At 35.0% G+C, this 135,534-nt stretch overlaps 2 protein-coding genes across 2 annotated transcripts; both read right to left on the reverse strand.

Moving 5' to 3' along the window:
- Positions 1 to 29,056: 29,056 nt before the first annotated feature.
- On the reverse strand, positions 29,057 to 40,235 carry LOC108681393 (xylose isomerase). Its single transcript, XM_047881406.1, has 10 exons — positions 40,177 to 40,235; positions 35,892 to 35,964; positions 35,110 to 35,259; positions 34,300 to 34,413; positions 33,379 to 33,544; positions 32,637 to 32,842; positions 31,746 to 31,956; positions 31,067 to 31,187; positions 30,383 to 30,550; positions 29,057 to 29,363 (listed from the first exon to the last, which is right to left on the reverse strand). Exons 2-10 carry the CDS (start codon positions 35,941 to 35,943, stop codon positions 29,205 to 29,207), a joined length of 1,347 nt encoding a protein of 448 aa, XP_047737362.1. The 5' UTR covers positions 35,944 to 35,964; positions 40,177 to 40,235; the 3' UTR covers positions 29,057 to 29,204.
- A 7,161-nt stretch (positions 40,236 to 47,396) lies between these two features.
- LOC108681383 (WSCD family member AAEL009094) lies at positions 47,397 to 113,861 on the reverse strand. Its single transcript, XM_018170402.2, has 7 exons — positions 113,615 to 113,861; positions 56,438 to 56,680; positions 55,090 to 55,237; positions 51,623 to 51,752; positions 50,792 to 50,946; positions 49,257 to 49,392; positions 47,397 to 48,021 (listed from the first exon to the last, which is right to left on the reverse strand). The coding sequence occupies exons 3-7, from the start codon at positions 55,228 to 55,230 to the stop codon at positions 47,600 to 47,602; spliced, it is 984 nt and encodes a 327-aa protein (XP_018025891.1). The 5' UTR covers positions 55,231 to 55,237; positions 56,438 to 56,680; positions 113,615 to 113,861; the 3' UTR covers positions 47,397 to 47,599.
- Positions 113,862 to 135,534: the final 21,673 nt, after the last annotated feature.

Raw genomic sequence — 135,534 nt, forward strand, 5'->3', positions numbered from 1 at the left:
ATTATCCTATTAGACACTTTCCTGGTTACTAAGTTACACTTAGCACGCATAGATACAAAATCAAAGCTATATAAATAATTTGTTGAAAGTGTAATCATATGCTTTGATTTAATATAGGTATAAATCCTAACGTCTTTTGGATAATGGATTTTACGCCCCAATGAAGTTACTTCCAGTGTAAAGTTTTTTCGCTCTATAATAATGATCAATGGAGCAAATTTCACAAATTACATTTTCTGTGGTGAGAATTAGACCATTATAGCTCTCAAGGCAATAATTATATTTAGTTGGCATTTTGAAAACGATTTATTCTTTAAAAACTTCCGTTAAAAATTTTTTCCGAGCATAATGTGAAGACCTAGTTTTACCCAGAACCTGCATACAATACCTTAGAAAACATGCTGCAATTTTGATCTGAAGTCCAAACAGAAATAAGGCCACTCAACAAAGCCCACGTGTGAGTAGTTCTCTCGTTGAATTATAGGGCCAACGTGCCCAGGTCACAATTGGCCCTATCACATCGCATTGAATGATTTTTTGCAGCGGCTTGATTGCATTGAAGACGACTAGGCGTTAACAGGAACGACACGGGATGTCTCTTTTCATTTGGAGCAGCGGCGTCTTTTTTGTGGAGCCCCGCGCCAGCTGTGATCTAAGGAGCCTAGGATGGCATCGCACGATTGCGACTCGGCAATTCTGGTCGGAATATGGACGCTCGAATAGCCTTGGTTGCGGCAGGGTATTTCCCACAGGAGCCTCAGACTCTTGATGCTTCTCAGGCTTGTGAACAACATGAGGGGACACAAGCCCATACACTCATTCAATGGCACATAAAAAGAGCATGTAAATAACTTGACATTTTGCCAGAGCCTGTTTACCTGCCAAAACCTCGCCTCATATTGATTATTCAGCGGGCGCGAGTGGCCCACAAGAGACGTGTAATGCCCGTCATTTCGCGCAATTGGGTTTTGTTGACGTGCGGATCTGAGTGCCGGCATTCTCACAGGATTTCTTCTATTAGATTTTATAAATTACTTGGAGATACTCAGTGTCTCATTTCGTTGTGATATTTAAGAAAAGTGTACATCATATTTATTTTAGGAAACTTCGATTCCTTAATGAGCTTGGACAAAAATACATGCATAGTTCATCTGACATACGGCATTCAGCACAGCGATTAAAGCGAAGAACTTTTTGTATATTTGAGAAGAAAATTACTCTCATCACTAGAGAAAAGTTCCCTTTCTTGATTACACGGCTGCTTAATTGCCTCTTTATTTCAATTTTTACCGAAAATTAGATGTACAATGATCAAGAATGGTGCAAAAGATCCTTTGTTTAATTTTTGGGAAAAGAATTTCAGGTTTTAGGAAGGAAACTCCTCATCGTTGTTGTTAAAATCATCGATTTTGCCTCCAGCGGCTGTTTTAAGAGAATTCAGAAATGTGTATATGCATGTTTAATGGTGTTACGTACACAAGCAGCTTCTGAACGAACTTTTCAAGAAGTGTAAAAAGACACATCGCACGTAATGCTTCTGCTTCTTGAGACGATAACGTGGACGTTTCAACTACGAAGTGAAGAGGATATTTGATATTCAAGCCTCCTAAATTTGGATTGATTATTTTGTAACTTTGGTTTAACTTATCTGTGTTTGTCTTGAATTACGTCTACGTTCACCTAATTTGTTTCACTATCTGAGTCGTACTGTCGAATGATGAGCTAATAGGTAGATTATTTACCAAACATAATAATTTTCTCAATTTGCCAATTGAAAGTACAATGACATAAAACTAAATAAAGTTTTATCCGTTTGAATATGTGATGATCGTACTCTTTCAACAAATTGTTATAGAAATTCAAATAACTTGTTCGTAAGTATTGATACATACCGATATTCAACTAAAACACTGATTTTTATCCATCGACCGTTTCTTTTTAAATAAGATTTCGTAATTGAACTCTATCACCACATTCTTACTAATTCTAGTAACATATTCTCAATCTAATATTAATTTTTGAAGTTACCGACTTTCAAAAGATTTTTACTGAATGATTTAAGCTCATCTCACTGCAGAATAATATGTGAGTCAAGTTTCTTTTATATTTTAATTAATTGAGCTGGGGTAAAATGTGTGGGTTAAGTTCCTTTTATATCACATGGCATCTTATTGGCAAGGGAGCGCCATAATTTCAAGGCTCATTTAACCTCATTAGAGCTCTCCCCCAAACATCCCGCCTCGTCTGCATATTTTAGCGGGTTTTTAGCGGAAAAACATCTATGTATACTAAAACTTATTTAGTAAGCTGACTCGTCATGATTAGGAGGTAAAAGGTTTAAGACATGCTGAAAAATTAGTTTATTGTATTTTTTTTCTCACTATGGATGTTAGTTACACTTGCGCAGAGTGCAACTACAGAAATATAGAGTAACTTAAAAGGCTTTAAAGAGACAATTATTTGGCATAGTTTAGAGTTGGCATTCCGTTAGTTTATCAGACGTTTATGTGGTTAAATCAGCTTGAACATATTCGTATAATACAAAAATTATCACTTCCCGCGTTACCCACTCACTTGCCTTGGGACGAGATAAGTAGGCTTCTAATGAAGTTGATTTATGATATTTTTTATGGTCGATATTAACTGAAATCAACGAGAACTTCCGGAATGAAATGTAAAAATAGTTTAACGAGTTAGTTAAAAATTAATTTTGTTCAAGAATTTAATAATTATGTGTGATCAGGGGACACTCATATTAAACTGTCTTCAGTAGCAAAATTAAAAAATGTACAAACTTGCATGATGATATTGGATAAAATGTGTGCACTCATCGGCAGCAGAAATTTGTACGGCATTTTTTCAGAAAGTGATTTTTGACCCTCAGAGATAAAAGAAAAATGGCTGAAAGAAGACTGCTTTAGGGAATAGTTAGTCATCAAACTCCATTGAAACTAAACTGGCATGAATTTGAAACTTCGACAAGTTCTACATTACGAACGTCAAACTGTAGTCAACACCCACATGAATCTGAAAACTCTACGGTATATGGTTCCAGTATTTAAGAATCTAATGGATGGTGATGTTAGAAATCTAAAGAGTTTCTGAAAGCGCAAACATTAGAAAATGCTTCTGAATCCATACTAGACGAAGGTATTGTTTATACAGCAAAAATGTTTTTTTGGCGATGTTGATATATATACCAATAAATAGTCCAATTATGACAACAGTATGCAAACATGCCTGTCATCATAGGGCAGGGAGTCACAATGTCTCAAAAAATGGGCTCAAGATTGTTCATTGCCATTTGTTATAAATTTTTCTAATAATTTGAATTATTTTAATCAGGGAGCTGTGATATAATTCCTTATCGGACGATCTGAGGGATGTAGGACGATGAGTAGAGAATGATAGGATATACCTTTGAGTAACGAAACAAGGGCCATAGCATTGAGTTGCATTTTATTAGAGAATGTGAAGATTCATGTGAATTAAACTTACGTATTTGTGGAAATATTTTGTTGAAAACCTTTTTCAACTTCATAATAATTTTGTTCCATCTGATCTGTCAAGATACATTTACATTTAGGACAATGTTTTAGACCCTTTATTCCTCAATGTTCAATTGAGAAAAGAAAAAAAAAACGAAAATGCTTATACCTCTGACAATTGGCGGAAATTATTTCTAGGCAATAACAATTTTCACTAATGAGAAATAGCATAATATTTTACAGTATTTTCTCAAACGATTTGTGACAGGCAAGCTCGTCGTGCAGTGTGCGAAATTACATGTTCTTTTGAGTGCAGAATAAAGTTCAATAAATTCACTAAACGTCAAACACTAATTTTGTGCTCGTGATGTTCGATCTTATATGAAGCTAAGTTTTTATTAAATTCTTTATTTTTTTAAAACAATCGGCTAAAGCCAAGGAAATAAATTAGTTTAGGCAATAGGTTTCGAGGAAAATTTGTGCATTTGAAAATTCTTCCATAAGAGCTCGGTCACGCATGACAATCATTAATGGAAGATAATTTTTTAATTATGCTCAACTTTGGACTGACTTCAATTATCATTATTATTGAAATTATCCACACGTCGGCAGCTTCCTGTTTAAAGTAACACAATTATAAATTTTGTGGTATGAAGGTTGTTTTGCATTGTTTTTAAAAGCCCTTAGAGAAAAACGCCACTTTTTTGCTCGCTAAATAAACCGTTAGCCATAATGTAAAGTCGAAGGTTTACGAAGGAAACGGAAATCTTAAATCTAAGCACGTTGAAGTGAGCCAGTGTAAGCTCCTTAGTTTTCCTGAGGCTTCTTCAAACCTTTGTGGAAATTGCCGTGTTGAAACGAACGACAAAAGTGAAACATTATACGACTTCTCACTACGGAATAATTTGGACATTTATTTGACCGCTATTGGGGGAAAGAGCGAAATATTTACTATGCGGAGCATTGTGACATTCTTCATAGATATCTCCATTCAAAATTGTGTCTAGGTTTATTTTTCAAAAGATAAACTAGTGAACTGCAAAAGCATTTTGAAGTTTGAGTGTTACAAAAAATTCGATTCTTGCCATAAAAATTACTTAGGATTTTCATGTTTGTTATATTTTACGCATATAAGAGAAATTAAAGCCTGCGGCAATAAAGAATCACAATCCTAATCTCGTTCTCTAATTAATGATCTGATCTTCTCCAAAGAAGTTGAACTTTGAAATGTACAATTTTTATTATTCGTTCAAGTATGTTAACCGTAACAAGTGTGCGAGCAGGATTTCTCTGAGAATATAGTTATTACTCGAAAGTGAAGTGATGTACGTTGATTCCAAGATGACACACAAAATTCACTGCGAATTTTGTGATAGAAGTTCTAAAGAAAATTTCTTGACAAATTCCGCGTTTGGACATAATTTTTCATTCGATTACTAGTATACAAATTAGTGTGAGATTGAAATTGAGTTATCGTAACAGGAGAACTTCGTGTTTTATTCGATCCCACAACGTCTTTCAAAATTGCTTGCCTCGCATCTGAAATGAGACGCCGATTGAATGTGAACAAGTATTTCTGCTCCTAAATATTGTGAAATTATTTGACAATGTCTCGCGAATTTTTACCCCAGATTTTCTACTTTCATTTTAATATATGACAAAATCTATTTAACGTTGTTTAATCATATAATAATCTTAATATGAACTAGTGAAAAGTAAACCATAATTCTTCCATAAAATCTCGGTCAGGCATGACCATCATTAGTGGTTGATAATTTTTTAAGTATGCTCAACTTTGGCCTGACTTCAATTATCATTGTTATTGAAATTATCCACATGTTATACTGGCTATATGTACATCTTGGCCACAGGCAATACATCCTACAGGCTATACATCATGCGCATGATGAATAGCCTGTAGTAATCATTAAGTGAACATCAGTCAATAAATTTAGAAATAAAATTATATTGTTTGAAGTTTGCCAAGCAATAAAAACGTACACGAAATTTCACGATGCAAAATAAACAAACGCCTAAATCAAATTACCTTATGATAGATTGTTGAAGTTTTGATATTTCTAAAGCTGGTACAATAAATCCACGTATTGAGACATCCATCATGGTATTTTCAACTTCCTCCCTCTGATATTGCCCAATTTGTCCATAGCACTAAGTATATAAAATCGACTTTGGTAACAAATATTACAGGAAAAATTCGGCTTCCCGCTGGTGACGTGCGAAAAGCTGAAAACTTAGACGCTCGTGTGGAGTAAATCATAGTAGAGCCTGTAGAGTTCTATGGCACCGGCATATTGCAGAATATGACTTCCATTAGCGCCATTATTTACATTGGCTTGGTACCGATATTTTTCTATCAAGTTGACAAGATAAACGAAGTTATAGTGGCTGAGACGTGATGTAAAATGATTTATATTTTTTAATGCTTATAATAGTGAAAGGATGCCATTTTGTAGAATGATGTACATTCAAATCCACAGTACCCAACGTGTCGGTACCTGAAATTTTACTTCCGTATACAGAATCATTAGGCATTACCAGTTGGTGAAAAAATCTAATTGGTTGTTCAAATGTTTATTAAGATTTCCTTCAAATTTTGAAACGATTTATATGGACTATTTCCCAATTAATATTTATCTTAGGTGTAGTTTTAAAATGACCTTATTCTAAAAGACATTACTTCAATTTCAAAGTTAGCAACGTGAGTTGGACTGAGGCATTATAGTCTCAGGCAAAGCCTTATTATGTTGCTTTTTGCCACTAACCTAACAAGTGCCACTGATATACCGACTAAAATGTTAACATATACAGGGTGCGGCGTGGGAACTTACTCTTTTAAAAAAATCACAAAGTAAAAAGTATTAAAGATAGCGTTTTAATTCTTTCTTTTTTACAAAGAGCTACATTTAAAGTTTCGTTGGGTTTACTTACAAGTTTAATTCTTGAATATTACATCTTGTAGGTGACCTCCATGCTGTTCAATACATTTTGTCAGACGAGATCGGAAGTTTCGCTCCACCTTCTCAAGCATGTCTGGACCAATGTCAGCAATAGCAACGCGAATGTTGTTCTTCAGTTCAGCTAGGGTCCTCGGACGATTGGTGTACACTAAGGATTTCAAGTATCCCCACAAAAAATAATCGCAGGGGGCTAAGTCCGGCGAGCGCGCTGGCCACTGGAGATCGCCCCTTAAGGAGATCACGCGTTGTGGAAAGTGTTCGCGCAAGAGAGCCATTGAAGCGCGTGCTGTGTGAGCCGTGGCCCCATCTTGTTGAAACCACACATTTCTTACACCAAGTTCATCAAGTTTTGGAAGGAAAAACTCTTGAATCATCTGAATGTACCGTTCAGAAGTGACTGTAACTGCCCTATCGTTCTCTTCAAAAAACCATGGGCCTATGATGCCAGTCCTGGATAAGGCACACCAAACAGTCACTCGTTCTGCATGAAGGGGCTTCTCATGAAGTTCTCGGGGGTTCACACCACTCCAATATCGCATGTTTTGCTTATTCACACACCCTGACAGATGAAAATGTGCTTCATCACTAAAAAACACAAGTGCGTTGTTAGGCAAGTTTTCAACGATGGCTTCACATGCCCTTTGTCGTGAAACAAAATCACGTGGATTTAGTTTTTGCACCACTGCCAGTTTGTAAGGGTGGAATTTTAAGTCTTGGTGCAGAATTCGCCTAACTGTGCGATCGGAAATTCTAAGCGCAGATGCATGTTTTCGTGCGGATCGCTTAGGTGATTGCAAAACCGCCTGCCTTACTCTCTCGACATTTTCTGGCGTCCTAGTGGTTTTGGAAGGACCTGGTTTTTGTTTCCACACACTGCCTGTATTCATAAAAGTATTCACCCACTGAACGATTGATGTACGACCAGGAACACGACCAGTGGGCGCGACATTAAACTGCCTCCTAAACGCACGCTGGGTTGCAACGATAGACCGGCCACTAGAAAAGTACACAGAGACTGCGAACGCGCGCTCCTCTCTCGACCACTGCATGGTCGCAACTGAACTGAGTGGACGAAAAACTTCATAGCCCGCGCACCATATTGCGCATGGCGCCACCTTCCTAGGACTAATGGCCGCCACGTGGCGCGCAATTCAAATAAGTAAGTTCCCGCGCCGCACCCTGTACTATCTCATCATACTGAATAAAAACTGGTGATTAAAAGAGTAAAGTAATCTAGCCCTCAATTAAGGTATGTGTTTTTTAATCTTAGAATGCATTTGGAGAGTTTCCTTATGAACTAGAGAAGACTTGAAAAAATAGTTAGTTTTGCACCTGCACCGAAGCCGTGATTAGAATTTATGATGATTTAGATGTGATTAGAGTTAGTCAATTGAAATTAATTAGTCAAATATTAAGTTATTTATATTTTTGGTGTCAACATAATTTGCGTACTTTAGATTGTCAAAATGGAATATAAAAAATCACATGACTATTAAAAAATGAATTTATGATGATATTCACATTAACTATGCGTTTTGATACTATAACAACTTTTTGTTGTAATTTATTGCCTAAGCTGACAGTAAAGGCCAAAAAAGAGTTTAAAAATATTGGTCATAATTAAAATCATAGTCTAGTCAAACTCTATATTAAGAGGGCCATGGAGCATTGAAATGAAGGGAGCAGAATCAGAAGACTTTTGTCTTGTAATCTGTCGATATTTTAGCTGCTGAAATAAACTAAGATCACATTCACATGCATCATGTTCCACCTTTTGCCCTAGTATTAGAAAATAAAATTCATTTTGAAGTCTACTAATTATCGTCGCACAAACAATGTCATCATTCCGTCAAGTATTTATCGTACAAATGCATTATGATGATGAAGACCGGTGTTTCGTTAGAATGGTTGTCCCAGGGATGTCACTTCTCATGTTGACAAGCACGTCGCTGCTCATTGTTTGTGCAAGAAGATCGGTATATTATTGCCGATTCAGACGATGACAAAATTATGATGCTGATTAATGAACAGATTCATTGATGTTGAAGCTTTCATTTCAATTAAATGTAAGATTAATATCTGTTTTATTCCACTGTATTGTTTCTTTTTTTTGTGAGCTTGGATTCTTTGATTGAAGTAAAACTTAAAACACAAGATGATTATGCTGCCGTCAACATTTAACAGTAATTGTTAAAACGGTACTACAAAGTACAAAAACCCAATACAATTATGCTGAAAAACACAATTATATGTATCGCAATGAAATTATATTTTCTATGCGCTAAATAATTATCGATTTAATTAATCTTAATCATCGCAAACGATGATACGCTGTTCGTCGTCATCGCCATCAATGATACGCTCGTTACCGTCAACAACGATACGCTCGTTACCGTCAACAACGATACGCTCGTCTCCGTCAACAATGATACGCTCGTCTCCGTCAACAATGATACGCTCGTATCCGTCAACAGCGATACGCTCGTCTCCGTCAACAATGATACGCTCGAGATACGCTCGTCTCCGTCACCAATGATACGCTCGCCTCCGTCAACAATGATACGCTCGTCTCCGTCAATAATGATACGCTCGTCTCCGTCAACAACGATACGCTCGTCTCCGTCAACAACGATACGTTCATGGCGACACGCGGCAGGCGGCATGCGCCCGTCGCCAGCTGGATGCGCCGCCTGTCAAAAGGTTGTGATCCTGACAGATGGAGTTTCCAGAGGAAGGGCGATGTGAGTGCCAAGATTGTGGCAGGCTTCGCCAGAATACAAATAGTAAATTATCCGGTAGCTCAGAGACCGCCGCCTCGACGCCCTTCATTCGCATGGGTGAAGCTCACTCGTCCGCCGAGGCCTTAGGAACTATTTGGACATGACGGTAAAAAGAAGGAATTTTTTATAAGATCTGTATAGAACTTAAGAATTGAGATAATTTTTAGCAAAGTAAACTTTGATTATAATCTTCTTTTGGAAGGAATCGCGACGATGAATTTTTGATGGATTTAAATGTTATAGCTGCTTTGAAGGTAAATATTCAAATTTGAGAGTATTTAAGTACTTTCTGCTTAAGGAATTTAAAATAATTGAATTAAAGTATTTCTTCTTAAGGAATAATTGGGGATTTTATCTTCCCTTCTGTTGCAATACTCGACTAAGACATTTTAACAATGAATAGTTGTTGATGAATAGACAATAGCCAGTGAATAGATCATTTCAATGAATAGACGACATCCTAGTTTATTTCGGAAATTGAATTTACCTTCTACTTAGGAAAGACGAGCGATAGATTTACCAATGAAATTTCTGACAACCGATAATTTGAATTATTGTTTTAATAATTTTTGTTAAGAATACGGCGAGTATTATTGGTAGTTTGAAATACATAGTAAGCTTCTAATACATGTTGTTATGCATATAAAAATTAAATTTACCTGCGAAAAATTTCATTCTGTCAGTTCAGTAAATGACCGAATTTTTATAAAATTTGCATATACCTGATAAGCAAACTTTTTCTTAAAGGCAAGGAAATAAATAATACATTCTTAGTTGCGAACATGCAAATAAAGATAAAGCGGGTTAACACATTGCACAGCTCTAGACGACACGAAGAAGTAAACTAGGCAGCAGGACCAAGCCTTACAGGTTATCTCGTTGTTATTTTCCAGCTGAGTGGTATAAATAATAACCGTTCCAAGTCGTAGGTTCTGATAAAAAAAGGAGCAGATAAAAAACGAGTGTTAACGCGAGTTCAATACGCCCAAAGAATCCTACAAAACATATAATAAGACATTTTGGATTATCTAATTATTGCCTTTTTATAACATACTTCTTTCAATTTTATAGCTTAAAAACTTGGGAAAATGTTCCTTCAAATAGCTAATCCTTCGCAATGAGTTTCCTGTTCATTTGGCGCAATATAGTTGGGGACGATGACTCAGCAAAATAAAGTCCATTGAGGGACTTGGTCGGGATACTGGGACCTGGAACTTGAGGAGCTGTAAAGTTCCGGGCGCTTCGTTGTCAGGAGAACGTAGATTCTATAAACTAAATTTGGTCAACCCTTTTTCTAACATTCTGAAGATTATAACGAACCACAAACAAATTTTGAAATTATTGTTCTGTCGGATACCATGTACGATGAATTCACTCAAACAGATTTTCATTAGACAAAAATTTAAACGATGAAATTGGCTTTAAAACTTGGAAGAAGGATTGGTGCTGGGAAAATTGCAATGATGTGGTGGCAAGTGTGTTATTTAGATTAACTAAAAAAACGTGGAATAAAACTGAAGTTTTACAAGCAAACGCGGGTCAACAATTCTCTACTGTTCGTCGGAAAACATCACAGTAATACGGTTAAAAAAAGTTTTTTAATATCTGTGATCATTTTAAATGTGAACCAAGGTGATCACAGATTTCTGCTAAAAATGGCGAATATGTTCCATCAAATTCCTCTTAAAATATTTAGAATACATAAATGTGCTATTTAAAAATCATTCTTACACGATTGACCGCTGAAAATATTTAGAATACATAAATATATAATTTATGAATCATGTTTGCATGATTGACCAATACTGAAGGCGCATAAGTAAGAAGAGCTGTAAAAGCCAGACGAATAATGAATTAAGTATTTTTTATGATGCGAATTCCATCAAAAGAGTGATGATCTTTGCATTCATAGATTTTATCTATTCATTAATGGTCAGATATGAATTAAAATTACTGACAGGCGTCATTTCGCATTAATGTGAATATTCATTATGCAAGTTGAATTTAATGAATTTATGGCCAGGAATGTTGGATAAGTATCTAGTATTTTTTTGAATATACTTGAAGTAACTTCATTTATCTAGTAATAATAATTTACTTCAGGCGGAAAAAGGGCACATCTATAGTGGCTATCAAAACCGGTAATTTTTTGCTCTCTCCACTAAAAAAGCACATTAAGCTCCAGCTTGTGAATGCATGGAAGTATCGCTCTATTTTCGAATAATAGATGACGGCGCTAAGCATCGTGACCCAATGACACTCGGAGACGGCACTTGAATTTCGAAGCTTTTTCGGCACCTCCTTCGCTAGCCTTAAAATCTTTGGCCCGGAAAATTTATTCATGGACTCATGCCATGAAAAACAAGGCGCATAAACTAAATGTGAATGAAATAGAGAGCGAGTCGATCTCTGATTTTTGGGAGAAGTGCAATCTCAAGCCCGGCCTTATTTTAATGTAGCTTGAGCTCTACTGTTTTTGGAAAGGAAATTTATTGTGTAATGACCCACGTTTATGAAACTTTTTTTTGGTCGCATTTTGTATTCAACTAATTTAATTAGTTAATAAAATTGCAATAAATCCTGCATTTATTTTAGGACAAAGAAATCTCATTTCAGCATCAAATCTAATAACATTTACTGATATTTTTATTGTACATCAAAACTTGATATGAACGCAACTCCAATGATTGTGCTTGTGCAGAAAATTATTATGTACGAGTATTAAAGAATTTTTCTTACATATGATTCGAGGTTAAAAGAAAGAAGTGAGGTTGTGTTGAATTGCATATTCATGAAATAAATGGTCCATCAAATTTACATCTGAGCAACTCCAGTTTCTACATAAATGCAAGGCAATAATTCGTCTGTAATTCAAGGCTCAGGCAACGTACAAAAATCAGCGTTTCGGAGCCGCCCAATGGTTAAAAGTCCCACAAAGTGCGATGCTTAACTTGGCGCTTCTTCATTTAGAAACTTTGTGGCGGAAAATGTCGAGAAAAAATGGGTTATGAAGTGGAAGGGACAGTCCGTAATCCTCGGTATCGCCGCAAATGGAACTTGCGGAACAAAAGAAGTCCTGATAAGGAAATGTGTGTCACTGGCCTTACTAAAAGATCCTGTGTGGTATAGCTACTCTTGAAATTCTCCTGTCATATTTTGAGTGAAACTATAAAGGAACAATCAGAAGCTGGATTCTGAAACAGTTTATAATCAATTTACGATAAGTTTATTCGTGAAATATCTTGGTTATTGAACATGACAACCTGATATTGAACCTGTTTGTTTTCTCTTGCATGAACTTAAATGAATGAACTTGAGCCTACGTAGTTTGCTTACGTTATAGTCTCCACATTTTCAGACCGAGGTTAAGGTTAAATTCAATAAATTTTGATTAATGCAGAGTTTTCAAACCTTAACATGCAACTAAAATTTTGACGACCCCAATCACTCGTAAGCAAACGAATATAAATTTAAAAAGTTATGAATGCTAATTATATTTTAGAAACGGCTGAACTGATACTCCTGAAATTATAACAGACTGTTAGCCGCTTTAAAGTGATTAAATTTTTAGGTTTGGGAGAACTTTCGAATTGATATTGAGAAGTTATGAATACTAAGTTTGTTTAAGAAAAGGCTGAACTGATATTCGTGATATTATAACAGATTTTTTACCGCTTTAAAGTGAATTTTCGAGTACAATTTAAAAAAACGAATACTAATTCTGTTGTAGAAATGGCTGAACTGATACTCGTGATATTATAACAGATTTTTTGCCGCTTTAAAGTGAACTTTCGAGTACAATTAAAAAAAAAGAATACTAATTCTGTAGTAGAAAAGGCTGAACTGATACTCGTGAAACTATAACCGACTTTTTGCTGCTTTAAAGTAGATAAATTTATAGGTTTGGGAGAAATTTCAAGTTAGATTTTAAAAGGTTGGGAGTTGAATTTTAAAAGTTTTCCCAAACCGGGGAATTTATTCATATTAAAGCGGCAAAAAGTCTGTTATTATTTCAGGATTATCAATTCAGCGGCTTCTAAAATGAAGCGGCTGAGCTGATACACCTTAAATCATAACAGACTTTTTGCGGCTTTTATGTGAATAAATTCCCAGGTTTGGGAGAACTTTCGAGTTGAATGTAAAAAGTAAGGGATACTAATTCTATTTTTGAAACGGCTGAACTGATATTCGAGAAATTGTAACGAACATTTTGCCGCTTTAAAGTGTATAAATTTCTAGGTTTGGGAGAACTTTCGACTTGAATTTAAAATCTTGTGAATACTAATTCAATTTTTGAAACAGCTGAACTGATACTGTTGTTCTTGTTGTTGTTGAAGTTGTTGTTGTTGTAGTTGTTGTTGCTGTTGTTGTTTCTGGTGTTGTTGTTGCTGTTTTTGTTGTTGTTGTCGTTGCTACTGTTTTTGTCGGTGTTGTTGTTGTTGTTGTTCTAATCTATTTCGGAAACGGCTGAACTGACTCGTGAATTATAACAGACTTTTACCGCTTTAAATTGAATAAATTTCTATGTTCGGAAGAACTTTCAACTGTCTCGTTAAATTCAGCTGGAGCTATAATGCAATGGCAAATCGTTTGAATTTGTCGTGCCTCCCGAAATACAGCAATAAGCTGAGGTTTTGTCTTCTAATGCTGCCATTATCTATGGAAATCTGAAGGTTTCGATAGCCCTATGCCGTTGCACGTAGACAAATAAAAGCAACGAGGCGAAATAACATTGCATGTTTCAGACTAACAGTCGTGGAATTAAAGCTATATCAGAAAACGAAAATTCGTATCGATGGATTCTGTTCTCTGGGTATAGCAACACCTCTCGGCTTAATGCTGATTTCATTGCAGCATTGGGCAATAGTTTCATTTGAAAATGCAAGTGCGTTATTACAGTTGTCGCGTGCGTAAAAAATTTGAAAATGTAATGATTTCGTATGGCGAAATTTTTCTACTGTTGCAAACATTTGACGCCATCGATATCTCTAAATTAAGCATGCGATCGATTAAATTAAAATTCGTACTCTACTAAGTTGTTAAAATGTTTTAAGAGTTATTTGAAACGGGTCCATGAATGGTAACCCCAGAAACATTAACCGTAAAATAAGTGAGAAGGAAAATGTTACTATTTCTTATTTATTTTACTTTCCTGATTTTTAAGTTTTGTTTAGCTGAAGTTGGCACTAATTTTTTACAACGCATTTTGACTTAATTTTTTGGCATTGATTCATTTATTTACTAGATTATGTTGTTTAATCGAGATCATTGTAAAATTTTGTAATTTCAGATGAATTTGATATCAGATGATACGATGTAAAATTTGTACACAAGTTTCATAAAACGAATACCAAAGTCTTCGCATTAGGAGAATTCAAAAACTCATCTATCTGTTCAAAAATCAATTTGGTCTGGCTATTTGCACTAGTAAAAAATGGTAATTTCTTTTATAACATTTGCGTGTTTTATTCGATGCGACACATCACAAAATATTATTCCTGAAACCTGAATATTATTTCTACTAATAAAAATTATGATGGACAAGACTCAATTTGGAAGATATTTCATCCCATTGAGTCATTGAATAATAATAATTTAAATAAATGCTTATGGAATGGGATCATTTGGTAAAATTTGCAATTTCTTTGGACTTAAAGTAATATAATTTTTCGACACTTGGAAATTTGGCTGTTGTGACCGGAAAAGTATTTAGTATAAATTTACTGACGAAATGAAATTATTTCGAAATTAAATTTTTCAATTATTCAAAATTAATATAAATAGAAACTTTGAATAATCGATGGTCAATGCAACCACCCACAGGCCATTTATATTATTTGCTACCACTCTGGACAGACAAAATAATCCGTACATCAATGTAGAATACTAAGAGATGTCAAATTTCCTCAATTTGTATAGATAAAATCTGATCTGATATTTACTGTATTCTTATCTGAATTTCTATTCTTTCCAGATTATCATCTTATTCACTCTGATGATGGCTAAAGTGTAGATAGCCGAAATGTTAGAATATATGGATTTTTATTTCAGAACAGCGATCGTGTCTTTTTTATCCAGAATCATTATTCGACGCCTAAGTGTAATTGAAAAGAAAGTTTTTAGAAAACTTGAAAAACTTTTGAAACTCTATATAAAAATAAAGTCCGATTCATTATTTCTGCACTCTGGATGTGAAATACCTATTCAGAAATTTTCATTAAAATGTGCACACTCATTCTCCTTTCTTTGAGGATGCTAGTTCTATTTACATGAAATTCAATTTTTGTTTTCTTGAATGAAATTTAAATTATTATACATATAATAATAATACATATAATAATTAATTACATATAATAATAATATAACGAAGATTGCTCATTTCTGAAAAGAAACGAAATGGGTGTGAAAATAAGAAAATGCGCCATGTCAATTGATGAATCTGCATCGATGAAATATGAATGCATTTAAATAATTTTTGTGTATTAATACAATTATTTTGCTTCTATTTTTTCTTTGAAACAAACAACTGAAGTCAGAATTAAATTAGTTTCCAATAACGAGAGTCCAGAAAGTGACAGAGTTGCTAGATTTCCTATAAGTATCAAATAATGTTTTGGTAAAATGACCTTAGGGATTGTCCAAATGCATTTTAAATGAAAGAAAACCCGCTTCCAGGACGCTTGCATAATAAAAACGTATGAAAATTATTATAAAAACTCCGCCCCATATATGTCATAATTTTTTAACCAGAAATGGAAAAGTTATTCTCAAAATAGAGCAATAATATAATAGCTGGTTTCTTGGAATAATTCTGTCCCAAGGACTATATTTTCCAGGAACTGGGACGCATTCTGTCAATATTACATTGCCATACAATAATACTATCTGCGAGTATCATAATACTAATTCAAAAATAGCTTATATTATTTAAAATAGCTTATATAAAATAGCTTATATTCAACGATTTCAAGAAATGCTTTATGATGATCCCTGAAAAAGCGAAGACGCCAATAATGGATTACGCGACCGTTCAAAGTTTTCAACGCCTGTGATGAAATAGCAGATTAAATAAATGCTTACATATTCATTTACTTCCTTGGAGCATTTTTTTCAGTATTAAAAAGCTTGGAATAAAACAAGTAATTTACACTAAAGTTAATTTACCTATCGCATGGTTTCCCATTAAATTTGATGTGAGTTACGAGAGTATTATTGTTTACTCTCAAACATTGTCATATAATATTGTCATATAATTGTCATATAATATTGTCATATAAATAAAAAAACGTAGTTTCGGAATTCAACATTTTGGAAATTCTATCCTGTAGCATTGCAAAAATCAGTAAAGGGAAAATTTAAATCACGATCACCGTTGAGTATGGTCCTTCCGTGAGGGAACAACGAACCTTATTTCATTTTAATTTTTATAAAGGCGAAAAACAGAAAAAAATACATTGAAAAAATTATCAGCAGGGTCGCCTTTCCGTTTAATCACTATTTAGTAAAATATTTACATTTGGTGGAATATAGTGTAAGCCATCATTTAAGTTTGCTAATTTGTTGGTCTGTTTCTTTTTGCTGTCCGACGCTAAATATGTTTCTGTTTTTCAGTCTGTAAGCTTTCTTATTAATTTAGAATGGTCGTGCAAATAAGCTTCATAAATTTTGGCTTCATAATGAGTTTTCTAATTCATGCGTCACTGGCGTAAATTTCTACTTAAGAAACATATGCTTCCCCAAAATTAAAAAAAGGTTCAGCACACTCAAATAAAAAACATCAGCGTTTTCTAATTCAATTCTAACTTGATGCGATTCTGAGCGCGGAAAGACAAATTTTTAGCTGCTCACAAGTCTAAACGAAAATTCTCGCTAGGCCCTTTGATAAGACTAGATGTCACTAAAAGCAGTAGACTCGTAAATTCTGTTCAGTGGTGAGGGAATATTAAAATTTTTGCTTGCGTATCATCGAAGGAAAGTATCTTGAGTATCACTTTTTCGTCCCTTAAGAGTCCTTTAAAGAACCAATCCATAATGAGAATAGTTCCTGCATCACACATACGATGTCGTTCAAACTGAGGAATGTGCTTGAGGCGATCGCTTAACTGCTTGCTGAGCGTAATGAGAGGAAGCTTTAGAGAAGCCATTTACATTACCTTTAAATGCTTTATTTTAGGTAACATGATTGGCACTGCCCATCAAATTTTAAGTGAATATAAGTCATTGAGAAATTACCCGCTCGTTTGAACCAATATTTGTATATATGTCTATGTAATATGTTAGAGGATTTTAACGTTGAGTTGTTTTTCAATGTCAGCAGAAGGAGAATTTTATTTAAGCAAGTGTGCCATTGCATTTGTACTGCATTTTATGCTTGAAAAAGCGCTAAAAAATAACTGCTTTCAAAAAAAATTATGTCAAGTTTATATAATACATTATACGCATTTGTTTTAATAACAAACATCGAAAACATAAATGAATTTCAAAATTCAACAAGCATCCATCTATTGAGAAATATCTATATCCAAAGTATTCAAGATTGAAATTGTAATTAAGACACAATTGCCAAGAAGGTGTGAGAAGACAAGGCTCGTGTCATGAACCAGGTCCTTTTCAAATAGTTCAGCTAGTGAATATGTTATAATTTATGATGAATAATAGTCAGCAACTGTAAAATTTTAAAATATGAAGAGTTGAAAGTTAATGTAAATGCTTGTCTGGTAAGTTGTCCCACTTTATCTATTAAATGTTAGTGCTCAGTAATTTCCACTTGAATACGTTGGTCGAATCATTTAGTGATAAAACCTTTTTATCGTCTGTTGCTCATGTCTAGAAATTCAATAATTCCCATAAGGCGGTACGAAGAAAGGGAATTTTCTAGAAACACTCTCAGGAAATGTTATCTGGATGACAAAAAAAAAATGGGTTTGTGAAACAATGAACAAACACCGAACACTTGATCAATGCAAGGGCGCGTGGTATGGATGGATGTTGAGGGACCTTCATCAAACGTAATAATTCGATATGATAAATTCAATATTTTAATTTTATTTTACCGTGGTCTTAGACTACTGTTGATCGTAATCTCTAATCGTAATTTGATTAACACCTCCATAATTTAGCCACAACTAGCTTTCAAATTAATATATAAAAAATTCCGCACTTTGTATGATGGTTTAATTTCAATATGTACTTATCTAATTAATATTATTTGTCAAATTTCGTAACAAAATAACTGTTGAATAATAAATTTTTTTTGTTCACTTCTCATCCATAAAGTATGGATAGTCAAGATGAGTTAATTAGGATTTATTGCTCATTTTTAAACTCATTAAAAATTTTAACCAAATAACGGCAGGGATTTTAAGTAAAGACAGTCAATACATTCATAAACATTTTAGAAGCAGGACTACCTTACAAGTAAATATTTACAAAATAAAAGTCATTTTTTAAATCAGATACAATTTCAGTACATTATTTTGTGTCTCGCAGTGATAACCGATATCTTTCCTAATGCATGGTTTCGTGGATGCTGTGATGTCAGCGAGAAATACATCTCGCACTGGAACTGTTCTTCCAGGAAACGTATCTTAGTTCCGAGACTTTGAACATATTTTTTCGACGGGAATTCACAGAGTACTTGGTGTTACTTTCTACGGAGCTTGCTTCTGGATATTTTCATATATTGCATCAGCGTAATTATTGTGGATGGAAAGTTAAAGAGATGGATAATTTCGTGCAATGCAATCTTACTTTTCACTCATTTTCTTATTATCGGTATGTATTTTCTCAAGAAATCTTATTTATTTTAGACCGACAAATACTGCAAATAGCATTTTATTTTTGTTTTTCTTCTTTGTGTCCCATTTGTATCTCTATATCAATATTTTTGCAAAAAATTTTAATATAAAGTGTACAAAATTTTTCATCCTCATATTCATGACATTCTGTGAGAATTATTTGTTTATGCGTAAAAAATTAACGCAAAAAAGCACAATTTGTTATATTGTAGAAAAAGTTATTGATAAAATTCATGTAGATTCTTATAAAAGTCTAGAATTTTTGCACCTTATTTGCATTCTGTTGATTCTTGATGATTCATTTCTAAAGCATGAGACAGGAGGTGCATAGTTGAATTTCTGCTTGTCCTCCAGAAAAAAGCGTAAGTATTTACTAAACTGAAAAAAATCTATTTCAAAATTAAAGTTTTTTTCAGAAGCAAAACGTCCCAGGGAAGACATTTATTTTATAAGCAGAGGGGAGCATTTTGCCGACCAGCCTCCTAAAGTGTACATTACTGCTCCATTAAAATTTTAATTATTGATCAATGTGTCAAGAAATCTCAATGTAATCCCCTGCGCTGCGAGGTCATTTAATAATAGCCAGACGCCTGCTCTATTTCGGCTTACAGGACGAATCTTCAGTGATTCAATTTAGGGTTAATTAAAATTGATAAATGTATAAGCTGCCTAAACTTCGAGAGTTTAGTATGAGTAACCTGACTAAATTAGTGTTTCATTGTGAATTGAATGCAGAACTTTGATTATTAAAGAATATCAATAGGCTAATGATTATTACAAATTACAGTCATATATTATAAATCATAAACCATAATACGTAATACAGTCATAAAATGACCACTATAAAAATAGCATTAATAAAAATATTGCAGTCATAAATTAAATGACTGATAAATGTCGAATTGATTTGATTTTGTAGAAAAATTTCGAAAATAAAAGAATGCAAAAACTGCTCGACCAAATTGAATTGCGCATTTTTTTATTTAAAACAGAAGTAAACAACAACATTAGCATGCACGTGTGTGCGACTGCCTGCATTGTAAAGTCTGTTTATTGTAAAATCGGTTTATTGTTCCAACGCATACATTCCTACGTTGATATTCAGACCCTAATTTTCTTATGTTTGAGGTTCCTGTTTAATGTTCGAAGCAAAATTTCTTTCAATTGGAATGAAAAACTCAATGTAGCGAGGTCGTGCATTAATTTAGTTCGATAATGAATGTTATGAGGTATATCAGGCTTAGGATTTTCATGCCAACATAGACAAGCATTTTCCATAATCATAGAACATCCAGTTGAAAAAGAGCAGATTTAATATCGTACATACTAATTAAAGTAGCGTTTATTCAGCAACTAGGTTCGCCTATTATATTATAAAAAAAATTTAATTAATATTAATAGGACACATCTTGGTCCATATGACTGGGATACAGTCAAAATATCGCCAGGGGTTTCTCGGGTGATTTAACCTAATTCTGGTGTTCTGATTCCAAATATGGCATCGATTTTGCTTTAACCTGTCGACAAGTATGATTACTATCATACCATCAGCGAGTGAAGGGCTCTTTCCCAGTTTAGGTACCCACATATGGCCAGGCCTAATAGCGGAACAAAACATATTTAATTATATTGCACAACCATTCAAACTTGTGACATTTATTCCTTCTCTTTTATATTTAAATAAATACAAATATTATTAAATTTTCCCCTTCAGCGAGTAACTTTTGAGCTTGGACGCGTCCAGAAAATCCAATTTTTTTATTTATAAATGTTGGACGTGCATGGGCAGTCAAGCCCAGTTTACTTATATTATTCAGTCATGTAGATTTAAGGGTAATAATGCAATATGAAAACAGCACAAGAACAGTTTATTTGAGAATTTATAAGGGCAAGGCCGCGGCTTTTTACACGCAACCTATTACAAGCACACAGTATGTCATAATGTGTGCTTGTCGTTTGTTTGTGCTAGAAGCGCAGCTATGTAAACAGACAAATAAATAAGGGGGATATTTGAGAGCGTTCCCATAACGTTAATTGACACCAGCTGAACCATAATGTGTTTTTGGTGGTGAACAAATAAGAAAATTTTTGGTGATTTTTTGGTTTTTATTAGGCAGCAATTTATAAAATTTTATTTAGGATTGAGAACAATTTTTAACTGAATTAAGATAAAAACATAAATATCACTACAATCAAAATAACAGCCAAAATGGACCTTTGTGATGTGAACATATGTACTCGGATTTCCTAACATAAAAGAATTCTAGTTCGAGATTAGTTACGGCGATTACAAAAGTATAATCAACGATTCTCAAATTAGATAATTCTCGACTAACGGTCAAAGTTGAAAGTAAGTTTCAAGTTTCCGTGCTGCAATATTCACGTGATTCATCTCGAATTTTTTATCACCCATACCGGCATGAGAAATAACCTCCGTAAATAAATCTCGATATAAAACCATTTGCTTTCTTTCAACAAAATTGAAATGGGATATCTTCAAACCATATATTATTTGCTTAAAAATACCTTTGATCGAATTTTCTCATCCACCGAAGCTCTGTAAAAAGGTAAGGGAATCTGATCGATTTGTTTATTTCGAAGACGCATCAAAGGATCTGCTGGAATTTCAGTTGCACCAGACACAATTTTAATTTTGTCCCTATTTTGTAAGAAGCTTCTTTGATTCAGCTTCAATAATCGCCCATAACTTTACCAATTTGTAGAAAATTTAATTTGCCTCGGTGTCGTTTAGACTTTACTTTCTTGTCATTTTGCTTAATCAATTAAAAAAAAACTAGCATGAATTATAATTATTATTCAATTTAATCGTTCTTGCATTTTGATTTATTGCTTCCAAACTAAACTGGTTGACTCTCATTGGAATTATTATTAATCAAACATACATTTTATGAGTAAACATTTGCACGGCTGGAGTTTTTATTTCGTGCCGGATATAAGTTCTGAGACCGTTTTTCCTCGTTTGTTAAGATTTTCTTGACAGATATTGATTTCTAAACTAAGTATTAACCACTAATGCGCGTAATATATTTACTGCTTTCAAAGAAAAATATCTGCAAGGGACTCCATCAAAACTACGCCTCATTTTCTCTTTACGAGAGAAACACCTGATATATTTTTCTCTTTACGAGAAAAAAATTCGAAAAACTCTTGTATTTTCTTCGCATGTAATCGCGAGTCTGCGTGGGGAGAATATAACATTTTCCTTGGGGGCTGCACGGAAATATTCAATAAATTCACCGCAGCGATAAATTAGTGCGCTCACTTTTCAGAGTTTAAGCACACATTGCAAGGTTAAGAAATGAAATTTGTTGGTGCATTCAAAACATTAATCACCCGATTTTCAAAGATTAATCAATAAAGCACCTTAAATATTGGAAAATTCTATCACAATATTGCAATAACTAAAACTAAACTATAATTAAAAATTCGGTTACTAAAAGGTTAAAAAGAAATAATTTACCAAAAAAACTGATGTACAAAATTCTGCACGTATTTATTCGACTGAGAATAACACACTACGCCATTATGCTACGCCTATGCACTACGAGTATAAACGTAGCGCATAGGCTAGTAAGCGGTAAATTTTAACTTGACCGAAAATTTTTTGTTAATTTATTGTAGGTCAATAATAAAATCCTAAATGTCATGATTAAATAAAAATATCTTAATGTGTGTGTTACTGTGACGAAGATATTAAAAAACTTCAAGCCATTATCAATCAATCTACATGTAGCTTATTCAATTCAGGTATTGGGTATTCAGGGGAAATGAAATGCAAGATGCAAACAAATGCAAAAAATGCAAGATGCAAACAAATTTGAAATTAACTTACTGAACAACAATATCTCAGAATCGTTCTCAATGACTTGTTACGAATTTCTAACATTCAACAGAAAATACCTGAATAACATATGAGATGCATCAGAATTTTAATTGTAGCAGTCGGGATTATCCGCAGTATAAATTGTATTTAATTTCCTTTGTTTGAATATTCACACGGCTAAACCGTGTGAAGACGAGAAATTTCTTGATCAGAGTAAGGCAGGAGTAGAACAGAAAATTAAAACTTGCACTCGGTGTCGCTATTTCTCTCAAAGAGGAAGTGTTGTCTACATTTTCTATTGAATAACATTTAAAAATGGCCTCAGAGATCGATGAGAAGTGCCAGAGGTAAAGGCACTTCTATTACTTCCTGCATTTTTTATTACAATAGCCATCGACTTAAGAGAAAAAAAACCTGAAAGGCGGCATCGACCGTCCGTAGAGTTGTATATGGGCTGCATGTGTTTGCCTCCTGCTCATGAAGGTTATTTATTATTCAAATTCAGTTCCTGGTAACTACTCTTGATGAATACTTGATACAATCATTTGAAGTTACTTCAGTTGCTGTATTATTATTGCGCAGTAGACATGCACAGTACATTATAGTGTCGGATGCATTGCATGCTCTGATTTATTTCTTCTTGCGCTTCGTAATGGTTCATCAAAAGGGTGAATAAATATGCTTTAAGAATGAGATCTAAATAAGTCGTAACATTGATATGTATTATCTAGAATTTAGGTGGCTTATTTTATTGTAAAAATCTGTATTCTTATTTAGTGCTTGCAGTCATATGTAATACGATCATCAACTCTCCATTACATTCATACATTCATTCATTCAATACATTCATCATGCTTTTCGATCCGATGCTTTTCTACCTTGGCGCGCTATGGCAATCTACTGTTACCTGCATTTTTTATTACGTAGAAGAGCAAATCAACTCTTTTATTCATTACTATTAAAAACCTCACTATAGATTTTGTTCCGCATGTGTTATATTATTTGATATTTCTTTATGAATAAGGGAGATGCTTTCCGTTTAGGCGTGGAAAAAAACGTGTAACATTTTTCATTTTAAATTTTATCTGTTCAAAATTTCATTTGCAATGAACTATAATTTGAATAAAGTTGGAAAAAGACTGAACTAAGAGCAGTTCAATTTGCCTGATTAAATCTTCCAATCAGTTTGTAAAACAGAACTGCAATCGATAATGAGTGCTAATTGTTATTATTAGTATTATTTCGGCTACAAGGAATTAGATGCTAAAGTAGCCGATACTTCATTGATAATTTTTAAACTGTGATTCGGAAATACGATATTGGTGATCATTCTGTCATGTTTTGCATATTTTAAGTTTATTGCGATATCTCATTTCACTCGATTTAATTATCACCTTTGTTATAGGCGATGATTGGTAGATTAATATTTTCCCTTACATAAATGACTGGTGAAAGCAAAATTAGTTACGTATTAACTTTATTTGCAATACAAAGATTGATAAAAAAAGAATCATCTTCTGATCTACAAATTATGTTGAATAAATTGATTGAGAAGAAAAGTAACGCCTAATATTATTGTGGACGCAAATCTTACTCTCAATTTGGTAGCATAAAAACTCGAACAAACTATAAGTGAACAAATAAAAATCCTAATATTAAACCTTGGCGTTAAAGCTGCAGCAACTCGTTGTACAGCGCGTAAAAATTATTTACAGTAAACGGCATTTCGGTGCTGTTGAAAAGAAATTACATGACTTTGCTCACAGGACAGCGATTGAATATAGGATCTAGATTATACAAATTAATTATATAGCATAAATAATAATTATAAAGATAAATACAACATGGAATTGGTGCAACTCCATTCGCCTCCGCTTAAACTACAGGCTACGATGCTTGTTTATAGATTGCCCTGCTCCAATTTCCTTCAAGTAAATTTCCAGATTGCAATAACGTGTCTGGAATTTAAAAGTCAAAACATCAACAACGCCCTCGATTGCTGTACAAATATTTGTTTTGGAGCACAACCGCCCCGATCGGAGGATCTTTGAGATCTGTTGACGGCGGTGCAAGTGTCTTGATCTGCGACAAACAGGATTGCAGACGTAAAAAGGATTTTTTTTTACGTAAAGTCAATCACTCCACGCAACGGAGGAGGACATATCGGTGGCCAGCGTCTGTCATGCACACAACTCTACGTTGAGATAAAATTATTTTATAGATTTTTTGGGGGATCGGGAAACTAGATTAGTCTATTTTCAAATTGCAACAAAATCGACACATTTAGGAATAAACTTATGTTATGTTTACAACTTACGAGTGAGAAGTAATCAATAGGTTTTCTAAATTAATATATATATAATAATCCTACTTTCAATTCAATCGATTATTTTCTGTTTACGTTCTTATATGTTTTCAAAACACAATTTAGCCCGTTCATTTCACCATGCCAAAGGGATTGAAGTATCTCAATATAAATATTAAATTGTAGAAACAGTTTGCCCGCGATTCAGTACAACGCTACTTATTCAAATATTTTCTCTTCATTTGGTAGTGAGAAAGAGGTTACATTTACCTGCATACAAGAAAACTGGATAAACCTGACCTGGATCGTGTCTGGCCAGATTATAATACTGATCTTCCCTTAAATGAAATCGTAAATCTAGACCTGGGACTGGTATGCTCAAATTCTAGCGCATGTTTTGGCGGAACTCTAGGCGAACTGTCATCTATCGGGTTTACAGACAATTGAATTGCCGTGGCTGTTCCATCAAAAAACTTTCAAGCCACTCGAGCGGTGCAGTTCACTTACGAACACAAAGCTTCGCTCAAATTCAATTAAAACGCCAATGCAGAACAGAGCTCAGACCTGAGCAGAGTGCGCTAGACCTAGCGAGCGTCATCTTCTTGCGTGTGGTACGAGTAAATAGCGTATCGTTCATAGAGCCTCGAATGTAGGTTATCTGGTGGTGGAATTGTGATACCAGATTCGCTTCTCGTTTAGGTGAAATACAGCAAACTTGAAACTTGGTTTCTAAAACCAGCATGCACAGTCAACGTGCACCATGATATTGCTTATCGGCTTGTTTACTTGATTGCAGAGGCGATGACTATTTGGCAGTGAAATTGTAAAACCAGAGATGTGATTCACTCCTTGATTTCTAGAACTCTATGTAGCTTTAATTTTCGTGTCTGAAACCAGCATACGTCGACACTTTTTAGGAACTTTACTTCATTTAATATCTTGATGTGTGAATGTTTAAAAAACATGTTTAAATCTTTTATTCCCCTTTAATTTTTAAAGTATTGCCGTTAAATGTCTCACCGTAACGTGAATAAAATATGGATAAATGGAAATAATAATTTTTACTGTGGAAACGAAGGCAGGTCAAAAAGCTCGGAACACTATGGCGCAGAAATTGAATTAGGAAACATTTTCATAATATTTGCAGTTTCTTCGTCGATGAACAAAAAATATGTTGAAATAAAATAAGAAAGATTATTTATTTAAAATCTAATTTTTCATGCAAGAATATAATTAATTATAATTATAATCAATTTATTTAATTAGATCATTAGATGCATTGAATTTAAAATTCATTGTATCTTCATAAGCTAATCTTAAGTGTGCATATACTCGTATTTGGGGTCATAAATGTTCTTCATGACTGCGTATGAAAACAGTATGGTCATTTTATTCGCGACTAATGTGATCCATGTGCATATGGGAACACCGAGAAAATTAGGAATATTACTTGATTGCAAAAGGGCTCACTCATAATATGTAAAATGTCAGGATACTAAAAGAAATTAGGTATTTTCGACTCGTTTCTTACTCAATTTTAGGTATATGTGAGGGTATTTTTCTCTCTCTAAGAAAAAACTCAACACGAATTTTTCGAGTCATGTAGAATATTGAATCTTGAATAAAGCAGGGTTAGCGTTAATAACAAAATTTTTTAGGTAATTTTAATGAATAAAAAAATATTTTTACCAAAAAACATCTGATGGGATTGTCTCAGAGATTGTCTTCAGAGGATTTCAAAATGATTATTTTACGAGAATACGGTTTTTGGTTGGTCGTCACTTAGTACCGACAAAATTTCCGCATTGACCTATACAATTGAATTCGTTGGTCTCATTTTCAATATGGATACAAAGAAAGCGAAAAAGCGACTCATCGTGCATAAATACTGAATTTAAAAAAATATAACACAGTACTCACTGCAGTGAGTGACAGAGAGCGCATTTTCTCGTCGACGAAAACTTGAGGTCACGGACGGACGGATGGACAGACGGATAAACAGACAGACGGACGGACGGACATGGCGAGCACAATATTGCATTTTTTCCATAAATGAGAAAATGCGCTAAAAATAGTCTGTTTTAGAGAAAAAGCCAAATGACATACCAATAGCCTGGCGCTGGCCACCGATGATCTACCTCACAATTCTAGCAGAGCCGCGCATGCCGAGCGTCAGCACTTCTAAGGGTTGAACAGCAATTTGATTGAGCCGGAGCGCGTGTTGAGGCTCAATCCATCACAGGAGGCCTGAGCCGTCACAGTGCGGCCGGTATGAGTCAAGCCGGGACTCAAAAAAGCAATTCTATAGACAGCGTGGAAGCAATTTCTCGGATAGCCATTGGACCGTCAGAAGCAATGCCGAGTGAAGGTTTCGAGTACGAATCTGGTTTGCTGCTCAAGCATTAGAATGATGAACGAAAGGCTTAGATGACAGTTTTTTTGGTTGTCTATTAAATAAAATTGAAATTGCGGAAGCCTTTTTTGATTTGTGGTCAGAATTTTACGCGGCTCGGCGCGCATGATAGCTTTTTCAATCAAGAGTGGTAGCGCTATTGTGATGACAAAGAAAAAAATCGAAAATGCTTACCGAACACGTAGATTTACTTTTTATCTCGGAGGAGCAACGAAAATGTAAAGTGAATTTTCACCATCAGATATGGCACGTTTATTTTGTTTTGGAACAAAATCATAGAGGTTTTGGGCATTTAGGCCTGAATGTTTTATCCGTTTATCCAAGTCAATCGCCTCGTAGAATAAAAATAATAATAATGTGGTCTGAGCTGTCAGCCCTCAATTGCTCATTAGATTATCGAGGTCAACAAATGGCAAGGTGTGTCTTGTTTGTCTTTACTGGCCTATACAAATAACTAAAACAATGATTGTTCGAGTAACGAGGTCGTTGTGATGTCACGGACGCATTAGAAATCGTTTTAATTAAGCACCTTACTTGCGAGTGAATGTGACATTCGCTTTCGAGTCAATAAGAGAACGCGGAAACCTTATTTAAATAGCAATTATATTAGTGCGAAATAACATTATCAGTCGATTGAAAAGATATTTTTATATTCTTAGGAAAAGATTTTTTATCCACATTTCTGAGGTTATACAAGATGCTTGAAGTCGGAATTTCAAAAATCAATTAAGAAGTATAAATTAAAGTTTTTTTTTTTCTTCAGGTGAATTTACTATAAAAAATTAATGTATGGTGAGATATACGACAGTAATCGATGAGTAGTATTCCACATGATTTCAAACAATTTTTTTAAAAGGAAGTTTAGGAAAAGTGCGTAAGTTTAAAATCTCGAGACGGAAAGTATCCTGTAATTTTTTGCGACTCAGAAAAATGTTATGTGAAAAAAAATCATTTTTAAATGACAGTTCTTTAACCATTTTACAACCTCTTTGATATAGCAATAAACTGGCTTGATAAAATAGGATGTAATTGAACAGGTCAGATTCATGAAAAAATTTATTAACTTTGACATATGAAATATTTTGATCTCCAGTGAATCCTAAAATTTCTAAATATATTGATTAATTTATAACTCTGGAATATATTTAATGAAATACAGAGGATAGAATGGCAAGGTTTGAAGCATTTCGTTTGTGATGACAGATCGCATAAAAATATTTATGTGAATATATAGACGTCAACCCACTATTATTTATGGTCATTGTCAAGAAAAAGTCTGGACATATTCTCTATCTGGTTGACAAAAAATTCTGTAATTTTATGATTGACATACGTGATAACAGCTTTTTAATGTTTAATCGTACAGAAATACATTCCATGAATCAGTGTTCGCCCTTTTGCTATTTAAAGTTATTTTTCATTTCGGTCAGATTTGATTTTTTTATTTTGATTTAGGGCACTTCTGAAAATAAAATGAAATCCATCTTCAATCATCATTAAAAAAGATCACAAATTTGGGTACACTGAACAATTTCAACAACTTAACACCGTATAACCTCTTTGAACTCTCATAACAACTTTTCTCAGCTTGCCCTTATTCTAGACGTAGTTATTAAGTATTGTTTCGAAGTGCTCTTGATGCGCGCTCACAGGCGTTGGGTGGCCTTCCTCCAGCGTGAACTTCTCGCAGTCCTCGAGCGTGGCTTTGCCAGCAGCGATTTTGGCTCCAAGTCCACCAGTCCACGTGCTGTAGCGGCTCTGGCGAGGAACATTCATGCATATACTGTATTGCTTTTGCATATACTGTATTGTTTTTACATATACTGTATTGTCTCTGCATATACTGTATTGCTTTTGCATATACTGTATTGCTTTTGCATATACTGTATTGCTTTTGTATATACTGTATTGCTTTTGTATATACTGTCTTAATTTTGCAGATACTGCCTTACTCCTGCATATATTATCTCGCAGTTATCTGGCGACTATCAACAGCGCTTAACCTGATACTTTTTACTATTCCAAAGACCTTAGTTACGACGTGGTTTTCTAATCACTATCTAATTAGCTAATTTGACTGTAGTAACTTAAAATCACTATTGGTAAGCTAATATTATGTTTTTTTTTAAAAAGGCTATAAAGAACTGTACGGTTTCAAAGACTGTAATAAACGTAAAAAATATTGGCATACTTGGCGTTATGTTAGGTAAAATATGCTGATCGCTAATGCCTTCTCCTGCTGGCCGTACTCCCATACTTATTTACAATCACATAACTTTAATTGGTGTCGCACAAAGCAATTTGAACAGCTTGATGAAATTAACGAATGCAAAAATGAATACAATAATACTATAAAAGCTCCTTTAATTTCAAGCCATTCTTCGTGCACTATGGTAAGATATGCCTACTGTGACTGCCTTCACCATGGTTTCCACCCGCTCACATTCATGGACAATAACATAATTCAATTTATGTTTAATAAAACAAATTTGCTTCATGTGATGTAACAATGGCAAAATGTGCTTACCGCGGCTGCCTTCGCCAGTTGACCTTCCTCCCTTACTCATATTCAATCACATGTCTTATATTGGTCTAATATAATAAAAATTTGCGCTGATTGACGTGAATAAAGCACTCGTGAAATATGCTTACCGCGACTGCCTTCGCCAGTTGACCTTCCTCCGTTACTCGTATTCAATCACATGATTTTAATTGGCATAAAATAATAAAAAATTGCGATGATTGATGTGAATAAAGCTCTGGAGAAATATGCTTACCGCGACTGCCTTCGCCAGGTGTCCGTCTTCGATGACCCTGGAGGCATTGAGGAGACCGCGGGCGAAGGTGTCCATGGCAGCGATGTGGCCGATGAACAAGTCTCGCAGGTCCGTTGAGTCGCGACGAACTTTGGCGTCGAAATTAAGCCCGCCGGGGGCGAGGCCTCCCTGTACAGCAATTCAATTATTTCACTTTTTAAACAGGATATTAATCCACAGGATATAATAGCCGGCATATATGTTCACTCATGATACTGATGATAGAGTAAAAATAATTTTCAACGATTTTCTAACAATTTAGGCAGGAATTCAAAAACGCTGGCCAGTTATAGTACTTTTTGATGGTATTTGAAAGTGGTAAGTTGCAAAAGCTTCGAAAACAAACAGAATGGACAGACAGAAAAACTAAACATCACTTTCATAAATGAATGAGTAGGGTAGACCTCTTCTATTATTTATAGGAATACTAGTTGAAAGGCACAAACCTTTACTAAAGCTTCAGAAATAAATGGAATAAACACACTCTTTTAAGTGGTTTAATAATCATAGGGAACTTCAACAAGCCCTTTCAAATGATTTAATTATCATGCGTAAATACAAAAAACACTTTGTCGTGGTTTAATAGTCGATGGAAAGTAAAATAAGCCCTGTCCAATGATTTATTAATTAACGGTAGGTACAGACCTGCTCGATGACGGTCTTCATGATGACCGTGGCGCTCTTCACGTCCATGGGGAACTGGTCGGTGTCCCAGCCCAGGTCGGGGGAGCCCGTGTTCGCGTCAATGCTGCCCAGCTTCCCGTAACTGAAAATAAATGCAATTTAATGTAATTTGAACGTTACTTCCTGCAATTGAAAATAGTCATAACTTATCGTCATAACTTATATTAAAGTCAAAACATATATGACTTACATAGAGGACATGACGACGTCATGTTCATAATAGTGGCCAGCCAGGGTGGTGTAGCACGACTTACATGGAGGACATGACCACGTCATGTTCATAACAGTGGCCAGCCAGGGTGGTGTGGCACGACTTACATGGAGGACATGACAACGGCATGTTCATAACAGTGACCAGCCAGGGTGGTGTGGCACGACTTACATGGAGGACATGACAACGTCATGTTCATAACAGTGACCAGCCAGGGTGGTGTGGCACCACTTACATGGAGGACATGACCACGTCATGTTCATAACAGTGACCAGCCAGGGTGGTGTGGCCCCGACTTACATGGAGGACATGACCACGTCATGTTCATAACAGTGACCAGCCAGGGTGGTGTGGCACGACTTACATGGAGGACATGACAACGTCATGTTCATAACAGTGGCCAGCCAAGGGTGGTGTGGCACGACTTACATGAAGGACATGACCACGTCATGTTCATAACAGTGACCAGCCAGGGTGGTGTGGTTAGGCTCGATGTTGAGTTTGAAATGATCGCTGAGGTCGTACTGATGTAGGAAGGCCATCACGGTCTGGGCGTCGTAGTCGTACTGGTGACGCGTCGGCTCCTTAGGTTTTGGCTCAATGAGGAGCTGGCCAGTGAAGCCTATCTTCTCTTTGTATGCTGTGAAAGAGACCGTACGTTTTAGGCATTATGGACCAATTCGCTCGCTAGGTCACGTACATTATGCAGATTTTGTGTAATGGTAGAAATCTCTTTAAATTTGCTGGATATTTCGAATATTTGCTAGACTAAAAATATAGATTTGAAAAACTATTGACAACTTCTCATGCCGCAACCTCCAGTTGCTAACATTAAGCTTACCAAAATTAGGCAGTTGTTTTCAATTAGTCAACCCTCCTCAAAGTTTTTAAAAGCAACACCACTTCATATCGAACAATACATTTTTGAAAGTCGTGCACGAAATTTAAATGTGGCGAAAAGTTTAATCAAGGCACCTATCGATCTCTCTTGATGTCACCGAACTTTGCTGTTAACAAATATCACATATCGCTTTGGCGATTATTGTTTCTGTCCGATTATGGCTTATATTCTAGAATGCAAACCATATTACGTTTTAATGTCCTACCGGCAGGTTTCTGGATCGGCCTCTTAACTTAACTAGGAATAGTTGCACTAGCACGCCATACATCATCAGATGGACTATTGCTTACCTACTAATATTTTCATAAACGCGGTTATTTAGGTGTGGTTCAACCCAAAGATATTCTGTTAGAAAATTCAATAAAAAATAGTCCATTTATAAGTGTTTTTTCATACACTGAACCGTCCAATAGCTTTACCGACAACCATTTTGAAGAATGCAGCCATGTGGTCGAGTTCTCTTTTAACGTCGGTGTTGAGGAGAGAGTTGTAACCTTCCCTGCCGCCCCAGAAAACGAAGTTCTCAGCGCCCAACCGCTTGGCGATGTCCAAGCACTTCTTGACCTGCGCTGCTGCGTAGGCTGTCACGCGAGCGTCGCTGCTCGTCGCAGCACCGAGCATGAATCTGTAAGATTTAAAAACTATTAACCATGTAATTTATTCTTGGTAGCCTTATTAAGCGTTTCGGATGTAACAGTCCCAGGCCACGCTGGAAGACCTGTCACGCAGCAATCACGACCTTATAGGCATGGCATTACCAGGCAAGGCATTACAATCTTTGATATACACGCTAAGAGATGTTTTTATGAGAAGGGCAAAAAAAAAAACTCACAATAAGCTACCAAATAGACGACGTTGGTCAGATTCTGATATCTTTCTATCATGGTCAATGAATTATTAATCAATGTGAGGTGATTGTACTCTTCATTAAACCCATTCGAGTGCGGTTTCACAGACATTTACGTTATTAACTATTTATGTGCCTGCAATTTGTGTTCTCGTGTTTTTAATAATGAGTTATGTCAAAAAGCAGTTATCAGAGAAAGCTTTTTTTATGAGTTATGAGAGAAAGCAAGTAAATAAATTAGTAATGAAAAAACTTTACTACTAAAAAATAGAAAAATTCTTCAATTGCTCTAAAATCGAGCACCAATATCTGACCGTGGGTGAGAGAAGAGGTTGCTGGTTGCCCACAAGAGCTTCACGCCGGTTTTCTGCATGAGCTCCTCCGCGAGGTCGGCGATGATGTCCAGGTTGGCGTTGGTGCTGGAGAGGTTATTTCCTTCTGGGGCGATATCCCGGTCATGGAATGTCCAGTACTTCACTCCTGCACAACAAACACAAGATTAAAATCCATTTAAAATCTCTCTGCGATTTAAATAAATTCCTTTTTGACCCTGAGTCTCGATCCGTATTAATTTGAAATCTCCGTAAACTCTCATCATGTCCATAAGAGGGTTGGAAGTGTTTAGTTTATTTGAAGTGAAGTAAACAGTCAATCAACTTGAAAAATGTTTTTATCAGGATATCAAACTTATAATTACAATTTGTCGCTATCAAGTTCTTTCAGTTGAAGTTATGCTTGCTTGCATGTCACTATACCAAGTCACCGAAGGATCAAGAACTTCCCATACTTTCATTCTGTTTACAAAGTCAAGTGTAAAGTCAACACAATAAATAGAAGAGCTCTTTCTGACAGACGTACGTCTCTATGTCGATTATTTAATTATATATCTTTCATTTCATTCATTATTTATCTTTCAGTTATCATTGTCTATCAATAATATTGAGAAACTGATTTAGTCTCTGCACTGAAAATCAATACAATATTTCCAAAATAACATAACAATTTTAGCACCCACATTCAATCCAGTAAGCTTAATAAAAATGTAAAAAATGTACCCAATTCATTTTTAAAAATGTGTTCAGCTGAGTCAGAAGAATTATTGAGAATATGTGAATTTAATTAGTGTAAAAGGAATTACCCGAGACACAGGTACGGTAAATGTATTATCCTAGTCACTTGAAATTATTACCCTACTTGGAAAAATTAATTCCCTGTAAGAATTTATAAAAACGAACCAAGTTTAGTGAAGAATTCAAAGGCGGCTCGAAGGCGCTGCTTCGCGGCCTCCAGCGTCTCGGTTCCGTCGTCCCACGGACGCGTGATGGTGCCGCTGCCGAACGGGTCCAAACCTGAGAAAAAACTCTGTGATAATATAAAACTTTCATGTAATGACTTGAAATTATTAGCAAAAAATTAAAAAAGCTGTTAGCAGGTACAAAAACAGTGGGGTAATTTTGTACCCATCAACACGGGAAGTATGAAGAACGAAGAAATTGAGATAGAGATGATCTACCCAAAACACAAAAAAAATATAACTCAGTACTCAGTGCAGTGAGTGACAGAGAGCGCCTTTTTCTCGTCGACGAAAACATGAAGTCACGGACGGACAGACGGACATGGCGAGCACACAAGTGGATTTTTTCATAAATGAGAAAATGCGCTAAAAACCCTATTAAATTTTTGAGTGGACCCCAAAAGGCGACACATAATTAGTACTGAAGTGAATATACTAGAAAAAAATTGAATACCATCACATGTACGTCTTTTTAACTTCAAAGAAAACTGCCAAGCAACAAATGGAACATTACAACTCCAACAGTAGCTTCTGGGCATTAAATGAAAGTTTTAGGAATGGGTTCAGAAGTTAAATGGTTTAAAAAATCATCAATCTCGAACTAAGCCAGAAGATTTTGTTAAAGAAGGTTAGTTGTTTCAACAAACCATATGATCAAAATACTGTTGATTATTTTTATATCATATTGATCTTTATGTCGTTCCACACATCTAATTCTATGTTTGCTATACAGCCAAGGTAACTTGCTCACCGACGCCCCGGAATGAGTGCCAGAAGCAAACCGAGAAGCGCAGCCACTCCTCCATGGTCTTGCCCCTCACCACCTCACTGGCGTTGTAGTGGCGGAAGACCAGCGAGTCGTCGGCCGGGGCTGCTGGGTTGTACACGATCTTCGCGATACCTGAAAATGTTGTAGCAATTTAATAATATTCTTGAAAAAAATTAATGAGAAAGGTGTCGTTTTATCTGAAGAAGACATGAGACATGGCATAACACAAAATATCGCAGTAATTTTAGTTGAAATAATATTTGTACTCAGCCGGCCATTCAGAATTTGTACCTCATGAGCCCCAGTTATTGGCCACTGAGTTCGTTATCAAGAAGAATTAACTAACGTATTTTCACAATACTACTGCATTGTGCAAATTTATTCCCGACAACATTGGTTCGCAAAACGTAATAAGAATTATAAACGAGCATTGTTCATTAATGTTCATTGTAAACTCTTTAATTACTTATCCCTATTTTGCATTTGAATATCCCCATCATTTACATTCATCCTTTTTTCTGAAATTAGAAAAATCGTAGAAGAAGTTGGTTGAACGCATTTCCAATGAACGTTTGTAAATTTTCAGCATTCAAATGAAAAACAGCAAAACTATCATTCGAAACACTCGACATTTATGTCAGTATGTACCCCCACTATTTTCAAATATTTTTATTATTTTTGTTTCAATCATTCAAAAACATGCCGATTATTTTAAGTTAAAAAACTGGCAGTTAGAATGTTTTTTCGACTGGATTTTACCTCACCTGGAAAATATTCGCCGTTGGACGCGGCAGCTTTGTTTCTTTTAACTGACATCTTGCAATCGAGTTCCTTAACCTGAGCAAAAAAAGCAGAACGTGAAAACATGGCTTGTAAAAACTTATGATATAAGACCGAAGAAAATGTGAAGACAATTCAGCATGTTATCATTAGGTGTGCTTTTTATTAAAGAATGGTGTATTTTCTTGTTATTTTAGAACCTAAATTTTTGGGTAATTGGAAATTTAAGCAAACTAACAGTAAAAGTACTTTTAGAAACATCAGGTGCACCTTAGACATATTTACTACATTTTTCTCCCTGTTACAAATGTGATTACCATATTCTTTGCAAAAATATGTCAACATCTCGCCCCTTAAATTAAAGTTATTATATTTAAATATTAAATGTAATAAATTACAATTAATTTATTACATTTACTTTTACATTACATTTTTAAATATTTACATTACATTTTTAAATTTTAAATTATAATTACAACGAAATTATTTAAATTTAGTTTTAATTAAATATTTGCATTAAATTTACATTTTACATTACATTTTCAAATATTTAAAAAAGGCCGCAGAAAATATTATTTTCTGATAAAAAAACTATCACAAATGTACGCTGTATTAACGAAAAAAAATCCATGGAAAAGTATTGGATTCTTTTACCGTTTTGAAAAAAGTATTCACAATATTGATTACAATGAGAACGTGTCAGTGCGTGTACACAGTGAAGTAGAATGTCTTCACAGTATTGATTAAGATACGAACGTGCGTGTGTACTGACGAAGAAAAGGTGTTCAAAGTATTGATTAAGATACGAACGTGCGTGTGTACTGACGAAGAAAAGGTGTTCAAAGTATTGATTACTATATGAACGTGCGTGTGTACCTCATGAGAAAATAGGAGTGTTTACAGTATTGATTACGGTGTGTACGTGCATGTGTACATTTGAGTGCATGTAATATAAGTGTCGCCTCTGATGCAGGTCCTACTGATAAGCGTGTCCCTGATAACGCTTTCGTACCACTCTTGTGTCTCTGCTTTTGTTGTTAAAAATCACCCTGGGAAGTTAATGAGACAAACCTTGGGAAATTGAAGCCTTCATTCAATCAGTTTAATAATTTGGGACTGTGGGACGATCAGAATGTTTTTTTTATACAAAAATTAATTTATTTAATTAAATTTATTTCATTCTGTTTTCTAAATCTCGTAATTGTATATATAAGTTAATTAGTAGTCCGGCATTGAAAATTATCGCTAACAGTGATTGTTTGTGAGCAGTTAGTAAATCAAATGGCAGGCGATTATCTATGGGTAGAAGATTATTTTGGGAAAAGTTGGGTAGAAAGACAATTCATCGAAACAATTTGCATAAACATTTTCACTCATGTTCACTACAGTATAATGGAAATATTTTCATTTAAACGGTTACAGAGATGTTCGAATTTTTTAGCTCGCAAATAAGCCTTAGTACTATATGAGTCATAATTAAAAATAATATAATTGAAAATAGTACAATGCGCCAATGCTAATTAATGATCAAACAATAATAAAAAATGAATTAATAACACAGAATGCTGTCGAGGCGGTCATGACGATAACGAAAACTACATTCATGAAAGATTATTCTTTATCCGTTTATAAGTGTAAGCCACTTGATGCAGTGCATGTAACTATCGAACAGTAATTGTAGCCTTGGTCACGATGGCATTTACATGTCATGATCAATGCAATATTTTGCATTAATCAGAAGTTATTGTATATCATTTATAAGGCCCTTTTGTTTTTGATTTATGAACTATCTCAAAAGCCAACAGTGTTTTCAAGTTGTAGTTAATTCACAAATAAAAATATTCCCAAATTTCTCACAGGAATGCGAGAAATTGGATACAAAGTATTCATTGGTGATAATTTTATTCACTTCCTCACTGGTAAATGTTATTAATAAAGCGATGAAAACATTGCATCGTTATCGATTTGATGGCTTCCCCATGTGTATTCAACGTATTAATAATTTCGTCATATAAAGCTGTATTACTTATAAACAAACTTTACTGTGAATTTGTCTCTATTTTGCATTACACGCTGTGCCAGCTGAATCTCTGGCAAACGTTTTTGGAATATCAAATTAAAATAAGTTTAAAATTACCGTTTAAATTAAAATTACAGTTTAAAATTAATTACCAAAGAGAATTAGACTTCATTGCAGAAGTAAATACACAAACACTTACACTCAGAAGCCAGAAATCTCCCCAGAATTCTATTTTATGAAGACCTCAACGTTCCAGCCTGACCAGAACGAGAGGAGAGTGCGAGTCTAAACTTGCAACTCATCGAGCGGCGGTTGACAGAGAATTGACCAAACACGTTACACATGTGCCACACAGAAAAATTGAGAGATTTGTCCAAATATAGATGCACATATTTCCCATGTTTTGTCCATCCTGACTCAGTTTTTCACGGTTAAATTACGTATTAGTGCTTCATGCACTGATGCACCATTTGGACAATATGACACATTGATTTTTCTGGTAGCATGGCAGTTCACGGCCCAGCTGAGTGTGCGCGCTGCTCCCGAAATTGTCATTGTGATGACTTATTAGAATTTACCCGCCATGTTAACCAGTTTGCCGCAAATATTATTATATTTCGAAATAAAATGAGTAATAATTATTGAATGCCAACGTGTTAAGCTTGATTCTACAATCTATTCGACTATATGTGCTGCTTGTGTTGCTGACTAGGCGATGCTCAAGAGAGAGCCGGAAGACTTTGGTGGCTTTGATCATCTTCTTCATTTATATTTTTATATTATTTTATAGATATACATTTTTATATTATTTATAAAATATATTTTTAAAATTTCATATTTTATTAATATTACCAATTTTATAACAATCGATGACAATACTGCTTATGAATGACATGTGATTGTGAACGAGGGTTCCGTGTGCGTCTTGTATTGTGTATGAAGCCATCGATATACATTATACATTAAGGCAGGAGCCGGTTTCCTCAGACGACCTTGATGGCTCAGGGAGCAGCTGCTGCTGCTGCTGGTGTTGCTGCCGCGTGGCACACCAGTTTCAGTCAGAAAACTTTACTGAGCTGTATTGCTGCTGCTTACTGAGCGGCTATATCTGCTGCTGCTGCTTGTTTTGCTGACTAAGCGATGCACAGGTGTGAGCTAGAAAACTTTACTGAGCTGTATCTTCTGCTGCTACTAATGCTGCTGACTGAGCGGCTATATCTGCTGGTGCTTGTGTTGCTGACTGAACGATACAAAAGTGTGAACCGGAAAACTTTACTGAGCTGTATCTGCTGCTTGTGTTGATTGTGTTACTGACTGAAGTCACTGAACGATGCTAAATTGTTAGCTGGAAGACTTTACTGAACTGTATTGCTGCTGCTGACTGAGCGGCTATAACTGCTGCTGCTTGTGATACTGACTGAACGATGTACAAGTGTTAGCCGGCAGATTTTTTTATCTATTTCATCAGCTGTTGCTAGAGTTGCTGACTGACTTGCTGTGTCTGTTGCTGCTGAGAGCTGACTGAGCGGAGCACAAGTGTGCGTCGGTGCGCTGGATGGGTTTGCAGCTGCGGATACTTAAGCGAAATATCGAGCTTCAAAACACGAATGCTAAAACGTTACCATATATTCAATCAAAGCGTTTAAAAATTCTCTACAAATTTTTTTGGTTTACATTTGCGCAAAAATTGATATATTTTCAATTCAAGATTGAATTTGAGATCATAAAATTGAAATTCGGTGTTCCGGTCTTAATTACATGCGGGTTTTTAATTGAATTTACGAGTAATTAGGGGCATAATTTAAACTATCGCTTTGAAAGTCTAATTAGTTATAACTATATCCTCCAATTCATTTTGATTGGAATTGATTTATTCTTTATTTATATTTTAAAAGTTCATTAGGGGGCGTTTCTGTTGCCCTTTCCGAACATATTGAGAATGTTGCTATGCCTCCATCTTCATAAAGAAAATAAATTGTAAATAAGATAATTGATAAAAGGAATTGAAGATGGGAACTGGGGAATTTTGTTTATACTAGAGAAATAATATCCAATAACTCATTAATGGTACCGATCATTTTGTGTTTATCCAAACAGAAAAGACCAAGCAACGAAAAAGTTGTTATCAATTCATGTGCTAACGATTTTATATTTTCATAGATCAACCCTAAATTATTTTGATTATAATCGGGAAAAATGAAGCGCTGCTGTTTATTAAGAAAATAAGAGCCATCAAAATATATTTTTACCTTAACTCCGGATATAGAACCCAAAGATGACAGAGCGGCACACACCACACGTGACCAAGCCTGGACCACAACTGGTCATGATATGCGTATATAGCGTGGACGCCAACCAATACAGAACGCACATGTAAAGGCCTTGCGTATAGAATAGAATAGAAGTGTCGGCGTTGAAGACATAGGCCCATGGCCTGTTGCCGATTCTTGAACTTTTCGTGACTTGATTCACAAGGGATCCGGCCTTTGGAACCCGATCTTTCCATAACTGACGATTGATTGAGATAGCTGCTGGACTTATTGCCTGCTCCGTAATTTGCTAGGCATTTTAAGACTGAACATATGCTCCTGCATAGCTTCGTCTAGTCTGTTTTTGAAGATGTTCATACTCGGAGCTTCAACGATGCTATCAGTGAGGCTGTTCCACATGTCGGTGACTCGAAGCGAGAAGAAATGTTGTCGCAAGGATGTGTTCCAACGCTGTTTTTTTAGTTTATAGCCGTGGCCCCTGGTGTTGGTTCTTGTTTCAAATTCTAGTAATCCTTCTGGGACCTTGTATAAGCCATGAGTATATTTGTATACTTCAATGAGGTCCCCACGCAGACGTCGATAATGGAGGCTTGGAAGCTTCATAATCTTTAATCTTTCCTCATAGGACTTGCCTTTCAAGTTTCAAGCCCGGAACTATCCTTGTTGCGCGTCTTTGAACTAACCTAACCTGCGTATGGAGATAATGGTCATTTCTCATGAACATTTGTACGCGTTACTGTCAATTATTTTATGTTGTTACAATTGATACTAAATCTATATCGTTGGTGTATTCATGAAATCAATGCAATGGACTTGAATCGATTGACCTTGAAGTGCTGAATAGTGCTGAATATACTTTAATGAAGGAAGGAGGCTGGATATAATTTTGAAGATTATTAGATTAGTATAAATTTTATTGAGAAGTAAATAATTAAATTTGAATCCGTCGCATTGTATACTATTTGAATTCCGCTTTGCTGAAGTGGACGGAAATAAATGTTAACTTTGGTTGTGGCAATGAATTAGTTTGAATTACTGATTATCATCAATAACCGTTGAATAATTATTCACTGGAATAAAAAATATCCATTGAGTATACTATACAGGGATACATCACCACAAAATCAATACAGTATTATTTCTATCTTCTCAAATTGTTCACAGGCTTCTTGGTAGCGTTTTAGCTCATTCCGTCATTCCTATATTAATTCGTTTTTATTATTTTAAGATTTTTCCTTCCCTGATAACATTCAGCATCGTCATCCATCATTCTGTTACGAGCGACCATCACTTTCTTGCAAAAACGATGATATACGAAACCTGAAGCATACAATACGATATGAAACATGAAGCACACAATTGAATGTGAAACATGAAGCAAACATGATGCTTCACAATTTAAAAACTGAGATCAAATACTAAAAATTTTGTCAGTATTAATGCTCGTTAACGTTGTGAACTTTAACCAACTTATTTAAATGCTGACTTTGTCCATTGTTTGCAAGAACATTTCAGAAGAATGTCGTACTTCTGTCATTACAGATGAACACTACAACTCTGAATCCCTCGTGGCATAAGTTCTCTCATGAAAGGATTTTGGTATAAAAATTTCCCCCTCAGTTACCTAACATCAGACAACTCCCACCCATCAACTCCCCTTCATCCACACCGCCACTCCCGAACAGGTTTGGCCACACTTGTAGATTCCGCAGCCTCACGCCTCCGCATAGTGTCTCTTCACTTTGGAATATAATAGAAGTGTCGGCGTTGAAGAAATAGGCCCATGGCCTGTTGCCGATTCTTGAATTTGTCGTGACTTGATTCACAAGGGATCCGGCCTTTGGAACCCGATCTTTCCATAACTGACAATTGATTGAGATAGCTGCTGGACTTATTGGCTGGTCCGTAATTTGCTGGGCATTTTAAGACTGAACATATGCTCCTGCATAGCTTCGTCTAGTCTGTTCTTGAAGGCGTTCATATTTGGAGACTTTGCTCGCCGATTGCATGCATTCGCGTCATTTTATTTTGAGGCTGTTCCTATATTCAAAATACGTCTGAACTGATTATTTCACAATCGTTTTTGAATCAATTAAAGTATTTATTTGTTCTTGGTCCGTTTGCAGTGTTCTGTAAACGCTCCATTTGCGGGATATTCAAATTTAAAAAATGGCGCTGTCCTATGTTAACAATTAACAGTCTTTATTTCTTTCAAATCGTGTTCCAATTATTCGAAATTACACGCAACAGAAGTTAATCCATGAACGATCTTCATAATTTTCATAGTTTTCTCTTAGTAATTTTTTCGATATTTCAAATCAAGCGACGTTATAATGAACATTGCAAAATGTGAAAAATCAATGAACGTTGATCTTACACATGAATGATCTTTCCAGATAAAAATATTTGTTATGCAGCTCATTGATTGCAATTTTTCTCAACCTCAAATTTTTCTTCAATTCAATTCAAATCACGTCATGCGATGCATTCATAATCAGAAGTAACCTGACAAAAAAATTTTCCAGGCCGACTGTTTTACGTGATCGGTTGTCCACGTCTTGTGGAATGCTTTTTCTTTACAAAACTGCATAATTCCAAGCAGTAGAATCATTTATTTATTAGGCTTTTATGAGCGTTAATGAGCCTTCTTCTGAAGCATGACGAGGAACAATTTTTTCATCATTGTTTTCCTGACAACTTCCAGGTCATACATCAAAATTACCAGGTTTACCATTTGTAATAAGGAATAAAAGGTTTGAATCTAACAAATACGTCAATATATTTTGTCATGTCATAGATAGTTTTTTACGTGAAATTTCCCTGACGCTGTACTTCAAACGAAAAATGCTACATTTATCGTGACTGTTGCAGTATTTCGGACTTTCCTTTCTTTTCCTATGACCGAAAGCTTTTTTCTTCAATATGAGTTAGAAAGTTTAAAACTATACGAGGGAAATTTTACGATACGGAGCCCAGTGTCGCCTCGTTTATTATTAATTCATCTCTAATAAAAGTGCATTCAGTTGAAATTGGATATTCAAATATTATTGCTGAAGAAGACACGTAGAATTATTTGAATTTCTAAAAATTATAACAAAGGAAAACATATTTTTGGACCGTCTTCTGTGATATCTTATTTGTTTGGTTTACAATATCAAACATTGAAATTATAATAATTCTGTCGTATAATACTGTGTTTAAAATGCCAGCTAATAAAGAATTTAAAGAATGGATTGACTCTTTATAACTAAATAATTAAATCCAGACACAAATCATAACATGTGGAGTTTCTTGATATTTTCTCGATTTTGCGTGATGTGGTCTCACGCAAATTCAATTGCGATTCTATTGTGACGACGATGGATATCGGTTCACAGGAATAGTAATAAATTTAAAATTTTAATTTTATCAGTGCAATGCACGAAACTCAATGAAATGTAATCCACGCAAAATTTATTGACAAATTTTTAAAATGTTAGTTTGGTTTAAACTTACATGATCCGTTGCGTTCAACTAAGCTAAATATAGATGATTGATGCCAAGAAAATAAGGATAACTTAAATGCTAATTGACTATTGAATTTCACTCTAACTTTAGGTTTTTGTAGCACAAAAATTCACTTGGAAGCATTTTGCAAAAGTATTTGGCATTTGGAACATTACAGGAAGCTTTTTCTTGAAAGCTTATGATAATTTAAAAAAAATATAGCTCTATATTAAAAGTAAAGCATCATACAATAATGAAAACTCGACAAAAACTGCTCATTTGTCGTAATTGAATTCGTAAATCGTCATTGAATTCTGTGTCGATTATTCGTGACTAACATCGAGTAACAAGTGGCTTTGATTGATAAAAAACAACACATTATAACCTACTACAACAATAATTTAAACCACTTAGAATGCATGATTCGTACAAAAATACGTGGAAGTCTAGAAATGTTTTCTTCGAGTTAAGAAAACAAATAACCCTTATAAACTAACCACCTTCAATCGAAAAATTACCGTTTAGCAAAATTTACATTTAAACAAATTTTAAATATTGTGATTTGATTTGTAGATGAAGCACAAATTTTTCGAACGAATGTGCCGCTTTCTAAATAATGAAATTTAACTATTAATAGGTTAATCGTGCTATACGAGACTGAATTCAGTAATAAATAAAATACATCATAAAAAAGAGCAAAAGTTGTACTTCCTACTTTCAAAATATTATGTTCCCGAAGAATGAAATAATTGGAGCTGAAGTATTTTCTTTTATGTTACGTATGTTAAATTTGAAACATTATTTATTCACTATCGACAAACATTATTTTTTGAGAGAATTGAAGAAATGTATTCTAAATTTCGTTTGCAACTCAAATGTCAAAATATACCCAAATACGCATGTATTTATCTTATTCCATAAACGTTTGTTAACAAAAATAATACGATTTTATATCTGTTGAAGTTAATTAGAATTCATTAAGTATTTTTGAATACTTTATATGTGACCAATGCCTTCCAATTCACATGGAAACAATACTTAATTGCATGCGCTACTTTAATCGTGTAGAAAATACTGTAATTTCTCTTAATATATGTAAATAGTAGTGGGATGGACTACGTATGCCTCGTAACAAATTGATGAAAATATGAGCGGTTGATATTATTCGAAATATTTTTATGTTGTCTCTTTATTCTACTCTTTGATACCGGTATTATTTCACATACACCCTAATGCACTAAATTGAACAATCTCGACCCCTATCATCGTCTAGACTATTCGACCCAAGTACAATTTTTAAAAATTTATCGAAATGAATCTCCATCTTTTCTATTTTTTTCGAAGAAATTTATACAACAGAATAATAATATAATTAATTCACTCATGGAACATAAAAAAAAATTGTTAACTTCATAACGTACCTTCAGCTGCCTTAATCCTACCTAATCGATTTACTTAAGGTAAATGTCTATAAAATTACCAAGCTAAGGATGTGTCTATAAGTTATAGGTGTTAATCTAAGGTGAAGTGATCTATTTTCTAGATGCTCTATCTAAAATATTCCTAGTTTCACTACTCAACTCACTATCATCACCTATTTGACTTCTACGTGAGATTGAAATGCAACGATAGTTATTCGAAAGACTCTAGGCCACTATATCACTACGACACGTTAGGATAAACTTAAAATGTGTAAATTTGAATCAAATTTTCTAATCATGTGTGAACACTAACCATCTGGGATAAAAATCGTTAAATTTTTGACCAACGAGCAAGATTGTTCGTCAAAATTATGGATGACGAAAATGCTCGGAAAAATTGAAATTATTTTGTTCTAATCAATAATTGCGTTATAATTTTCTTTTCAGCTATATCCAATATCGTATCAGATTGTCGATTGGATTAAATTTCGGTATTTGTTTATAAATAAATAATTTGATGGCAATATTTGATGTTCTTCGGAATTTCGCAACTTGATCGAGATTGACATTAAAAAATATTTTTTAATTATCGCAAACGGTGCGTCATCCAAATCAAACTAGCTGACGTGGTTGAGTGAAGAAGTATAAAGAATACATTTTTAGTTCAGCGAATGTTCTTCGAATAATTTATATATAACTAGCTCTCTTTATAAAAAAATTAAAACAGGGAATACTTAACGGGAATATGTTAAAGGTTTTGGTAAATTAAAAATTAAATTAGGTTGAAATTTAGTACGATCTAATTCGGCTAGTTAATAAATGCAACGCTCAGAATCTGGTTACTTTGCCTCAACTCTGCATACATTTCTTTTGAACAGAAATCCACTCTGGTAAACGCTTTCGGCATTCCCTAATGCACGGATCCAGCCTGCCATGATCAATATTATGTATCAAAAGGTATTTTTCATAAGTAACCTAAATTGCAATTCCTTGTCACTCGAGGCACAGCCTGTACGATATTTTTTCATAAAACTAACGTCAATAACAAGGGCCATAAACTTAACAATGAAAATCGTTCTTTAACTTGAAATTTTTAAGGAATAAATTCAACCTCTATCGAGAAATGGTTAAATCCGTTCAGTCTATTAACAAACCACAATCTAATAGAATTACTGGTATAACTCCTAAGTTTATTGAAATACCAACGCATTCACCGCACAGAGATGTTTTTGTTTCGACCCAAATATTGTCGCCTATTGACGTCATATTCACTTCAGGTAACAGAAGTCATGTTATAGGCATTTTCAGGACATTGAACTGTACAATGTACATTGAAGATTGTCACAATCACAATAACATTTGATAAGATTTAATACCAAACATATAAGAGCTCCCGATGCACGGATTGAAAAATCTGACAAGAAGAACTAAATTGCAAACGAATGAATAAATATTTATGTTGAGGAACTTGAATTTTAACTTGTTATTCACTCTCAATTCCACTTTCGTATATCATCAAACTTCTGTTTATGAAATAACTGAAAACAAATTGAAATTTGCGATGCATAATATATATCTTGTGTGACGTAATTTATGATGAGCATAAAAATCTTCGAGCCCAAATTGCAAATATTCTAATGTTTTTGAAATTTTACTTTGTCAATTGCAGTCAATCTCACCAATTTGAAAGTTCATTCGAAAAGTTTTAATTTAGATTGAATTTATCTTCACGGTAATTATGAATGCAATTTCTTGCAGTAATAAGAAAGCATTTTGGTTTTGAATAAATGTGATATGAACATTTCCCTACTGGCCTTGAACTTACACGAATTCCTAAACCGCATAATTTCCTGTCCTTTAAATAAAACTGAGAATATACTTTCAAACATATTCTTATTATAAGTGAATAACAAACATTTATTATTGGAGAACATTATAGCTACATCACAATAGAAGTCTAACCGACAATAAATGTGTATGAACATACTTATAGAAAAAGACACATGAATTATCAGTTAAACGCACAACTGTTGGTTCCTTTCCTTTCACAAACGTCTTAGTTAATTTCAAATAATTAAGAAGTGAAGAACTTTTCGACATTTTTTCCAAATAGTTTCTATACTAAAAAGTCAATGTAACTCGATTGGGGATTTCGGTCGTGGATGGCATTTCCTGCGCTTAGCATCATAATACTGTGTTTAGATGAATTTTTGGCAAATTTTTAGTTGCGAAGCTCCAAATTTTTAACTTTATTGTTGAATCAACACATTGGTTTTCACAATTTTTTTCTCTTAACGCACATTAGATATTGAAATTTTCTAAGCAATTATAAATGTTTCATCAATGAAGGCAGCCGCTATTGCAATCGCGGTTCTCATAATTCAAATATTGTAATAAATATTTTAGAACTTTATCAGTTACTTGGCAGTTTTCAGACATAATACTTCACTTTATGTCATTTTTGGGACAAAAGAAAAGGAATAACAACTTAGATATCATCTAGAAAATTTAACTTCTGGCTTTTGACTAGAGTCTGTGACGACTTCCGACAATCTTGTCAGGTTAAGAGAGCTCACAAAGTCATCTATGTTGGCCGAATTAGTAAAATAAGCTTTGACAGCCGCGTCTACAATTTTTTTGCAGTAATCGATGAGGTTTTTCAAATCAAGAGTATATGGATTAAAACTCAAATTTCTTTTCCGTCTCTTGTAAATACCATCGCTGTGTCTCATCATGCAGTCAAAACTTTGGTCGTCCACCTCGATGTCGAGAAATTCCAATATCTTTCTAATTTCTTGAGGTAAATTATCAAGCAGGTCTTCGTAGAAGAGGATGTGCAGGGGACCCTTGAATTGCAACCAGTCCAGGTTGGTATTGGTCCAGGATATGGCCTTGTTCTTTACGAACGATTTCCAGTCTGTAGGAAAAAAGATAATTAACCACAGATATTCCTCAAAATATCCTCTACTCCAAAACTTTTTAACTTAATTAAACAAAATATTTTCTACCCCACATTATATAAATAGATAAAGAATAAGCTTTGTTCTATTCTAACTGTCCCAATTCGTGGGAACGAGATGATTGACCGCAAAGATTCATCAAAAAATCCTCTACACCACAAGTCTGGAAGCCAATTTTACAAAATGTCCTCTAACACCTCATCATATAAATAAATAAAGAATAAGCTTTTTTAGCTAACTGTTCCAGGAAAACAAAGTAATTTAACACTAAGATTCCCAAAAATCACCGATCAAATCTTATTAAATAAAAATAAAAGTATGAATCTGCTGCAGCAGATTCATATAGTAATTCATCTAGTAAATTATCGAACAAATGTCGTAGCATTTATAGCTATTTGTACCTTAAAATACATTACCTCGGTATTGGACCAAAAGATCCCTAGTTCATGATGCCAAAATAATACAAGGCCAGACTTTTAAAATATATCTTATCAATGCTCAATATTTACTGGCTGCGAATAGCATAAACAGAGTAGGACGATAAGTTTGTTAATTAGAGGTCATCAATTAGGGGCGTTAAGTGCAGTGATAAGATAATCAGGATATACATTAAGTGTGCTCTCGATGTCCAACCGGTAAACACAATCGAACGTACGAGCTCGTATCGGTGAGCATTGTTCTTAAATGTTTGGGAAAATTGCAACAAGAATGTAACAAATAAAAGACTGGATTAATCTGTTCAAAATATTAGCTGAAAAAACGTATTGCTTGAAATTGCATGCTCATTTGCTTGCATTGATTTTTCAGTAATAGCTATAACATAGATTTTTTTTCAAAATTTATGCAATTTTTTAAAATCACATAATAAAAGGAAAAACTCCATCATCTTCGCATAAAAAACTCAGGCATAAACAATTATGATAAATTATGTTACTTAAAAATGTAGTACATAATAAATTTAGATATCTGATTAGTGAAACTGCGTACAATAGTGTTATTAATGTAAAACTCAACTCTATGTACCGTATATCTGTTAGATAACATTATTATCTTTAATTATTATATTAATTATTATTGTCGTTCAAGATTATATGAATTATTATCATAATTAATATAATCTTAATGCATGGAATACAAATATAATTCAGAACAAAACCAAGCTGAGTTATTAAAAAATTGAATAAGTTCGCACATCTGCCGTTATCTTTGCTGTATTTGTCGGGCAGGGCATGGCCGATGTGGCCGCCGCTCTGTCGGTTGAACTCCGCCATGATGGACTGGAACGGGTCCCGGATGATCAGAACTGACCGCGAAAATGGAGCTCTCACCTGCCCAATAATTTTTATTTACAGCGGGAGATTCCAACTGACATTCATGGTAAACAAAAACTTTCATAGGCCTGATTTTTATTTACGATAAACAGGTTGCCATAAACTGTAATTCACGGAAAATATCCTTTCACCGGTTCAGAGTTTAAATTAAAACGGGCTAAAAGAAGTACAAATTGGAGAACAAATTTCACTTGTTGAAAGTATTAATTAAAACAATTTACGGTAAAGTTGAGTTGACCATAAAATAAAAAGATGAATCAATCTGTGCCACGTTCTCATTACAACGAGCAGCAGGAAACTAATATCGATCTTAACTAATATTTTATTTGTTTTACCACAATTTTTAAACCCTTATTAACACGTCTATCCATTCTAGCATGGATATTAAGTGAAAATTTCTATATTGGATCATGAAACCAAATGTTATTACAGAAAGCAGGGAATGTTTTAATCCCAGGAACAAAAACTTTCGTTCACAGGAGCTTGCTTGTGAAAACAATTATAAAACATGAAAGAATTTGGTGATGTAATATTGCAATTAAATAAATGATATCGATACAGTAATTTTTTAATTACAGTGAAGCGGAAATCTTTTTTGGTACTCATTCGAATCTCGAAACAGATCCAGGTGAAGACCAGGGTAGGAAGTTATTGCTCTTCATTGATGTATAGCTTATAGAAGAAGAACTATGTGATATCTGATGCTGATATAAATATTCTGGGGCTTATTTTGAAATCTATTTCTTTTCAAGTAGTGGGAGAATAGAGTATTGAGGATTTCCGCGCCACCTAACAATTTACCATTATAATTCAAAATAATCTATAATGATGAGTTTACTTTAAAAATGAAAGATTTCTGTTAGAAATTTTCGCGGCATATGTTGCATTCGCGTGTTAATTTGTAGCTAAATAAAGTTTACATTTTGAATTGCAAGTTAGTTAATCTGGTACACCAGATTATCTTGATTATTAGATTATCTTAGATTATCTTAATCTTATTAAATGAAAGTTGGACCAAAAATAACCGCATATTAGAATGTTCTCTAGTAATTCAATGTACGCTCACCCGGCTCTGACTGGGTAAGAATCCAATATGACTCGCTCCATCCGCCTAGTCCCATCCCACAAGCCTTTGATATTATCCAACTTGTTAATTTTCAGATATAAAGAGTACCTAATTTATTTAACGTTTTACAGAGATAATAATGTGTTCAAGATGAAATAATCAATCTGACTTTGATGGAATGCTTAGAGCACTCTGAACTTCAATTTTTTCGAAATGATTGGAAAATAGTAATAACATTCTGAGTTTCAACTCAGTGAATGAAAGAAAAATCTTGAGCAGTATTCATTTTTTTACATTCATTCACCCCAAGCCATCATTGATGTTCCCTACCTGTTCGCCGTGTTCGTGTGTCTTGACGATGATCACCGAACCGTTGGAAATCGACTCGGCCGGGAACCCGTTCTTCATCAGAGCGAAATCTTTATAAACGCTGCCAGTGTAGTAACCTGCGACCTGCTGCAGCAGATAGCGCACCCAAGTGTTACCTGCAAGCCAGATGTTTTATTAACTTTTAGTAAATGCAATCTGCTCTAAAATGTTAGATGCAGGCCAGGTTGTGGGATAAAGTTATCCTAAAAATGCCTTCCAAACAGAGGCATCCCTTAAACGTAACTTAAGTTGGAGATCAATTTTCAATCGAGAAATGCGTTTTGCACACGAAAGTTTTTGGGAATGATGTTAGTTAGAGACATAAAGACGCTCTGTAGAGTTCAAACAAAAATATGTACATACGACGGCTCATTGCGCTTAATTTTGCTCGAGAGTTCGCCTTCTAGCTAATTGGTAATGAATGTTTACGAATCACGAAAAAAGTGCGAAAAAAAGTTATTTTCAGAGAAAGAATACGTGAAATATTTGACAACAATTTAAAATTTATCAAGAAATAATGCTTAATACTCATCATTATCTAAACAATTGTACATCTAAAATTATAAGATTAATGAGGATGATACGAAGGAAATAAGCTTGAAAAGCTCAGACGAATCTCAGGATGAAAACTCGTGAAAAAGAAATTATTCCTCAGTATGAAAATTAAACCCAAATCAACTATGTAAACTTCCAGGCTACCGGTTTAAATCATCATGATAAAAAATCTTACATACTGTCAAGATAATCAAAATATTCGATACGACAGCAACAATTGTTGGGAAGAAGCCTCACCGGACCCCGGGAAGGATGCAAGCGCCGTGACCTGACCAGGAGGGTCCACAAACTTGAGCTCCTTGCACCACTGCAGCCTCGCACCCCGACCTCCTCCATTGGGGCCGTTCCAACCCCACACGCCACGGAACTAAAACAAACAATATTGTTGTTATGAAAGAAATTTGTGTTAAACACAATTTATACTGTTGTCTCTATGTTAATCGAGTTGTTCTACTTTTTCATCGGCAAGCGACCGCATCTGGTAACTTATAATCTCGGCTAAGAATTGCAAATCCCTTCACCTAATTTTTGTTCCAAGCTTCGCTTCAGTCGATGAACTGCCATCTGCATATTGTATCACAAAAATAGTGACACTGTTGTTGTTGTTGTTGTGGTTCCCCGGTCTCATTTTTACAAGAGACACTGTTGATTGAAAAGACAACCAATATTTAGGCTGTTTTTAATTTTCGTCTTGAATCGCAGAAAGTGCAATATTTAAATTCATGAAATTGAATTAGCTCGATCAATTCAATATTGTAAGAAGCTTGATGTTGATGAAGGATGGGTTTCACCATTCTAAGGAATTTCTAACCCTCGCGAACTGATGGGAACGAAAACTTCGGAACTTGGTTTTATTCTCCCATTTGGAATTGCTTTTCTACCTGCCAGAGAATCAATGATTGCTGTTGTACTCAATATGATTCCTTACGTCCATATAAGTGCGAATAAAGAGTAAGAATTTTAAACTCGTCCACTGCAATTATGTGGTAAAACTTATAAGGGCAGATGGAACTATCGTCTCATAAAATTAAAAGGATTTTGTCTACCCTAAAATGGCAGTCGAAATATTTCTTTTAGTCTTTTATGGGACACTGAGACAATCTGTCAACATATTCTAACGAAATCAACTCAGTTAACAATAATTATCGGACTGACTGCTTAATTTACAATTACTTATATTGAAAAACAAAAATTTTATTCCAGGTGAAAATTTTTCGCTCCCGGAAAACTTTCAAAACATCACTAAACCAAACATTGCTTGTATTTATCTGATTGAGGTACCACAGGAAAAATACAATTTTCCTTCCATTGAAAAATTGAGTATTATTATAATTCATATTTTAATAATAATAGTTATTGTTATTATTATTATAATATTATTATTGCCATCATTACTATTTTATTATAATAATTATTCATAATAATTATTATTATTTTCTTAATAAAATGCCCAGCACTCAAAGGGATCGAGCGAGAAACAATTATTGCCGCATTACGAGATTACGGTATAATCCCATGTATTGGTAAAGTCTAAGTTCAAGTAACTAATTCAAGCTCATGTAGAGGAAAAATGTCATCCTGAGCATTGTCTGCCTTTACACTGTCTACTTAAATTTGCTTGCATTTAGACTGCCTGTCTAAGTAAGCCCACATTTTACTCTGCCTGCCTTTACTCTGCCTGCCTGCCTTTACTTTGCTTGCCTATACTCTGCCTGCCTTTACTCTGCCTGCCTGCCTTTACTCTGCCTGCCTGCCTATACTTTGCCTGCCAATACTCTGCCTGCCTTTACTCTGCCTGCCTATACTCTGCCTGCTTGCCTGGACTTTGCCTGCCTATACTCTGTCTGCCTTTACTGTGCCTGCCTTTACTCTGCCTGCCTTTACCCTGTCTACCTTTACTCTGCCTGCCTTTATTCTGCCTGCCTTTACTCTGCCTGCCTTTAATCTGCCTGCCTTTACTCTGCCTGCCTGCCTGCCTTCACTCTGCCGGTCTTCACTCTGCCTGCCTAAGTCTGTCTGCCTGGGTCTGCCTGCCTTTACTCCGCCTGCTTATGTCTACCTGCCTAAGTCTACCTGCCTAAGTCTGCCTGCCTAAGTCTGCCTGCCTTTACGCGGCCTTCCTAAGTCTGACTGCCTAAGTCTGCCTGCCTGGATCTGCCTGTCTTTACTCCGCCTGCTTATGTCTACCTGCCTAAGTCTACCTGCCTAAGTCTGCCTGCCTAAGTCTGCCTGCCTTTACTTGGCCTTCCTAAGTCTGCCTGCCTAAGTCTGCCTGCCTTTACTTGGCCTTCCTAAGTCTGCCTGCCTAAGTCTGCCTGCCTAAGTCTGCCTGCCTAAGTCTGCCTGCATGCCTGGGTCTGCCTGCCTTTACTCTGCCTGCCTGGGTCTGCCTGCCTTTACTCAGCCTGCCTTTACTCTGCCTGCCTAACTCTGCCTGCCTAAGTCTGCGTGCCCAAAGTCTGCCGGCAGACAGTGGCTAATTGCCTTCTCAGCATTCCAGGAGCGCCGCCGGACGCTGCCTCTGCTGCAGGTCGCGTACGCGTCTCGGTTGCTAGTTGACTCTTCACGGCTAGGGGATTCAGCTTAAATTTTCAATTCAGGTATGAATTTATTTTGAAAAGTCAGTAGATTTATCATCTGGAAAAGTAAAATTTTACGAAGCTAATTAGACGGAGCCCGAAAGATTTTTAATTTTTGTTCTATAATGCGGAGATTGATATGTCCCTTTTTCATTAGAATTTTTTTTTTCCAAATGGAAGTATTTTATCAAAAAAATATTCATCACGCCACTGTGTGTACCTCCTGAAATGATGTTCTCCCAGGAACGAAGTCATAAAAAAATTAAGCCTGGAATTAGCCTTGTAAAAATCACCGAAATTTATTTCCGTTCTGTCTACGAACTTATAAAACAGAAACCTTATAATATAAGTTCACTAAGGACAGCCCGCAAACATTTCAAAAACATTCTTTGACTTTATAGTTGAGGGAGATATTTTTCATTAAAATGTTTCACTAAACTAACACTACAGAGTTAAAAATTCCCCTGGCTTACAAAACAAACTTTACATCTACTCCAAATCAGTTCAAACCAGCAGTCGTTATTTATATTATACAGTATACTCGGCTATTCAACAATCAACGCTCGATAGGAGCAGAAGCTGTACTCCACTTCAATAATGATATGCTTTTCAACTTGACTGTAAAAATTCGTCATGCAGAGATATTCAAAAGAAACTTATTGACTACTTGAACTTGAATGGTGATATCCAAGTCAAGTCCCATCAAAATTATTTTAGGATTACCGTAAGAATTAGCGAGGGATTAATAAGCGAGTAATCCTGTGGTGGAATTTACTGAAGTGGGAGATGAAGCAAAAGAATATATAGCGTAAGAGTTTAATCAGGTATTAGATTGTGTAAATTCATCCTCTCGAAAGTTCGATGCTTCTGTATTATATAACATATAACCGACATATTTTTCACCGTTAGTTTTCATCTTACTGTTGATGTTGAAATGCGTTTAAATTAGTTGATAGCACAGCCGTTGAGTCTTTAATTGACACTCTTCTAATATATCTTATTCTTACTTAGTCTAGTCTTATTCTTAGTCAAGCTGTCCTGTAAATTACCTGTTCATAAATTTTAATAAACGGGCATTACTACATGTAATTTTAATTAATTTAATTCACATGAAGAAATACTCACAGGTATGCCATTGATGGACCTGGGGTCGAGATTCTTATCGCTGAGATTGTCCGACATGAGGGAGATGGCGGCCATGATGGTGAGGTATGCACACACTATCCAAGCCAGCACGTAGACTCGCCAGCGCCACGAACGTCGCATTATTGAACTGAAAAAGATAACATTTTTATAGGCAGTTAATGATGCGGTGTTGAAATGGTCGGAAATGTTAAAAAAACAGGTTGCGTTCAAATTGATCACATGTAAAAAGCATGTGAAGTTCACACGGCTTTGATGCGAGAAAACAAGTTGCGTTCAAATGGCTTTGATGTGAGAAATCACGCGAAATGTCATAATGAGCTTGTAAATCATGAGATTGATTATTTTTATTTGACTGCAACGGCTTTCCTTAAGTTGGTTAGAATGCGGCCATGAATTTAGATGCTCAAATTTAAATTGATTAATTTTCATATTTTCATTGGGAGACCAAAAATTTGTCTGAGATAATGCAACATAAAAGAATGGTTATCGAACTTTAACTAAAATTAGCATAATTCAACAACTAAATTTTAGTTTGCAAGTGCCGAGTGATTTTAATGCGATTGAAATGCTAGCAAGTTATGGTTGCAGAAATTTTCACCAAACGCAACAACGCAACCGTAATTTTTTGGAAATTAAATTTTCAGAACAATCGATAAAAGAAATCATTACTGCATAAAAAGTATTAAACCACATGTTATTACAATTCTGTCAATAATACAATGAGTTATAACAGTTTCTATGCGCATAATGTCTCACGGGAATAATAAGTTACAACAGTTTCTATGTGCATAATGTCTCACGGGAATAATAAGTTACAACAGTTTCTATGAGCATTATATATCACGGGAATAATAAGTTATAACAGTTTCTATGAGCATTATGTATCATGGGAATAATAAGTTATGACAGTTTCTATGAGCATAATGTCTCACGGGAATAATAAGTTATAACAGTTTCTATGAGCATTATGTATCACGGGAATAATAAGTTATAACAGTTTCTATGAGCATTATGTATCACGGGAATAATAAGTTATAACAGTTTCTATGAGCATTATGTATCACGGGAATAATAAGTTAAAACAGTTTCTATGCGCATAATGTCTCACGGGAATAGTAAGTTATAGCAGTTTCTATGCGCATAATGTCTCACGGGAATAATAAGTTATAAAAGTTTAATGAGCATAATGTCTCACGGGAATAATAAGTTATAACAGTTTCTATGAGCATAATGTCTCACGGGAATCATTAGTTATAACAGTTTCTCTGAACATTACGTCTCACGGGTATAATAAGTTACAACAGTTTCTATGAGCATTAGGTCTCACGGGATTCGAGGTCAGCAGAGACTTGGCTCGACTTTTATTCTCTTCGCTCTTCTTCCGCAGTGAAATTCCATCCAAACTGCAACTTTTCTGCACTTAGGAGACAGAAAACCTGGCTTGAGGACCCATTCTCCGGCAGATCCTGCGTCCAGATAGGGCACGATCCTTCCGGCTAGGATTTTTTCGATTGGGATTTAGGCATCAATTTTGTTCTCGCAGGCTCGTGAAGTCTGCGTAGGTTTTGGTCTGGAAGAGTAAAAAGCTAGCATTAATGGCACGGTCAGGAATAATTACTTAACAAATTGTGTTTTCCCATTGGCAGTGACAACAGAAAATGAGTGAGAATATTTATTAATTTCGTTCCAGCATTTTTTTATATTCTAAATTGTGGGATTTCCGCTGTAATTTTTCCCATCAATAATCAAGGCGCACGATAAGAGAAAAACTTAGTTGTATTACATGAAACATCACACATAGTAAGCAAAATTAAAATTAATGAATGAATTTTATTATAGATTTTGAAATGTCTTAAAATGTAGGCGTCATTTCACTTATGGACACGACATTTAAACAAATTATAGACTTAATCGGAAAAATTGCAAATAAATTCATGGCAAAAATTATGACATATAATGCAGTAGGCGTTATTGATGAAATAAAATTGAAACTCAAGTCAGGTAAAATTTGAATGAATAGGACTACGATTTCGTGAAATTTCTTCTTTTCCAAAGAAATCTCTGCCTGTATTTACTAATTAATACTGCGAATGATATACACGTGGACGTTTACCTTTAGATTTAATCCTACCCTACCTAGCACCATAAGGAAGTTTAAACATACAAGTTTTGTTCATAAATAATACAAGTTCAACTCTCATTCAACGTTCAACTTCATATGCACTATTTCACAATTCAATGTTATAACAGTTCTATTTCACAAATAATATAACAGTAATATTTGACAATATATACATAACAGTTATATATAACAACACTGTTATAACACTAATAATATAACAATTCTAGAAATAGACTTTCTATCATGAACAGTTGTTCTATACGAGAGTGCAGCCGGCGTCTGGCACACTGCTCGACTAAACACAAGGCGCACAGGCGAGACTCTTCGCAATTACAGTGACGCTGGACGCTGCTGTCGACAGCTGAATTTTCGGTCATTAATTATGCAAGGAAAGCCATGCTACACCGACGTCTGCTGCTCAAGCATACAGCTGCTTATAGCCTCGAGCCATAAATATTCTAGGCGAGCATTACCGTTTGAGAAAGAGAGGACTAATATGCCTGGATAAATTCTGATGTTCATGGGATAAGGTTTCCAATGCCTTATTAATTTTGATGAGCATTACATGGTGAATAATGAGAGGAGTTTATCTGCATAGGCAGTGAAGAAAAATTCCATCAATAAATTTCAGTTGATTTCCATAAATAATTTACAAGGTACCTATAAATGAGCTCAAGAACAATGTAGGGCACGTTTTTTAATATCCAAGATATTATTAGTTTGAGTGCCCCTAACGTAAACAGGACTTTACTGGCTTTTGCGTCAAAATATTGTGACGGTAAATAGCTTCATTACAAGTTTGAAAACATTTGCTACGAAATGTTGCAATTACGCTGGAATTTTAGACACAAAATCACAGATATAAAAGTAGAGCAAATATCAAATGCGGTTCACAGCACAACAAACGGTAATATTATTTCAGATTGTATTTCAGATCCAGCTTCTGTATTTTCAATTACGATATTGGGATTATATTCTTGCTAATATTTTCGCTCGTAAAATGGGAGCTCTTAAGTCCAGTTAGTGTATAATCAAAAGTTTGCACGATTGCAAACTTTCTTCCGTAACTTTCGTGAGTCTCACTTACGTGTAAGAGGAGAGGAGGGAGCGCGTCTGCAAGCTCTGAGCGGCTCGGGCCTAAACTTGCGCCGAGAAAATGAACTTTACGACAAAGTTTAAATCATAGCACAAACACAACGAGCTCTTCTTTGCGTGCTTATTTATTTTGCAATTTGTATTTCAACTTGAAAAGAAGGAATTCACGGTCGTTGTGGAATTCACCAACATGAATGTTAATTAATTTTAATGAATGAGGGACCAATAGGTCTAAATAAATATTCAAGGTGTTCGAAAGCGGATTGATTCGTTAATTTTGAATGAATGGTTATTGAATGAGTTACAGGAGACATTTCTAAATAGAACTAATCTCTCCAGGTAGTCAACCATCTAAAAACGATATTTTTAGGAGTTCACTTAGCTCGTATTATTATCTCATTGTAGCCAACTATCTTCAATTCATGCTCCATTCAGTCGAAAATCTTACCATATAATGACCAGAGATCTTAATTTACGATCTCCAGCGAGCTAACTGATTACCTAGAGTACGTTTGGGTGTGTAGTCCAAAGTCTGAATATTTGATAACATTCAATTACGAATTTGTTATTTTTGTTGATAAAGTTCAATACCATAGTAAGAATATAATGACAAAGATAATAAGAAAGTAATTATCGAGCGTCAAAAACGACAACGTCGGCTAATTTATCGCATTGTTCTTCAGCAATGATGTGGCTATTTACAGAGGCTCGCTGCCAGCGCTGACGGTTCTTCTTTAGGCTCAACTCATGACGCAGATCTGTTCTTTTAAACCCCAGAAATTTAAAACTGTCAATAATTGTCAAAAAGTTAGTGTAACGCCTTCGATGTCTATGGGATAAGGTTTCCAATACAACGATGCAGATATCTTGTTTTAAACCCCAGAAATTTAAAACTGTCAATAATTGTCAAAAAGTTAGTGTAACGCCTTCCTCAAAGGACGCTACGCCTAGAACGGTTCAGCACTAGTTACACCTCCTGACCTACTGAGCTTTAGGCTTAAAAGGAGGTTCAATAATTTTATACTAATTCAGTTTCTTCGTTTAATAGTGAAGGAACTGAACAGTTGTAATTATTGAATATATCTGAAAAAAACGAAAAATGAATACATAATACAAATTTTGGCACGGTTATGACATATATAACAAAATCTCAAAAAATACACCAGAAAATACACAAAAAGAATATGAACTAGGAACACTGAACAGGTAAAGCGACCCTGGTCGCGGACAGAGTAAAAGTGGCCGGAGGAGATACGTGTCCGAAAATTGCTTATGCTAGTAAGTGCTGCCATTTGGGCATTTCGCACTACCAAATCTCTAAATTAATGAGCTGCGGCTACAGTTAGAATAACATTGTCAGAGAAAAAAATCAGCAATGATAAATTTACCAGGCATATGAAGTAAAGTAAAATAGATTCCAAGTAAAATATTCCAAGTAAAATATTTATATCCGCATATCATGATGGCATTCAGTCGCACACAGCCAGAGGAACAATATTCAAAGCTGGACTATTATAATTGGATAAAATAAATTATTATATAATCAATAATAAAAATTAATTTTCTCGTGTTGTGGATGCCTTATTTGTAATATGCCTACTGAAATCGTGTAAAATTGAGAGGACATTTATGCTCGTTGTTCTTTTTTTCGTGGTTTTATAAAGAGGCAAGATGCAGATTTAATTGTATTCTTCAAATAATTAATTGGAGTCTTTGTTATAAAACATTAATGAATGGCCTAAACGATTGTTGCACATTTTTTAAATTTTGTTCAAAATTTCTACGAATTTCCCTAGACTTGTCGAGCATGTATTCAGTTTTAAATAAGAATTTAAGCATGTTTTTTAAAAATCGGAACGAAATTTGGCTCAACCTTAGTTGTCAATTTCCTAGCATCAATTTAAGGATAGAGTGAATTGACAATAGTGATTAAAGTCGCTCTTATGTATGACTCCTACAGTTACAGTCACTGACTTCTTCATTCACATTTCTTCACAATTTAAGATGACATTTAATTCGCAATATTTTGTAAAAAAAAATAAAAAACTCTTAAAAACCACGTTTTCTTAGCGGACAAAAAAGAAAAACATTTACTCTTACATAACAATACATAAACTTTTACATAACTTTAATGTTAATAAAAAAACTTTTAAAAACCACGTTTTCTTAACGGACAAGAAAGAAAAACATTTACTCTTACATAACAATACATAACATTTTACATAACTTTAATGTTATGTAAGAGTAAATGTTTTTCTTTTTTGTCCGTTAAGAAAACGTTGTTTTTAAAAGTTTTTTAATTTGTTTTATTTCATCATTTGTAGTTTTGCAAAAACCAGAAAGACGTGTTATTGTTAACAAAAATTTTTTTTTTTTTTAATTAGTACTTCTGATGATCAAATCTTGAATTGTTAAACAGCATAGCCATGCATGACAAATTTTAAGTTTCTAGGATGTTCAGAAGAGCTCTGAATTAAGGTCTGAATTTTTGATGACAGATAGACAGACAGACAGACAGACAGACACGAAACGAAGCTAAGAAAAAAGTGGTAATTAGTTGTCATGAGCAACATATTTTATTATGATAAAAAATTATTTACAATTCTTCAAGCCATTTTGGATGTGCGCGAGCTGATTTTATAGTTTTTGATGCGTATTCAATATCATCATTTGTAACAATTTTTTCATGATTTATGAGCCAAGATAACGTAGTCTTGTGTTGCTTCCAAAACTTCCGTGGGCGCGGAAGCTTTGTGTTGGCGAACAGGATTTTCCTTTTCCATCATTGTTTACTTTAGACACATGGGCAGGGTGAGGATGGGACGAGGGCGAGACAAGGGTGAGAGACGAGGGTGGGAGACGAAGGCGGAAGACGAGGGCACGACGTCAGCAACTTATGCCGATAAAAATTAAAAAGTTTCCAGCGATTGATTGCCACTGAAATGCATCAGCGTGACTGAACGATGACGCACGCGACTCGATAGCTCATTGCTGTATACTCGAGAATTCCAATCAAAAAATCCCATTTTCGATATTTATTTCACTGCATTTAAATACGAGATTTATGTTACGAGGAACATGGTTAATAACAGGAATAAGTAATTACGTAGTTGGCATGTAATTTGCTGACATTATTTGGATTTTCGGCCCGTCCATCACCCGCCAAGAAAATCAGTAAATTGAAAAAATGAAAATTCATCGAGAAATAAAATTCGTAAATAACATGGTTTGGTTTGTAAAAGAAAAAATAGAATTGGTGTTTATATATCAAGTTTTCTCTAAGAAATTCATTGCTTCCACTTGGTCATCGTTCATTTATTTTGAAGGCTATTGACAGAACAGTTTACTTTTGCACTCGAGAAACAAACAAATTTTCTGATAAATAATAAATACAATAAATGTAACTGAAAAATTATTGTCACTATAATGTAGAATATGTATTTCACAAGTTCATAATTACTGAAATTATATGACAAAATGCGATTTTCAGGAATGAAGAAAATATTTTTTTTACAAACAAGACATAATACGAATGCAATACCAAGACGCAGTTTTCTTTTGTATTCAATTTCGACTAAGGAACCAATAATAAATAATAATTAAAAAATAAATTAGGAATAAATTTATGAATGATAAAAATTACTCTTACTTTAAAGCGGAATTTAGTTAAACTTATGGCAGGCGTAACATCTGTGCTGGAGAGCTGAATTAAAATGCAGGTTTCGGTGCTTTGAATATTCATTTATGCATGGGGGCTAAAAAACTCTCCGCGTTATCTATGACGAAACTGAAATTCAGTCCAACTTTCGCATGAGATGAAAGTCTCCTCAGTTCATGGTAATCCTCTTTTGAACTGAAATTTTGTTATGATATTGGATGTCATTATACGACATTACAATAGACGACTGGAATTTTTTTATGAACATTAAAATAATGTTAGTCATATATGGATAATACTCTCTCAGATAGTCTGTGAATATAGCCTTGTATACTTCTATGAAATTTCTGCTCTGTCTGCTACCCAGAAAATAATAGTTTTTCTGTCTCTGTAAATAATGTTCTTTATGTTTGTTAGAAAATAATGTTATGCATACTACTCATATAAATAACAATCTGCGGAATAAAACCTGGAAGCTCTAAATCTCATAATTCCCAGTTTCAAAATAATCTATTTCGTTCGTTTCTTAATCGATAGAAAATATATAAACTTCAGCTCGCCTGTTAGGCATCCTGTTATTCTAACATCAAAGTGTAAAATCTCATGTGTGGAAAACTTAAACATCCGAGAATTGGGACAATAGAAAAAAAATAAAACGAATCAAGTTTCGATGCCCCCTTTAAAAGAACGTCGGACGTGGAGTCAAGACGAGAGTTTGCTTATGTCTCGGCTTGGAAGATTGCAATCAAACGACCGAGTCAATTGGGCGCAAGAGACGTGATCATCATTCTGGCTTCTCTCACTCGTTGGTGGCTGGGGCATGTCTAGGACGTGGCTATTGTGGAGGCGCCCACGGCAAGATTGTCAGGATACCAGACTACATTCAAAATGAGTTTGGTTTGAGCAACGGGCATAATTGAAGGTGAGTCTGGCAATAATTGCTGGAGTCCTGTCAGGATAACTGGCGGTATTGATCGTGAGTCTAGCCAGGATAACTGGTACTATTGGACGTGAGTCCAGTCAGGATATCTAGAGACTTTGATCTTGATTCTGTATCATTAGGTGGTTTCTTCACTTTATTCTCTCGAAGTTTCATGTACTTTAATACTTTTACTGGGCACTATCTCGCCTAAAGGTCCCAAAGAAGATAAGCAGAAGTTTACTCGGATGTTACGTTAAAGAAAAGTTTTAAAAATCAATATTGAAATAGAACACTTTTTTACATTTAAAAGTCCCTATGAAGTCCTTTCGTTCACTATGTGCCATGGAATTTGTTAAGCATCAAGCTTCTCTTTCAATGTCTTCATCGCGCGCTCGTGCATGAACGTCTGGAACTAAAGGCCGTTGCTTACGTCCCGGCAGACTCCTAACATCCCCATGGCGCCGATTCCAGGGCTCTTATACCCAGCCACCGAGTTCAGTTTCCCCTCGTTTGGCCCGAGCAAGCCACGTCGTCCGTTGAATTACCCATTAGCCTGGAATTCCTCAGTCCAGAAATTACTTTTTTCTCGATGATTTCGGAACGGTTTTTTGTAAACAAAGGGCACTTCTCCCGGTACTGGAACTGGTCTTGCCCATCACAAACTTTGTATGTTAAGTCTATGTTCTGGGTCCTGAACAATTTCAAATCAAGCGGTCTAGCCTCACAAATTCAACTTCAAATTAAGCATAATATCCTTTTTTATCGTGCGTTTTCGCATTTAACTGATTAGGTTCGAGAGTTTTGCCTGATTTATCTTCCTGCAGGTTGAGTATTATTTCTGATCGCTAGTTGTACATCATATTCCATAGCACGCAAATGTTGTGAAATTTAAATTTTGTATCCGACTTAAATAGCGCTTCCGAGTTCTCACATGAAGTGTTATTGACGGAAGTGAGCATGCTAAATATCTGGCAACTGAATAGAAGTAAATTATAAATTTTAGTTATTTTGAAGAAAATTTTACAATAATTAATTCTTGTGATTCATAGACTGGAAATGTTAATTATAAAATTTTTTCCTTCCTCAATTGAATTACATAAAAATCAGAAATGGTCCGTGACATTACCAAATTAAATGTCACGTATTTACTAGACAAAACAAACTAGCTGGGAAATGGCTTTAATAAGTTAACCTAGGCTGATAGTGATAAAGTCGGTATTATATAGGCATGAATATTTATTTTTGCAGAAAATGTTTAAATCCTTTTGGCGGTCACTCGATTTTTCCGGAAATTTTTTCCTAAAGATGAGATGCCTATGAGTTCCTCTTGCAAATTCAGTCGCCTGATTGCACCATAAACATCATTGCAGTCGCCATTCGCAGCCGAGATGAGTCGTCTGGGAGCTTCAATTTATTGAGCTTCATATTTCAGACCTGACAAGCTTGTATTTCAGGTAATGGTCGTGTCCGTTGAGAAATGAGATTGAAAGCCTACGGAAATTATCGTTTCGACCACATTACGGACATAATTTTTCCAAATATATTTTAAAAAATCAGTTTATACTGTATAATTACCACCGATACGTGAGACTTCAATGCTTCGATGGCGTAGGAAAATGATGCACTTAATAAATGGCCTGAAGTAATCGATTTTGAAGGCACTAATTTACGCATTATATTGTACAGAAATTCCTCACATTAATTTAAATGCTCCAGGTCATCCGTTCATTTGTTTTGACAAACCATTTTTGGGCTACAGTTTATTTATCGAAATAACGACAAACTTTGAGTCAGAATCTCTATACATAGAAGGTGAATAAATGTCCACTTTTCTATGGACAAACGCGTTTGGAATTCCATCAACGAAACCGCGGCTCTATGCCAATTTAATAATATCCTTCCAATATAAAATCTAAATCAAAGGAAAATATATTTGATCAAATTTCCTACAGATATTTATTTGCTCGCAGCGAGACACCTTCAAAGCGGCCACATGCAATGCTGCCTCGCGTGCTCAAAGTTCGGTTCCAACGCTCGCATCAACGAGATTTGTTGATACTTTTTGTTGTGTGGCCGCGGACTTATAGTCTCTGTTGTTTTAGTCACCAGCGACGTGCCTTAGAGAACAGGAACGTGCTTTAAACAACAGGCACGCGCTTTAAACAACAGGGACGTGCTTTAAACAACAGGGACGCGCTTTGAACAACAGGGACGTGCTTTAAACAACAGGCACGTGCTTTAAACAACAGGCACGTGCTTTAAACAACAGAGACGTGCTTTAAACAACAGGCACGTGCTTTAAACAACAGGGACGTGCTTTAAACAACAGGGACGTGCTTTAAACAACAGGCACGTGCTTTAAACAACAGGCACGTGCTTTAAACAACAGGCACGTGCTTTAAACAACATGCACGTGCTTTAAATAACAGGCACGTGCTTTTCGCAGCTGAGACGTGCGTCTGGCCACGAATAAGAAAGCCTCTACGCAAATAAAAGTCTTTCGGTTGTGGTTGGAATATTTCCGCGAATTTTAGTGAGTTTGGAAATTGTTTTTAACGAAATTTTGCGAAAATGACCCCAAATTAAACTTGAAAGCTTCTGCAGCTTTTTCGTCCAATGATTTTGATATAATTTCATTTAAAGTTTCCTATTGCCTCCGGTATATACTGTTCGAGTGTCCGTCATACATATCATACATATCACACATATCATACGTACATGCATTGTTGTGCAGAGAGTGATAAACAAGGAAAAAGATGAATGAATTGTGACAAAATGAAAGTTTTCTTAAGAAAAATGCGTAAGTAATTATACTTACAAAATTACATGAGATTTGAATGAACTTCGTACTTTACGATACTCAGCTTATTTGAAGAAACGACGTGCTACTAAATCTTACTTTCACGAGGAACAGAAATTCTGACTGAGTACATTTTTACCATCACCTCAAATAACTTGATATAATTCAGTACATAATTTTCTGGTTTCATGCAATTTATTTTTACATGGTTGAACTTCAATAGACTTGCGGAGAATGATAGGAAATTTTCATCATTCAGTCACCGTCTCGGAATGATGACCTTACAGTCTCTAGAATTTCGAGTCTCTCTGCACTCGACAGCTCGTTACAGAGCGAACACAAATGGATGTCTCGCATTGTTGGGTCTCGGGAGAGAGATATTGTCTCGAGAGCTTCGCCCTCACATGCCGACTCTTTAGACCAAGAAACGGTCGAGACTTTGAGACGCTGCTTGCATAATTGAAGACATGGCGGGGGCAGGGAAGAAAGGATTTATTCTCGATGAATAAGTCTAGATGCGCTTTGAAACCAACTGAATTATTCACTGCATTGTGAAATGAGCTTTGGGTCATTTCCCTGCGACTATCCAGCTATAAGGAGAATGCCATTGCAACTAAATATATTTGGAAAAAGGGTGTTCGCTTCTAACCGGGCGGAGTGTTAGGAATATAAAGCCAACAAGTTAGAAGCAATTATATTAATCCAATTATGCCGCGAAAGGGCAGGGAAGAATTAATATTATACCAGATGTAAAATACTGAAGAGGGATGCGAGGAATCGAGGAAATATGCGAGAAGCTCATTGATATGCGAATTAGATGAAGGACGAGCGTTCAGTGCGCTGTCTGCATGGGTCGCGCTATTCAGCGAGGTGAATGTGGCGATGAATGTAACCTTGTGATGATGAATGTGATGAATGTGGTATTGAATGTATCCTGGAGAAAATATTAAGGTTTCAAGCTCGTCTTTTTATTATCTTTTGAAATTATTGAGGAAAAAATTAAATCTTTTATTAAATCTCTTATTATTAAGTATCATATTGAAGGAAAAATTTTTTCACAATTTATTCATAAGTATTCATTTCAAAAATTTATTCCACATTTAATTCATTGGATGCAAATATGTATATTAAAAGTATTCAGAAAGGACAAAAAACAGACTTCAATGTTTAGCTGAAGTGACTATATTAACCCACTAATTACCGACACGCAGGCTTTGTGCTGTTATTCAGGAGAGCAAAGCGAGCTAAATTCCTTCCACTTAGACTGAAGCAGTGCTTGAAAGCCTCATGTTGCTGTGATGGACGAGGTAACGCTTCAGTCAGGACGTTTGCTACCTCAACTGACAGTGCAAGTCAATAACAGGTCGAGTTGACCTAGTCGCGAAAATTGTGATTTCGTGGATTTAGATTCGCGATCGGTTGCCCTCCTAGAAATTTGAAGAAAATTCTTTTAAAATTATTGATATTTAGGTATCATGTATTTGTTTAAATTAATATCTAAGTTGGTACTTTCAATTAAAGAAAAAAACGCTTTTGATCTCAATTGGACTAGATATAGCGACTTGAAAGGAAATTTAATCGACTCTGTGTTCATATCATATACTGCTTCGTAGAAGGAATTTTAAGGAAATAATGATATTCGGTCATTTTTTTCCGAAAATGTGTGTTGAGGAACAGCCACGAGATTTTCTGTCTTCACCCTGCAAAGAAAAATCTATCCGCCATACGTCTGAGCATTGCATAAAAATTGTTCAGGAATTAACATGAAAATTTTGTACTTTCGATTAAAAAACTTGAATTTTAATATATTGAATTGATGCATACATTAATTGACGAATTTAGAAAGATTCTGCCCTAAAGATCATGGAACAATATGCAGCCCTGTGGGAACATTTGTACGGAAAATTTATGAATTAAAGAGAACCTAACTTTTCTATTTTTCGTGTTTTATCATTACAACTCATGAATGAGCTTGAGTGTTTTTCCCACGATTGTGCGAAAAAAATGTGTGTGGAAGACGTTTGAAGAAGCAAAAACTCGAGGGCTGTGCACGAAGTACGTTTTTTCAGAATTAAAGCAATTAGGAATTGCTGTCAACTGTACACTTGATTGAAAAGTTCCTACTCAGATGAATAAAATGGAAAGGCATCTGAGAGAATGTCAAGGAAAATTAGTGGTCGAAGGTTATTGAGCGGGACAGATAATCCAGACATTCCAAGCGTGTTTTTAAATTGAGCGTTCATAGAAATTACAAAATCTCCTATAAAAATTACATCGCATAAATTCAGTCGTTGCAAAAATGTAGAGCGTTAATTAAAGAGCTGAAGGAAGGCTCGTCACTCGATGATGGAAAAATTTTTTGGCAACTTGCGATTTGTGTTGTAAAAATGGCTTTAAGAATAAATGAAGAATTGAAGGCAAGTTTACATTGGCCGCATTGCGAGATACCAAAGTAAATATTTTTTCTTCTTTTTAAATCTAAAGTTTCAATTCAGAATTTTGGATATGGTGAAGTTTAAAAAGGGAAGATAACAAATTTGTTCATGTGATCGGGATATTCATCAGGTTTTGTATCAGCAGGATAAGAAATTTATTTTTTGAAACTTTTAAGTGATTAAACCTTGTTATGGTATTGAACGCTGGAAAATAGCTGAGATTATTTACTATTAGATTCAATTCTATTAATTAAGACTTCTCATCCATTAATTAGGTTTAAAAATCAGTCAAAAAATCACAATGTTAATACAACTTAAAGGGAATACGCATATTTTAGGACAACACACGTAAATAATGAAAAAAATCGGGAGTAATCTTTAGCAGTTCGCATTAATAAATGCTTTAAATTCCGTTGAATTGTAGCATTAACCATATTAATCCGCAACGAGTAATTTGAATGTCTAATCAGGTTAATCGATAATCACGGAAAGTGTGATTCATGTCATTAATATCATGGTTTTTTGACAAAATTTATGAAGCTATGTAAATTATTTTGGTCCAAAGAAAACATCACGTAATTATAATTTTAAATAATGACTTTTGATTGGCAGGAATGTTATTGCCTACTTGGTTAGAATTTGGACCACTCTACAAAATGACATTTTCCGCTTGGATGCCGAGAGGAAAAAAATTCCATGAATAAATCCGAACACAATATAACTATCGATTTTCGATGGAGATTTCGATCGGTTACTTGCCGGATAAGTTCGCGCCAAACTCAGGATTATTTGCTCATCCAAATTCGTTTTCCCCTTTTTAAATAATCGATCTAATATATAATTGATTTATGTCAGGCATGCGAGTGTGGGAACGACATGTGAAGCTCTCAAAGAAATCTACGAGTACGTCTTGCGCTTCGGGTAATATACTACAAGTACTATGCAGTATACCAATGCTATTAAGTGCAGTAAACATTTGCAACAATATTGCATAAGCAACAAATTTCTTGATGCTGACAAGTTTTTTTCAGTTCTTCAAACTTTGTTCTGCGATATTCCATTTCAGACCATTTACAGGTTCTCTTGCTGTGCCAGACAACATAATAAATATTTTCATAATTGGTAATATGATTCTGATGCGATATAAGAATTTGATTCATCTTAAGTAAATCATTATGATGGTTGCTTTGATATAATTTCTCCCGTATCATCTTCTAATCGATATGGCGTACCATCTTACGACACCGGAAGCACAACATGAACTAAAGACACATAATAAAAAACGGACACAGTAGATCTTAATCTACAATACGGACGATTAAGCACAATTTAATGAGTAATATACCGCTTGACTAATTTCCAACAGTCAATATCGTGAAAATATTTACTGTATAGTGGGTCAATCTTATGGGCATTCGGTTAATTAAAGCGAAAATAACCATTGCCTTTCCACAAATTCGATTTTTACGCCCTGCGTAATAGGTCCACTTACGTTCCGTTTTGGTTTAATCACGACTATTCCCTGAAATCACGGCGGGGTTGCGTGCTTTTGCGTGAGATTACGGGCAGTTACGAAGGTGAGATGCTGTACTGGCCTCGGAGTTGGACGGTTACTGGTGTCTCAGGCTCAGCTCTATGGCAGACACGGCGATCGGGGATCACGGCGGAATAATACGACGGGGTGGAGACACTGGCGAGCCATACGGTCCGGAAAATTATAGTTATAGGTATATAGTTATAGTTATAAACAATAATAGTGATAATAGTAGAAGTAATAATATTGATAATAATTATAATTAGAATGGTAATAATAATATTAATAACAATTATAACTATACTTATAATACCAATAATAATATTATTACTAATATTAATCAATTAGGTGCTTAAGATTGAATCGCATTCAAACTGTACAAAATATTACCGCCGGTCGATGGCATGAAGTTACAATAAAGACTGGACAATATTGGTACAGAACAACTCAACGTACTGAACATTACAGAAAAAATGATCATCATTGAAGATGAAATTTGTTATTGCTCTAAAGCGAAAAACTTATAAATACACCCAAATTCAATCAAATGACAGACATTTTCGAATATTAAGTGACTGACGCTTCGAAAGTCTTACTTACTGAGAATTTCAATTAATTTTCGTGCAGTTACTAGAATGACCAATAAACTTAAGTGGTCATTCTCCGACTCCATGTATAGTTTGCTAACGCAGTTTTACACGGCATAGAATTCCTTGCTGTTAAATAGGATTCTCTTAAATGGCGATCAGTTGACGGAGATTCGAGAATTTATATGTTTTCTTTCGATTCATATGATGGCGAACTAACATTATTCAAAATGATTTTTAGCAAAATTTTCCATACAGAGAACCCTTGCAATGTAGGTTTTCTCGTCTAGCTGCTGCAATGGCCGTAAACCCAAATCCCTCGAAGGCAATAAATAAATGATCAGAATTCTTTAAAACACATGAGACAGCATTCCTTTGAAAAAACATTTGACTATCAAGTACAAACTTTATAAATTAATGTCACTATATTTGTGTGCTAATAGCTTCCTAAAAATGAGTTTACAAATTAGCGACGATTGAACGAGTTAAAATTCTTCCCTGTGAATAAAAAATCTTTGGCTCACAGTGGCTTATATACTTTGTCTGTTGCGTAATTTGCCTTTGTTCTTCCATTGACGTGACTCCAAACTTTTGTACTCTTACACCAACCTCCGTCTCTTCAGAGGTTACTGAATGATGAGATAATGACGTATGATAACAAAAAATTTCCAGAATGAATGTCAATTCATACATAGGTGAAAACATATCAAATTCTATAATTCTCCAAACTGAGTCAACAAAGGTTATATGTCATGTTATAATTTTATCATTTATCAATTCATCTCTTTATTTTGAGTGTAAAGGTATATAGGATGAATTGAGCAAATGACATACAATTTTGGATCAATAATATAAGTTGGATCAACAATTGGGATCGAGTGAAACCTTACAAGCTCGGTCGTCGCGCTCAGATAGCTTCCATCATCGATCAAGTTATCTCAAGTTGTCTGCATAATGAAATGCTTAAACCTGAAGCTCTCCCTCATCAATAATTAAAGGGTTATTTATTACTCTTCATATCGAAAAAGAATTAATTTAATTTATGATGCAGTTTTCTTTAATATAAAACATTAGAACGACCACTCATCTGTGACGTTACGATCCCATCGCAATAAAAATTCACTAAAATCATACAAATTCTATTCGGACATTCTGAATTTTTCATCAAAATTTTGCATACCATTTAGGCCAGTCCGGTGGAGATGCCATAGAAAAAATCTCGCTGATTGCGGGAAGCCGCAATCAGAATAAAAAGCGGAACTCGATTTCCGAGAGGCCCTCATCCACTTTTGTTTAATGTTTCCACCCATGCAACGAGGGGAAAATGTCAGCGAGGTCTGATCTGTAGAGGGCGGCATTGGCAACAAATTGCGCGGCGTCGCAACTTTTATCAGAGTTTTTACTAGGCTGCGGGCGATCCGTGGACAAAATATCAATAATCATACATTGATATTCAAAATTGATACATTGATACATTGATACATACATTGATATTGACAAAATATCAATAATTTGTACATTGCATGGTCATAGTGGGAACGACTGTTTTATTTTACATCATAAATATTAAGCCATAGCATGGCTGACCTGATGAAGAAATAAAATCATCTAATCTATATCTGTTGAATTAGACTAAGTTGGGAACCAAAATTGGCGTTCAATGTGTGAAATGAGATGAATTCGCATTTACAGGCGTCTGAAATATTTAGGGTTTGTAACCTCACCGTAAACTAAGTTTCTATGAATTTAATATGGTCTAGCTTTAATTTTATCTAAGAAAATTATTCTAATTGTATTTTATTTATTCAGATTTCGGTTAATTTCTTTTAATTAACATAACAGTTTCTAGTTGAACGGAGTTTTATACAAATGAAATAGATTCATAATATTTAAGCAGCTATACAATATTTGGATTCATAACACGTCACCAACTCTTTCTTCGACACATTTTTGTAAAGATTTTAACAACCGAAACTCCGTATTTAAAATTTAATTGAGCAGCGTTTTAGCAGGTGATGTGCAATGCAATCACCTACCGTGATAATGAAGTGATAGTTTGAACCTGTGCTCCCGTGTTGTAAACGCTTTTACTTATTAGAGAATTCATTCAACGGGTTAAGGTTAAACTCCTCGGGAAGCTGCGCTAGGACGAAAAATCTCTACGGATATTGACCCTATTGCTCACAAAATTGTTAACAGATTGTGGTCCTACCGGCAAGATTCTTTTGACGCTTACTGTAAGGAAATAATGGCTGGACTGTATTAATGAAGTATTTGAATACTCCTCTAAAAGTGTCACAGCAAAGCTATTTTAAGACACCCAACAATGAATGAAAAATAGAATATTTCACAGTATTGAAATATTTGGTGATATATTTCTCTGCTTTAAATGAAGCTTCATTGAAATTGAAAGCTATAGAAAATATTACTGGAGTCATAGAAACAAAAATTTGGGAAGCATAGACGTTAGAGAATCCAATACGAAATTGAATACTTGTATTATTTCACATGAGAAAGTTAAAATAACTAATTCATTCTATAAACTCTCAAGATCAAAAGCATTTCAATCCCATGTGTGTTTCTCGCTCAGGTTTTTTTTTTTGATGAGGTCAATTTTCGGGCAGAAAGTGATTGCAATTTTATAAAAGTACGCAACAAGGTTCACTTGACTTTATTATCAAATGTGAGAAGAGTTGTAATGATCATTTATTACTGTCAATGTATTAATTTAAAAATATTTCATTTATTATTTAAAGCTGCACTGTCCATCCATCTGTCACGTTAAAAATATTTGCTCAACCACTTCAATTATGATTGAAATTCAGTGTAGTTAAGTTGAATAAAAAAACAAGATCTGAAACAGTCTCTGAAAACTTATTGATATAAATTAATTACTGGGATAGTAAATTGGAGAGTAAAGTTTGAAACCTTACGGAAAATCATTAAGAGAAGGATGGATCATTCATTATTCATAACAACGGTTGCATGATATTATGATAAAATGTTTCCTAAATCGTATCCTATTCTCGACCCAGTAATCATCAAGAAGATAGTGTCCGATAACGAATGAAATCTGTCTTGTAATCCCGTCTATTTGAGTCTAACCTTTGAAGTCCCAGAATTGCATGCATGCCATCACAAGCGGCGGTCGAAGTTCATATATATATACTGCACCAGCCTGATGATTACAGGATTGGGGTCACCATGCTGTGGATAAATCCGTCATATAGCCGACCACGATATTGGTAAATGCAACCAATGTCAGACCGAGAGATTAAAAAATAAAACACATGCAAAATTTGTTAGCAAATAATGATAAAATATCTATCAGCTCTGCATATAAAAACAATCGAATATATAATATATAAATTCGCATATAATACAATCCAGGGAGTCTACCCAGAGGGTCCACCCTGGGAGTCTACCTACCGTGAGGTGTGATCAAAATGTATAACTTCCAATCCATTTATCCGTTTAAATTAAAACTGGGGAGTAAGTTTATTGCCATTATAAAGCTACTTCAAATTTAGTCTCAAAACAACTGGCTTGCTTCATGAGAAATACGTTCCTTTCAATCTATTTATCAACAATTAATAATTTTGCTTGAAATTATAAAAAATTATTATCACTAAAAAATTATGATGAATTATTACTATAGTCTAATAAATTATTGATATTTTCAAATTTTCGGTGTTAAACGACAATTTTTCGTCCCACAGCATCAGCAGACTTCAGAAAGTCACATTTTGAGGCGTCAATTTTCTGCCAACAAGACAGTCATCGAGCCAAGAGGATTTTTCTCCAGCCGTCGATCGCGTTCAAAAGCTTAGGAGTCGGGCGCCGTTCTTCAAGATCTTGACGTTGACACATCTTTCCCCGAATTGCATTGACAGAATTCAGGTGTTGGATGAAAATTCGACCAGGCCTCAGACGTGATTTCCCCAGAGATGAGGTATCGTCTCAGATGTCGACGACAACAGCGTACACGACCTCTTCTAATGCAATGTTACTGTCATGCCGGCGCCGGAACAGCTTGAAAATTACTTCTAAGGCGTAACTTCGCACGAATTCAATTTGAATTTAGAGATCATGGAAGAGAAGGTCAAGGTATTCGGTGTTTTTACACCAGCATTAACGCAAACTGAATGATCCCGCTTCACTAACGAACTGTGGCGGCTCATAACAGAATAAATAACACTTCAAGTTTACACTCATATATACTGATGCAAAAGCTCATGTCCCAATACCGAAGCTTAAAGCTGTTTGTTAGTTAGATTGTGTTTATTACACGCGAACAGTATTTGAAGTGAACAGTATTCCTCGTAAACCTAATTACGTTTCATCGGCAGCGTCAAATAAAAGTTCAGATGCTTAACAATATGACATGCAACCAACTGCACAATTAAATTTAAAAATCTCTCTTTATTAAAACAGGTCAGTCTTTACTTATACAACTAAATTGCTCTTGTGTAAAGAATTAATTCAAATATTACAGAGGAAGATGCTGATGGCGTGGTCGCGCCATGAGCTTGTCGTGGTCGATGGCGCGCAATATCTGCCACGAGATAAATAGAAGACTCACATCAATGCGTGCACTCCACTTATCGGCTTCCTTTTATGGCTTACGGAAATTTTTACGGAGAGTCTCTCCAGATAGCGAGGGAAAAGCCTGGCCAGCAAGGGAAAAGAGGGCTGGTGATGAAGCAAATTTGCTGCTGGAAAGGAAATTGCATGAAATTACGGGCCGTTATAGCTGCGGAAATTGAAATTCCCGGAAATTTTCAATTTGGGGAATCGCAAGTCAAACTGTGATAGTGAAACCGAAAAATGTATAAAGAATTTTTCAGGGATGTAGTTACAAATTTTGCCGTGGTAACTTAAGAAATTATGTTCAAAATGAGCTATTTCCAATCGTTGAACTACTTGAACTGTGGATGAACTATAAATTGCAGAAATGAATGTTTGATTTAATAATTTAAACCCACAATGCCCATTAAAATAAAATAATTTTATTTGAATTTGTGCAAAATCTTCAAAATTGGTTCAAATAATAATATTTTTGAACTAATTTCAGAATCCAACGCACCTTGCATCATAATTTTTCCTGGATTTTGATAAGTATGTTCGCGACGTTGCCACCTCATTCAATATTTATGTGTGTTTTGGGTGAAACATTTGCAATGACTCAGCCAATATCGAGCTGTTTTCTATTGTTTTAAATTATCCGTAATTTTTAGCATGCTAATTCTGTTGGTGTTGTTGGGTGGCGACACAACGAGGAAAAAATCTTGAAGAGCATATGATTATTATTTATTTCGATGACTCAGAAATTGATATTATTCATTATAACATTACATATCAAAATGTTATTCAATGAAGTTTATTCAACTTTACTTAATTATAAAACAACGAAGTTATGGTTGAATTCCGTTTTGGAATTTATATGTACTCTCTTTCAGATATAACTATACGGTATTTTGTGGCCAGCGTTCAAATAAGACCGTGCTGTGATCTATACAGGAAAAACCACCGAGTTCTCTTTGCGTGCAGGCTTCCGTTCTGTCCATGTAGAGAATTTTATGGCTTAGTGAGATTCATCAGTTTTCGAATATTCAAACTCATTCAGTGATATTGAAAGCGGAAATTCGTTAAACGCCAGTTATCGCTATATTATTAATTTATTGACAACAATAATGGTAGCTCATAACTCACACCAGTGAACATTTTATTTTGAGCATTAATGTCGACATTTTTTGTTCCGAAAATACAGTGAGTAATTTTTTAATCTCTGATGAGGCCTTCATAATCGATTAATCCTTTCAAATGCCCTGCCCTGATATGTAAAATGAACATCAATCCCGAAAGATATCAGTATTTACTTATATTCGTTCAGCACACAAAGCGGTATCGTTGCTGCCGCCCCCTTTTAAGCATTCGTTAGAGAAATCATTTACAATAGTAAAAATGTCGCAGCAATAAAAAACAACCTAAAATCGTATATATGTGAAGCACGCATGGGAAAATGTAACACAATTATGAAATGAAAATAACCCTTGTTTCAAGACATTCGTGTGAAAAATTACACCTTAAAATCTGTCATTTGCTACTTCTTCTTCATTAGCTAACTATTTCAGTGTTCAATTTGCGACCCTGTTCTCTCGTTTGTGTCCACGAAATGATTTAAGTCCAACATGAGGCTATAAAATTAAACAGTAAGAGTCAATCCAAAAATTGAATACATGGCCGAAGATTACTACGATGTAATTACACACAAGTTGAAGAAATCTCAAATCATATATATTGTAATCATGCAAGGGCACTATTTCCGAGTAATTAGAAGTTGAACATTTCTATTAAATTTCACTCGTGAAGTGAGCAATATATTAGTTAACGGGACTAATTCATGTGGTTAGTTTATAGTCCCTTTAATTCAACAATAAAAAAACATCTGATAATAACAGTTACTACAGTCAGGCGACCAATTCTCTAATAAATCCAACTTTAGCAGGCGAGTCCCACCGAATCCCCTAGTCCTAAAACCTGTAATAATAATTTTTAAAGTAATATCGATGACTTATGAGTACGTCTCCAAGTTTCTCACATAACTAATAGTTCAAACAATTATTTCACAACCATTTCATTCTTCAAAGTAAATGTACGAAAGCTTCAATAACTTACATTGTCTACCTGACCTGACCTGTAAATGCCAGACATTGTTTTCTTTCATGTCAAACGCATAAACTCTGGCTATTTCTATGATGTTCATTATGAAGATATTCCCCGGTATGAGCTGATGAAGCCATTATGCTCTCACTTCCAGGCTTTATCTCGCCGTCTTTTACGACTCGTGCTTAATTTAATTACTGCGGTTAACTACGTCGTTGAGTCGAAGAGGCGGCCGCCGTTAAGAAATTACGTCTCGGAGTCCGAATATCACAAAAATGCGTGGTTTAAGTTTTCGAAATTTCTAGTTTTCCAGTGCAAAGTAAATTGCGTACTGGAAAATTACCCTATACTGTCAATCTGGATTTAGGAAAGCTGACGAAGAAGTCAAACTCGGCAATGGCCTGACTTGAAGGTTGGTCCTCAGTGTAATAATTTTATTTTATACGTTCGATACAATTGAAATGGTTTTTGCAACGAAAAATAAAAATATCACAATGTGTTGCTATGAAGTATTGTAAAAAACCATCGACTCTTCTTGCATAAAATTGATCTGTTTCACGGATGAATGGCTCCAAATAAAAATAAATTTGTCACATGAGCAAGAAATTCTATTTCTTATAAAGAATTATGATACTTTTTGGATATCATATTACGGAGTAAATTACTGGAAATTTCGAGTTCTAGAGATGAAGAGTTTTTCTCGAGATTAGCACACTCGGAAATACACGTGTTTTAGTGGATGAAGAAGTACTCTTTTGCAGTAGCTGCTATGCTACCTACAGAAAGTTTCTTCTCGTATTTCACTCCACTCATAAATGGATATTATATTATTATTTATATATGTTATTAATATAATATACGTATTTTATATTAGAATATCACTGTCTCATGTATATTACTCCACTTATTTCTGAAGACTTAAGTGAGCGACAGCGTCATAGCGTCGTTTTTTATGGTAGGTGCATTATTGTACACGTAGTTACGACCGAAAAATTAAATATGAAGTTATTATTTTCCTTATTCGTTGCCAAAAAACTAGAAATTATTGATAATTTAATTTTTCCAGCACTCTGTTCGAGCTCCAAGACATATGGGGCAAGGAATGCATTGCGTCCCAGAACTTCAAGCTCATTGTGCTCCATCCGGAAAGTCTAAAGACGTTCTTCGCATTCTCTACAGGACAGATTTCGCTTGGAAAATTAAGGTCAACTTGACGCTGAGAGAGGAAACTTTTCTGTGAGGAAAACCCTTGAAAGAACTTAAAACCTTAATTAAGGAAATTCTTGATAAAAAAATGTGAATTACTGAATGCTTGCTTGACAATGAAGCGTAATAAGCTGGCTAGAGGTTTAGATATAAGTTTAACAATTCACGTACTAACCATTAGTGAAACATTTACGTCTCCTTCAATTAAAATAATCTAATTTGAAAATAATATCTCACCCTCGAATGTGAAATAACGTCAGACTTTTGCTTTACATGAGTGATTGATTCTATCTGTCAAAATGTCTAAATTGATATCATGAAAAACACTCAAATTATTAACCCGATCATTTTGGTCACCGGCTTTTCAAATGAGTTCATTTTATTGACTGCAAAAATATCTTTTAATTCTCCTAATCGCTTCTTGGCCTTTCGTCATTATTGAACCAAATTAATTGCTCAATATGATGAATTGACATGAAGATTTTTTTATGAATCATGGGCACTATTTCCGAGTAATTTGAAGTCGAACATTTCCATTAAATTCCACGCGTGAACTGAACAAGCCACTAGCTAACAAGACTAATTTATGTTCTTAGTTTATAGGCCCTTTAATTCAACAATAAAAAAAAATTCAGCTAATATCAGTTACTACAGTCAGGCGCCAAAATTTCTAATAAATCCAATTTGAGCAGGCGAGTCCCGTCGAGTCCCCTAGTTATAAAACCGATAATAAAAGTGTTTTGCAAACTATCTATTATATATGAGCATGTCTCCAAGACCCTCGCATAACTAATAGTGCAAACAATTATTGGACATCCATTTTAATCTTCCAAGTAAATATATAAAAGCTTCAATTATACTTACAAATGACAACCGATACAACCGTGTGTACTGTTTGCAAAAAACACTTCGCCCGCGCCTGACGCCAATCAGCCCTGGGGCGACAGTTAACGGAACAAGATGGAGGGCAATTCTCTGGTAGATGAATACGCTTTATTTGAATCAAGAAGAAACAGTTATCGTACGAAAGTACGGGCATAGCCAACAACAACAGGGAGATGGCACCGAGCCGAGAGCAGCATCAGGATCGCCGCCAGATCGACCGTGAGGCGTCTTTAGATAGCGGTGATTCCATAAAATATTCTGTTTCTTTATATGTCACTTTTTCCATTATTTTTAGACTTCGGATATTATAGTAATGAGTGACGGTTGAGGGATATGGGCTACTAAAGCCGTCGTTCATCTTGATACAACGGCCGCTAGACAGCATAAATTAATTATAGTAACATATAAGGGGTGGATGTTTATCCCTTAAATCAATCTTCGTGTTTCCATGTCTTTGGTCACAGTTTGTGCGTTCCTGTTACGGAGTTGTTCATGACGATGAATGTTGATAGCAAAAGAAGCGGTTCTATTATAAACCAAAGAAGCGGTTCAAAAACGAAAGAAGCGGTTCTATTATAAACTGAACAATTCTTCAGGAAAATTTGATAATTCATTAGGGCCGCGTAAACTCAACTTAATTTAATGATCTAGTTGATACACTTAGAGTGCCGAAGAATCGCAAGTAAAGTGATAAAGTGCATTTCAACTAGGGACAAAATATTCAAATTTTATGCATGCATCTTTCTTCTACTATTGACCAACGACCTGATTTTCATGGTGTAGCTTGCGGAAATTTAATGAAGTAAGTTAACAACAAAATATGATCTCTGTGAGTTTTATCAGCAACAACCGAAGGATGCCAGCCGCCGCCTAGCCAAGACCTTAACTCGCAGGGATCGATTGGGAGATCAAAGGCGCCAGGCTAGGGGGCCGTAGCCTTTGCCTTGGTAGGGTTATTCTTGTGAGACCTGAGATTGCCAGATAACCCTGAATAGTTGCGAGGATATTGCTAAGTTATAACATTAGCGCAAAAAGTAACTTTTTTGCCAAGCAAGACTAGTCTAATAGAGTGAGGATATTACAATGTAACATAAGTATTATAGTGTGAATAAATTACAGCGTAACTTAAGTATATTTCGGTGAGAATACTTTCAAGCAACATAAAAGTACTGAAGAATGGGTGCCACAAGACAGACATAAGTGTAGTAAAGTATAAATGCAAACAGACAATATTATTGTTGTGCAGAATAGGAAGGACCAATATTAAATAAATAGAATTTGCACCTCGAGCACTAACTTAACTAGATTGGTTCATCTACGCTCGTAGCTGAACTTATATAAAAAGATATTGCTTGTGCAAATAGTAAATATACTATTAATATTTAGCAATGACCAAGTGTATACACATGGAGTATCAGAAAGAAAGAATGAATGATTAGTTTGTTATTTTAAACAACATTAATATAAGAAAAATTCCTTACTAATTACATGCACAGTGATTGTTAGTATTCTCGGTTTCGTTGAAGGCAAATCGTCATCTGATATTGTAGTACGAGAGAGGGGCTATTTTTCAAACTAATTTTTCCTCAAAAATTATTTTATGAATGGACTAAGAAATTCGGTTTGAGTTAACAAAGATAAGAGGACTAGGAGTCTCATCGTAGCACATGTCCGCTGTCCAATGCTAGAAGTATTGGTTGGCCAAGGTTGGCCAAAGCCCGGCCTCTGATAACTCCCCGTCTTGCTTAAATTGTGATTGCAAAGATTTCTTCGCAAGTAAGTTGACTTTTGGTCCGACGAGGAGCTTGTTTGAACAAGACTTTCTTGTCCAAAGTAGATTTCCGAAGCGGAATCGTGAAAGTTTTCTCCGATAATAAATTTGTTCTATAATTTAAAAAAAAGTTCTGATTGAACGGACGTATCCATAATTATTGTTTAAGTGACTAAATGAGGCTACTTATGAAAAAAATATCAGCTCCATTAAAGATCCAAGAATCAAACTTCATAATTCTCTTTCGAGAAAATTTTCCGAACAGTAGCAAAATGTTATGACTTTGTCGCTCTAATTTTTCAATGTTACTTAAAATAGGAACTTAATTTCTTAAAAGAAGAAGATTTTTTGATAAATTTTCATATCATAGCAAATCAAAACACCTGCTTAACAGACTTTTATCCAATATTTTTATTATCAAATTCTTTAGTTTCAAGTAGCAAATAAAGATATTAATTAGGCTGAGGAAGCAAACAAATATCCATAGAAGGTCCTGCAGGTCAAATATTTGCTCACGAGAGACACAAATATTAATTAGAAAGCTAATTAGTAACCGAAGCTTTATTATGGTAAAGTTTGGCAATAAACACTCTATGGAGACGCATGAAATGTTTCTAACACTCTACGGAGATGCAATAAACAGTCTATGGAGATGCAATAAATACTGTATGGAGATGCAATAAATACTCTATGGAGACGCAATAAACACTGTATGGAAATGCAATAAACACTGTATGGAAATGCAATAAACTCTGTATTGAAATGCAATAAACACTCTATGGAAATGCAATAAACACTCTATGCAAATGCAATAAACACTCTATGGAAATGCAATAAACACTCTATGGAAATGCAATAAACACTAACTCAGTACAAGATTCACTAGATAAGATTCAGTCTACAAGGTTCAGTTGACGATATTCGGTAGACTTGACTCAGTACAAGATTCACTAGATAAGATTCAGTCTACAAGGATCAGTTGATTCACTTCAGTTGAAGATATTCAGTAGTCTTAACTCAGTATAGAAACTATGGTCGCTGCTCATCCGGCGTCATTGCAGACGAGGAGATAACTTGTGCAATTGAGTTACGGACTCATGGCTGGCGGGAACACCTTGCGCCGCCTCTAGATGGAAGCTTTTATGAAACTCGCATGAGGGGAGAATTCGTCTTGCGACCAATTTTTTACAGTTTTTTTTTTTTGTGTGTTTCGAATGTAGTGCAATTGTCATCTTGTCGTGAGCATCACCAGCATTGAAGTTGCGTTTTTGATGTCTCGAAATTCCGATGATGCAAAGCTGTCCAGTGGCAATAAAGAGGTGCCTAAGTGAAGCGTTTTGCTCTAAATAAACGAGAATGTTCCGATCTCAATGACTAGCATACGATCAAATTAATTGCTAAATTTTGTGAATTTCAATTGTTTGCTTGCGAAGTAGAGTAAAAAATGTAACTTATGTTCATTTCAGTTTTTATATTAAATTATGGGTGATATTTCTTCAACCTTCTTCATTTGCAATTTAAATTCAGCGAATTACTTGTCTGTGCATGTGTTAAGCCAAGATGTATTGAATACATCAAGTAAATGCTTGGGACAAACACGAGGTTTCACGCATTTTTTATTTTCCTAAATAAATTTCTTCTGAAGTGTCAACAGTAATGCAGAGGACACAAAAAATTCTATTATACCAAAATGAAAAGTTCCAGCCAAATCCCCAATAAGGTCTGAATTTTATTTTTCGTTCGCGTTTCCACAATGCCAGCCAATTGATAGAAGTAACGCCTGAAATCTTCTCACACTACAAAATAAGGCCATGGATTAACTGAGTTTTCTCGATACTGATCTCAAAAACTCGCTAGTTAGCTTTTTCAATAATATTGCAACATTGTTCAATGATTTGCTTGGCAGTGAATTTTCGAAGACCACTATAAGTAAATTAATAGTGACTCATATTGGCAAAAATTCAGCAAAATTTAAGATCAGACTTCACTTGATCACATTTTACAACGGCTTCTAATTTTTTCCACCAGGTCGACTTTCAACATTTTCCATGTTATCAATAGATGCATTACTAATACATTAACTGATGTCCTAGTTTCAAATTTGTAACCGGCATCAATAGATGTATTACTAATACATTAAATGATGTCTTAGTTTCAAATTTGTAACCGGCTTACTTCTGAGCGCAAAAATGGCCAATATTTGCCCGCAATTTGTTACCATATCGATCAGCTCGAATGTGAGGATAGTGAAATATGACCACAGGCTGATGATCGCTCCATGAAAAATTGCTCCACATTTATCATCCACTGAGCTGGCGACGGATAAATTTCAAATTATTGAACGGATCCGGCAGAAAACTCATCATTCAATTTCAATATAGGCGACATATATTTGTTCGATAAGCATGTAAAAAACGTAAGGAATTTGATTATCTATAAATCGAATCTTGACCATTTGTTTTGTCGAAACATTTAACTAACTGTATAAAATTTATATCTTCATGAGGTGGCAATAACCTCAATAAGTTTCGATATCAAAAGACAATAAACTAGAATTTCCATTTATGGTACAGATCATATTATCATTTTGGATTTCGTATCCGATTTATATTGAACTACTTATCTTGAAGAAGAGAGAAAAAACTTCAATGCTTGTATACTTGCGCCACATAGAATAGAACAAGTAAATGTGTGTTTGCATCCAAGTCTACACCTGACGTGGCACAAAGCAGTTTTTCCTTTATATTTAAGGCACCAGTAAATTCCAAACAATGCTGGCTGGCAATAATAAACTTCTTTTCTTTTCCATGCGAAGGTGAAGTTAGATCGTGATCCTACATCGAAGTCTGTGCAACTAACACATTTTTATACTTCTACCCAATAGATGAAACCGATCAATTAATAGAGTTATATATTAACCTTAGCTATAAAGTAACGTTGAGGAGATTAACAAAGAAATTGAATGTTCGTCAGTGCTGGTTTGTTTGTTCCTTTCTTTGATTTTAGTCGATCAAACACCTTTATTTTTATTTGATTATATTTCTTCAGCAGTAACTAGTTAATAAATCGTTGATAATGGTATGGTCATTATTTAATGTAATGAATATCACACTGCACATCACACTGCACATCACACTGCACATCACACTGCATATCACACTGCATATCACACTGCATATCACACTGCACATCACACTGCACATCACACTGTACATCACACCTGTCTCTTATACACATCTAGATGTGATATGGAAATGTAATAAACACTCTATGGAAATGCAATAAACACTCTATGGAAATGTAATAAACACTCTATGGAAATGCAATAAACACTCTATGGACATGCAATAAACACTATATGGAAATGCAATAAACACTTTATGGAAATGCAATAAACACTCTATGAAGACGCCATAAGCATTTAATGGAGATGAATGAATGGGCTCCACAATAAAAAACAAATAATGGAAGTAATTCAGATTTTAATTAAGTTTTTATTCCTCAAAGCCTAAGGTTAATCGTCGAAAAGTTTACTAATTCGTTCATGGCTTTAAGTGTAGCCAATTCAAAAGCCGGTGATCTCATGTTTATCTTCTAAGTCAGTCATGTAGTGAGAAAATCCATACTTCAAAATTAATTTTCCGACGTTTTAAAATCAACAATTCCAAAAGAATAATTAGTTTTTTAATTGCCAAGGCTTTCGATGTTTTAGAATTTCACGTATTTTTATCGTTAAAGCATCGCACAGCAGAAATTGTCTAGCATCACACACAACAGATTAAATTGTATGTGTATATAAAGTATTAACATATTTCCTCACGATAATAACGTCAGCTATTCATTCTAAAATTAAGAAATTAACCCTAAGACTTGTAACTCTATACCCTTCAACATCTGAAGTTTGATTGATGAGCTTTTAATCCGAACCGTAAATCTACCGTGAAAACTGAACTCGCTTCATTTCCCTATCGATATCATCGCCGCTGACGTATGGTTTGAATTAAATCTTTAGGAAAACAGCTCAATGTTTGAATATTTTTCCTCCGCTCATCTCGAGGAAGTCATTACTACGGAAGATTGCAATGTCGGTCCACTCAAAGCTTTCGGAAATCGTTCGCATTTTATCACAGTAACTTCTGTGGCAGGGTATTAGTTCTACTGGAAAAACTGTCCTGTTTGAACTGGGAGTGATGCAATTAATCGAATTTTGAGTTAGTCAATAATATTTTTACATTCATTCAGTTAATGAAATTCTTCATATAATTTAAGTGAAAATATTTTTAAACATATTAACAGTTCTAGATCAAATATTGCAGATGACATGATAACCTCTGAATAATTGCATCCGTGATATTTCGCTTACAAATAAAACTTAATTATAAGTGAGTGAGCCATTCCGTCGTCATGCAAGAGCATGAGTGTGTGTGTGTAAAAAAAGTGGAAAAGATGCGTGCAAAATTCAGCGACGGTCCAAACTTATTAAAAATTTTAATGTTGTAAATATCTATTATTTATAAAAACTTTGAAAATGGCATGAATGACAATGGCCTAAATATTGCTGAATGCAATATTTGATAACGATCCTTATTTTGTTTTCGGGCTGAAAAACTGTTGACGCCAGCGTACATCAGATTTCGCTGACGTCGGCAAGCTTTATGCGAGAGAAACGCGAAGAATTAAAATAATTATAGACTGTTATCAAAAATTGATGAGTCATTCGTTCGCACACATAGCTTGCATGGGTTACATTCAAATATGAAACTGATTTTGTGTTACTTCTTTTCAGTCAGTAATTTTTCCTATACACATGTACAGAAATTATTAAAGTAGTAAATGAGTAAAATTCAACTGATTTATCTATGGAAATTTTGACGCAAAAGTGAATTTGAATATAAAATTTTAAGAAAAGTAGCATTTCATTTTCATGCCTCCTTGCACGAAAAATCAATGAAAGATTTCATTCATGACGTTTCATAATATACTTTTGCATAACATAAAAGTCCATGAAAGATCACGTTGCATGTATATTATGATATCTTCATACAATATAAAACAACCAATGAAATGTTTCGTTTATAAATATCATAATATCTCCGTAAAAAATTAAATCAACGCAAAAGCTCTCTGAATACATATTACATTTTTTGTATACAAAATACATAAAAATAAACAACAACATTTTATTCTATGACTGAATATGCAGCATATTCTATTATGCCGAGCAGCATCGTAATCAATTACCACTTGTCGCACTAATGGTCAGCTAATGTATCCCTGTCCCTATTGAATGCCACCTCATCCACTGCCCGATTTGGTGACAGCAAAGCGATGTTGCGATTGAAATGCAATTTGGCTTCGGTCTTCCAGAGTACGGCAAATAATAACTACATTTTAAAATTAGAAGTAAAAACTTTTTGTTCCCCATTTGCGGTAAGTATTAATAATTTTTACTGTATACAAATTACCTATTTAAAAAAATTCGTCATCGGATTTATGATTGTTTTCTAAACCTAATAAAAACAAAATGGTGACAAACTCTTTTTTTAGCATGTTGTGGATAGTTTGAACATCTCAGTAAATATATTATAGAATATGAATATGTTTTTCTTTGATTAGCTTTCGGCAAGTTGTCAAGACGAGTTTAAAATTCAATACTCAGAATATCAAATTTTTGTCATGAAAATTACTTGAACATTGATTTTGAATTTTCTATTTTTAATCAATTAATCGTCAGTTTTGTCATGAGAATAAAATACTATTGTCAGTCACTTATAAATCGCATGTGAAACCAACAATTCAAATAGGGAATTTAATTTCAGAGCTCATGTTTCCACACCCTTATAAGCACATAAAACTTCACCCTACACAGCGCGACTAACAATAATGTATAAAACATTAACGAAAACCATAACGTCTATAAAGTTTACAATACACACTACGCATAACACAAAACCATTCATGATACCATCGGCATGATACTCCCCTATATATAAGAACCACCAGCCTCGCTCCTAGTAACGCGCTGCCAAATTAGGTTCATATAATCCACTTTTACGGCAGTTCTTGAAGCGTTCGCTTGCAGCGCCCCAGCGCAACGTTTCCCCGTTTCAAAAACTTTTAAAACAGTCGTTTTAGCGTCCAAATACGATTCATGTAGACCAATTCCCATTTGATTGGAAGTTACCTTGTAGAAATAATCATGTTCAGCCTCTAAGGGCACAGAAAGTGGCTGTTTATTTATTTGTAGTTTATTTTGTGCTGATTTATGATTTCAATCCTTGCGCTGAATGAGTGATTGCGTTATGAACCCTAGAATTTTTACCATACCATTGACATTCCATCAGACATGTATGCCTCTTCAATAAACTGATTATCGTTGATTTGAGGATATTGAGAAAATAATAAGTATCAAAATAGATTAGAGAAGAGATTTAAGTTGATCTGGGATTTGGTGAATATAACCCATTTAGTCCCTTCTGGTACCTTTCCGTGTGGCTTGAAGTCAATATTCCCGTTATGGGAAATCTGTTCTATCTTTAAGTGTTATCTCAATTGCTCCTATCAGCTTTGAGCCGAACAAATGTTCAGAGGTGAGCATTATTTCGACAGTATACTTGTTAGTTTAGTGGATTTCCTTGCAAACTATCAACGGAATCTCACGTTTTCATCAAGTTTTAACCAAGATCATGAAGTAGACATTTGAAAATAATTAAACTGATCCTTATTAATAATCCTGTCCTCATTTTTCTCCAGGGAAAGTAAAGGGAAAGAAAAATTACTAACATCCGTCCTCCAACCTCCATTAGAACTCGAGCCGCACAAGAATATTCAGAAAGTAGCGGGACAAATTATCTCTCAAGCACTATTAATTAGTTAGACTGAGAGACTGGAAGGCCCTTGCTCACGAGAGACTGCGTTGATATGGGACGGTGCGGACAGGATCATTCAACCTAGAATCAGTCAGTGATTTGATAACAAGGCAATCTTAGTTCCTTATTGGAAATCAATTCAAACCTTCGCTGCAGCCTGGCTGAGGCTTGTATTTAGCGTTCATTTCATCCTTATAGACCTGGGAGTAAGGGAGCTGTCGAAAGGGCAGAGCGGTAGGGGTGGTCTTATTCATAGGAGGTGGTCTTATACATACTCGATATAAAGGACCGAGGATAGGCGAGGTTTATGTGTGAGTTATTTTCTACAAAAGATTATATCCGCGGATTATAAAGGAGAGGGTGATGTTTGATAAAGGATAGAGTAAGGAAGTTTGTGACGTTATAAAGGAGGCCAGCTGAGAAGAGTATTAGGTAATATAGCAGGATAGATGTAAGGTTTAAACCTAGAGATGAAGGTGTTAGTCAGGTTAGTAGGAAGTAAACCCTTTGCTTCGAGGATCATCTGCACATCATTAAGTTCCATGATCATCCTTAACCTGCATTTAACTGAGCACCTTGCACACTTTCCAGGAGAATGCGAGAAACGATCCAAGTGATAAACTCTGAGTGTTGTGATATAAATATTAATTATTGCGGTAAAATATCATGCTTTATTTGACGACCTGGCTGGGGAATATGAGCAATATTTGGAGGCGAAGTTATGCTTCAAATTTTGTATTTCAGAATAAAGTGACAACTTCAGGAAGATAAAAAATCAGCGAGATATCATAAAATAAGAAAATTAGGGCGTAAATTACTTTTTTATAATTTTGAAATTAAAATCAACGCAGATGTAGGGTGTAATTTTAAATGATCATGTTCCAAGTGAATTCGCATTCTTCGCGAATTTGCATCAACAGCCATCCCCCACTACGGGTATCCAAAATTTAAAGGAAGTAGCGGTATCCATATGTCCCATTTGCATATCCCTTGCTTAAGTGAACAGATATCGATTGCTTTACAAGAAGCGAGCCGCCCCAACGACCTCATAAAAGACGTGAAGGCGAGACGGACTCCTTGGCTGGCGAGTATTAATGCACAGGCACGCGTATTGCGCACGGCTCATCGATAAGCCCATAGCAATGCGTGGTCGCGACTTGTGCTTACTGTTGTATACTGATGTGAACAAAGGACTTTATCGTCCATGAAATGAAAAAATTGAATTAACGGTTCATATTGATGGCATTCTTAACCACGTATGCACAGGTTGTGAAGAAAAACGTAGCCGGACTAAAAATTTATAACATTTCCCACTATGGTTTTAACGTCCTATAAATGTAGCAAAAGTAAGCAAACTTTATTCAAGATTCAAAGTATTCTCTAAGAAATTTTGGTCCATCCGCACATCAACAGATTATCAGCCTCACTTGAACGTATTTGATTTTATTGAGGTAGGAATTCATAATTCCGGAAACAGTTCCCGCCTCAAAGAAAAATGATCAAAAGAATATCGCTGAGTTTTCCCTATTTTGACATTAACTTAACAATCGTGATCGGATTCATCGGCATCACAATCAGTTTGCATTTGAAAGAATATTTGAGAAGAAATTGCCAAGATTTCATAGGGAGTCAGAATTGCCATATGTCAGACGAAAAGTAATACGCCAAAAACGTGCAATCAGAAAGTGATACGAAATTAAAATGTATACTATGTGAAGGTTGAACAAGCTTGTCGTTTGGATATGAAGGTACATAATGAAGCCACACTATTTTAAATGAATGCATTGTACCATTAATTTTTATTAAATTCTCTTGAGAACAGTCGATTGCATTTTGTTGAGAAATTTTTTGCAGCAAAAGACGGGATCAAACTTAGCTGCGTGAGGTGAATAGAAGTGAGTCGAACGAACTAATTAGACGATTACAACGATCAGACTGGAATCGGTAATAGTAGAAGGCTAGAATAAGAAGCCCTAAAGAAAATACATTATGGCCGACCGTAGTCAAGAAGATTATCGTTCAACAAGAGTTCAAGATTTGCGAGGCTACAGCTTCTGAGGAGCGGAGGTAATTGGTAACGCATCGCGTACGAGAACTTGGACCTGCACAGATCCTTGTAAGTTTCTTGTGGCTCAGACGGATACAAGTAATCTTAACATGTCCCGACCCGTGCTTGCTCCCGACATGGGATGTGAAAGCGAAAAAATTCACGGAAAAAATCGTTGTGGTCAAATGTTTTCTGAGCCTCAGTATTCGTTGGTAAAAAGTTGGCATAAATCGTGAGCGTTTGCGGCGCACGGCAAGATGCCAGCAGCCACGGCGCACGGCAGGACGCCAGCAGCCACGGCGCACGGCAGGACGCCAGCAGCCACGGCGCACGGCAGGACGCCAGCAGCCACGGCGCACGGCAGGACGCCAGCAGCCACGGCGCACGGCAGAACAAAAAGCCCAACAGCCGCCGTCGGAAGTCGATGTTTTTATGGGCTTGTTGGAGATTAGTTTCATGGCGATGTTAAATTTCAGGTTTAAAAGATAGATTGTTGCCATACTGAGACTGAATAAATAGTTTCAAGCTATCCAGTTGTATAAGAATATTATATTCTTTTATTAGTTTGAGTACAACTATCGTTTGTTGTTTTGAGGCTGTCTGTAGAAAAAAAATCAATAGAATGTTATGAATAAAAATTTTTTCGAGACTTAAGGTTTTATTGTTTTTGACGCCATTAGCTTCAATTTATTCACATACATAGTATCTGGATTAACAATGCGATATAGTTGTCAAAAAAATTATTGAGTCATCCCTAAATGTAACTTTAGCAATAACTTAATTAACATATGAACTAGTTTTATTGCATATCATCGACACATCGCTGAATTATTTATTAAAGAGGATACAAAATGATTTATTTCATTGTTTGCTATTAATTTATTCAGCTTTACTTCAGAATTTTCTTTCTATTTTCGTGTTCTGATGAGAACAATTATTTTCCGTTTCAATGATTGGTATCTTTTTCATTATTTTAGGTTTTCTAGATATATTGATGTCCTCAATTTTTCCATTCAGATCTTAAACCAGATTAAAAATAATAAATTCATTTCTCAGTACAGTGAGACGCAAGAAATCTTGAATTTGACGTTGCGAAGAGATCAGAAGTTATTATTTCAAAATTAGAGTTTTATTATATTTTTATATAGTAACTAAATGGCAAACAACATTTACCAATTACCTAATTGGTAAATTATGGTGGTAAATAATTCATTAATTCCTCAAACACTGCTTAAAATATGTTTTCTTTGTTGCTTCGACATAATTTCCGAAAATTATTTCAACATTTTTTGTTGACAGAAAAAACAATCTCTAACATTAGCATGGTCTTGTCGGTAATGGAAGTGAAGTATTAAAAGCCAGATTATTATTCCGCATTATTCTATTGTATTTGGATGCCTTGTTGTTTCTTGTGCATCCGCGGCCGTCAAAAAACGGCCTCCTGCAGAAGTTTTAGGGTCAAACTTTCCGTGTGAAACGCGCTTTGTTTCCAGAAACAAAATTCTTCGAAATCCATCGTCGCGAGAGAAATAATTTTAGGAAAGAAGAAACATTTTTCAAACTTGCAACTTTGTTCAAACTTAAATTGAATTGTGAGGACTGATTTTTTCTCAGTACAGGATTTATATTTCTGTGATGAAAATATGTATATTATTTTCTTTGCTTTACTTGTTTATAAATCTCATTTACATTTACAATACACATTCTACTGGTAGAAAATTCACAATTCTAAATAAACATAATCGTAATTGCCTTAAATTCCTAAATATCGAGATGAATTTGTCTAAGCATGTCCTAATTTAACCTCATGACTCGGTACACTAGATTTAGTAGTCAAGATTCGTTACATAAGATTCAGTCTACAAGGTTAAGTTGATTCAGTTCAGTTGACGATATTCGCTAGACTTGGCTCACTACAAGATTCACTAGATAAGATTCAGTCTACAAGATTCAGTTGACGATATTCGGTAGACTTGACTCAGTACAAGATGCGCTAGATAAGATTCAGTCTACAAGGTTCAGTTGATTCACTTCTGTTGACGGTATTGGCAATTGGGTAGAGTTGACTCCTACAAAATTCGCTAAATAAGATTGAGTCTACAAGGCTCAGTTGATTCAGTTCATTTAACGATATTCGCTAGACTTAACTCAGTGCAAGATTCGCTAGATAAGATTCAGTCTACAAGGTTCAGTTGATTCGGTTCATTAACGATATTCGCTAGACTTAACTCAGTACAAGATTCGCTAGATAGAATTCAGTCTACAAGATTCAGTTGATTCAGTTCAGTTGACGATATTCGGTAGACTTGACTCAGTACAAGATTCGCTAGATATGATTCAATCTGCAAGGTTCAGTTGATTCAGCTTAGTTGATATTCAGTAGACTTAACTCAATACAAGATTCGCTAGATAAGATTCAGTCTTCAAGGTACATTTGATTCAGTTCAGTTGGCGATATTCGCTAGACTTAACTCAGTACAAGATTCACTAGATAAGATTCAGTCTACAAGGTTCAGTTGACGATATTCGGTAGACTTGACTCAGTACAAGATTCACTAGATAAGATCTGTCTCTTATACACATCTAGATGTGTATAAGAGACAGCAGATGTAGGGTGTAATTTTAAATGATCATGTTCCAAGTGAATTCGCATTCTTCGCGAATTTGCATCAACAGCCATCCCCCACTACGGGTATCCAAAATTTAAAGGAAGTAGCGGTATCCATATGTCCCATTTGCATATCCCTTGCTTAAGTGAACAGATATCGATTGCTTTACAAGAAGCGAGCCGCCCCAACGACCTCATAAAAGACGTGAAGGCGAGACGGACTCCTTGGCTGGCGAGTATTAATGCACAGGCACGCGTATTGCGCACGGCTCATCGATAAGCCCATAGCAATGCGTGGTCGCGACTTGTGCTTACTGTTGTATACTGATGTGAACAAAGGACTTTATCGTCCATGAAATGAAAAAATTGAATTAACGGTTCATATTGATGGCATTCTTAACCACGTATGCACAGGTTGTGAAGAAAAACGTAGCCGGACTAAAAATTTATAACATTTCCCACTATGGTTTTAACGTCCTATAAATGTAGCAAAAGTAAGCAAACTTTATTCAAGATTCAAAGTATTCTCTAAGAAATTTTGGTCCATCCGCACATCAACAGATTATCAGCCTCACTTGAACGTATTTGATTTTATTGAGGTAGGAATTCATAATTCCGGAAACAGTTCCCGCCTCAAAGAAAAATGATCAAAAGAATATCGCTGAGTTTTCCCTATTTTGACATTAACTTAACAATCGTGATCGGATTCATCGGCATCACAATCAGTTTGCATTTGAAAGAATATTTGAGAAGAAATTGCCAAGATTTCATAGGGAGTCAGAATTGCCATATGTCAGACGAAAAGTAATACGCCAAAAACGTGCAATCAGAAAGTGATACGAAATTAAAATGTATACTATGTGAAGGTTGAACAAGCTTGTCGTTTGGATANATATCACACTGCACATCACACTGCACATCACACTGCACATCACACTGCATATCACACTGCACATCACACTGTACATCACACTGTACATCACACTGCATATCACACTGCACATCACACTGTACATCACACTGCACATCACACCACATATCACACTGCATATCACACTGCACATCACACTGCAGGTATCAGGGTAACGCAGTGTTGTTGGCAACGTAAACTCATACCCAGACTTTCGCTGCCTGGGGCAGAAAGGAAACTTTCATTGCGGGCGATGCTTCTTAGGACGATGTTTATTGCCAGACTGTGAGAAGGCGGACCTTCAAATGTGTGATTAGACTAGTTCTTTTCTTGAACGAAGTGTAGACATAAATGCAAGTTTAAGTGCAAATAAAACTCTATATTGTGTCCAATACGGTAATAATTGTTGTGAAATAAGATTATCTAACCATTTCTAACTGTTTGCAAAGCGCTATGGCATCTTATTAGTATCTTTAAGCAAAAATACCGTAAATACCTTAGGTGGCGGAAAAAATATCTGTTGAATGTCTTCAAACATTAATTTTCAAAACTTTCAGAATTGTTTACTATTCAATTCGAAATATATTGATATTTACTTGACATGGATTTGGCTTGTATTCAGGATGGGAAGAGCTGCAGTAAACTAATGCTGTGTTGTTTACCAGTAGTTTTACGCACACACGCTGTGTTCAAGAAATTCTTATTCGAGCGACTGGAATTCAAATAACTTTGAGAATACCTCGGAAATTGATGCGATATTTTGATAGAACAACAGAGGATCGTGTCTTTACAAACTTAATTATAGTTCATTTTAATTTCATCCTCTACTGAAAGGTCTCGGTACATTGAATTTTATTTCCTTCGAAAAAGAATAATATTTTTTTGTGAATCGTCTAAAGTGCTAATTAATTTTTCTTGAATTGAGAAACTAGGTCGGAAAAATCATCAAATGCTGCTAAGAATAATTGATCTTGTCACGATGATTCCAATAATCATAGGAAATATCATACACTAATTTTCTAATATCATATTATTTATGGAGGTGGAAGCAATCACTATTAACACTCATACGCGAATGAGTTCTCGCAAACCGTCATCAGCAAAATCATGCTTACGTCACAATTCTATTGTGGTCGCGTAAATATCCCCTGAAAGCAGGGCAACCTGTGTGAACACTTGTGTCAATATCACAAATATTTACAAATGCGAGTTTGTTTGTGCAGTTCACCACGCCAAAGCCAGATGCTCGAATTCTTTCAAGAGTTCAACGAGAGTGCGAAATTTTATTTTTACAGCGCGATGCGAATAAATTCAGACAGATTCAAAAGATTTTCGTATATTTTTCATGCATTTGCCATTCAACTGTCATTCAAGATTCTGCCATTTTTTATGAATTTTCAGTTCCTTTTCAATTATTTTTTCGCGTTTTCAATACATTCGCAGAGAAATTGTTGAACATGCTCTGAAAAACATTTCTATTCGTCTTAATATAACTAATTGGTATTGACGATGAATTATCACGAAATTATATTCATTCCTAACTATCATACCATACATTTTTCCCAATTTTTAATGTATCCTCTTTCCAGCACGTTAGATGCTAGGGTAATGAGTACAGGAGAGAATCATGAATCTATTTATTACTATTATTTATCTATCATGTATATTATCTATAATAGATACATGATTAAATATCATGTATCATGATATTCACCAAGTATCATGGCGATTATCATGTATAATTTAAATAGATACGTGATATTCGCCACAAAGCTGCCGTTCGAGGGTCCAGCGAGGGTGACACTCGATACGGTTGAGGGTCAATGTTTGCGCGTATATTTCTACCCTCGTTATCATGGATACCCTCGTCATATTTCTCTTGTCCCTCAGGAGCAGATTCCGCTTTTAATTATGAAATTTTGTGTCATGGTGACGTCTGAGCTATATTGATTAATTCAAATACAGGAAAATTAAATTAAATATCACTTTTATTATTATATTAACGATACCATTTTACATTCGTGCGCCAAAATTTATATTTCCCCACCATTTAAGATCGTAGATTCAATATTTTCCAATTTTAGTGTCCAAACCACTTTATTTAGGAATTCGCATGATGGCGGGAAATGGTATCATTTCCACCCTGGCCTTTAGGATATTAAATGGCTAATAAAGTCGGGGTCCTTTCAGTGTGAGTTCGAAATGACAAGCAATGTATAACTCATTTCTCACAATCATTTATATGATTTTGACATAATTCAAGCGTCATATGATGCGTTATGAAACGTTGAAAACTTCAGTTAAGAATTTTCAGCAGAAATCAACATTGTGAAAGTGCTTTATTAAATTTTCCTCATGGGATGAATTTTTGTTTAATTTTAACGAATTGAGTGATCATTTTCCTCATCTAAATACAATCGCATAACAAAATACAACAGAAAATGCCCAAATAAATGTTGCTTAGTATTCAGTTTCGAAAACTATAATAACCTCTCTGTAAAAGTTGAGGCATCACGTCACATTCAATAGATCACGAATGTCTTCTTAGTAAAACAAGTGAGCCTTGATAGACGAGTTACTACGAGTAACTCCGGTGACAGGCTTACATCAAAGGCCGCTCTGTTGGCCAAGTTATGCTGTCTGGTCGCATTGTCCGTATGCAGAACACTGACGTTTGTTTACATCAGGCATGATTATCTGCAGGGTCCGCTTTCATTGATTAAATTCAGTATTACTTAGAACGCCAAGTTTGTGCTCAGTTTTTAGAGTAAACTGACCCAATATGCATGTTTATAGAAGTTATTGCGTTTTATACGAGAGTAAATAATATGATAAGGCATATCAATTCGAATCAATTTAAATAGCAATACCTTAAAAGCATTACCTAATATCATTCGCGTCTATAATTCCAGAAGTAGTCAGTAACACCAAATTTCACGATTCGTTAATACTTCAAGGTATCGATAATCCGACCAATTTGACACACTTCATAAGGACATTTTTAGCGAAAATATTAAAAAAAGTTGAAAATATATAAGCTGCAAGCAACAAAATTTGCATCTTAATTTTGATCATCGACTAGAGAAAACCTCCTCACACAAATGCTGCACGACAGCATAGGAAAAAAATTATGTGACTAGGAAACCTGAAACACAAAAAGAATCACAACGTATTGGCAATATTCTCAAGAGAGATCAGCAACACCGGAATTTAGAGTCCACAAAGTTTGAGCGCACGTAACAGCTGCTCAGCAAGCAGCCGCAGGTCTGTTAATGGAGGGAGCACTGGGCGAAAAAAGCCTGAGAGGCTGCGCGAGTTATTGCATTTTATACGAAATTCCGGAATACAAAGGACGGAGTGTGGCTCCTAAGAGGTACAATTGTACCAACAATGATTTAGTCTTATATAAGCTTAGGTAAAATTAGGTCCTATAAGGACTCAGAGTTTGTAAACAATGTCTTGAGATGCCATCATGTTGCTAGAGTTAAGATGCAGTTTGATGTAAAATGTGAAAACCACCATCACGTTGACCGATTGTAAAAGAATTGGAAACATTAATTAAATAATACGATTTTCAATAACCCTAGACAAATCAGAATAACTTCTGCAAACTGAAATCCCACGAATGAATCCTAACTCCTCTATTTCTTTTTTTGCTAACGAAAAAATTGAATGAACGCAAAATTAAACCAGCGCTTCAGAATAATTGATCATCAATGATATAAAATAAAAAATTTCAAGCAGCAACTTCGTCCAGATTCGACATCACTTGTCGCTGTGAGTCGTGCTAACCTAGCGCTGTTAATCGTACTCACCTGACGCCCTGAATCGTATTCACTTCACGGTGCGAATCGTAGTCACCGCACACTGCGAATCGTATTCACTTCACGGTGCGAATCGTAGTCACCGCACACTGCGAATCGTATTCACTTCGCGGTGCGAATCGTAGTCACCGCACACTGCGAATCGTATTCACTTCGCGGTGCGAATCGTAGTCACCGCACACTGTGAATCGTAATCACTTCGCGGTGCAAATCGTAGTCACCACACACTGTGAATCGTAATCACTTCGCGGTGCAAATCGTAGTCACCACACACTGTGAATCGTATTCACTTCGCGGTGCAAATCGTAGTCACCGCACACTGTGAATCGTAATCACTTCACGGTGCAAATCGTAGTCACCGCACACTGTGAATCGTAATCACTTCACGGTGCAAATCGTAGTCACCGCACACTGTGAATCATATTCACCTCGCGCTGTAATCATACTCACCTGACACCCTGAATCGTGCTTCGCTGTCTCAATTTTCCAACTAATGGACGCTAAAAAACTCCTCAACAAATATGGCTCATTACGTTATAATATAATTGACAATAATATATTGTCATGAAAAATCATGAAAATAATTACTCCTCGTTGGCCTGTGACGTTGTCAGCCATCCGCAACAATCCTTGTCAATCTGGCACGACAATGGAATATGTGCATGCAGAGTAATTTTTTCCCACTATAGATCAACGCCTTTGTAAATGGATGCGATGAATGCTATATAATGCGACAGTTGTTTTCGTTCTTTTGATTAAAAATGACACAGATACTCTAATATTCTGGTAGAAATAGCATGGTTGTTAGTTTCTCTATTCAGTGATTTTTGGAAAACGATAGATTACACCATAAAATTCAATCTATTATTAATGTCAATTTCAAACTTTTCAAATATTCATCAAATGGTACAATTTTTTTTAAGACTTTTGTTACTTAATTGCGAAATTATTATAACATTGATTCATAATTGTTTATATTAGCATCAGTCATTGTTATTATTTAAATTTATCACAACCAACCATGAGTTTAAATTCAATGAATAGTTAAAAAATGCACTGAGTTAATTCCATACTATCAACTTAATTAGTGAGAATTTTTTCTTAAAATTCCCTGTATATAATTTTTTACAATAATTATTGAATTTTCATCAAATACTGGAATTGGCAAGTAAGTTTCATGCTGATGAAAGCTCTTAATTTAAGTAATGTAATCACCGAAAATTGGAACTCACTATGAAAAACTGCCCCACAGCAATAAAAGTCCGTTGCAAAAATGGCATCAGCTTTTTTTTGATGTGCTGTTTACGCTGAATTTAATATGAAGTGTTTTTCACCAACGCTAATAAAAACAAACCAACAAAAGTAGCTTATGAAAAAAATTATGTCATGAGCCTGTGTGCAACATCAAGCTTTCTGCTAACATTTCCGATATTGAATTCCATTTCTCAAATTTCTTAAAAATTTTTCACGTTGAGTTTGGCTCAAATAACTTTATTGTCAACTTAGCGAAATGCGACTGCATTCACAAGACGGAAGAAAATTGGTCGTATAATTTTTCATTTCACGCCTCATTTCGATTTCAATTTGACTTCAATTAAGAGGAGATATTTCTGAGGTTGACTGAAGCATTCTAAAAAGCGTGTTTTGAAGGGAAAACTAAGGAATCCATCGAACGAATATTTTCTCGACAGATTTTTTGTTGTCAAAATAAACACATGGATCGAATATTTTTTCACAAAATTTGTTGCCTGTATCGGCTTTCTCCAGTATTTTTAAAAAGTCTAAATTTCTTAAATTGTATTTCTTTAATATAATTAGAACGAATGAACATTTTATGTATTGTGCTTTATAATTTTACATGCTATGAAGGATAACAATTGAAATCTCACAATACTCCACAATTTTCGTCATCACTAATTCTTTGAAAACAATAATAGGCGTTCAGTACGGTTTTCATATATTAGAGATTTAATTAATTAAAACATGAATTTTTTGTCATTTCCTTATATGGTACCTTGACGACGATTTATAGTTCTAGTTAATTGATCTTTAAGTATCAAAAGCACGTAGCCTTCACTCCAGTTCGTATTTTGTCCTTAATAACGCACGTTGAGTCCGAGCTTAACTGGAGTTCGATACAGGAAGTTAGGAAGAGAAACTTGTGACCAGAAGTTCCTCTACAGGCATGTCTTGATCACTTGCGGGCTGCGACATCTTCTAGGCTACCACGAGTCTTCCTAATGGGAAACGTGAATGTTCCATGTTAACAGGAAGTAGTAACTGGTATATATTTGGTTTTTAATGCGATTGGCAGTAGATGATTGCCAACAACTTTTTAGTTCACAGCCGTATATCGCTTCAGTTTTAATTTGTAAAGTTTTATTTCCGTTTTAATGAGAGATTATTAACACACATCTGACAATGCAAAGAGCCCTAAGTATATAAATTAAACGCAATCAACTAAAGTTTCCGAAAAACGAGAAGGATTTTTAGAAACCTTATACTGTATGATTAACTCTGGTGGCCTCAACGGGTCTGGCGTCTAAAGCCCAAAAGAAAGTGAGGTAGAACAGGAAAAGCTTTAAGCTCAAACTATTGAATATCGTTTAATCAGATTTTTTATTGCATTGGCTGAATTTCATTCTGCCGATTGTGTTGTGATGTATTAGAAACTGCTTTTTATGGATGTCCAAACATTTTTTTGAGCTGAATTGTTTGGATTATTCGCCAGCCACCAGATCGATTGTGAGCGCCCATGCACGCATGAGTTCTCAGTTTCGTCGACGCATTGAATTTTATTGCTGGACTCGCATTCGAGGTAAGAAAAACGAACGCTATTCTCTCACGAATGTAATTATTGATGTTGAATGTCAATTATCCCTGAAAAATTACGACATCACAAAAAAGTAAATAAACACAAATATAAATTAACGAGTATCAAAATCTTCGTATGTCTAGCACGGCTTTTGAAAAAAAAAAACAATTAATTTGTGTACATGAAGTATAACCGAGTATATAATTCATGATATCCTGAAATTTTTAAGCTCAAGACTGATGCATGCTTTAAAAAGTTTATATTTTATGCAAGTTACTTTCACCGAAACCTATTTGGCCTCAATTTTTTGTAGTCCATGCAACATATGTTTAATATGAAAACTTTCAGCTCAAACTTTCGGCGTAAAAGGAAGAGGCTTCCCAAAATTTTAAAGCTTCCCCCCAGATACAAGCTCTCATCGGCATCATTCATGTAAGGGGACATGAAAATACTGTCTTTATCAAATCGTTACTAATAGTCCGTCCCCTCAGGAATCTATTTCATATACCATATATAGTACCAGAAAAGAATGCAGGTCAAATAAAATGCACGCACGTTCGCCTTTATCACCAAGTCTCTTTTTCCTATTTCTGGGATCAAGTAATCCAAAGCATTAAATGTTAAAGTGCGTTTTTAGTTACAAATCTGTAAATTCTCATACACATATCAAGTTACGAAAATTTCATCTTCGGTAAAAGCTTGAAGCAATTTCATTTGTAAAAATTCCTTTTGTAGCGATCTCCATTTTTAGCGCATTTTCTCATTTATGGAAAAAATGCACTATTGTGCTCGCCATGTCCGTCTGTCCGTCCGTCCGTGACCTCAAGTTTTCGTCGACGAGAAAATGCGCTCTCTGTCACTCACTGCAGTGCGTACTGAGTTGTATTTTTTGCAGTTTTGCTGGTACCTGTAACTATTTTACTGAGCTAACTTCGCTTTTAAGAATTTTATTTTTACTCATTTCCTACCTTAATCATAAAAATGAAAACAATTTTTATGAACCTGTTTCATATTGTAGAATATAAATATAATTTGATATTTTCAAACAAAACAGAAGCCTAAGTATATTTTGATGAACGATGAGAATAGGTAGGGTTCGCCGGCAACGAAACTGGGTACTGGCAGTAAATTTCAGTAGAAATTGAAGAAATTATTCATACTTTTGTAATCAAAATATTCTTTGAAAACTTAATTCAAATTTTGAATTGGAAACGATGGTGAGCGAAAAAGTAAAACTGAAAATTTCAGATCATTAATGAGGTTATCTAATGATCTTCCTTACATGAATGTTGCATATTTCATTTTGTTTTGTTATTTTCTGAGCCTGTACTAAAATTTATTCCTAATTCTGCAATGACCAAAATTTGAATGCTGAATCTGCCGTGGCCGCAATGGCGCTTTTGCTTCTTTATAAATGGGCCAGGAAATTTTACGGAATATTCCATTTAAATAACACAAATACCAAAATCTATATTAAACTGCATTTAAGTTGGGTTTAAATGTTATCTGCATTTCAGCAATCGAGCTTTTATTTTCTAATTTAATTTATCTAACGACATTACCATAACAGCTAGTCTCTCCCGGATCTCATTGCAGTGTCCATTGAATATCTCACTAGGGGTCCCCTTGCAAGTATCTACTCCAAGAGTGAACAATCACAGCCCCAACGTCAACAATCCCGAGATCTTTCTAAAGAGAGTTTTCCATTTACCCCTTGAGGGCCTCTCAACGCAAACTCCCAGTCTCGGCTCCATACGAAAGAATCGTTGTGCCCTCTAAAGTAGTCGCATTTTGGGCTCGACGTAAAAGGGTCTCGAAATGGGAAGATATCTCATGGCGGAGTCGAAAAAACGTCACACGAGCGGCCTGAAATGTTTGCGTGGCAGCAAACGATGACGCAACTTTCAGGCCATGGCTGCAGCAACTGTAGTTGCAGGCATCATACAGAATAGGTTTTTTAATGTACTATGAGAACTTAGTGCAACATGAATGACAGGGTATTGGATTATAATATCGTAAAAGCTAACATATAATAATTATTATTCATCCTCGCGTCAATTAAAAACACAAATGTTAGGCCTTTTCCTCGTATACAGGATACAAAGGAATATTATTAAACAGCCTTAATCGTCGTCTTGGAATTGATTAATTGAATGGAGTGTATTAAATTTTGATAATAATTTTTTGCTCAAAGCAGTAAATGTCATGCCAATTATCAGATTGGTTTTACTTTCAACTTCATTTCTGTATTTCCTTCTTCATATTCTCTTCTCATCAGACTTTGCTGCATCGAAATATTGGTTTGTATACTTCACGCAGAATGCACGTGTTTTACAAGCTTATCATAAGATATTTGTTAATGCACTGTTTTTTTACATTGAAATGCAGTCATGTTTCGTGTGATTACTTTAAATATAATTTCAAGACTTGTAGAAAATTTTCCCGCTAATTGTGAATCAACAGCCGGCTTGAATTTAGTTTTTATGTAGCATCATTGTGTTTAAAGTTTTATAAACCCTAAATTCCAGTCATCACATTTTTCTTAACTCAATAATTTTCACATTGTTTCAAAATACTGAGAATTTTTGTACTCGGCTCATGCAACATTGTTTTCAACCATCCGTTTTTACGTTTCATTCGAAATACTAAGCAAACTTTGCTCTGGACTCCTCACAATATTGTGTTCGACAATTGATGGATACTCGTTCCTCAAAAACAAGTCCACAATTTTGTTTCTTCTAGACTTCATTCCATATCACAATCTTTACTTTAAATTATGCCCCTCAGTTTGGAAATGCTGAGTACCATTCGACGTTGTCTCCGAGCAATATTGTGTTCAACCTTTCCTGTGCATTCCTTCCTCAAAAACATGTCCACATCTTTGCATGTCAGCGACTCTGTCAGACATCTCAGACGTTGCTTCAAATTATGCCCTTTGGCAAACGTATTAAATTCCGGACTCGAGATACATACGATTGTATTGAACTAAAAATACAAACAACAAATATCTATCAAATATCACACTACAAATATAAACAAATATCACGAGTGACAAGAACTCCACGATTTTCATGGCTGACGAGGGCGTAAATCAGTGTCGTGAAAACTCTACATAACCAGTACAAGCTTTGCCATAGGCGCCATCATGGGTGATGGCTTCGTTGAATTCAGGACGAAGCCATACCGCGTCTGCGGGGAACTGGAACAAATATAACTCAGTAGTCACTGCAGTGAGTGACAGAGAGCGCATTTTCTCGTCGACGAGAACTTAAGGTCACGGACGGACGGACAGACGGACGGACAGACAGATAGACAGACGGACATGGCGAGCACAATAGTGCATTTTTTCCATAAATGAGAAAATGCGCTAAAAATGTGTTCCCAGAAGAATGGGGTAACAATATTAATTTTAACGTGATGGGGAAACATGTAGGAGGGTGGGCAATACCCTTCTTTTGGTGTAAACTATTTATTGTGAATTTCGAAACACCCGTTTGATCAGACACAATATAATAATGACGCGGTAATTTTTTTGGCATCATCTTCACAAGTTTAAGAATGCCTCCACGTTTTTCACTTATTATGAATAGCATATTTCAGTCGAATTATTTCTTTCAAATCTAAGCCACATATATTCTGAGGATAACACCAAAATGTCTTTAGAAGTAAAAACACTTTTTTGCCATCATATAAAGAAAATACGGCGTCTTCGGTTCCGCTTCTTCGAGGTTTGCCGACGGAGGAGATAATGGAAGGGCCATTGACCACGCAGTATCGAGACATCGGAAAGCCTATAAGAAATATTTTATCGTTGACCTCCTAAAGTAGGACAAGGCTGCCAAAGTACCAAATAATATTATAATATATATATTTAGAATCATTGTTGGAGGAAAGAATAAAAGAGGAAAAAAATGGCAAAATTACCTTTGAGAAAGTAAATCTTGAGTAATTCCGATTTTGGAATCAGCTTGCAGTTGAAATCGTACATCATTCGCTTACAAACTGAGATGACCCAACGTTGGTCTTATAAACTATCGTGCATTTAATAAAATCTTTGCTTAATGGGGTTTAAGATTTTTTGTAAATAAATTATAAAACAATTGTACATGAATATTACCTAATTTAGTATTAAGACTAAATTTAGATTTAGTCTTAAGAAAGAATTCACTGAAGTTGAAAAAAATTTCAATTTTTCAGCACTGTCAAGAACCTTATTATTATCAACATTTCGTAATTCTTTTGTTCTCTTTGTCAATATTTTGCAAAAATTCTTTAAAAATTGCAATAATTCCTTCTTGGATCACTGTTCAGTTCTATACATTTAATATCTTACGGTGTCCATAATTCTGAAAGTTTTTTTTTCTGAAAAAATCACGACCCGACATTCGATTCTTTGAGGAAGCTGCTGGAAAAGAAACCTCGCAGGCTCGCACTAATCGATGCTGTAAAGTGATGTCGACACGTCACTCCAACGTATTTTGAGGAAGTTTGGACTATTTATTATCTCAGGAATAAGATTTCTAGGAATGAACATGAATAAGAAATATATAAAGAATATGAAATCTTCTAATTATCGTTTATGAATTTCAGGGAATCTTTCAATCACCCTTTCATGTTTTTTTGCCAGATTATTTTATTTTTATTGTCAAAAGTAACATAGAACATAATAAAAATGCATTGATTCCACACACTTATCAGAGTCTCTCATACCTCACAAAGTTATAGAATACTAATGATCCGAAAAATATATACGAGAGACCACATATCCAACTTTGGTGAGGCATAATCAACTTTTTCAAAAACTCACTGAACTTGATCATAATCATCTCCTCGTTCCTCTTTAAAGTTTACCGTCCACATAACTTCATTACAACTCACTTCTTACTATCATTATTATACCATTATATTTCCATTAAATTTCCATTCATGTCAACCATTATATTTCCAGTCTAAGTGTTATCTCGTTCGTTTCCCCATTCACAGACGATCAGAGCCAGAATCCGCTACGCCATTGCATGCTGGACAAGATTGATCGTTTTAACCCGCCAGTGATAAGAAGCCTCATTCTGGCAAACATGAAATTAGAGCGCAGCCTTAATGAGACAAGTTGACGAGAACGATGTCACTCCTTAACCAGGCTTTTGCAACATTAATTTTAGGCTACAACTTGCCTTGCCAAATCAGACTGAGATTTGTTGTTAGTTAGAAACAAACCACATCTCGTTAATTGCAGACAACAGATTGCTAATGGCAGTCTCGGGACTGCCACCAGCAGAACACAGTTTGTTACCCGCAGGACAGCCCAGTGACTTAATAAACTTACTGTTAATTTTATTTATTTATTTCTTCCGTTATGATGACATTCTTCAATTGGAAGCGCAAGCCTCGAAGAAATTTTTCGTCATATTCGGCACATACATATTGGAAAGTTGTCACAACCTTCCGATACTTTTTGATCACAAAAAATTAGAAATTGCTGATATTTTTAGAAATAATGTCAATTTATATCGCTGTGCTGATCGGTGAGTAGTTTGAAGAATTGTTACAGCGATTTAATTTAGAGTTAATGACGACAAAGGTTCTCTATTCAAATATTTGTCCTTTTGTACAACGTAAGTCGATGAGAATTTGAAATATTTTACTAATAGCTTTAAAATAAATTTTCAGAACCGAACACATGAAATGGCGGTGATATACTACATTAAATTAAAAGAGGGTCAAAATTAGTCCAATAAACGGAGCTGGTACTAAAAATTACAATTTAAAACAAAAAATGAAAATTATTTGAAAAGAATTTACGTGGTTTTTAGAGCCTACTTAATAGTGCCTTTAGAGGGCTAATCTTTGTCTAATATTAAGGGAAAAGTCTTTTATTTTAATTTCAAGAAACCGTATCAAACACATAACGATCTTTCGTAGAAATTGTAAAATTTCATTTGATGGGTAATGAATGTTTTTATCACATCAGTAAAAGTGTTGAAACTGTCAGTCAAATTGGTCAATTAAATGCTGTTCTCGCGATGGATTTCCGTATGTTATGTCATGGGAGAAACATTTCAACTGTATGAAAAGGTTTAAAAAACGAAAGTTGTTATTATAAGGTCATATAAACTAATAACCTATCATTATGTAATTCAACATCAGTTATACATGCCATGGATATCGATCAGACGGGCTTATAAACTAATTTCTAAATGAATGAATTTCCACATGGCAACAAGCTTTAGTTCAATACTGTATACAAAATTTAATAACATTTTCTGGTGAATTCTTGAAAATTTATCATACATAAATGGAACCCTTAAAATATTCCCGAACACACCATTCTGAGTCACAAATAAAATATTTTTTTCATTAACACATTTAACGCTCCATATATCATAGTCATTCATGGGAATCTTATAATTAGCATGTTTAATGCTCCGTAAAGCTCGCAATAACTGCAATATAATATTAGGAATTATTTGCTACTCTTCAAATTGTCATACAACTTTTTGACCTTTTACAGGGGGTGTAATTAATACAGAGGGAACATATAAGTAATTAATATAACCTATTTTACATATCTACAATCTCTCTACAAATGAGAGACGCTTAGTAATTTACGTCGAAGAACTTAATTAATATTTTAAATACTCCGCTCATGAAAAATGGCATCTTCGTTGTGCGATTACTCTGAATTAATCAAATAATCTTCGCTAATAATTACATAAATAACGATATGATAACTTGAAGAATAAGATAATGATTCATATGATTACCACAATAAAATAATGATCACAAGCCCGTATCAGGAGGCGGTTGCAACACAGCTGTCATGGACAGACGAATTGAGAACGCCGTTGTTTTTATCACAATGATTGATAATAAGAAGGTAAATGACCATTGATTCTGATAACTGATTGACACTCACGCTCATAGGCAAAGCATATAGTTATCAGTTATGGCCAATATCGATCATCAAGCTGTATTATAAGAATTGAGGGCAATATTCTCGTTATTGACAACAGAGGAGAAGAGGCAAGCGTTGCCATGAGAGACCGTGGCACTAAAGTTATATATAAACCATTTGGGATTATTGTCTGTAATTGGCATTTTTATGAACCAATGAGGATTTTTGCTTAGATTTGGCCATGAACTAATGCCCTGATGCAGCAGGTCGGTGATGACCCGCGAAGCATCGCTCAAGTGAGTTACTGTGAAACGATCATGAATTACCCGACGATTATTACGAGGCTAATTAATGAAATGAGTTGATATGTACCACTGCAAAATTTCTAATCGATTAGTGCATAAAATACCTTCTAAGTATACAATCTTTATCTTCAGTTACAATATTTCTTCGTCAGTCTTCCGTGATATTAAAGTGCCACCACGATAATTTCTTTTGATACGCAAGCTTCAACCTCTGCACTGAGTTCCTAGAGACAATATACAGGAGGAGCAGAGTAAAACCGCATACGTGTTAAATGAATCCATCCAATTAAAGAGCAGAATCAATCTTTTTGTTCAAAGACTCTCAACGTTAAGATCAAAATACCACTTTCAAAATAATTTTTAGCATCTTTATATCACTGAATTTATTAGCTAAAAGTATTACTGAATAGCACGAAAGTAGTGATTAAAATCATTCCCAAGCTTATTTTTTTCTCCATCCAACAGTTCATTCGAGCAGTGTAAGGACTATTTCTAACAAAATAGCGGGTTTTCCATAATGTTGTGTCAAGACCGAAGGTTACCTCGAAGGTGGTAGTGTGCGCGACGGGTTACTTAGTTTCCTATCTATTCACATGCGTGTCCCGTATTTTATTTTCAACCTATTATTCGTCTGTGCTCTAAATAATCTGTGTAATTGAATAAATGCTTATGGGAATAAGTCTTCATTAATACTCCGACGAAAACTCTTTTTAAACTTGGTGAAGAACTCGATCAAGTTATTACAAACAGCCTTTCAGCGCGTCGCCGGCCTCGCGTGCTCGACGCGGACAGACCGCAACCTGACAAGCCAATTAGAGGCAGCGTTGCGCTCCGCATTTCAGCGAAACCTCGACACTCCGAGCCTCAAAATACGGACCGGCTTAGAAGTTGAACGCTGGGGATAAACTCATGACATGGCGATAAACCCGGTAGATAATTCGCCGATGAAATTGCCGATAAAGAGAGTAAAATGGAAACAGCGCCCATCGTGGCTCAGACGAAACGACGATGATTTAATGAAATTTATAACTGTTGTATACTAAACGATGTTTTTTTACAAACGTACGATTTTGGCATGACGATGATGGCCTACGTTTGGCCGGTCGTTTTCATATACCGATTTAAATTGAATATTCTGAGGCCTGGTATAATATACGGATTTACAGCACCGTAAGATCGCTCTGCTCTTCCAACTGCAATGCCTTCACTGCGTTGACTTTAGATCTTGGATGCCTCACATTTCTGAAGCCACGCATGGATCAAGGCATTCAATTCAAAAGACCGACGCAAAAGTCTAAGATACCGCCACGTTGTGTGACTCGAAGCCAACATAAGCAAGCCATGAATATATTCCATGTCTGGTCTTTAGATATTGAGTTTGTATTGAGAATGCCGCTTTGCTTTAGTTCCTATTGAGAAAGTCAAATCATATCTTGAGTAAATAGTTTTTCCTTCTGCCACTCAATCAGTGAAATTGAAAAAGTAAGGTTGTATTCGATTACGGTTCAGTGTTGGTTTGTGCATCTATGTTACTGGCGCGATGAGCTTTGTGAAGACTGATAATTGAATTACATAACATTTAATTTAATTTTGATTTAATTTTCTAAGTTTTTACATTTAAATTTGACAATTCAATAAAACAATCTATATCATTTTATCTATAAATATTTGAAAACAACATCATGGTTCGTGAAGTCGTGAGCTCGATTGATAAATAAACTTTTTAGTTGATGATCTTTATTAATCTTTTATTTAAATGTTCATTTATAACTTTTATGTTCTTCGTCAAGTCCTATAAAATATTTATAATTGTTATAAATGAATATATATATATATATATATATATATGGCGTTTTTTTGGTGTCCGGTAATGTAGTTCATTTATTTTCGTGTCCGGTTTTTACACATAAATAAGTACTAGCGTCAATTACCGGACTCGATTTTTGTCCGGTTTTGTACCCGATGTCCGGTAATGTTACCAATTGTAATTAATTTTGTCCGGTAATTGTACGAACCATGTTAATATTAATATATATATTTAATATATATATATATATATTCATATTAGTATTTTTATAACATTCGAAAATAGTTTCAATTTCATGGCCCATCGTATGATGCCTATGCGTTCCCTAAAGGCATCAACAAAAACTTTCCATTTGAAAAAACTCTTCTCCAAACGTGTTTTTCAAATGGAATCTAACTTGCCCGGAAATGAAACCATTCATCAGCTAAGGGCGTGTGGGCACTACGAATGTATTGCAGTTCATATCTGCGCGAAAGATGCATGAAAATATTCCATATTTTAAATGCGAATGACTCGTGACTTTTAGCTCTGCAATATATTTATCTCTGATGAATGCCATGGAATGTCTTCAGTGAATATTGAGTGATAGGTTATAGGTAAATGCGTGGTCACGTTCTGTGCAAGGGGCGAGAACTATTACTCTATTCATTTTTTCGGCAAAAATTTCATGCTAGTCATCTATGAAAAAGAATCCGTCTTGAATTGTGGACGTTGCATTATGAGAAAATATACAAAGTCATTTCTTCGCATGTTTCGTCACTAATAAACTCAGGTCAAGTGATAAGATATCATAATTTTCCTAACTTTGACACTAATCCTTGAGGAAATCAACGCATAAATCTGAGAAATGAATTTGGTACACAAAACTTTGGAATTTGTCTTGCAATTCTGTGTCATAAATAATAAGATATTTCTGCAGAAATTATTGAATAATATAAAAAGTTGCAGTTCACTAGGAAAAGTAAATAAATATACTATACCTTCTCCAAATATTCATAAATGCTTAAACAATTCCCAACTGCATACCAGCTTATTTATTGGCAATAAATACCTCGGTTTCCAATTAGTTCTTAGTTTTTTAACTTAGCCTGGCCAAATCCGATTCATTAGGCCCAATTTCATCCTCATGGACCCCAATAATCTGAAGTCTCGGGACAGAGGAAGCCTTTTATCCGTTGAAATATCAACACCATATATTATCAAGTCCAATCGGTATACCAATTCTAATTTACCTTCCAGCGAATAATAATTTCATGTTCCTAGCAGCCTCAGTTCATAATTGGCTTGACTACACCGGCGTCTTTACAGAACAGACCGGGGCATTGTTGCACCTTAGCAGCGATAACAAAAGAAAGAATACTCGGCTCAGACGCGGATCAGGGCTAAGTTTTTAGGAACTCGCCGGATGTGTTTTATGAGGTTGATTAGGCGGGATGATATTTTGATTTAAGCTTTGCGTATTTTCTGTTCGAAATTTGGGCAATTAATTAAGACAAGATTCTAACTAAAGTAAATTCATTCAACTTCGGTTATTCTCAAAAATCCGGTTATTTCGAAGGCGTAAATATCATTACGATTAACAATTTTTCAGTAAAAATTCGAACAATGAAGCATGGTGAAATCCAATCAAGAACCAATCCAATCAAAATTAATTGATTTTTATGTGACATAGTTGAGGTGGAACGGTTTTTAAGAAAGTCTTCAGTAATCGTGAGTGAAGTTATCAACCTTTATAATATATTTTTGAGACTTATATCCGACGGTTTCCTCTGAAATTATTAGCGAATAAAATCGAAAATTCCACCAACCGGCGGGAATTTACTCCATCCCCTGAGGATAAAAATCACGGTCGGAATTTAGATTAGCAGGCAAACTAGCATTTGGCGTGCCGGCATAACCGGCGTGCCTGTGAATTATATCTTTACTGATGCTTCAATTAGAAGCAAAATGGAAATAGAGAGACGAATGCTTACGTTGCTGGCTCAAATTAGGCTTGCATGATGCAATTCTTATGTCTCACATGAGGGAAAATCCTGAACCAAATGTGAGTCTAGATGAAAAATTTAGGTAGCCTTTTTGCGGCGAACGAGTGTTAATACGTCGTGGGATTTCAGTTTTATTGGATTATGTCTATTTCAGAAATTTTTAAGCATGCAGATGGGAATATGAAATGAAAATGCTCGAATGTTCGCTTATGGAGGACGATACTTTTCTTACTATTTAAAAGACAGCGGTAATATTATTTGATTACATTATTGCAAAATGAAGCGTTATTTTAGAATCCATTTTTAGACTTCGTTTTTAGAACCTTTAGATTTCGTAAACTCTATAAGGTTTAATCTAAAAATTTCCCTAAAATTTGTTTGAACGATTAACGCAACAAAAGAAAACTCAAATTAACTGTTAACATATAGAACGATTACAGCGCTTGCAGTTATCAAGGACGAACTGGCTGCGCTATGATTAATTGTGAAGCGATTTTTGCAGCACTTATCAGGATATTTGTTACACTTTGTCAGATTTCTATTCACACAGAAAGTATTGATGATTTAATTTCATATCATAATGAATATTCATAAAATACATGTATGCCTTCTGACTTAACGATCAATTGAAAGTGTGTCGTTGGGGGGCATTTTCCATGGAAAATTACTCACTGTTTCAATGTAGAATCTCGAACACTGGAGACCGAGTTCAAAAGATACGAAACCGCAAGCAGTATTTAAGCCAATATTACTCTTTGTGGTTTCTCTCAACGACGTATTGCTGCTACAAATATTTTAGAAAGCCATTTACAAATCCGACTTCTGATATAGAGAATGGGTGTGGAATTATTATTCCATGCAAAAATTGCGCTTCTTAATCATCCAATTTATAAATTTAGACACATAACGGAATTTCTAACCGGGACCAAAATATAAAATACTTACAGAGTCTCTCAATGTATCAAATAATTTGTACTTAGACTTAGATTTATGTATCATAAATTTTTCGTTTTCTTTCCGAATCAAACGTTTTTTCATCAGAATGAGCAGCACGTGCATTCAATGTGCAATATTTTCAGCCGCTTCACCGAAAAGTCGAGCTGCCGGGCTGAAGTTAAATCGAGTTAGCAAAAATGATGGTCACTTAGGGGGAATGGAGCGATCGATCAGTAATTGTTTTATGGGATGTAAATCCACCCTCTCGTACGGGGGATGTTAATGGAGATTTTCAATGTAAGAGATGATTTTTTCTCTGTGTATTTTTGTAGGGAATTTGTGAAAAGACGCCCATCTGTCACGGTAAAAACACTCTCCTAACAATCGGTTTCAGGGGAACAGGGACAAGTTAAAATATATAATACAACAATAACACATTTAAATTATAAATAAAGTACGAAGAATTGCCCAATATTCACCATATTTTGGGCTAATCTTCGGGTAAAATACGTGCTGAAATGTATTTAGATGAATAATAAGATGCTACCACATTGACCAAAGGCTCATTAGACAAAAAACTAAAATTTTCCTGAATTTTCAGAACAGATCATTAGCGTGCTAATGGCACCACATTAAATGTAACTAATTATCTTCTAATGAAAATCCCTTGAATGGACGAAAAACAACAGGCAAAATTCAAAAAGAATACAATTTAATGTGAAGAGACTTGAATGCTAATAAATAAATGATATTTTTGTTACGTCTATTTAAGCTTCTAGAGGTGAGTTTCTCCAAATTTACATTTTTTCAAATAAATTAAATCTTGATGCATTAATATTTTTCTTTAGAAAAATGGACGGGATATTTTTAAAAAACAGAATGAAATGTAGAATGCAGATAATAACGCTGTCAGTAAACGAAAAAGTATTTACTTATATCAAGGGGGGAATGCTAATACAATTTATGGACGAATAATGTTGAGTTTTGAATCGCAAATGCATGGTTTTGGTTCAGAGAACAGGTGACCGTGATGCTCCCGCACCTATGCAGTTCAATATCAGATCCTTAACCTCATCACATGCCTCCCGATTCAATCAATTTAAACCTTCAGATCAATTATTTGTGTTTTCCTGAATAAATTCATTCATTCTCAGCCGTGATTATCCAGCTCTCAAAAGTGGACACATTCATCCATTTTTAGTGAAGCAGAAAATGTTCTACCAAGCAAAACGGTCTTCACCGACAGCACGCACCAATTTAAGCTTGAATGATGATGATTTGAATTTGAAGGCTTCGAGTGCTAATGCACTGCCCAGCCTGATTAAGCTTGAATGTGTCCTCATCTTAAGAGGCCTTTCAACACTCGGTTTCCTTGCCCTCTAATAAATCAGTCACAAGCGAAGGATAAAAGTTTTCAAGTAACACTCGGCCGAAGCCACCTCCTGTAATCATTACTGCTTAAACTGGAACACAATTATTGCAACATTTACTCAATACATTGTAAGGTACTGTGCAAATAGTTAGTCAAATAGTTCCTGGAAGTATTTGTTTTTTCAAGTGTAAATAGAAGAGCTCCAATGATGATTTAAACGGAGCACAAAAAATTGGAACTTGTTTAATCACTGCTTCTAAAATTTGATGGCACATAACCTCTTAGCTCTGATATGATTTTACTCGTGATTTTAAAAATATTTCATAATATTAAATTGTTAATTTTTTATCTATCTTACGTTAATGCGGGATTGTTTTCGTAATTATTTATTAATATATTAGGTACAATATGTGACCTATGAACGAGGGTCTAGCAGGGCGAGGCACGACATACCTGAGGGAGGGCCTGTCGTCTTATCCTGCGATGCTGCCAACGTGTTTGGTTTCCTCACTCAATCCTTTCTCAAACGCTACCCAAACATGAGGTAATTAAACATTCACATATGCACTCGATATTGTCGTGGGCGCTTAAAAGATGTTCGACCATCAATGTGGATTCTAGAAACGCGTGTGTCGGTGCTGCTAAAAACGCGTTAGCAGCTGTACCGTCCGAGCACAGAACGTCACATCCACACTCAACAGCAGCTCGACGAGCACTGAATGGGGCAAGCTGCCAAAGTAAGGGAAGAATGGATAGTCGAGGGACAGCCTCCGATGAGGGATTTGATGAGACTCCACAGAAAATGAGTTTCAATGGTAACCGCGTTATTCTTTATAGCCGGCAAATTTTTCTGTCCATAATTTTAACGCTTATGAGAGAAATTCCAATCAACTTTACTAGCAGGATCAAGTACTGCAACTCAGACTTTTTGCCGCTTTAGACATCTAATTTTCAGAAACATTTTAAATAAGAAACGAAGTTCAAATCAATCGGCAAATGTTTGCAAAGTCAAAATTAAGTATATTCAGTCTTATGCTGAGTAATTCATATGAATGACACCTCAGAGATATAAATTTTTTCTTCATGAGAATTTAGCCTCTTTTAATTTAAGGAGTAGTCAGCACTATCAGCGTTCTTGCCTCTCATCTTATGAAGTGTCATTAGTGATAAATAGTTAGACGATTCCTATACATTTTTTTCTAAACAAAGTAATGAATAATATTGCCTCAACTTATTAATTACCAATCAATTTTATGTAATTCTGAATTCACTTTTGACCTGTTTTATATCTTTGTAGTTTCCTGATGTCTCGGTTCGTAGATCTGCCTTATTTATCTCAGTTTATTTATATTCCGGTCGAATGTAACGTCTAGCAGATGAAAATCATAAGCGGATTATTATGGTCTACACTCTGGTTGCCCGGCCACCGATAATGCTGCCAAGATTTATTGCTGATTAAGAACATTTTCCAGGTAAGATCAATTGCATTCAACAAATAGATATTGAATTTAATGATAGAGGGACACGCATTCAACAAACTGATATTGAATTTATTGATAAAGAGACATGCATTCAACAAACTGATATTGAATTTAATGATAGAGGGACACGCATTCAACAAACTGATACTGAATTTAATGATAGAGGAACACGCATTCAACAAACAGACATTGAATTTAATGATAAAGGGACACGCATTCAACAAACAGACCTTGAATTTAATGATGAAGGGACACGCATTCAACAAACAGCTATTGAATTTAATGATGAAGGGACACGCATTCAACAAAGTGATATTGAATTTAATGATAAAGGGACACGCATTCAATAAACAGACCTTGAATTTAATGATGAAGGGACACGCATTCAACAAATAGATATTGAATTTAATGATAAAGAGACATGCATTCAACAAACTGATATTGAATTTATTGACAAAGAGACATGCGTTCAACAAACTGATATTGAATTTATTGATTAAGAGACATGCATTCAACAAACTGATGTTGAATTTATTGATAAGGGGACATGTATTCAACCAACTGATATTGATTTGAATGTTGAAGGGGCGTTGAAGCTGCACTGGAGATCTGTTGATCTATAAATCAAATGCACATGCATGACACTCGTGGTCTCCATCCATCTCTTTAGGTCTTTGATGTTCCGGGTCTCTTTGATCATTAAATATGGACCGATGTGAAGTGAAGTTGAGTTGTTATTGCTAAACGGAAAACTTATTCGTTGTAAGGACAGTCTTTTCCCTGGACCTTTTGATATACCAAAACCGATTAGTTTGTCTTCTATTTTTGATAATTTTGCTCAAAACAAACTGAATTGTAAGCTTACTCGCCGCTTTTCTTATCGAAAAATTTTAACTTTGCCAAACATGACAATTATTAATGCTGTAATTTCAACTATTTCCGAAAATTACTGAAATATTTCAACTCGTATCTCTTATACCTTTTCTCTACTTTAAGTTTCATTTTAAATGCATAAACAAGTTTGCTAAAAATGCAAATTGACATTTTTCACACCTAATACTCATACCTACGGTACACAACTCCTTTCATTGTCTGCTCAGAGTTTTTAATTGACAATATTTGCATACTAAATGATATACTGGACACCACAAGTATAATTCTCCTACCGTCCGCTTATTTGACATTTTTTTTTTCGCGATGCGCAAATACCTAAACGAAAAATCGGGAAGCATCATGGAAAACCGAGACAATGAATGGGGACAATGAACACGTACTAACTTCTGAGCTAGCTAATCATGGACAATTTGAGGTATTTTGTGAACAAAGTTTACTTGTGAAAATATTTCATAGAGTGCTTGTTCATCATAGGAATTTACAAGATTGGTCTCTATGAAGCTTTTTACTTCCTCTCAAATTATGTGATTGATCAGCTGAAACCATTATGCATTTCGTGGGCCAAGCACAAAAACTAAGCGTTAACTCTACACCAAGAGTTCTTCGGTGAACGCACTAGGTTTATTTGCTTGATTTTTCGGTGCTATATACTATGAAGGACAGGAGCAATATATTGCCGATCAGATCTTTTTAGATCGTATCAATATAGATCAGGTCTAGATCCATTCATTTGTTTGACCCATCTATCTAGATCAGATGTCAATCTTTTGCGGCTTGAATGGTTTTGTAATGGATCGACGTCCGAAACATCGTAAATATCTGTTTGCTTGAATAATGGTTAAACTGTCATTTTACTCTCTATTTTTAAACTAATTATTCGTACTTTTGATGACGTTTTTGTAAAAATAGACACTTCTCTTAAATTTAAATGAATTTATTTTTGAAAAATAATCATAATACGCATCATAATTACTCTTCAATGATGAACAATTTATACCCAATACCCATTGAATAATAGTTGTGACTCAGCACCCAGCTGTTATAGCGCTGTACTCTGTGCCATTAAACTCATACATCAAACAGTGTAACTTCACTCATTCAAAACACCGTCAATGTATGTAGCGCTTCGCGCTAGGTATTTCGCAAACAAATTTAGATGTCCAGTGTGTCACGAACAATATACATGAAAGGTTACGTGAAAGACAATAGAGCAAAACAATCTAACAATTTAATATCATTATGCAAATAATCAGGATTTCATTTTTATTGGCATCTAGAAAAGACGTAACGAAATCTTAACGTGTAAGTAAACTACCAAAAGTAGTTTATTTACGCGTTGAGTTAAATACCAAGGACTCATTTTATATCAAAACTTGCTGCTTTATATCAAAACTGCTCGCCATTTGGCCATAAGGCGGGCAAGCACAGTTTTAAAATAAGAAATTTTTCATGTATCGAAGTTACTTGGTAGTACCATACTTTGAAGACGGAAAATTAAGCAAACTATTGTAGAATTATCAATTAAATCATTGGAAACCTATACGACAATATAATTGCAATGCTGCATCGATTCTAACGACCTGCGCTTCGAAACTGAATGCCTCCAGAATGATAGGAGCACTGATTGAATTACAGGGTGACACAAAAAAAACAGAGCTCATAAAAAGTTGAATAATTTCCACAATACTCAAGTAATCCTGTTATTTGTTTCAGATTCATTAAGAAGACGGATTGATCTAAGAGTCTACCACGTGTGAGCTTCGAGATGCCTTGGACTACAGAGCAAAAGACATTTGCAGTTGAGACATATTTTCGGCTACTTTGAGCGGCTGTAGAACAAAGAGTTTTTGTGGTATAGAATTGAGATTTTGCAGATGTTGGCTACATAGGTTGTACATAATTCCATAGAATTTTTGTTTCAAACTGAATAAAATTTCAGGAGTTATAAGACTTTTAGTGAGCTCTGTTTTTTTTGTGTCACCCTGTACAATAAGACAAATAATGGAACTCTGTTTAATGGAGAGGGCCTGAAATTTAGGTTCCAAAATGTCATCCCGATGAAAAAAAAAGATTAATAAAAAGGATTACTTAAAATTATATCATTCATTTTATTTCGAAGGTGTAGTTTTCAATGATTTAAAATCGTATCTTGGGAAGTCTTTGTCTTAAAAAGTCCCTCTCGTCCGATGGATATGAAATAAGTTACATAGGAAACTCGATTGAGTCAATGCAATTGCCTCGCTCACGGACAGTTATTCGCTAGCATTCTAAGTTATCCCAGCCTAAAAGACTATAATAAATTTATTTACGCTGCATATCTTCATTAGGCCTAGAACAAATTGCCAGGACTAAATAATTCCAAGTTTCATGTGTACAAAACCATGTTAAAATGTGTAAGAACGAATCTAAATAAATGAATAATTCACAGTAGTTCACGAGTTCGTTCTTTTACCGAGAAAGTTCATGCATAATAAACTTAAATTTATGCTGTGGATGTTGCAGTGGGCATATGTAAAACACTGCTTGAGTAGTATATTTATCTTATAGATTGTATTGAATTTCTGTGGCTTCTTTTAAATTTTTCATACCAGCAACTCCTCGCATATGTCTTGTCTAAAAATTTGCATACTTAAAGTAGAGATAACGTAGGTAGGTAAGGTTGGGGTTTATCTGAAAGTCCTAAATCTTAATTTCAAATAATTGTCCTGTACAATAATTGTAACGTTGAAACCCGTATATTTACTGCATGAGCAGAAAAATCAGCATTTTTGGTTCCAGTAGCAATACAGCAAAATTAAAATATAAGAGCCTTAATTATCTAATAATAGAGGTTCACTTCTTGCATGGGTACACAATTTTTTCACATGATATTTTGGCTTGCTATTTGAATGTCGACGCAAAGCACCAATGCATACTCGTGGAGCGTCTGAGATGGCGGTTCTATTCCATTAGCGTAACAGCTTAGGAGTTGTTGGTCGAGCTCTCCAGGAGGTTCTTCTCATCGAATTTTACTTCAAAACATGGCGTCAATTTGATGGTGGACGCAGAAAAATCGAAATTTATTTATCAGTTCTATTGGAACGTGACTATAACGATATCATATTGACTTTTCCCTGTATGTTTTGCATTGTAAAAGAGGCTAACGTTCCGACAAATTATTTAAAGCCAAAAAAATATAATTATTCACGAAAACGATATTTCCAAGTCCTAACTCAGATTTTGTCCAATAAATCATTCCTAATATCTATAGTAAATTTCAAAAAAATAAAAATAAAATAACGTAGCACAAATTTCCATATTCATTGATGCCACAATTGATACGTTTTTTATAGAGGTATCCATTTGCTTGACAGCTTCAGAACCATTGTCTGCAGCCTAAGATGAAAGTCTACGGGAATTACAGCCAATATTTAACTTACTCTTTCTGCATTTTGGACCTTGGGATTACGTAAGAAAATATCAAGGAACAAAAAGATATTTTGAACTTTTAAATTCCTGGTTTTGAACACAAGTGTTATATATAGGAGAAATTGTAGTTATATAGGAGAAAGTGTTTTTTTCAGTGTTTATATATTCGAATGTTATTAATTGTGAGCGTGTCGTGTGATCACATTCTAACGAATTATGACGAATTTCGAAAATAGATTTCGAGTTATACAGGACTATGATATTCACACCGATTACTACTAGAAAATTTGTAATTTTATACCTTAAAATCTAAATACTCTTTACGATCACTTAAACTCAACAACGTCTGATGCATTTTGTAAAAAAACAGGACGGTGTAAATGTTTTCCTTTTTATTTAAAATGACTTCACAGAATTTCTAGATTTTAGCTTTCCCCGAGCTGGCAAAAACCCGGAGGACGATATTCAGTTTTCGACCATGAGAAGAAGCTCATTCTTACCCAAAACACGGCCAATATTTGTGTATGAAAAGAGCGAGTCTTTGCAGGCAGACCTTCAGGCTTCATTACACAATAGACTACAAGCCTTACCGCAAGTTCCCCTTTCATTCTACGAAGGTTTTGAAAGCAGCCTTGCTGTGCTGAGATCACTAAGCCAACAGCATTAAAAAGATCAGAGGGAAGACCACCTAAATTCTTGTAGACAACGCAAGATTTTTCGTCGGTAAAAGCAAGCTCTAGATGCGTCCGAGCAGCACCTGCTGCGTAAGTGAGTTCAGACGTGGATGGCAAAAACACTGGTAATAATGCCAGTACATGTAATGACTTCATTTACACAATTTTGTCAATTCCGAATTGTGAAGCATCTTATTTCATTAAGCCCGACTTCTAATAAACATATTTTCACTCATTTTGCACACCGAATGGAGATGTAAGTGAAAATTAAATGTAAATGAAATATATTTATTATCTTTGTCAATTCCCTGATGATTTTTTTTGGTGTCGCTGAAAATTAAGATAGAGCACAACCACCTTGTGAGCAGCTAAGGAACATAATTTTTAGCGCATTTTCTCATTTATGGAAAAAAGATGTCTCGTCATGTCCGTCCGTCCATCTGTGATTTTACGTTTTCGTTGACGAAAAAATGCGCTCTTTGTCACTCACTGCAGTACTGAGTTATATTTTTCTAATTTTGATATTCAATTTTTTTTTCACTGAGGTTATTTAATATTCACTCATCTAGTAGTTTTGTTAGTCATACTCCTAATAATTATGTCCGATCAAGCTCCTCTTATTTCTATAATTTATATTTTGGATGTAGATAACGTAAGAAAACTTATAATGCCCTCAATTAATTTGGATAATCATTTAATTAAAAGATATTCTACAAAAGCCTCATAATCGCCTTAAAAATACAACTAACTATTTAATTCGCTCATTTTCATTCATCATATTTTGCCTTCGAAAGCAAATGAACTTGACGCTCAAAAAACGTGAAAGAAAGACATTTGATATGTACGCGTACAGAGCAAGGCTAACACTTCCACCTACTCTTCAAAGTAAAATAAATAGTACATTTGATGCGAATAAATTACGTAATAAATTGGGGTGACGGGGAAAAAAACGTTTCAATAAATAAGGAAATTAGGAATTGATATCACTTAAAACTTTTTTTATCGTAAAAAGGATGTTTTGTGACTGTGACATATGACGTAAAATGATCTACAATCTCCCGAGAGCTGTCGATTGCAGTAATTATTCTTGCAAATCCATGCCTGCAGAAGTAAGGGTAACATCGACTCTGTAACCAAAAGCTTCAGTGTCGTTCGTACCACGGTGAAGTGAGGACGTCGCACCAGGGTCTCCAGTGTCACACTCACAGTCTAGCGTTTCAAGCTCATGCCTTTGCTATTAATAAATATGGACAAGATTGAAAAGATGTTCATAGTAACTTTTGCTCTGATTACTGGTAATAAATGTTTCTATGAAGCTTCTTCACTATATTTCTTGTTCGTAAATAATTGATTAAGTTACGTCGCTATGAAGACAGAACGCACGCACACTCCTCAGTTGTGGTCAGATAATAACAGTGTTCAAAATAATGGCAGGAGTAAGAAAGAGGTTTTGGCCTCTCAGAGTAACACTTGGGTTTATAATAATAGGGGAACTGAGGATATGAACAAAAATGCATTGATTTGCCAAAAATAATTCCCGATGAGTTATATCCTGGACGTGTATCACAATATAAATAGTGTTATGAAGGAATTTGTACATACTTTTATAATTCGTTAATTAGAATTCTTACGAACTTTTTGAGTTTTTGGTACAAGTGTTTAAAAATTGGGCGATCAGCCGCGCCTTTCATTCACACAGATAACATGCGTCTGTTTATGAAAGCAATGCAGTATGGCAGTTGATTACAATATTATTGAAAACTTCGCGCATTCTCCTACTAACTTTGAAAAAGCGTATAGAGGCAATATGCTCCACGGTTATTGAAGGCTCAGAAAAAATTAATTTTTATTCAAAAATCGCCAATTTTTCCACTAGAATTTTTAGAGGAATATAAGTTTCAAAAAAAATTTTAAACTAGAGTGAATATTGTCATCAATATTGCTCGTAGTATTTCATTTATCAGCGAAACTCTCTTTTTGATCCTAACATTTGCAGCGTTACTATTCTTGTCTAAATGAAGATAATTGTAAATAAAAATTTGCAAGTTGCAGTAATATAAAAAATGTAGTACCTATAAAAAATGTCACCCAACAGCGAGGTCACTTTTATCAATACTTCAGGCGCATTGATCCAACAATTTAAAATGAAGGATTTGATGAATTTTAGAAAAGAACGATAGAAGTGGAGCTTTTGATAAAATATTCTGCCTTTATTTAATGCCTTGCACTTGACACGATTCTTTTAATAATTTGTTTAGTTGTGATAAAGTACTATGAATTATCTTGAATACTATGAATTATCTATTATCTTATTATATGTTGTGCTGAAGACAACTAAAATATTTTCTTGGTCTATCGTTATAAATATGATGCTTTGGTTGACTAGTTTTGCGAAACCTATTAATTTTTTCACAAATGCCAAGTTAATTTTATGAGTATTTTACATCGTTGACTGATTGTTACTCCTCATTTTACGATCAACATATCAGCGTGATCTCATTCGCATCCATATTTTCATCTTTTCCATAAGCCTCTATAAAATTTAATCGCGTCAGGTTAAAGTTCGGTTATCAACAGTGCAACGGACGTGTAGAGAGTCTGATCGTCTGCAAGTCTACTTTGATCCGCCGTTCAACCATTGCAAAGTCAGGCAATCTTGGAGCGGACGAACGGCTCAGGAAACTTACCCTTTTGTCTCGGCCGAGTTCACTTTCAAGCTTGGCAATTAATGTCTTGTGTCTACCTTCTTCAGTAAGATCAAGATTTTTATTTAGATAAACTATTACATGAATAAGGTTGATACTGCTTCCTAGGTACAGTTTAGCGATACAAACCGGTATTTAAACTGGTTTGCATCGCGAAATAATTAAATTAAATAGTACAATAACAATTTTACAAACCATGTACTATTGCATGATATTTTATTATTTCGAACCAATTAACGCTGGTTCAGAACATGAAAACATTAGACGTGCTATTATTTTAGAGTTTCGTACATTACAATTCTTTCGGTATTATCATAAAAATTTCAAAACTTGAATTTGAAACTTTAAACTTTGATATCACAGTTTTCATCCTAACAGGAAAAAAATAACAACCAAATCTTGGGGAAATAAAAAATGAAATTGCATAGAAAAAGCTTAATCAGGAACAACATTTACTTGTAAGATATCAGTCACCTCATAAACGAGCCGTTAACTCGTGTATAAAAATTTAATACACAGAGGAAGAGATTTCTCATGAAACAATATTTAGTTCAAAAAACAACACTTTACTTTCGAAGCAACCGTTAACTCATCAAATAAATCATCAGAAAGTAAAAGTTAACTCTCACAAGAGCAGAGCTTTCATAAAACAATTTGTAACTCTCAAAGCAACTTTTACCTCGCGAAACTTCATTGAGAGTTGTCGAAACTTGTCCCGCATAGTCTCCAGGGATGTGTGTGTATTTTGACTGCCTTTTCCATTGGTTTGATGTCTTGCGTAGCTCTATTTTAGAATAATTTTGTTTGTTTATTAGATAGCGACACAAAAAATTGAAATATATCATGAAATGGGCATCTCAGTTGTTTCGATCGTTATAAAGAAAACAATTCAGATACATGATATGTTTACACCTTTGGAAAAGGATGCATGCAATGTTTTCATGCAATTTGCAGTCACGGAATGACTTCGGCACATTCAATCAACTCTCGACTCTACGTTTCCGATTTATCCCGGTAGGAGGTAGGAGGAAAGATCAGTCACTTCCCCTCACACAAATAATTTCATTTCTTGGGCAAGGAAGGATAAAAATGGTTCGAAGATTGGAGACTTGTCTTTGATCCTTCCAATTACGAGATTTTCTCCGGTTTTGAACCTTTCACCCGTTTGGTTGTAACTTCATTAAACTTCAGCGTATAAATATTATTTGTTTGTTCGGTAGAAATAAGTCAACGCAAATAAGTGAACGCAATGTACTAAGTGCGCCTGTAGTTTGGTGGAACATTACAAGCCTGAATATCAGCATGAAAATACAACTAGTTTTTACATAATTTTGCACATCTAGGCTAGTTAGGCGAATAAATTCCCGAAGTCGCTAAATTTACAAATTTTAGTTTTGCTATTTTTCTTATCGAATAAAATTGAACAGAAATGGGAATATCTAGTTTAGTGCTCACGTTCCATTGGAAATGTTCCCGTAAATTTTAGTCGATTCACATATGTAAGCACTAAGATTTAAGTCACAAAATCTAGAGAGAAATATGTTTCTATGAATTTTATCATATAAAATGAAGAAGTTTTCTCGCTATCTCAATGCAATTTCTATCTGAAATTGATGTTTAATCCGCCGGGGAACTGTTCCGACGAAGTATTTCAGGATATGGAATTACTAAACCAACTCTGGGCCAGGTTCAGAGCACTCAGCGCTGGATCTCCGCCAGGCGAGATAAGTGAAGGCTGCTAGTTTATTGGGTAGCTTCGTGTTCTCTGTAAATTTACGGCTCTATGTGAACAAGACTTGGGTGGGCCCAGTTCATAATATTACTTTCTCCAGTGAAAAATAGGTACTTGGTAGACAGGAAAACAGCTTTCAATAACATTTACGTCCTTTTCTACTGGGTTAAAAAGGTATTTCTTATAAATTTATTACTGAAAATTCCCTTAAATGTTTCTACAACGTATAATCTACTAATAAATGTTTCGTATCATTGTGTGCTAATATCAGTACCAAGCAATAAAATAAATTTAAGTTTCTTCTGTCAATTAATGGATAAATGCGATCAATCTGCAAATATTTTGAACACTGTGAACTTGGAAAAATTTGAAATAGAAGCACGCGAAGTCATATCTGATATATTACCACATACCGGCAAGCATTCAACATAAAATTAAAAGCCCATGTAAATTCGATATAAAAAAGCCTAGTAAATTTTTTTTATTCGGAAAGCCTCTTATGATTGCGGCTTTTTTTAATCACACTTCGTTCGTCGACGTTTAAAAAATAATATTTGCCTGCTCGATATTTACAACAATTACTGTAAAAATTCTACCCAAATTAGTTAATATCAATTTCACAATTGTTATGCTTCTTCCTCTGTAAAAACTATTCAGGATTTTACAAACAGAAAAATATAATTTTTGGAGCAAAATTGTTGCAAGCTGAAAGTTGAATTTAGTTATTCAAAATCCGTGAAGGGCTGTTGACGCTCTAATGTTGAACTCGAGCTCTCTTGTGCGGCCGCGAGCTTTGCTGTGCAGCGGAAAACTGTTGTGAAATACTTTTGGGAGTACACGGGCAACTGCAGAGAAAAACTGTAGCTAGTGCAGTGTTTAACCGCAGCAAGAGTTCAGTTTAACTAGCGAGGGAATAGGCTTGCTGCGCAGTGTAATACTGCAGTGAAATACTAACGGATGAGCGGCATGTTTTGCAGTTTATAACTGCAGTAAAATACAAGCGGATGAGCGGCATGTTTTGCAGTGTATAACTACAGTGAAATACTAGTGGATGAGCGGCATGTTTTGCAGTGTACAACTACAGTGAAATACTAGCGGATGAGCGGCATGTTTTGTACTGTATAACTGCAGTGAAATACTAGCGGGTGAGCGGCTTGTTTTGTAGTGTATATCTGCAGTGAAATAATAGCGGATGAGCAGCATGTTTTGTACTGTATAACTGCAGTGAAATACTAGCGGGCGAGCGGCTTGTTTTGCAGTGTATAACTGAAGTTAAATACAAGCGGGTGAGCAGCTTGTTTTGCAGTGTATCTCTGCAGTGAAATACTAACAGCTAAGAAATGAGCCGCCAAATGTTCCCACATCTCGCGCGAACTCCGGCTCACGTTACCAAGACGCGGCAATTTTTCTTTTGACTTTCATGGCTGAGCCTACGGGTCGATGAATCGAATTATTGATTACCGATGGATTCATACATCTTAATGAAATGGGAAATTTTTTTTGAACCGATCTCCGTTTTGCTTCGATATTTTTCGAGCTGTTGTTTAAACTGTAACTTGTGTTTCAACACTGATTTCCTTTCCAAATGGCTCAGGAATAAATACTCGCATCGGCAGAATTGTTCCATAGTTTCGCTGTTTTTATTTCTCATTCGGCATTAAACATCATTGGTACGTCAATTGGTACTGCTGGCAAGAATTATTTATCGAATCGCTTCACCGAAAATGAATAATCATTGTGCTTAACATAAGATCATTTGTTATAGATCAAATGTCTGAAGATAAACGAGTCTTTCGAAGAAATACGGCTTATTTCACTGATTTCAGGAGTAATTTTCTCTAGTCGAAAAACGAAGACTAGTTATTTTGTATAAATAATAAGAAAAACTATGTAAATCACTTTATATATGATAGTATACTTTATATACTATCACTTTATATACTGAAGAAATTCGGAATGATCATAGGGACCGATATTTGTGGAGCGTTATCTACGGATATTATAGCCAGATTACTAACGCATACATTTCCTTGTATAATCGGGTTCAGTTTTAAAGTTATTTAAATCTCGCATTTTTCAACACTTGATAGCAGCTAAAATTAAGACGATAGTGAAAAAATTCTCGTATTTTTAACACCCTGCTATATCAAACTGAAACATAACAGGGCACTAAACACGATCTTTCTACCGCAGGTGCACAAAATTTTGAAACGACTAAACTAAAATTACACGGTCGTTAATACATTTTAACTTTTGAGCCGTTTTAATTATTTTTAATAACTAATAAAAACTCCTTTAATCAAGAATAAGAAGCAATTTTTCACTCATGAAAACAAAATAATTTTCGCAGGTTTATTGCGTTTAATTGATTCAACTATTTGAAACTTCTCCGTCTCCAATATTAAACAAAATTCACTTTTCGATCAGTTATGAAGAAAAGTGAAACATTTCAAAATAGGCATATCAATTTTAGAACTCGAGGTCTCTTTAAATTCAGTTTAAGCCAAAGATGATTAATAGAATGACTTCTCGTTAAAATATTCACTTTGTAATTTTATTTTCAATGAGAATATAATTTATTTACTTATTCAATAACTTTACCCGCTAATTTTCGCGTTTTCTCTTTCATTCCCAATCAGATGACATCAAATGAAAAACACCAATCTTTGACTCGCTGCTCTGCACAGCGACGGAACTCATCAGCTCGAATTATTTGTAATTCTAATTAAGAGCGCGTAATAACATGGAATAGCGAACTAAACGAAACTCTGCCGCTGTATTGAATCAAATCAATGACCGCAATGACCGAGAAATACAGGCATGTGCAAGTTGTGTGACGTTCTAGAGATATAGCAAAATGAATAATTCATGAATGAGGCCGAAAATTAATGCTAAATATCTGATTGTGTTATTGGAGGATGTAATTTCAAATGATTCACTAACTACAACTTTCACCTTTCATAGCTGAGGTATAATCCCACTCGCCGTTTTGGGCCTAGAGAAAATCTCATCATTAACCAGCCTTTATCACGTAATTAATGTAATTAAAAGGGATTGTTTCAATAATGACCGTTTACAATTTTTATTAAATCGTGAGGCCAGCGAAATTTCATAATCGATTTGAAATTTCTTTTAATTCAAGAATTTAGCATCCTTAGTTTGTCAACATTAGAGATTTTTTCAAACGACGTTCCATATTCTCCAAATTAAATCCTTCTTATAGGTACCAAATTAAATTTTGAACGCCTTGTCAAATAGCGTTCGATTTATCAAGAAAACAGGTATACATGTTTACAGCGAAATAAATTCACCAGCTGACGTCACATCAGTATGTCGTAAGGCCACTTCCGCATTAGATCGACGGAGCATTAGGGCAGGAGTTGTCACACTGGAAACCTTCTTGCGTATTCACCTTGTGCAGCTCAAAGAAGTCACTTCATAATATATATATATGAAAAATTTTAGCCCTACCTCATTTACTTCCGATTCGATGATTTTGAAAGGTATATTATTTTTAACTGAACATTTTTTCAGTTAAAAATTGTTTAGATGAAAATTTTTGCTTACTTTCCTCTTAATGCGAGGAAATTAGCGTTTCAAAAACGCTAATTTCTTAATTAGCGTTTCAAAACTTACCTTGTAAATTATGTCGCACGAATTTGTGTTACTTCCGTCATTAAATTGTGGAGAGGAAAATTGAGTTAATGTCAGAAATGGTCATTTTGAAAAAATTATAACTTCTCTGGAATTTTTTATTGACTTTTTTTCGAACTTGTGATATCAGCAATCATTCGGCCTAAATGAAGTAATCTATTTTTTATAATTATAATGATCCCTTTGAACCAAACACAAATGAGTTTTTCGCTTCTTCCAAATCATTAATCGTGCTAGCCGAATTCATTCTTCAGTTAAATTATATTAAGCCATACTAATAATCAAGTTAATTTAGAGCTTCATCTATAGCCTAATACTTCACTCGCATTTTTCTGGCTCAAGAGCTGCATGGCGAGTGAACATTCTGAGCCCATTAAATTAGTTTGCCTATGGGATCAAAGCCTCTATATTGCCTGGCTCTGCAGCTCATGAATTAAAGGTACATGACTGATGCTTGAACTAGTAGCCGACTTACCAGCAGCCTGGAGATAATTAACTTTAAATTTCTGGTGGAATTACAGCCGTTCTATGAGAATTTTTGATAATTTAAAAACTGCAATGAGATTTTCACATAGCATATTTTTAAGTTTGCAGAGTTTTTTTGTCGTTTTGAATGATGTGTGTTCGAATTTCTCATGTGAACGAAATAATTTGCCTTTACCACTCAATAGTATTGACGAGCGATTATACGGTTTTGACAGCTTCGTATGCCCGGCACCTTATTGGATGAATTTATGTGATTGGGTGCTTGAAATCAGTTACAAATTGCATATTAAATTTTTTTTATTCCGTAGCAACGCATTGCCTTGGATACTATATGATAAACGTCTGATTTTTTGATGATCGCAATAGTTGTTATTTAATTGTCATAAGCCTCGCAAAATTATGTGGCATTCCTCGGAACTGTACTTCAATTTGGAACTTTGCAGAAGCAGATTATATAATTGAATGTATTTGTTTGAACAAGTGTTTGCTATGTGTTTGCAATTCGTATAAATAGGAGTAAATTTCCTTTTATAATTAAAGATATTTACATCATTTGATAGGGAATCATTAATTTTACGCACGATTTATTCACCGCACAAAAAATTTTGATATCTCTTTTGTCATTCTCCTTAATTACGGTCGGTCAGGATGAGAATTTATAAAAAATACCGTACTGAGCTAGCATCTTCCCTAGATGCTGTTTATGTGGCAAAGCATTAGGGCTTTTCTATTATTTAATCCTGAGCCTCGTATCAGATCCAATCTCAAAGAATGGCCCAGCAATCAATGATGCAATATATTGCCCGAGGTCCATTATTCATAAAGCAATTGTGTTTACTTCCATTAAGCAGTCTGTAAAGTCTTGCAAAGCGCCAAGTATAAAAGCACAGAATGTGGATTATCAGATCTTCGCATTCGCACGAATACCAATCCCACCATAGAGGTTAAAACTCCATTACACTCACGCTTTTTATTCTCACCTCAAACTCAAGATAATATTAACTTATACATGGAAGCTACTGGAAAAAATACTACAAATGCCCGCTGAGCATTATGGTTTCTCATTTAGATCTATTCGTAAACTGTATAACCTAATAAGTTATTTACGATATTGAGGTCCTTGTTTAAACTCAATAATTAATATTTAATGATTTACAGCAGGATTTTCGTAATTTGCTTTATTATCCTCGTGCTATCAACCGCCAGCATGTAATTGAAAGCCTTTAATTAGGTCGATCAATGCATATATAAAATAGTTTTTCCGCATATTTTCCTGCCCGTAAATTATTTAATGAAGGGCAATTTTTCAGGCGACTTTATGAGCATGAACGTGGATTTATTGCCAGCTTGTATCCATTAGACAAATTGCTTGTGCTATCAAAGAGATAAGAAAATTGCATCGTAATTTATTAACTCCTTATAATTTCCTACGTTTAGTTTATGTTTAATTGACATAAGACTTGAGTGTTGCTGAATAAATGCTTCATTCTTCCAACGATGAAATTTAACATCAAAGAACTCTGGTTGCAATAGTTGATGAACTCTCCAAGTGTACGAGAATAAACAAAAAAGGGTCAATAAATCGCCATGACTGCAGCCATCGTATCAATAATTCCATTCGAATATATCATGAAAGGCAACTTGATAATGTTCAGTTTAGTTATATCCAATTGACGCGCGGATATTGAAATTTACATCAAAATGAGATTGCCACTTTGAGTCAAAAGACGAACCTGAACAATAAAGTTTAATGCGAGTTTCGTGACCAGAGTTCAATCCTTCTGACGAAGTAATCGCCTAATGTAAAACTCTGTAGTCAGGACTCCAGGGTTAACACGTGTCTGCTTCCTACTCACCTGAAATACTGCAATGACGTGTCTATTTTGCTCTGATGGTACACATGTAAAATATTCAGAGAGAGCAAAGATATGTACGCTTTGATACCCATGATTACTTCTTCCATTTAGGATAGCGCCTTGTCGACAACTTCATCATATCAGCTCTAACGGAACTTCAAGGTCAACCTAATCCGTATAAATGAGTTACTTCGTGATGAATGAAGTCGTGAATTGCATGTCATCTAAAAAAGTGAAAGTACATTCATTTCGACAAGCTTTGTCTCCTTTTTAATCATTTATTATATATTAATATAGGCTGACTGGAGAGCGATGCCCTCACTTCCATCTGTACCAATTCACTAATTAAATCGGCAATTCTTCAAGCCAAATAGTAAGTCGAATCGTTACTAACAGCACAGGCAAATACCTCCAATTATCGATTATACAATTATCATCCGACTCTTTTATTGTCATCTGCAAAATCCTTCATTTATCATTTAGCGATCTACTCTTGTTCTCTTTAAAAATATGTTTTGTTCCACTTGCAATCACATATTCTCCATAAAATCTCCTGTACAATCTTCTCTCACACACTTGATTTCCTTTCTTTATATTTCTTCACTTTCCTTACCTTCTTTTATATTTTCTTGACTGTCGTCAACTGATCAATCGAAAGTTTTTTATTAGTATCCTTTCAATCTCATATTAATCCGTGTACTATTTTCGATTAAGTACGCTTCAAACTTCGATTGTTTACTTTACAATCTTCTTTTAATCCGCATTTTTTTAATCTATTATTAGTTTTTCAATCTTATAGTATTCAATTTTACATCAAGCCTTCTTCACTTTACAATCCATTAATAATCCTCAATTGTTCACTTTAGAGTGCTTTATAGTTCCCTTTACAGCTTTTTATTATTAACAATTATAGTCTCCATTGTTCACTAAACTGCCTTCTATTGTTCACACTTGAGTCTTTCACTGATCACTAGACGATATTCTATTGTTCACTTAACAGTCTTCTATTGTTCACACTTCAGTCTTCACTGATCAATGGACGATATTCTATTGTTCACTTAACAGTCTTCTATTGTTCACACTTCAGTCTTCCACTGATCACTGGACGATATTCTATTGTTCACTTTAACAGTCTTCTATTGTTCACACTTGAGTCTTTCACTGATCACTGAACAATATTCTATTGTTCGCGGTACAGCCTTTGTGTAAAGAGTTTGCCAAATGCCGGAATCCCAGCATTCAAAGTTCTCCCGATCCTCTTAGCGCAAAAACTTAAGGCTGCCGCACGGCTGCAAAAGTGTTAGCAGCCTCAGCCTGCCGTCTCTGAAATCTTATTTTGTTCAGTCGGTGCACTGTAGGCATCATGCAAAAAGTTATAAACAAAAATAAATTCAGATATAGTTTCATAATAAACAAAAATCAAACAATATTAGGCAGTCATTTTGGATCATTAGGGGGAAAATCGTCGCCTGTATTCCTTTGATATCGCAGAATCATCAACAAACATCAATTTACCTGGTTACTATTCATCACAGGAAACAAATTTATTTGTAAAAAACAGATTCTCCCCCTCATTCTTTGCCAAATTGATTTAATTTTCCCTTTCGAACCTAGCCGACTTCAATATCGAACTCTTTTTTTTGTGGTGCTCACAAAGTTCCCGGCGCTGTGTATGTTTTAGGCACCATTGCTGCAAGTAATTTCGTCCTTATGGCCTTATGAAGAGTTTAAAACTTCTCAGTACACGGTCACGCTGATGCACCACCTTCGTCGTCCTCCGTCCCCAAGTCGTCGATTGGCTGGTCGCCCCGCCCACGGATCCTTGAAAATAGAATCTTTTTTCGTGGTTAACGAACAGACAGGTTGACGATGCGCGTATTTTCAGTGCCAATTCTTCAACAAATTATGCCACTTAAAACAAAACCTTTTATTTCTGGTGTGCGGACAGTAAAGTTTAAGCCAGGTGCAGTGTGTAAAGCAGTGTGTATAATATCGGCATCATAACTTCATGGCATTTAGTCCTTCAATACAAAACCATTTTTTCATGGTGCGCGAACACTCAATTTGATGGCGGTGCTCATATTTTCAGCGCAATTAAAAACATAAAGAAATTTGGCCATTAAATACAAAACCCTCTTTTCGTAGTGCACGAACAGTCAAGTTGATGGCTGTGCGTGAATTTTCAACGCAATAACATGAAGTAATTTGGCCATTTAATCACTCGTTTGGTTAGGCTGACCCTGCAGCTGTACGGCCCATGGATCGCTTCGAGCGCAGGGAGAGAATAGTTACAGGCTTTTCATCTCGTTCACTAAAAATTCGTTTGCAAAATTCAGGCCGAGAGAATTAAGCCGGGGCCAGGGGAACCTCCCGTGGGTATTATTCTGGGAATTTTTGAGCTGAAATTTTTCGCAATTTTGTTTACTGGGACCTAAGGTATGAGTATGAAATAGATTTATGAGGATTTATGAATGAGGATTCAACCGTTGCTTTTTTTATTCATTGGTCTCGACACTGAAACTGCAAATTTATTGTCTCTATTTCCATCGCAATAAAATACCTCACATGAGTTCCTCGGGCACTAACGAGGAAAGAAACTTGAAGGTAAAAAAGTACATAAATAGGAGCACGCGTATATAGGGCTACTGAGCTTCGCACAATCAAATGGTAATTTTTTCATATATAAAAAATAAAAAATGTTAGGTTTATTATACAAAACAATATCAGTTGGATTATTTGTCTTAAAATCCATAAAATTCTTATCAAATATACAATATTTGGTTTGGCGATAATTGTTTGACCTTCAAAAGATTTAAAGACTTTTTAAACCTCTGAAAAGTTCAGAAAAATGTTAAAATTTTACTCACATTAACACTTCAATGTTCTGATGGCTTGAATCACTATTATTCTATTGTTTACTTTAAGCCAATTTCGTTTTCGTCGACACATTGACAAACACTTTAACCTTCTAAAATAACGCCACTTCGCCAGTAAAATTTTTTATACTAAATTTGAACATGTCTGCGGTTGTCAAAATTCACGGTTTTTAATCACCCAATTCCATCGGTGACACTCACCTTTGACAAGCATACAAAACCTTGGAATTATCCAAAACGTGCACTTTTTTTCTCCCATAGAAACTTTTGCTCCCTATCTTGATTTTGTTTACGGCTATTCAACAACGTAAAATTTATATCGTTTTTTCATTCACTTTTGCGGTGGCCATAGACAAACATCTTCACTCCCTGACCACCACAGTAACGACCTGAAGTGATCGCCTCAAGTAGACTCTTCATGGCGTGGCTGTCATGAAACCGCGCGAGGGACATGACGCGGGTATAGTTATATCATGAATATGGCATGAGGAATAGTGTAAGATTAATGGACTTGTAATTATGTCAGGAATATGGCATGAGGAATAGCGTAAGATTAATGGACTTGTAATTATGTCGGAAAATGGCATGGGGAATAGCGTAAAATCAATCAACTGATTATTATGTCATGAATTTGGCATGAGGAATAGCGTAAGAATAATGGACTTGTAATTATGTCTGGAAAACGGCATTGGGAATATCGTAAAATTAATCAACTAGTAATTACAACTAAAATATGATATAAGTAATAATGTAAAATCAATCAACTTGTAGTTATGCCAAATATATGTCCTGAGAAATAGTGTAAAATCGATTAACTTGTAATTACGCCAAGAATGTAGCATGAGGAAAAGCGCAAAGTCAGAGTGATTGTAATTATTTCAATAATGCGGCATGATGAAAAGTATAAAATAAATTTACTTGTAATTATACCAGGAATGTAGCATGATAAATAACGTGAAATCAATTGACATGGTCGAAAGAAAAATGTGTTCTAAAAATAGTTTAAAATATAACGACTTTCTATTAATTTTTGAATGTGGCCCAAAAGATATTTCAATTATTAAATTCATACGCAGCTCTCGGGCGAATAATTTCTCGCAGAAATTTTTTCTAGGATGGTAATTCACCAGATCATTAAATTGCACCGTGCATTCACATCAAAATTTGGACGCTCATCATAAAAATAATGTGGTTTAGTCGAAGAATTGAAGCTCGAAACTAATTAAAATTCTGCGGGTTCCTGCGGCCCGTTGATCCGATAAATTAATTCAGTGAATTATTCATTTCTTTGACTTCCATAAAAACCGCTTCCCCAGAGGAAGCAAACGACCTGGAAGTATCTAGCTCGAAGCTATCGGCAGTTCAATGAAAACAATTTTGAAATTCAATAAACTGCACTGAGCACGGAGTAAATGTAGAGGTTCGAATTCATCTGACAAGCGTATAACTGAGGTTTGTTCTAATCCTTTTTTCGTTGTTATCATATATCAGAGGATCTCAACATGTGATATGACATAGTAGAAGTGAAACGAGTTTATGAATTTCTGAAAATTTTACCATTTTTTTGATTGCAGTTTTTTGTATTTCAGTAAATTTGTTGGATTTCTCATCAAGATCTTACTCGAGCGAGATCTCAAAATTATGTTTTGCGGAAATTATGTGGATTGATAATGACTAAAATTTCCTACAAAACGTTCCGAAACTACTCCGTTGAATTTATATTCAATTATAAATTCTTCCTGTTGATAGCCTCCTGCCGTAAAAAAATACTAAATTTCTCTTAAATAAGCAAAATGTATACAATAAACAAAAGAATTCGATGTATCTTTCATAGAGCCATCATTTTCCAACTCATAAGTTTTTCCACAAATATTATTACATAGGTTTGAATCTCATTTTAAAAGTCATTAATTGAAAAACTAACACATACTCAAACGAAAACCCATTACACACCTGTTACGTGACATTCACGGTTACTACTCCCGCCATAGCGAGCACACTTTTCTTTTGTTGCGATAGTTTACGATTGCTAGACGCCGTACATTAAGGGAGGAAAAGCAGGTGTTATGCAAATACGCTCGACAGTTCGACCGCTCGCTCCCTTGCGACGCCTGCGCTCGTGAATCGTGCAGCAACATGTTGAAATGGCGGTGCTTTGCATACTGTATGCTGGACTGTATACTAACATTGCATGCATGTTGTGTAGCATGCTGCCTATGCACACACTCTATAGCATGTTGGATAACCACATATACTGCACTGTATGCTGGCTATGCCCAGATAGTGTTCAGTATGCTGGCTATGCCCAGATACTGCACAGTATGCTAAATATGCCCACTTACTGTAAAATAAGTGAGCATAGCCAGCTATGGCCACTGCAGTATCAGGCTATGCCCAGATACTGCACGCAAGTTATCGTTTTGTCAGAGACAGAGTGAAATCTATCAAACGTTAATGTATGCAATTTACTTATTGGTCATGCTCAATATATTTCATTTCACAGTCAATTCAATTCTGCCATGCACTCGTCTATATGCATTTAGATTGTCCGATCGGTTGACAGTAATTGTTGCCTTTGAAAATTCGCGAGAAACGAAGTGAAAAATT

The sequence above is a fragment of the Hyalella azteca genome, unplaced genomic scaffold (assembly GCF_000764305.2).
Source record: "Hyalella azteca isolate HAZT.00-mixed unplaced genomic scaffold, Hazt_2.0.2 contig7882, whole genome shotgun sequence".
Classification (NCBI taxonomy): Eukaryota; Metazoa; Arthropoda; class Malacostraca; order Amphipoda; family Hyalellidae; genus Hyalella; species Hyalella azteca.

Coding starts and splice junctions, on each gene's coding strand:
- LOC108681393 (XM_047881406.1), bottom strand. CDS start 35,943: ATGTCAGTTAAAAGAAACAAAGCTGCCGCGTCCAACGGCGAATATTTT. Junction 34,414..35,109: donor GCACTCATTCCGGGGCGTCG/GTGAGCAAGTTA, acceptor GTTTTTTCTCAG/GTTTGGACCCGTTCGGCAGC. Junction 31,188..31,745: donor GACGTGGTCATGTCCTTCAT/GTAAGTCGTGCC, acceptor ATTTATTTTCAG/TTACGGGAAGCTGGGCAGCA.
- LOC108681383 (XM_018170402.2), bottom strand. CDS start 55,230: ATGCGACGTTCGTGGCGCTGGCGAGTCTACGTGCTGGCTTGGATAGTG. Junction 51,753..55,089: donor GGTCCATCAATGGCATACCT/GTGAGTATTTCT, acceptor TGTTTGTTTTAG/TTCCGTGGCGTGTGGGGTTG. Junction 48,022..49,256: donor CAGCAAAGATAACGGCAGAT/GTGCGAACTTAT, acceptor TTTTTCCTACAG/ACTGGAAATCGTTCGTAAAG.